Below are 124,058 nucleotides of genomic sequence, written 5' to 3' on the forward strand. Positions count from 1 at the left end.
TAGTCCCAATGCCACATACCCTTGGTGGCTTCCCAGAGGTAGACCCAATGCCACATACCCTTGGTGGCTTCCCAGAGGTAGACCCAATGCCCCATACCTTGCTGGTATGGTATGAGGTCATCAACTTGCTGTATCCTGGAACTCAAAGCCTCTGTCTACAGTTGGGAGCAGGGCAGGCTCTCCTACCAAAGCTGCCAGCCTGCCCTTCTCTGCTCGCTACAGACTTGACACTGGCTCTGATAGCAGTCATCAGCCCACTCACCAAACACCCATGAACCCAGTGTGTGATGCGACCTTTGCCAGACCACATGATTCCTGAGTGCAGGGAGTGGATTTTCACAGCCAAATGACCTGGAACAGGTTATTCACACCCTCAAGTCCTCGTTTTCCTCAGTTTCTTCATGGGAATGTTGGGAGAATAAATGGAAGATATGTATAGAATTAAGCATGATTTCTGGAACCAAAAAGTACTTAATAAGTATTATTATTTTCTTAATCACCACTAACTGGAAAAACTTTTATTATGTTACTGGTTTGTGTTATTGTTCATATCTTTAACACCCAACACTGTGCCAGACTCAAAATAAAAAGGAAATCTAAAGAAATAAAATTGGAGAAATAGCATCATCATCAGTCACCCTGCCTATAGAATTCTAGCTAAGTATTTGCATCAGTCAGTTAATGTCACATTGTGCTGTGTAACAAGCTGCCTCCAAACACAAAGAATTTACAAAGTCAACATCTATTATCACTCAAAGGACTACAGGTCTGCTGAAGTGAGTCTCTTTCCCAAAGGTATTCTCTATGGGGGCCTGGGATACAGGACCTTCATAGAAAGTGGCTGATATGGAGACAGCTTTAGGATGAAGCCAGAGTATATAATCACTTTCATGCTGTTGCTATTGATCAAAGCAAGTCACATGGTCAAAAAGGCAGGAAATCTCTGCACTTGTAAAGTTGTGGCAAGGGCATGGGTAGGTATAAACTGTAGGATCAATCTACCCCATCCACCAAAACTCAGTCCCTGGTGGGAGGTCACTCCACCCCTGGCCCTCCAGTCTGTATCCCCAAGAAGAGTTTCCAGTATGATCTTAGAGAGGGTGTGGATCTTTGGCATAAAATGAAATACAATTTTGAAGCATTTTGCAAGTACAAAACAAAGCTCGCTGTAGCCAAGGATATTTGCAAATCTGTCCTAACAGAGCATTTAGTTTCAAGAAGCAGAAAATTAAGCAAATTCTAAGATCTGGAGGTAAGAAGAAAGATGCTAATCCTACGAACTATTTTCCCATGCTCTGCTTCATCCTAGCAATGTCCCTTTCTATCAGCAAACCCCTTCCCCAATTTTACTCCCCCAGTGTGGTTGGGGCAATCACTACGGAGGTTTGGAAGCTCTTGGGGATCCAGGAGTCGCTGTGACTGGTCTCTGTGGGGCGTCATCCATCTTTGGAGCGTGGGCCTCTGGGGACCCTGCGTGGTGCAGGAAGGAAGGGCAAAGGAAACGGAGCTGTGGGCCGGGGGCGTGGAGGGAAGTCTGTATTCGCTCCCTTTGCGCAGCGAAGACTGTTTACCTCCAAGCCTGTGTTTTTCACGGAAATGGAGACCAGCAGAGGAAAAACGCCCTTGTGAAACATTTCCATGAATTTATGTTGTTCATCTGGAGCGTCACAGGACTTCAAAGAGGCCTCTGGGGTTTTACATGACCAGGGACACAAGGTTGGCCTGCTAGGGGCTGTTTTAAGATCCCTAGCTACCTGGTAACTGGCCTGCTGGGTACCTCATGGAGAACGGCAGCCAAATGAGGTAACTGGTAACCATCCCAGGCCTGCAGGGCCTAGGGCAGGTGCACATGCCCACCCCACACACATTCAGACCCATCTCTCATCAGAAAAATAAATACAGAAACACGGGGGGGGGGCAGGAGACCCTGAGCAAATCACTAAAATCTCTGAGGTCCAAGGTTGTGTTGGTACAGTGATAAAACCTTGAACCTTGCAGGGTTGTTATGGAAACTCGGTGAGGAAATGAGGATCATTTTATTTTCTTTATAAATGATACAGGACCTGGGCAGGGGCGTCCTTTGGCATGACTTCCTGATTGAGATGTTCTGTGGGATAAGAATAGTGCTGGGCCAGGTGTGGTACCCACGTTTAATTCCGGCACCGGAGGCAGATCTGATTAGATCTCTGTGAGTCCAAGGCCAGCTGGGTTACTTAATGAGTTCCAGGCCATTCTGGGCTATGTAGTGAGACCCTATCTCAAAAGAATAGAAAGCTACTGAATGAAGCCAGAGGCTGCTCAGTGAGGTTCATGAACCACTGAGGTGAGGGACAATAAGAGACCTGGATAGTCAGAGTGAATACGTGGAAGAAGATGCCCGAGGAAGAGGGAGGGGCTTGGAGGGTAAGTAGATGCGGAAATAAATAGCACAGATATATGCATGCAGTACAGTCAGTCTCCTGTGACTGCAGAAGTCTGATCCCAAGAATCCTCAACTATCCAAATCCCCCAAGCTCAACTCTCCTATGAAAAATGGTTAGTCCTTGCGTATAACATGGGTGTTCTTTGAACTACCTCTAGATGCCTTAATACACTATAAAGACTATGTAAATGATTGTTAGACGGGATTGTTTGGGAAGTAACAACAAGGATATATGGGTTTGGTTTATGTACAGTTTGTCCTTGTCCTGCCCTGCTCTGCTCTACTTCACAGTGAGCAATGCTGCTCATATACAAACCTCAAACAAAGCAACAGAGGCCATCCCTTGCAGAACTCCAGCATCTTCTCACTAGTCACTTACTCCATTGGGTCTCCTACCTAGGCGGTAAAAGGGGTCCAGTCCTGTCACCTGCAGCAGCCTCAGAGACAGACACAGGACAGGGTTGAGCTGGAACGACAGCTGAACTCAAGAGATGAGACTGGGCTCCCAGCCTTCCCTCACCCCACAGCTTCTATCCTTTTAATCTAGCAAAAAGCTTTCGCCTCTATTTTTTTCTATCTGCAGTAGCATAGAGGATTTAGGTATTTTGCATCCCAAATGTTTATTCATGCTTTAGTTTAAACCCATAAAAGGAATTCATAGTGCTCGGTGTTCTACAGAAACCCCCAAATCCTGAATCCTCTCGACAACCAGGCCAAGGTCTCATCGAAATAATGGAGCACAATAGGATTTGTATGTGAGAGTGTGGAGTCGATGAGAGGGGAGGGGGAAGAGAAGCAGGAGGGGTTTTCTGAGATATTAAACTCGTAGTCTTTTACATTTTGGATGGTTTCCATGGAAACGGGTAAGTTTTCTTCTGTGTTCTCTCCAGTTTTCTGGAGACACTGAAGCAGCCCTCATAGCATAGTGAGTAGATAGGTTTGGATCAGAGTTCCAAGGTCCAGGCTTCAAAAAGGAGCGAACCTCATCTGGAGCTGCCACCTTCTGGGACTCCATACCCAAGGGGTCAAAGGCTAGAGCCTGAAGAAGCCCCTCGTTGATCTCAGCCCCCATCCTCATATCTGTCTGTGGAGCTGTAAGATGTGTGTTTTCTTCTTTCTTTTTCTCAGACAGGGTTTCTCTGTGTAGCCCTGGCTAGCTTGCAACTTCTCTAACTCACAGAGATCCCCTGCCTCTGCCTCTGAGTGCTGGAATTAAAGGTGCGGCACCACCACCCAGAAAGTCACACATTCTTTTTTTAAAAAAAAGTATTTTTATTTTCTGTGTATGAGTGTCTGAATGTGTGTGTGTGTGTGTGTGTGTGTGTATCACGTGTGCCTGTTGCCCACAGAGACTAGAATAGGGCATCAGATCTCCTGGAACTGGAGTTACAAATAATTGTGAGCTGCCAATTGAGTGCTGGGAAGTGAGCATAGGTCTCTGCAAAAGCAGTCAGTGCTCTATCGACTGAGTCATCTCTCTAGCCCTTAATTGCACATTCTACTATGCGCTGAGCCCTGTATGAATGCAGCCAAAACAATTGAAGAATATTCTTGGTTCTGGTAGTTTCATCTATCACTTCAAAACAGGATGCCTTGTGTGATTAGTACCTTAGAGCAACCACGATTTATTTATCTCATGATTTTGTGGGTAAAGAATCCATGCCTGGTCTAGCTGGACTTTTGAGTTAGTCTGAAACCCAGCTACTTAAACTGTGGATTGTGTAACAGAATGTGGGAGTCAAAAATGGTAACAAAAAATGGTTTCTAACGGGGTGATGGTGGTGTACAGCTTTGATCCTAGCACTCAGAAGGCAGAGGCATGTGGATCTCTGTGAGTTCAAGGCCAACCTAGTTTACAGAGTGAGTTCCAGGACAGTCAGGCTGTGACACAGAGAAACCCACTCTCAAAAAACAAAACAAAATAAACAAACAAAAACAGGTTTCTAAACACACAACCACCAAAAATTAATTCAAAGTCAAAAGTTTGGTGGGGGATATTGAGATGGCTCACTGAGTAAAAAAATATATATTTTGTTAAAGATATAACAAATCTGAGGTGTTTCTGGCTGAGCTCACCCTGATGCCTCCATTGCAGCAGCCTTAGCTCCGAACATACACACATACCACACGGGCTGTTTGCACTGTGCATACACACATACCATACCACACTTGCAGTTTGCACTGTGCATACACACATACCATACCACACTTGCAGTTTGCACTGTGCATACACACATACCATACCACACTTGCAGTTTGCACTGTGCATACACACATACCATACCACACATGCAGTTTGCACTGTGCATACACACATACCATACCACACATGCAGTTTGCACTGTGCATACACACATACCACACGTGCAGTTTGCACTGTGCATACACACATGCCACATGTGCAGTTTGCACTGTGTGTACACACATACCACACGTGCAGTTTGCACTGTGCATACACACATACCACACGTGCAGTTTGCACTGTGCATACACACATGCCACATGTGCAGTTTGCATTGTGCGTACACACATACCATACCACACGTGCAGTTTGCACTGTGCGTACACACATACCATACCACACGTGCAGTTTGCACTGTGCATACACACATACCAGACCACACATGCAGTTTGCACTGTGCATACACACATACCATACCACATGTGCAGTTTGCACTGTGCATACACTCATACCACACGTGCAGTTTGTACTGTGCATGCCATTATGCCACGCAACACGAAGCCAACAGTTCTCAAAAACGCCTCAAGTCAGATTCCCGATTATTGCGTGCTATGGATTACACAAAATTGTCTCCTCTTATAGAAATATGATGACTTAGCTATGAAAAACAAAGGCATGCACTGTTTTCCCACTGTCATTCCTCAGCACATTTCACTCTTGGACATCTTTGGCTTGGATTGTGTGAGGATGTTTGATTTTTTCAATTTTTAAAAATTGCTGTTTGAGGTGTTAACTTGAGTTTCATTACAAAGACTGTTAAATGACTCTTGGCTTAGGATTAGGACAGGGTTTCTAACAACTTCTGGGATGATCCTACACACCCTTCTTCTATTTTGTACTGTATATTTATGTGATGTAGGGTTTCTCAGCACTGACAGTTCTTACAATAGGTCCAATGGGCTGAGATGAAGATCCCATCTTTCAATGGGAGATCACAGGCTTTACTGTCATCCAGTACAAGTAGATCTAAGCTTAACTCCTAACTTGATTCTTTGAACAGTGTCTTAGTGTTTCATTGCTGTAAAGAGACACCACGACCACAGCAACTCTTATAAATGAAAGCATTTAATTTGGGCTGGCTTAGAGTTTCAGAGGTTTAGTCCATTTTCATCATGGCAGGGAGCATGGCGGCATGCAGGCAGACATGGGGCTGGAGAAGGAGCTGAGAGTTCACCTGGATCCATGGACAGTAGGAAAAGGGAGACACTAGGCCTGACTTGGGGTTTTTAAACCTCAAAGCCTACCCCCAGTGACACACTTCCTCCAACAAGGCCACACCTCCTAAGCCTTCCCAAGTAGTGCCACTCCTTGATGACTAAGCGTTCAAATAAACCTGTTGGGGGCCACTCTTATTCAAACCACCACAAATAGCTTTTTTTATGATTTATTTATTTTATTGCACCGGTGTTTTGTCTGCATGTATATCTGTGTGAGGGTCCAGATGTCGGAGTTACAGACAGTTCTTAGCTGCCATATGGGTGCTGGGAATTGAACCCGGGCCCTTTGGAAGAGCAGTCAGTGCTCTTAACCATTGAGCCATCTCGCCGGGCGTTGGTGGCGCACACCTTTAATCCCAGCACTCGGGAGGCAGAGGCAGGCGGATCTCTGTGAGTTCGAGGCCAGCCTGGTCTACAGAGCAAGTTCCAGGACAGCCTCCAAAGCCACAGAGAAACCCTGTCTCGAAAAACCAAAAAAAAAAAAAAAAAAAAAAAAAAAAACATTGAGCCATCTCTCTAGCCCACAAATAGCTTTTTTTTTTTAACATTTCTATTCTTGAGTCAGTTTTCTGGTGTTTATATACTGTTTATCGTTACCATATTGGTAGTTGTTGTTTTATTACATTTACTATTTTGTGTGTGCACATGTGTGCCTGCCTGCCTGCCTGCCTGCCAGCCCTTGTGTATATGTATGGGTGCTTGTGTGCTACAGTGTATGTTTCAAAGCCAGAGGACAACTTGCAAGGAGCAGTTCTCTCCTTCTACCATGTGGGTCCTAGGGATCAAACTCAGGTCTTGGGCTTATAGGCAAGTGCCTTTACCTGCTGAGTAGACATTGAGATAGTTCAGTATATATTTTTAAAATTCTTGTTTAACTTGTGATTATGTCCTTCTTTTGATTTTTAACATTTTTTACTAGCATGGAGGTTTGTCTAATCCTCAGATAGTCTTCATCTTGCAAAACTGAAGCCGTATATAGCCATTCCACAGGAACTTCCCACCCCTCCATTTACCCTGCCCTTGGTATGTGCGGAACTTCAAGTCTCCTTTTTGTGTCTATGAATTTGACTACACATGAAATGTGTACAAGTAGAATTACACAGCATTTGCCTTTCTGTGACTGGCATATTTCACTTATAATGCTTTCAAGTCTCATCGATGTCAGACCATGTACTAGAATGTCTTTTCTTTTAGAGGTTAAATAATAGTCTAGTGTGTGTACACACACATACACACCCATAACCACCACCCAGTGCACATACACCACACATATACCACTTGTTTTTTCTTCCATTCATTAGTGGACTTGAGTCCATAAAAATAATGTTTTTGAATACTTTGAATAATATTCCCATGAATATGGGTATGCAAATATCTACAGGATGCTTACTTTCAATTCTTTGGGGCATTTACTCGGGGGAGAAATTGCTAGATAATATGGCAATTCTACTTTCAATATCTGACAAAATGGCATACTGTTTCTTACCACTTTGAATTGTCTTTGTTGATTCTTGCTTTGTATCTGGCTTTTGATGTGCAGAATTCTTTCATTCAACCTTAAAAAAATTTTGTAGGCTTTCATCTTCATTGACCCATTAAGTTGGGTTGAGTAATTTTGTTTCTACCAAAGACCTGCAGCTCTCAAACAATAGAGATGTGTCTTCCAGGATTTTAGAACTCTCTAATTTAACAAATCAAAACTGAGGATAAATCATGAGAATACAATTCTCTCAGTGACACAGTCACTTTCCTTTTCTTTTTAAAAAGATACTTGTATTTTATGTGCATTGGTGTTTTCCCTGCATGTATGTCTGTGTGAGGATGCCAGATCCCCTAGAACTGGGGTTACAGACAAGTATGAATTGCCATGTGGGTACTAGGGATTAAACCCAGGTCCTCTGGAAGAGCAGCCACTGCTCTTAACCGCTAAGCCATCTCTTATGAAATAACGCATTTAATTAGGGCTCACATGTATTATTTATGATTTATTAAAGCTTGCCTGAAAGATCAGAGAGGCAAGACAGCCAAGCCAGTAACTCTCACAAGGCTGAATCAATCCTGCCTTCAATGTGGCTGGAGAACAAAATGCCTCAGACTGAATATCTGCTTCTATCGTATATACCTCAAGTGCTGGGATTAAAGGCCTGTGATCCCAAGTGCTGAAATCACCTTTGTGTGAGCTGTTTCTCTTTTAGACCGGCTCAATTTCATGTAGCTCAGTGTGACCTTGAACTAACAGAGATCCCTCTGCTTGTCTCTTGAGTCCTGGGATTAAAGGCGTGTGACACCACTGCCTGGCTCTAAAGTTTATCTGAGGGTTCAGAATGCAAAGCTAGCCACAAACCACAGAGGCCAGGCAGTAGTGATACACACCTTTGATCCCTGCAGCCATACTGGCTAGCCATAGAGCCAGGCAATGGTGACACATACCTTTAATCCCAGCACCCAGGAGACAGAGGCAGATGGATTCCTGTAAGTTCAAGGCCACCCTGGGCTCCACCAGATTGAATCAGTCTAAAAGGGAAGCAGAGCTCACACCTTTGATCCCATCCCCTGGGATCACATGCCTTTAATCCTAGCGCTAGGGAGGTAGAGAGAGGAGTAATAAGACTGGGCATAGAGAGGACTATAAAACAGGAGGAGACAGGAGCTCAAGGGATTCAGTCTGATGTTTAGAAGAGACAGCATTCAGTCTGAGGGTTCCTAGAGACAGGATTATGGGTTTGGTTTGAGGATCCAGTAGAGGGAAGAGGTCTTGTGTCTGGCTCCTTCTCTGATCTTTCAGCATACACCCTGCTATCTGACTCTGGGTTTTTGTTACTACGGCCAATTAGAACTCATGCTGCACACCTCCTCCAACAAGGCCACATCATCTAATCCTCCCCAAATAGTTCCATCAAACATTAGGAACCTACTGGGGCCATTCTCAAGCTACCACACTCACTCTCTTCCCTTTAATGAACTGAATGTTCACTAGAAAAGAAACAGACAAGGAAGTACATGGTGAATTCTCACATGGTTGCAGGTGGCAGGTTGACTGCAAAGATCCAAAAGTGTTTGCAAAGCTGAGTTCAAGTATTTACCTTGTTTGAACAGCTGCTCCTAGACCAAGTTCCCTCCCTTCAAAGCAGAAGAGCTCACTATGACTTAGCCAACTCTTGGCACACGGCCTACTTCTCAGCTTTCCACAGGGTGTTTGACCTTGAATAGGAATCAGAAGGTCTCCACTATTGAAAAGTATCGGGTCATTTTTTAAAGCTGAAGATTCAAGACTTTGGCAGAGAAAACAGGCAGTGAGATATGAGCAGATGGCTTCACTTCCCATGGTGCCAGAGAAGTTTGGGATTGATCCAGTCACGCTAGAGAATCACTTCAGGCTTGGGGCTATGAGCATCTCTCAAGAATTAATCAATGCCTGAATAGAATCACAGGAGTTCCCAAAGAGAAGGAGCAGGAATTGGGGCTAGTCTCTGCCCAGGGGAGGAACATCTGAGTGAATGTTCACAGAGAATGGAGAAACCTAGCCACCAACCTCTTCCATGCTTAGGTGCCTCTGTTACCCTCAGATATTACCAATCCTTCATGTATCCCAAATGCTGCAGACACTGTATATGGACCCACCAAGAAAATGCACCAGAAAGTTTCTGGTCCTAACCTGGTGATGCAGGCTCTGCAACCCTCTCCATGAACTTAGCAGAGTAGGTATCAGAATACTAAATTCTAGAAGCCCTCACTATTATATCCTAAGGAGCCAGCACGAGCTAGAGCAAACCAGCTGTCAGACTGGCTCATTTCTTCTATGGTGATGCATACACATTGTGTGGATAGGAGTATTTTCAAGCACCTTCCACTGGCTAGCTACTGTGCTAAAAAATTCCACCATCTCATTTACTCTCACAGTCACCTTGTGAGGAGAATGTATTCCCACTTCTCAGACAGACACATTAAAACACAAAAGTGCACTTGCCAAAAGTCATGTCCCTGGAGAAGGCAGGCCAGAATTAGATGTCCAGGGTGACCCCCATAGAATCATAGCAGGATCAATGAGTGGAAATGAAGGGCATGCCAATTTTGATCTAGAACAAGTCATGAGTCAAATGGCTTTTCTTAGGATGTCAAACTAAGCCAAACTAACACAGTCAGCTCCTATAAATTCAAGAATTTAAGCAGGTGGAGAAATCTACACTCTACAAAATGAAGAGACTAAGAACAGTGAATACAGAACTCCATTTACATATCCAGTTTAGACATAGTTATGGAGACAGAAAGTAGGTTAGGACTTGTTGGGTGCTGGGGCTGGGGAATGTCTGCCAGTAAGTAATGGCTTTTTCAGATGGGTAATTAAAATATCCAGATATGAATGGTTAGGAGTTTATCTCCAGAGAGGAACACTGAAAGAAAAATACCCTAAAGAGAGGTAGTGGTAAGATACTATTGTGACTACATCCATAACTATGTAAGCTACATGAATCATATCTCAAGACATAAATAAAAAATCATAGTATATATGTAATCATATAAAGATTGTATTTATTTTTAAAACTGCATGAAGACTCTATGATCGGCATGGTGCTGTCAACTTGACAAACTCTAGGAGCACTTGGGAAATGGGCCTCCTGATATTCCTGTTGGGGTTGTCATGTTAATTAAAGAGGAAGGACATATCCACTGTGGGTGGCACCATTCCCTGAGTTGGGACATTGGACTGTGTAGACGCAGAAAGGGAGCTGAGAACCAGCATGCATTCATAGCTCTGTTCCTGATTGTGAATGTCATGTGACCAAGCTGCTTCAGTCCCTATCCCCTTGACTCCCCCACCATGATGGACTGTACCCTTGAACTGAACCAAAATAAGCCCTTTCTCGCTTAAGTTGACTCTGTTGAGGTATTTTATCACAGCAGCAAAGAGAGAAACTAAGACAGTCCCCCTAATATATAAACTGTATCTCTGGATCTCTAATGGCCAGAAAAGATTCTGGATGGAAATACAAAGTGATATAACTGCAGTTTATACAGTGGTAGGCAATTTGATAGCACATAGTTTGGAGATAAGGTCTATGGTAGCCCAGGCTGTGCTCAAACTTGAATGAAGCCAAGGACCTTGGACTCCTGATCCTTTAGTTTCTACCTTCTAGGAGCTGTGATTATGGAGTGTGCTATCACATCCAGCTGATGTTACAAATAAATAAATAGAAATTCTTTAAGTCTCAGAAAGAAAGGATAGCCTATTGATAAGTTCCTTATCATTGGCAACATTCTGAAACATTTGAGAACCATCAGATACAGACATTCACGTTAGCAGGAAACTGGACTTAACAATGTAAGGTAGTACTTTGTTTTGTTTTGTCTTGTTTTGTCAAGACAGAGTTTCTTTTGTGTAGCCCTGGCTGTCCTGGAATTAGTGCTGTAGACCAGGCTGTCCTCAAACTCACAGAGATGGACTGCCTCTGCCTCCCAAATGCTGGGATTAAAGGCGTGTACCACCACTGCCCTGGAGGTCACTTGAGGTCACTGATTCAACTAAACTGGTTGGCCAACAAGCTCTAAGAATTCACCTGTCTGCGTCTCCAGAATTACTGCACTGTTGGATCTGGCTTTATACATAGGTACCAGGATCCAAACTCAGGTCCTCATGCTTGAAAAGCAAAGTGTTTTTTGAACAAGCCATCTCTCCAAGAGTCCCTTTTATAAAGTTCTTGGTTTAAGATCTGTATTTTTGGTTTTTGGAGACAGGGTTTCTTTGTGTTAACAGTCCTTGCTGTCCTGGAACTCACTTTGTAGACCAGAGTGGCCTCAAACTCACAGAGATCCTCCTGCCTCGGCTTCCTGCGAGCTGGCATTAAAGGGATGCACCAGCATACCTGGCTAAGATCTATTTTTAGTTATGTGTATATGTGTGGGGGTATGTGCAACTAAATGTGGTATTCCCAGAAGCTAGAGACATCAGATCTACAGCTGTAGTGACATGTGTGTTGGGAACCAAACTCAGGTTCTTAACTGTTGAGCCATTTCTCCTGCAACCTCACAAGTCTATTGTTTTTGAGGCAGGGTCCAAATGTAGCACAGGCTGGCCTCAACTCCTGAACTTTCTGACTCTACCTTCTGTGTGCTGGGATTACAGTCATGTGCCACCATGCCATAACATGGGATACTTTTCTCATGGCCACTTCATGTATGATAAGCACATGCCCCACATTTTCCCCACTTCCTTTTAATAATCTACTGTCTTAAATCTTGATATTAGTCTGGGGAAGAAAACCTGCATTCATTACAAAATGAGTAACTATAAAACTTATAAAAGGAAAGAAAATTAGTTTAAAAGCAAACTCTGCATGTGTCTACAAAGCCAAGACAGAAAGACTACACTCTAGTGTAGTCTTGAGCATTCGAGTTGGGGGGCTGGGCTACGAGATGGCTAAACTGGAACCCACGTAGGGATGGAAGAGAAAACTAAATCCACAAGTTGCCCTCTGACCTCTCCTTGTGTGCACTATCACAAGTGAATCTACATACACATACACACACACACACTCTCATCATGCATGTGTGTGTGCATACACAGACACAGTTACACAATTTTTAAGGATGATCAAAGGAGACCAGGTTTTCTCTTTGGTCCCTGTAAAATTAGAAGTAAAATGTTAAGATGTGACATTTGAAATACTATTTGAATGTGTCAATTCAGTCATCCCAAAGGTTGCAGACACATAGAATGAGGAATTCTTGAGGGAAGCCTGTCTTTTTTTTTTCAACCCAAGTTCAGAGACTGTCAACACGATGGGAAGCTGGCCAAGCTAGCCTCAGGACTGCGTCAGTTTTGGGGTGTGGCTATGCAGTGTGAGCTGGCTGCTTGCACTCCCCCAGGGCGAGCGGAGAGTCAAAGAGAAGCAATGAGCTATACACAAGCCTTGTTTTCATCACTTCCCAGGCATTCTGAGTCACTGGATGCCCAAGACAGTACAGTTCAGACTGGAAATGACAATCCAGGTGATGCCGTCAGTGGGACCCAACCTTTTATAGACCCAGTGATGGCTTCCTGTTTCTGTCCTGGGAAAAATGAAAGTCCCTAACTTTCCATCTTTGTAACCCAACATTGCTTCATGGTCCTGACAGTAAACTTAGCCTCCATTCTACCCACCAATGTTGAAGTCCCATTTGTCACCTCAAAGGACACAGCAACTCCTATGGGACTTCCCATTCTTTAGGCTGCTATTTTGATTGACTTAGACCCCAAGTGATGATGCCAAACCAAATTGGTCAGAATCCCAGAAAGCCAGACCCAGGTCTGATCATCTTATTTTCAGGCCAAGATGGTAGGGAACCTGCCCAAGGCTACACAGGGACAAAGGCCAATCTGAACCCAGCTCTAACATCCCAGAATGGAACCTTATCCTCCTTTGGGTGCTGTGTAGACCCGTTGCCCCAGCCTATATGCACAGGAGGGGTTCTTTAACCTTCTGGGGAAAGAACTCAGCTGTCTTCTAACCAAAGCAGGGGCTTATCCTGTGATCTCTCCCTTTTCAGCCCTCTGTGTCCACAAAGAACGGAGAAGTCATTGGGGGTTGGAGGGTGTCTAGCTAAGATCCCTCCGAAGACGGGATAGGAGCCTCAACAGCACTATGGAGCTGTGGATGACCCTGACTTTCTGATCCTTCTGCCTCTACCTTCCCCGGGATTACAGGTGTAGGTCATGTACCTAGCTGAGACACTTGGAGCTAAGAATTACACCCACAGCTTCAAGGTGTTCCACAAGTACTCTACCAACTGAGCTACACCTCCACCTACCACCTAAAAGCTTCATTTAAAATGTCTTTTTCCCAGATGCTCACCTCCTGAAGGTCCAGGGGGATCTTGAGGGCAGGAAGGTCTGTCTTGTATGGGGACTGGAAGCTATGAGAGCTAAAAACCTACACAGTTCACAGTTAAGAGATGAAAGGCTGCAGAAGTGTTTATTGAATACAGTGCCAGGTTTATAAATAAAACTTATTTACAATTTCCATAGAGTTGGTCCCCCATCAGAGAGGTGGTTAAATCTCCAAAACAGTTTATCTCAAGATTTACAGAACGTTCAAGTACATCTCTTTTTCAAACAGCCACAGTGAAGGGAGACTTCAGGAACAGAAGGACCACCACCATCCTTGCTATAAGTGTTTAATGAACATTGTAGTAGGTCTAGGGGAAGAACACACATCCCTACCTTCTTACTCAAAGGGATACGTAGCCAAGAATTTGTCTCCTACAGGACAACTTCAAGGGTTATTTAAAAAAAAAAAAAGTAGGCAATTGCCAGCTGAGGGGGTCAGTTAAGACACAACAGTATAAATCTGGTTGCTGCCAAAGAAAAGTAATGTTTAGGACACACAATAAATAATTCTAATGGCTAAGATAATAGTCAACTTGTCCAAATTTATTCTTTGTTCAAGAAGAAGTTCCCAGGATGCTGAGGGGTGAATGATAGATGCTATCCCTCTTGTGTGATAGTAACGCTAGGCCTACTGGACAGCCACTCATTACAATATGGTTACAAGTTGGACATGCATTTATAAAGAGAATATAAAACTATGTACAACAGCTCATCTTCAATGTGTTTAAGTTGCTCAAAGACACCAATTAAAGTGTGCAAAAATTTGTCGAAAAGAAAATCAGAAAACCTTCCCTGGCAACAGTGCATTAAAGCTCACCTGAACTATCAAGTTGTTTGCCTTGCTCAACAGTCCCCCGAACAGACGGAGAAGACAGCTCTGAAGGTGCGCCAAAGACTCGGCAGTTTCTTAGGGCAAGTCTCAGGCTAAAGCAGGATGCCAGCTAACTAGTCACTTTATACATATATATATATATAAATATATGTATATATTTATAGAGTTCTTAAGTGAGGGCGTTCACAGAAAAGTGCTGTCTGACTCCAGGGGTACTGCCTTGACACCCTGCTCTTTCCCCCTCACAAACTCAGACTGCTAACGCCAAGCCCTGGGCTAGTTGTGCTCCAAGGTGTCAGAAGAAAGGGCTGAGGAGGTAGGGCAGCTCCAAACCTGTCGGCTTCACGTTCCCTGGGGGTTAGGGTTTCTGATTCCCATGTAGGATTGCTGACCACACAAGAATCCTGGTTCAAAGGTAGCCTTTTGGGGCAGGCTATGGGGCTGCTATAGTGGAGTCTACCCAGCTTCTACAAAGACTTGGTAAAAGGTAAAAGATAGGAGGTAAGTTTTTAAAGTCAGTCACCTCCGACTCCCTTTGAAACTACCAAGGGCTTAGACCACAAGCCTGAGGCTGGGTCCACAGCTGGGCAGTTCAATCCCCTTACAAGACATAGCCACTGCCATTCACTTCTTCATAGCAGAGACCTTCAGTGCTCTTACCAGAAGGGAACCCCCAAGGTATTCTTAGGGATACCTAACGATTCGGAAATTAAAGTCAACTTACAACTCATCAACCTGTCTGCCTACCATGCAGTCCGAGGGCCAGCAGCAGCACACAAGCAATGCCTTCCTCTCCACAGCTCTGACCCACCCCTCTGGCAGAAAAAAAACCCAAATGCTAAGGAGCTGCAAAGCGCCAGAGAGGCAGGGAGTAGGAGAGTTGGAGAAGCCAAGGGTCTACATGTTAGCCCTGAATGCACCCATCTGGCTGCCAAGGGCTTCTCGGTGCTTACTAGAAGCCTGCCTGTTCCCTACCACCCCCACTCCACCCCCACACTCGAAGCCAAAGCTCCCTGCTAATCAGATACAACCAGTTAACACCCTGAAAAATGTAGGAGGCCCTTTTTCAAAAATGAGCTCTGTACTAAATGCAACACACTTCTAAGTTGGGGGGGGGAGCAGGTTCTAAGTATCAGCATGTTTTCAATTTTGGTTATAGGTCTGTAATTAGACACAAAATTCACTCTGAGCTATAGTTTTGCTTTTTGGGTTTGTTTTTCTTTCAAGCCAGAGGCTTAAGCATTAGTTCTACTTACAGGAAGAAAAAAGTCAACTAAATTTTTAAGTAAGTGGAGAGGCTAAAGGGTATCATACATTGAAAACTGAATCAAGGTGACTGGTAGTCTCTGACTGGATACTGCTTCCACAAACAGTGAAGATCATGATACAGACACTAATCGTGTCTCCTCACAGATGGCCTCATAGGGTCAGCAGCAACACAGCTGAGAACTAAACACACGCTTGGAAGAGGCTGTTCCCTCACTAAGTTCTCCTCTGCCTGAAAAGCTCAAGTGACCGGAATTGGAGTGTGAGCATGAGTGCACACACGGACAGAAAACACTCTCATGACTACAGATGACAAAGCAGTCCGTGTCTGCCCAGTTTCACCAGTTGATGCTAGGGAACTTGGGAGGGAAACCCAGCTTACACTGGAAGATGGGCATGTTTATATTATGCTGGCCTCCCCTCCAACTGCCTCGTCCTTGTCCCCCTTCAGATCTCAGCTTTACAAAGCATTTAACACCACTTTTAAGTTAATGGTCTTTTTATTGGAAAAAAAAAATAAAAGACTAGCATTTACAACTTGGAATGGATGTAAATTATAATTTCCTGAACAGCAATGTCAATGGTTGTGCTCAAGTCCACAGCCACAGCCTACTCTGTTGGCTCCGAGTCATGGTTTGCAAGGTTTTTTAAAACAGAGAGTCCAAAGATGCTCCCTTGGTAAACATTTCTTATTAAAAATTTGTGTGATTTGGTGGCAGCCTTGATGTTCATTTCACTCTAGTACAATGCACACAGCACTAAACCTTCATACTCGGGCAGGCCACCAGGGTGTCATTGTCACCATGGGGTTGGAGCACTTGAAGTACTTCTGGGGCTGTGTCTCCAAGTTTAGCCTTCACCCATTTTCTGCACATCATCCCGAGGTAAACCAATTTTAAATGTTTGTTTGCAGTAAACTGTCTACTGACAATTTTATCCCAACAAATTGTAGAACCCATCTGAGGTTTTGAATTTGTTTTTTCTGTGTTTTGGTTTTAATACAAAGGCCTGACTGTGCTCAATCGTCAAGCTGCATGCATGAGAAACTGGCCAGCCCAAACAGTGTATTAATCATTAGCAAATGGAACTTTAAGGAGTCCACTAGGTGCTTCCTTAGAAGGTAGTACGAGTATTTATACTGTAAAACTGATGTGGGGGCTTGATCTTTAGGGGACAGGACCACCAACCAATACATGCAGATTTTGTGTGTGGACAGAAGGTACGTTTGACATTCAGTTTTGCTAGATAGAAACAGAATGAATAAATGAACTTTTTTCTTTTTTCTTTTTTTTTGTAAGAGGTAAGTAAAAGATTTCAATTTGATTCTTCTAGAGGGAAAAGTAGTTGAAAGTGGGTCTTCATTTTGCAGTCATCATCTGTACGAATTCTGAAAAGACAAATATAAAGTTTATCTTCAAAAGAAGCTGCAATGGACACATCTACTGTGTACAAGAAACTGGTGGCTGTCCACAGCAATCGTTAACTTGATGTGTACAGACCTGAAGGCTACTGAAAACCAGGCTCAAGAAATTTAGATTTTACCTTCATAGTTGACTTGTCCATCTCCATCAATATCTGCTTCTCTGATCATTTCATCTACTTCTTCATCTGTTAGTTTTTCTCCTAAGTTTGTCATGACGTGGCGCAGTTCTGCTGCGCTGATGTAGCCATTCCCATCCTGTCAACAGGCAGAAGTTATTACAAGGTAAGGGCAGACAGAGGTACTGGGAGAGCAAGCAGCTCTCTAACTCAACTTCCAACTCTGCTCTCATCAACATCTCCCCCATCCCCAGTTCCCACCAGTCATCAAACCCAGAAGAGAATACACAGAGGGTTTTTCAAAAGCAGACAGACACCAAACATAACAAAGGCAGCACTGATTCAGTATTTCTCTCTGCTGGGCTTCACCTCAGCCAAGTCAATACAGTCGCTAAGAGGAGTCAAATGAGAGGCACAGACACTCAGGCTAATTGTAACTAGCCAACAGTTACAACTTTCAGCAGTGACAGCACAGAGGGCCATGTTATGTAGCTCCCCAAGTGTGCAAGATTACCTTGTCAAAAACTCGGAATGCCTCGCGGATTTCTTCCTCGCTATCTGTATCTTTCATTTTTCTAGCCATCATGGTCAAGAACTCTGGGAAGTCAATGGTGCCATTCCCTTTAGTGAAAAAAAGAAAATGTTCATTTAAGGTAAGCATCACACAACACTTCTGAGTAGTAATAATCTTATAACACTGTACCAGATGCCCAGGAAGATGCATTCAGTAGGATTTAAGTGAAAACTAAAATTCTTAAGTCAATCTTCTGTAGCCAAAATGTTCAAATACCCCACAGAGCAATGTTACATGACTCCGGCTACTAGGCAATGCCCAACACGGCATTTACAGGTGCAAAGGAAGCCGCACCTCTTGATTCACGATCATGAAAGTTGACTAGACAGTTCAAAGGAAAAGGAAGCATGCAATTGCTTTCAGGGAGAACATTCAGGCCTAACTAGTACTGTCCTGGAGATGTACAAAATGCTTTAGGGGAAAAAAAAGAAAATGAGAGCAAGTAAACAGCCTACAACACCCTGGCCAGTCTCCCAAGTCTTCTCCCAGATGCAAGTCCAACTCTACTCTATAGGCGGTCTACCCATGATCCTATCCAATTTGGCTTTTTGGTTTTGTTTTGGTCCTGAGAATTGACCCCAGGGCCTCTCATATGCCAAGCACACACTCTTACTCCCAAACCCCAATTCAGCATCTTCATTTTCAAAGAAAGGAAAAGCTTAGAAACTATTTTCAACTTAAGATCATTATGGTCAGGAAACCGGTCAAAGGAATCCACTCAACAGCCAACATTCCAAACGATTCCCAAAGACAAACCCCAGATTAACACTACTTTGAATTAAATGGAAATAAAATTATAAAAAAAAAAGGTAGTTACCATTTAAAACAAGTAACCTGAGGCTTGTGGGGATGAATGGCTTAGTGCCCTGGGTTCAATCCCCACATGCATAACAATGTAAGGGAATACAACATCAAAATCCCTAGAGTCTTTGAAGATATTTATGTAAGACAAAAGAAACAAGTAAGTGCTATCTTAAGCATCTGGAGATAGCCTTAGGCATCAAAACAAGGCTTCAAACTACTTCCCCCAATGTGTTTCATACAATCTGACAGTCAAATATACTCTCCCTACCAAGCCTGGCTTCCCAGGATTTACATAAAACAGGAAAGGCCCAACCCATGCTCCCATATGGTCCATCAACTAGGCAGAACCATTGACTGCTTTTCCTAAAGCAGCACTGAGGAGGAGAATAATCTTCAGCAGTATGTCAGTGGGCACAGAAAACCAAGTCTATCTACCACAACACCCTATGGTGCCCTATTTTTCTAATGGCTCCTCTCACAGCAGCCATCTACAAAACAGCTTAGACTCAGCTCTGCCTTCTTAGCTCCTTTGAAATTGTCACCTATAGTCTTAGGACACGTATTCCTGGATGTATGGGACTGTTCAATGAGGGGAGAGAGTGCCTCCAAACCAGTCCACTGACAATAGGGGTAATAAAAGCTCTGCTGCCTGCCGTTGTCCTCTAGAGGATGCACAGAGGACTACTATGGGGAGCTGCTGGCTCTTCTGGCCCTGAGCCTTCCCTTCTCTTAGATTCCACAAATGGGGTCTTCAGACACCACTCAGTGCCCAGCTAACGTCCACAGGTGCCCCCTCACCCACTGCCCTCAGGGGTTCTGCCTCCTCTTAGAAACAACAGCTTCTTTAAAAAGCAGGCTCTCTGCTACTCCTTTCTACTTCCCCCACAGGAGCTGGTGCAGCCTCAGGGGCCAGCTGATCAAAGAATGTAGCTGTAGGTTCCAGTAAGCAGAAAGAAACAATAGTGATCCGATCCAGGAAACACTCTAGACAACCGCAGAGTAGTGACCAGAGCAGCAAGCCCACAATCTCATTTGAATGTCAGGAGGCTGGGAGGCAAGCAGAGAAAGGAACCCTGCACGTTTGCTGTGTTCTAGGGCTCTAAGAGCACTCTGTAACAAGCCTGCGCTTGAATCACACAACACTGGTGCTCATTCAGCTCCAAAGCCCTTACCGTCAGCATCCACTTCGTTGATCATATCCTGTAATTCAGCTTCTGTTGGGTTCTGACCCAGGGACCTCATGACAGTCCCAAGTTCCTTTGTTGTGATGGTCCCATCACCATCTTTATCGAATAGGGAGAAAGCTTCCTTGAATTCTGAAAAGAGACGTTTACTCTTTAGAATCAATGTTTTCACCCAACACTGTTGTGACACACACTTCCCTGGGGCTTGCCAAAACAAGCTGTCCAAGTTATCAGAAACCACCTGGCCTTTATCTCGTGAAATAATAACCACAATAGGCCTGTGGGTCTGGCAACACACAGTAGCCCAGAAAGCAAACACTGTCCTGGTAACCAGTTCAATAAAGCCACAATATCCTTTTTTTTTTTTAAAGCTAGCCTGAACATACTTAAATTGGTCGTCAAGTGCAATCTGAGACTGCTGATTTACCAGTTAAAGTCCCTTCAAAGAAAGTCCTTTCATGTCACCCCTTTTATAGCCAGAATGAACCCTTGTTTCATAGCAACATGGGTACTGAAAAGGTTCATTCCCAGGAAGTCAGCACCTTCTTTGTCACATTCAAGATATTTTTCAGAATTCCAGGTTTCCTAAAAAGAAACTTAAAAAAAAAAGATGTATTTTATGTGTATGAGTGTTTGCCTGCATATATACATGTGCACCATGTTCACACCTGATGTTTGCAGAGATCAGAGGACGGCACTGGACCTCTTGGAACTGGAGTTATAGATCATTGTAAATTACCACGTGGGTCCTGGGAACCTAACTTGAGCCCTCTGCAAGAGCAACTAAGTGTTCTTCCCCCACTGAGCCATCTCCCCAGAAACCACCTTAAAACATTACGATAGAAACATTAAAAAGGTGAAGTTTCTGGGCACGGTGGCACTCTGCAGGCAACTGTAGAAGCCCTCTGTGAGTCTATACAGCAAGTTCCAGGAGAGCAAGATTTACAAGGGGAGACCTCACCCCAAAACAACACAAGACAAAAAACACCTGACACCTCCCCCACCCCAGCCCAAAGAGTAAATACTAAATTAATGTGACTCATTTCCCCAAGTATTACAGCACTGAATTTACCCATTTCCATGTATTTTAGTATAGCGGGCAAAAGCTTTCCTACTAACTACTGAGAGATCTGTGGCCTAAAAACCCTGGAGCAGGGTCAGTGGATCTTATTCTCCGCACAGCTGTGCACAAAGTGTGCCAGGCAGGCAGGGTGCACTCCACATTATCTCTAAAACATTTGTCCTCACTGTTTCTGTTCAAGAACCCTTAGAAAAATCAAGCAGAGAGTAGAGAAGGGACAGCAGAGGAGACACAAAACCAAGTCGGAGCCTAGTTCCAGTTTCCTGGGGCCTCCCCAGTCTTCAACTTACCAGCAATCTGTTCTTCAGTCAGCTGATCTGCCTACATGGAGAAAGAAATGGTCATAATTCAATCTAGACAGTAATCTAGCTTTCCTAAGTATACTTTAAAATTGTGGGATTTTTCTTCAAATTAATAGTCAAAAAATATTTCAAAATCATTAGCACTGCCATTTAGTGAAATTTTCTACAATAAAGGAAAACTGTTTAGGCTCACTTAACAATAAAGGGTAACAAAGAAGTGACAGCATCTGCTGGCTTCATTTCTTTGGCCTAGGGCTTGCAGTATGCGCTGCAATCCAACCAGTCAGTCATAATGCGGGATATGGCGCCTCTAGTGGTCAAAGTACCTACAGCGCCAGCTGCCGCAGCAACAGCAGCAGGCAGAGAAGGAAGAGCGCCACCTACTGCGCCATAAACACTGCAGTCGCTGGTTCCATCCAAGAGACCCAACCCAATGCCACTGACAGGCAGCCAGGACCAGGATCCTGTCCTGGGGCAGGCTTTTAGTGCACCTTGCGCATAGCATAGCTTTGGGCACTCCAAAATCTCCACACTGGCGTTACATAATGGTATTGGGGTGGATTAACAGGCTTTTATACCCATTTTATGAGAAACAATTAAGTGAAAAAAATACAGTAATGGGTTACCCACCCGTCTCATTTCTATGAAATGAATGCTTTCCAATCATTTAAATTAGACAGTTATTTGCTAAAAGCCTACCATTTACAATGATTAATGCCTCTGGTCAAATTATCCTGTGATTGGGAAGTTAAGAAAAAACTGAATCTTACGACTATTACAAAACTGCAAAAATCGAAGTACACAGAAAACAATACACTTATGAGGCGATATGATAGCCCTTTCCTCGTGTACAGGAGTAATTACTATCATCTCCTGGTATTAACACTACCCATCTTAAGACTAACAGAAAAGCTGCTTATGTCAACATTCAGTATTTCCATGCACTAAATGGCCACAAAGATAGTTTTCACTTGCACTATTTAAGTCTCTGCACCCCAGAATCTGTGCCTCCAGCCAGGGGAACTCAAGATCTTGAGGAGGATATTTATTTTTATTTTAATGAAGCCAGTTACTAAATAAACTCCAAGAGAAACCCGATGGCACTGGAGTTCATTCTTTTCTGTGGAAACTCACCTTGTATATTGACTTGAGTGAGGAAGAACTTTCTACTTTTATTTTTTAAATGTGTCTTCCCTCCTATCCATTACTGGAAAGCTACTTTTAGGAGGCATGAGGATTTATGTAATGCCCAGCCATGTCAGTCTTGTACGACAGGAAGCACTGCCACACCTCGTAGGAGAAAACTGTCAGCTCACCAGGGAGAAGAGTTCCACCTCCTCGAAAAATTCTGACTAAAGGCCTATCAAGTGCATCTACCTTCAGGACAACAGCTCCCCCCACCCTCAAGTCATTCTGGCCTCGGGTCAAAGGCGTTCCAGAACCCTGCCGGGAACGATCTAGCAGCCCCGCCAGGACAGAAAGTGCCGCTGGTGATGTCAGCTCTGCCTGGCGAGGGAGAAGGGGGCTATGGCACACGCACCCGGCCAACCGCACAGTCCAGAGACTGTAGAGAAAGCAGAAACGTGGAGATGGGCATCTCCCTGACACCTAGAGAGTGGCGTGAACAAGGGCCACACCGGACTAGGGGCCGGACCGGGGTGCAGGCCCAAAGGGGGACCCAGGGTGGGGGTGCTGCCTATCCCCGGCACCTCCCACCGCTCCTGCTCCCCTAGGCACTGAGCCTGCCGCCGCCTCCTCCCTAGCAGAAACTTTGCGTCTCTAATGGAAACCGTGGCGCGCGCCAACTCTCTCCTCCCCCGCCCCGCCGCCCCAATTAGCGCGAGCCGAGCGCCTCCCGCGGGAAGGGGCCTCCCCGTGGACGCGGGCGATCGCGCCCGCCTAGCACCGCGCCAGGAGGTGGGGGCCGAGGTTGCACGGCCCGGCCACGCGCGCGGCCACCCCGCAGGGCCCCGCCCGGGTGTAGGGCGGCCGCTTCCGCCCTCTCCGCCCCCCAGCCTTCGCCTTCCTGCCCCCAACCCCACCCTTCCCCGGCTCCTTCCTTCCCAGCTCACGCCCGCGCCGCGCCCCCCGGGAGGAAGGAGGGGACCGCAGCCGAGGAAGGGTGCCCAATTAGACTGAAGGTGGCTGAGGACACCCCAGGGCCCACGGCCCAAGCCCTGTGTCCCAACCGGCTCGCCCCGGCCCATTCATTCTCCACGGCTGGGGACTGGCTATCGGGACGTCGCGGCCTGCCCCGCCCGGTTCCCCCGCCCCGCCGGCCCCGGCCGAGGAGCTGCGCTGCAGGCTGCCCGGGTGCGGCGCGCTGGATGCAGTGGGTGCGGGGCTGGGGGAGGGGGGATGCGGAAGGCCCCGGTGCAGCTGTGGCAGCGGTTCCAGCCCGCGCACAGCCCACTATGGAGTCCAGCCCCAAAGGCGTCCAAAACTCAAGAGGAGGAGCCCTGGCAGCCAGAGCGGAGATGCAAACCCGAAATGCATCCTTTTTAACCGCAGCCGCTGCGTAACACCCGGCAAAGAGGGGCGGAGGGGGGGTGATCTCAGCCACGAAAAGGGGAAGATCCAAGAGTCAACTACAAATCTATGAAGAGAGCTTGGGCAGCTGCTACGCTTGCGACTGCCGATCCCGACCTACCATGGTGCGAGCGAAGGAAGAGCGGAGCAGGCGAGGGTGGCTGCACTAGCGCAGGGGCTCTGACCGCCGAGGTGCCTCCGCGGCTGCTACTGCTGCTAACGCGCTACCTGCGCTCTGCGCTGAGCCTCAGCCGCCGCCCGACTGCGAGTAACGGCACCACGAACACGAGACTCCCAGCACCACTGCCGTAGCGCGAGCCCGTGTGCCGCGATATATATACGGTGCGCCGTATCCCTCCGCCGCGGCAGCACCGCCTCGCGCAGGGCGGCGCTGCGGCAGCCGGGCCTCACCGCAAGGCCCCGCCCCTCCGGCGCGCCCGGCGCGGAGGGCCCTTTACGCGGGCAGGGGTCACTGGGGAGTCCCGGACTCGGGCGTGGGTGCTGGCCTGTTGTAGTAAGGGTCCTGGGGAGATGGAATGATGCCCCCGTAGCGAGACCTGGGGACCGCCTCGGGCTTCCAGCCCTGTGCCAGTCTCCTAGCCCCACTCCACCTGTGTGTCCCCCTCCCACCACTCCTGACGGCTGTAGGGTCGCAGAGCCACAGTCCTGGGTCCCCACCGACCGCTGGGTGCCCGAGGAGGATTGAGAGCTGAGGGCAGCCGCGGAGAGGAGCTGAAGGGGGGTGATCAACTGATCAACCTCACACTGAGCTGCAGAGAGGGGACTGTGTGAGGACGAGGTGCATGGCCTTGGGGAAGAAATGGGTTGGTTGTTTTATTTTCTCATTTTGGAGAACTGTCCCCGACACCGTGGCTAAGTCTGTGTCATGTTCACAAGCTCATGCAGTCTAGTTTTCGTGTTTCTACATTTCCACTAAAATTTTAAAGATGTTGGAAGATTTGTCCCCTGCTGGATTTGTTCCTTTTTTTCCTGAGGCAAATTCTATTCGGCCTGCTTCTAAAATTAATGCAGTGAGCAGCTTATGCAGACCTTAAAACCCGTGGTTTGAGTTTTTTCTAACTGTCCTGATCCTGAAAATCCATAAATTCATATACACAAAGGAAGGAAAAGATACTCAGAATCCCTCCAATTACAGCTGGAACACGCACAACCAATTGATTCTAATAGGGAACTCGACTATCTTAATTACAATCTTAATTATAATCCTTAAATAATATTTTAATCTTTAAATTTGCTATTCTCCATTCCCTGTAAACTGGGGTGAGGGGATGGGCAAAACTTTCAGGTTTTAATGTGGAGCCTGGGACTTAAAAAAAAAAAACTTAACAAAATGCTGCAGTTTCTTTTCTTGCCAAGACAGAGCACAGAAATTGATCTTTTGTTTGCAAGGCCAGGACAAGTTGCAGGTGCAGGTCGTTTATTCTTTCAGAAATTGTGGCAAAATGTGTGATTAGCATTCTGTGCTGGAAAGACTTTCAGCTGTACTTCTTCCTTGGCTTTGGCAGAGTCTCCAGATAGGTGTTCTAAAATAATAGAAAATGTCCCTGCACATTGCAAATGCCAGAGGACTTCTTAGGATTGCCTCAGACAGGGTGTCAGCAATGGTGGGCCTGTGCTTAATTGTGTTCTTTCTGGAATGCTACAGAAAGGGTGAACTTGCTGTTTAAGGAGATGCTATATCAGCAAGCCCGGGAAGGGTACTGGCTTCCCTCTGCAAATGGTTTAAAAACCACTCACAGACACACATACTACCCCCGTGTTCACAGAGAAGAACAGAGACCAATACAAAGTAAGTTTAACGCATACTCTACAATCTAATGAATTACCAGTCTACATGGCCAAGCTCATTGTTATAACTGTTTCATTCCTAAGGGATTTTGGATTTTTTTTCCTATCAGGCTTTTCAGGAGGTAGTTAGCTAAATGCATTTTAACATATGGTATGCAATGATAAGGGAGAAATAATGGCCTAAAAATGAAATATGTTTAATTATTGAAGATCCTTTTGTTTAGTCTTCCATTCCTTCTAATTATTTTGGTTACATAGTTACAATCTATGGTTTTGCAAAAACCAGTCAGATTATTTTCCTACTTCATTTAACTGTTCTGAAACATTTTCATGACTTTACTTGCTAAGCACCATTCATTCATCTTAAAGTTATTTTAATCATCATAGAACAATTCTCTGTTTGTTCATATTTTACGAAATGAATGCTCTTTTGGGATTCTTTAACATATTAGCTTTCAAGTGTAGTGGGTTTGTAATGAGGTCATGCTTTACACAGTTTTACAGCCAGTTTCTCACACTGAAATATAAGAAGGTCAAGTGACTTGCCCAGGATCTTCCTGAGAGTTGGCGATTGGGCATAAACTAGAGCGTGAGTCTTTGCTTGGGGCTCTAATATTAGATTGTATATGAGTGAAATTAGTATCTGAAAATTTAAAGATACAATGTTAAATATTTGCCTATTTCAGAGGTCTGGCTCTCTGGCCCACAACTTAGGTCCACTGAGTATTTGTGTCCCAGGGAATTAACTTCCTAATTTATAAAGAGGTCAGCAATTTAAAAAAAAAAACACATTATGGTAATTCTATAATGTACTGAGAACCGAAAAGCCTATGGAACATTCTGTGATATTAAGGCAATTGTTCTATGTGAAATTATTTAAATCAAATTATGTTAAGTAGAAGAGGAGTAGAAAGAATGCACAGGGCCAGGGAGTCTCAAGACTGCCCTGTGTCAATGCCAAGCCTCAGCTTCTCTCCATGTCCCCTTCAATCCAGCGCTCATGCTGCCAAAACCAGTACCACGTGGGAAACTCTTCAACATTGCCAAGTTTGGCTGCCAGCTTGAGACGTAGCCTTGGCCCCCCCTGGACCACAGCTTCTGTGTGCTGACACTAAGGAAATACTTCCCAGAAGGTTTTTGCCTCTGCAATGCTGGTGTCTTCTTAATTACAGTTGATTTTTCTATACCAGATGAACAGCACTTAACTGGAGACAGGACCTCAAAAGTGGAAAGCAAAGACTTCACCTCCACGGATTCGTTTTAAAAATTTAGGTTTATTTATTTTTGCTCTATGTGAATATATGTGCACCAGACAACTTGCCTGTTGGATTCCCTCAAACTGGGGTTGCAGACGGTTGTGAACCACCATGTGGATGCTGGGAATTGAACCCAGGTCCTCTGCAAGAGCAACAAGTACTCTTAGCTGCTGAGCCATCTCTCCAGCCCTTCTATAGATTCCTAACTTAAATATATCACACAAACAGCCCCAGTAGTATCTCTGAGTGACTCTCAGACATCCCTTTGGAAGATTACAGGCCAGGCCCTGACCATCTGCATTTTTCTCAGTATCTTATCTTCCAAGCTCTTACAAAAAAATCCCACTAAACCCTGAGTACTCAACAGCTTTTCCAACTCAAATTTCCAAATGCTTCTACACCTTCCCCAAAGCCAACATGCTCAGGTTCATCACAAACCCCTCTTTTAGGTATCAATTTCTATTCTAATATTTTCTGTTGTCTTGGTAAACACCATGTTCAAAATCAACTTGGGAAGGGAAGGGTTTACTTTAGCTTATATAGTCCATCAGTGAAGGATAGGATATACCAATGCAGGAGCTCAAAGCAGAAGCCAATGGAGAAACGCTGGCTACCTGAGTGCTTCCTCAGGCAAGTTACCTTAGCCCTCTACTTTTGGAGCCTGGTATGCCAACCCCGCCCCTGACAATAGGGTGAGTGCAGATACTTAGGCAGCTCAAAGGGCCCTGTGCTGCTTCACCTGTTACCGGGCTGCATAAGGACTCAGTATGTGTGTGCAAGTTTCTCCTTGTGAGTGAGAATCTCCACGTGTTCGCCCCTCCCCCTCCTCTTCCCCTTCTTCCTTCTCTCTGACCCTCCCATGCATCTCTTTCTCCTCTCCTGCTCTCCCTCTCCATCTCCCCACCTGGAATAAACTCTATTGTTAATGTATCCATCGCGCCAGTTCTATCTTGTGCCTTTAACTTAAGCAAAAGAACAACACTACTATCATTCCTGTTTGGCCCAGACCCACCTGCCTGGGGATGGTACCACCCACAGTAGTCTGGAACTCTCCTACATCAATTAGCAATTAAGAAAATGGCCTCACAGATCAGTCTTATTGGGCCAATTCTTCAGCCAGAGTTCTCTCTTTCAGGTGACTCTTAAGTTTGTATCAATTGGATAGCTGAAGTTAACAAGACACCACCCTTTTGTTCATGGTCATGGATATGAAATACAAGATGGAGTCAGGGATCGAGAAGTAAGATCCAGAGAAATAACTGGCCTGACTTGGACCTCATCATATTTATGCTTTAATTAAATGAACTCTTAAGTCACAAGCAGTTAGTGGTTAGAGAGACCAGGGAATTGAGTTCATGAATCGAGAGAGTAAGATGCCCAATGGGATAAGATCATAGTTTTTAATTTAAATAAAAACATATATTGAGGGGAAACAGGATCATATTTTTGTTCTTCAGTTGTCTACACTGAAATCAGGTTCCTTTAAAAAGAGGCATCTGACATGTTGTATAATGTAGTGTTTTTGGTTTTGCTTTTTTGAGAGTCTTGCTATGTAGCTCAGGCCGACCTAGAATTTTCTATGTAACCCAGGCTGCTCTTGAACTTATTATCTGCCTCTGCCTCAGCCTCTGGAGTGCTGGGATTAGGGGTGTGTTACCAAGATCAGTCCTTTAAATCATATTGTTTGGGAAACAATTAAGCAATCATTGTCCTTATACTTCAAAACCCAAATGCAAAATTATCAAATGGTAGTCAGCAACTTACCATGTCTACCAAATATGCTGGGGGTGGGGGTCTCACCGTAGCCCACATTTATGACAACAGGTTTTCAGCAATTGTTTAGTTGGGGGAGGGTTTGTGATGTGGAATAATGGTCTTGTACACTATAAAGATTTGTCACTTATATTGTTTTAATAAAAAGCTGATTTGCCAGCAGCCAGGTAGGAAGTATAGGTGGGGCTACCAGACTAGGAGAATTCTGGGAACAGGAAGGCAGAGAGCAGGAGTTACCAGCCAGATGCAGAGGAAGCAAGATGAGAATGCCCACTGAGAAAATATACCAAACTATGTGACTAAGCATAGATAAGAATGATGGGTTTATTTAAGTTGTAAGAGCTAGATAGAAATAAGCCTAAGCAATAGGCCAAACAGTTTATAATTAATATAAGCTTCTGGGTGTTTATTTGGGACTGTAAGGCTGTAGGACAGGGCAGGACAGAAACTTTCATCTATAGTTGTGTGACCACAGTTAGCTGGCATGGCAGGTTTTTGGGGTGACGCAGTTAGCGACTGACACAAGTTGGAATGTTACCAAGGCCCTGAATGGCATATAATTGAACTGTAATGTTAAATTAGATAAATCGATGCTGATTGCAGAATATATCAAAGAAATGACCTCTCCAATTAGTAGGACTTGGGGAGATGGCACAGTGGGTGGGATGGGCTTGTTATACAAACATGATGACCTGAGTTTGAATCCCCAGCAGCCATGTAAAAAGTGAGACATGGTTGCATGTGCCTGTAATCACCACACTGGAAGGCAGAGACAGAAAGACCCTGGGATCTCACTAGCAAGGCAGCCGGCCAGCAAGGCAGCCCATCAGACAGTGTTAACAGTAAGCTTCCAGTTTAGTGAGAGATCCTATTTTGCAGCAACAAGGCAGAGAATGACAAAGGAAGACATTTGACATCTTCTATGTTTTCCTGTGCTCCACCCAGATGTGTGTACCCTCTCATGCATTCACAACACACACACACACACACACACACACACACACACACACACACAAATAATAAACACAAAAGGATTGAGTTAATTAGTAGAGTGGTTGGGTTTTTATTCATAGTGAATAACCTTTGTCCTTTCTTCCAGACCTGTCCATTACAGTAACCACTAACCATACTTTAAATCAAGTAATTCCAATAAAAAAATACAGTTCCTGGGCTGGAGAGGTGGCTTAGAGGTTAAGAGCACTGACTGCTCTTCCAGAGGTCCTGAGTTCAATTCCCAGCAACCACATGGTGGCTCACAGCCATCCACAATTCAATCTGGTGCTCTCTTCCGGCATGTATGCAGAACACTGTATATGTAATAAATAAATAAATCTTTAAAAAAATACAGTTCCTCAGTTTTGCTAGCAATACATACTCCCATACAGATGATGGTTATTGTATTGGACAATGCAGAATTCATTCATCATTGAGGAAACGTCTGTTGGGTGACACATTCTAGAGATTTTTAAAAAGGAAAAAAAAAGCATCCATATGTGCCTAGATCAGTGACCCTGAAGGCCCCAACATCTTAAATAATCACCCCACAATTCTTTGTTTAGCCCAATGAACCATCCCCTTCCCCACAGAACACACAGGTGCCATTGGTTTTGACATGTCACACCCCTGCTCAACACCTTTAGGGGCCTCTTTCCATTCAAAGCTCCTCCGTACGTTACCATGTGATACTCTTTGAGCTCGGTGTAGTCTTGCCTCAACAGGTGCCAACAGATTGTTGATTTAGTGTGTAGTGCCGTGACTTCTGGGACTAAAGAGGTCAGAAGCGGACATCAAATGGGACAATGCAAAGGAAGTCTCTCACTTCATTAATAGTCTACCACCAAAATCAGTCTTCCCTAATTTGGTGGCACCCCACATGGTGCCAAGAACACACTGGACTGTCCCTGCTTTGAACCTGATGGTGCCCTCTACTGTCCTAATGGATACCCAAAAGGCTGATCCATCTTTGTCTACAGCTCTCTTCAGGTGGGTACATAACTGGCTCTCACCCTCGCTTCTTACAATGGAGGAAATATGGCCAAAGGCAAGCTGGACTTTGGAAAAGCTATTTTTCTGCCCAAATCCAAGAGACTGCTTGTCTTTTATTTATCCTAAGTAGAGAATCTGAGTCACTGACAAACCAACTGTAGGCATCGGCAACAGCATGGCTGACTAGATGATCAATGAAAAGAAGTTCTCTCCAATGGGTTTTCAATTGTACAACCGAGTATGGCTGTACCCCTTCCTTGTCACATCCTCTTCTACAAGCCAAATGGCATGCAGAAATTCTGCCAGGTCTCAATGACAGGCTGAAATAACATTGTGTAGTCTACAAGGCTGCTTGCTTCCTTAGTGGCACAGACTCAGCCATTTCATCTGTGAAACTGGTATAATGACAACACATCTTTGGGCTTGATGGGAAGGTTATATGAGAGGGAAAACGTGTCAAATTAGTTTGCAAACCATAGGCTTCAGAAACAAATATAAGGTGTGCTTGTTTGTAACATTTGAAAGATCAGTAGGTCAGAAGCCAATTCAGAATCAAAATCAAGGACCTGGAGGGATTCTAAGGCATCAACAGTAGAAGAATTAAGGAGGTTCCCTTTTGTTTAATACCCTTAACAAGCAGGTCCCAGGGGTCAGAAGTCCTGAGCTGCCCACCACTCTTAAGGCATGCTGCTGGGTCACCAATGCCTTCCAAATCCCAGGAGATTTGTGACTCAAGAGAACTCATTTATGGTCTCATGTTTCTAGGCTCTGGCTCTACCTGGTCACACAGTTTCAGGGAAGCATCTGTTTCACACCAAGTTGGAAACCTAGGAAAATGTCAGAACTGTGACATGAAAACCTATTGTAAATGGTCTAGTGAGTGCTTCTAACAGAGACATTTGCAGTGTTCAAACTCTGAAGAAAGGTGGGAGACTGAACAAAAGTATTGAGCACTGTGTCTCTACTTTGTGGTTTGCAAACGCCTTGCAAGCAATGTTCTGGATGGCAAGACTTCAGGCTCTGGCTAAGCCATTCCTGCCTCCTCAACTTTTGCTACGTTAGGGAGTCTGGGTGCTGCTAAAGCCATGAAATGAGTACTTTGATCTGGGAAAGAGCACAATATGCTAAGCAAGTCCAGTCATACCTGTTTGAACTACCTGGGAAAAAATTTAAGACACCAGCTAGAAGTTGCATAATAGAAAGCAAAAGTATAACCATCAACTTTTTGATCTATACCTCCCCAGTGCTGGGAGTACAGGTGAGCACCACCACGTATGGGTTTCCACCCAGGGCTGGGGTTTGAACCAAGAGCTTCACGCATGCCAGGCAAGCACTCTATTAACTGAGCTACACCACAGCCCCTATTCTTTCTTTTCTTTTCCTTATCGATCCCCACCCCACCCAGTCTCCTTATGTAGACGAGGCTGATCCCAAGCTTATTATCCTTCTGCCTCAGTGTTTCAAGCCCTGGGAATGTGAGTGCATAACACCATGCCCTGTTTATGATTATTATTTATTAGCACTTTACCATACTCTAAAAGCCGCTTCAGAATTTTATACAAACTGTTAATTGTGTAGCTACATTCCTTTGTTACCCAACTCCAAAAAAATGAGCTTCTCTGTATTCTTCTGAGGAAAGGAAATAGAGTCACCCTGAAGAACACAGAAGTGAAGAAACCATAAGGCTTAACATAAAACAGTGTCAGCAACTTAGATGAAGGCCAAAGATTTTAAATAAGCAGTATAGATAAGGCCTAGCTGGGAGAACAGTTCTGCACAGCCAATCCTTAAGTGAAATAACAAAGTCCAAAGCAAAGTCATCTTAGGATTGTCCTCAATCACTGGGAGGCCCTGAGAACGATAACATCCTCCTGCTTTCCTTATTGCAATTGCTCTTTGTTGATTACAGTATTTTCAGAGGTCCAAAGTCAAAGGGGAGAGCAGGGTCACGTGATCCTAAAGCCTGCTCAGTCCCCTACCTTTCACTTCTCAGGAGTTAGCTTTCTTCTTTGGAAAACGGGAAAGTCAGGCCAGGTAGCCTTTCTCTGGTCCCTTCTGGATTCGACATTTCAGGCTTCTAAATATTTGGCTGGTGGAGTCTGTGAGGAACTTGTGCAGAGTTCCCTGAAAGTTAGGAGATTGGTAGAGACAAAGGTGTTGATGGAGTCAGGTCATGCTGGATTTGACTCAACGTGTCTTTTTCCAAACGTTAGCCATTCAGAGTATAAAGTGCCACTGGGTCAAATGACACTTTTATAAAATACTCAGCCCAGAGTAGGCCATATCTGCTCAATAAATGATCCTGATATCTATTCCTCCAAATTACCAAAAAGATGGAAAGGGAAAAAGAACTATCCAAAGCTGTCAGAGGACATTACCTCTTCACAAAAGACCAGAAAGCATGGGGGAAAGCCAACTATTTGAGTGACTCAGCTTTTTTTTTAATGTTTCTTCTAAATCTTAGAATTCTTCAAAAATATAATACATACAAAAGAGAACTTAGAAATCAACCCTGACACTTAAGATTCATGACTGTTCCATTAATGATATTTCCTTAATTTAAAAATCAAAAGTACTCAAGACAGTGGTGGCCCACGCCTTTGATCCCAGCACTCCAAAAGGCAGAGGCAGGTGGATCTCTGAGTCTGAGGCCAGTCTGGTCTACAGAGTGAGCTCCAGGACAGTCAGGGCTACACAGAGAAACCCTGTCTCAAAACAGCAAGAAACAAAAGTGGAGACAATTCACAAAGAGAAATTGTATCCTCTACACCATAGATGTTCCATGAGTATTTGTTGTTTTTTGTTTGTTTGGGGGGGTTGTTTTTTTTGTTTTTTTGTTTTTTACTTATGAGATCAACTACAGATTTCTACCACTGACCCTGGAATGGAATAAAACCATTCCTTCACTCCTTTAGTAGGCCCTCACTGAGCTAGAATACAAAGGCTAGTTTACTAAGTATAGGGATTATAAGCACATGAGCATCCTGAAGGAGCTCACAACTCAGTGCGCTAGCCCACTGATCCTGGGGACAAAACCCAACAACTTTCCTATATGCTAGAATTGAAGTAACATGCTATAAAGAATACTTCATATTTAGATAAACCAGTGACAGGCTTTATAGAAAAATCTAACTTCTTGGCAAATTCTGATCTTCCCTTCGGAAATACTTTGAAGACTGAGTTTGAAAAGAAAGTTAAAAGCAACTTTGAAAAGTTGAAAGTACTGTCAACAGGCACAGTTCTAAATATGACACAATTAGGTTATGGTTCAATTTCTTCATAGCAGAATCAAATAACAGAGCCGGGAAGGCAATCTGGAACTCATCTAGGCTGGTCATCTCATTCCGCAATCTAGACAACAGAGGTTCCAGGAATAGAGGAACTTACCCAAGAATTCCTAATTTGTGTAGCACTCTCAGATCTCTCTTCTCACATCACAATCTGGTTTAACACAAATAAGTCACAGCAGATACTTCCCACTCCAGGTACACCGCAAAAGAATGTGATGTATTGTTTCTATGGGCAGATATTTCTGTGGTGAAATGGCCACACGTTAGTGCCAAGTTATTTGCCCACATGGTAAACATTTTAGGAGAGGCTTCTAAAGGCCTCCACAGAGAAATTCACAGCTTTTTTTCCTTTTGGAACAAGACGTTGAGTTTGAGAAACAGCAATAAACAATTGTGAACTACAGCTTTGGATCAAAGAATAAGGTTCACATGAAGGCAATGCAGACACCTATAGAGATGTCAGAAAGGCCCATTATAGCATAATCTTTGAAGAATGGTAGTTGGAACAAAAATCAGATCATCCAAACCTTCTATATCAAAATAGCATGTTTTTAAGAAATCCACAAATTTCATTTTCTTAGCTGGATTCTTACAGCCGTGATTATAATCCAGTAGCATTTCTCTTCTGCAACTTCTCTCGATTCCTAGGCTGTGAAGTTACAGTCCCCCTAGTGCACGGTGAAAACTCACGCCTTAACTCTCAGTCATTTGATAGTTAACCCAGCTGGGTTTCAACTACAGGTACAGCTCACTTTCTAGAACTGGACTAACAGCTGTTGAGGTTGCACTAGAACTGGCTATCGTATTGCTTTTATCAAACCCTCACCTCTAGACCCTCGCGGAAGCCCAGCCTTGGGAAGGACGCTGGTCCTTCTAGAAACAGAAGTGCCCATGGGTGTGCTTCTCCGAGGGTGGGGGTGTTGAGTCTTTGCACTTCTAAACAGGGGTCAACCCGAGGGAGTATTTTAGGATGTGGGGAGCGTTTCTCCTTCCTTGCTGACAACTGCGCCTGGCGACAGCAAAAGAAGCGCCACCTGCGAGCAAGGGAACCACTGTGGATTGATCCAGATCTTCCCTTTAAGGGGCACTGGACACCCCACAGGATCTTCGTACGATTTTTAGGTCGATTATGCGTTTCAGACGTTCCAAAGCCCATCTAGAGGAGAGGAGCCCGCCAAGCCTCAATTCCTGATGTGCTGCGGGAGGGGCGGGGCGGGGCGGGGCCGAGTGCGGGCGAGGGCTAGGGCACTATATCTCTCCGCGGAGGAGCACACAGCGTCAGAGACACACTCTGCCAAACGCGGTCTGTAGCCGGTTGCTTAGTTGGCGCTGCTGAGGTCTCTTTCCTCGTTGAGTTTGACAAGGATTCTCTGATAGGCCAGAGGGACCCTGCAGTGGTTGGCCGGAAAGAGTCAAGCTGCCTGATTGGCCGCTCCGCACCTGCAATGCGTCAAACCACGGCGGGCGTGGAGGGCTCCGCGTGAATGGTCCTGGTTGGCGGGGCAACCCGCGGATTTCCGGAGGGCGGGGCTCCGCCTGTGGCCGCCATCTTTACTAGGGGCAACGCGCGCAGGCTAGGTCTCGGCGTGTTTGCACCGCTTTGACTTGTCTAAAAGGGCACTGCGAGAGAAGTTTGGGGAGGGGGATTTTCTTTATTTTTTATTTTTTGGCCGTGGGTTGTTTCTGCACAGACCCCAGGGATGTGAAATGGAGAGGGAAAGCTAAGGGCTGCCGCTTAGGGCGGAGTTGGCTACCCGGGATGGAGGACGCCTGGGGGTTTTTAATATCATCCTAATAAAACCGCTGGGTTTGTGTCCTAATCTGGGTATCCAGGGACACGATTCGTTTCCCTTCCTACAAGCAGAAATGAGACTCGCTGTCTAGGCATCTTTTTCGGGCTGGAGGGTACTTCTGGAAAGCTCGCTCGAATACGTCATGAGTTTTGCTCCCGCTGTGCGCGGTCCCGCGGGCTCCTAATGCGTTTTGTTGTATTATAACTACCCCAGACGGCCGTGCTGGAAACTGTTTCTCCACTCCAGAGACAAGTGTCCTGTAGGGGCAAAACAGTTTGCCCAACACGCATGCCACGAGAATGAGATTTTGATCCTATCAGCTTATTTGCCTTTTATAGGCAAATGTTTATGCGTATGTGCATCCGGTTTTCATCCCTCGATGATACCCACTCCGCTAAAAAATAATCTAATTATCCAAAGAAGTCATAGTTCAGGACTTAGCTCCCTTTCTGTGGTGAAAGAGGTTTTTTTTTTTGTTTGTTTGTTTTTAATTATGTTCCCTAGTTAAATTAGAAATCTGGGAAGTAGAAGGACACGGCTGTTTTAGTTTAGTGGGTGGTGATATCTCGGTTTTATTTGTGCTGCGTAGGTGCACATTCGGTGGATCCTGGGTATCCAAAGGTGAATTCTGGAACGCCTTGGTGTGGATGTTGCCATGGCTACAGGGAGAGGAGGGGGTGGGAATCCATGAATTGTGAGACTAATAAAGCTGACTAGGCTTGGCCTCTCCGTTGCCTGAATCCTTTGTAATTGAATGCCCTGGTTTGTATATGCAGGTTTTCTACATTGCTGTACCGCCCCCCCTCCCAAGATTCCTGGATTGATCAACATCTACATACATGGGTGTGTCAGTTTGCCTTAGAGTAACACGGTGCACTCACCAAATGTAGATTTTTCTGATTAGATGATGTATCTAGAAGCAGTTTGTTTTCTTTCTTTTTTTAACCACTTGCCCTACATTCTGATTTTCAAGTTGTTGAAGAATTGTTGACTTGCACGTCTTTTAAAAATATGCAAGCCATCACCTTAACTGAGTGCCTATCAAGATAATGCCAGAGTGCTGAGTTCATGGGTGTTGCAAAAGAAACTTGGAGCTGTGCATAATCTCGGTATAGCAACAACCACTCCTGTCTCTAACGTACAGTGCTTGGCAGCTGATGCTAGGAGGCTTCACTTGCTGCATGAAGCAGAGCAAAGACGTCCTCAGAGCCCGGACTCCTTCAGTGATTCTGTAAAAAATTGAGGAGTGTATGATCTGTGAATGCAGCAGGACTGCAAACTGTAGAACAGTGAGCTTGGGGTTCCTGTACTGTCTGCCCTTTAGTGAGGAAGACTGCCCATCTCCTGGAAAACAGATGAACAAACATCTAAAATAAACCTTATTTTTTTTAGCTTTCTTTTTATTTTTTATCTGTATGAGTGTTTTGTCTGTATGTATATCTGTGCACCATGTATGTGCCTGGTGCCTATGGAAGCCCGAAGAAGATCCTAGATTCCCTCCTGGATATGAAGTTGCAGACAGTTGTGAGCTGTGATGTGGGTGCTGGGAATCAAACTGGGTCCTGTGAAAATGGACCAGTTAAGAGCAAGTATTCTAATTTGTTTTTGTTTTTTTGAGACAGGGTTTGTCTGTGGCTTTGGAGGCTGTCCTAGAACTAGCTCTCTACCAGGCTGGTCTGGAACTCAGAGATCTGCCTGCCTTTGCCTCCTGAGTGTTGGGAATAAAGGCGTGTGCCACATTTTTTTTTCTTAATGTAAGTATGTTTAACATAGCCTTATACAGAGTCTGATTTGATGGGCTCATAAGGCAGTGAATCAGATTCTCCTAGTTTTAGCTTTGGCTGTGTCTGAGAAAGCCCTCTGTCCTAGGCAAACCAGACAACTGATCCCCTTTGAACTGTTTCCAGTGCCTTAGAGGGGAGGATGAACAGACTGAAAAATCAAGGCAGAGTACTTGGAGGTGTTTTGGTTCCTTGCAGCTGGAGTTTGGTAGGCACAAGAGATGAATGCACTTCCAAAGTCAAGCTGATAACTTTATCTGTCTTTGCTGATTTTTCTTCTTAGTCCTGGAACATAGTATACATATTTTCTTTTCTTCAAGACAAGGTTTCTCTGCTCTTCTGGGACTCGATCTGTAGACCAGGCTGGTCTCAAACTCAAGAGATCCACCAGCCTCTGCCTCCTAAGTACTGGGATTAAAGGTGTGTGCCACCACTGCCAGGCTAAGATCTTAATTTGTTTTTTTTTTCCCTAATCCAGGCAGGCTGTGTCTGGAGTTCAGTTACAGGCAAAGCGTCTTTCTGTCCTAGTTCAGGAGCCCTCTGAATCCTCTCTTCACGGAGTCCAGGTTGAAGGCTGTTCCCCCTCCGTTTCTCCACGGCTGGTCCCTTTCCCCTTTGTCCCATGCTGTCTTCTCACCTCTGCATCCCACAAGTAACAAGCCATCGCTGTTTCTCCTGCTATAGGTCTTTATTGGTTTGTTGTCACTTCGTCTACAGCAGATTGCTACTGCCTGGTGATTTTTAGAAACGAGCAGACATTTATTTCTCACAGTTCTATGGTGGAAAAGTGAAAGATTAAGGGCCCCATCAGACTCTCTGATGGAGGCTTACCCTCACACGGTGGGAGAGCAGATGTTGTACCTCCCATGGCAGAAGAGGTGACAGATCCAGGCATCTCTGATGCCTCTTTCATAAGGACATCGAAGCCACTCACCAGCGCAGCTCTCAGAAGTAATCACTTTCCCTCATCTCTTTGTGGTATAAGTGCCAGCATGAATTTTGGATGGATACACAATCACATTCTACAACTTTTCCATTCCTGATTCTATCCTATGCCCTCAGTTTAATCCCCAGTTAGGTCAATAGATCACGTCTAACTGACTCCCACAAGTTGTTCTCTGACCTCCACACATGTAATGCAAATGCACATGAGCTTGCGTACACACACACACACACACACACACACACACACACACACACACAAAATAAACAAAAAAATTAAAGTATATAGCCAGTTGTGCTGGCATTTGCTTGTAATCCAGTACTCTGAGGCAGAAACAGGAGGTTTGCCATGAGTTTGAGGCCAGCCTGAGCTGCATAGCTACACCCTGTCTCCAAAACAACAACAGGGCTGGAGTGATGGCTCAGCAGTTAAGTACATTTGAAGTGTAATCGTGAGGACCAGGATTAAGATTCCCAGTACCCAGCTGGGTAATGGTGGTGCATTCTTTTGATCTGAGCACTTGGAGGCAGAGACAGATGGATCTCTGTGAGTTCAAGGCCAGCACAGTCTACAGAGTGAGTTCCATCACAGTCATGGCTACACAAAGAAACTCTGTCTCAAAAAAGGGGGGGGGGCAAATCCCAGTTCCCAAGAAACAAGCAACCTGGGTAATTCCAGCTCTGACCCTCTTTCTGGCCTTCATGTGTGCACAAGCCTGTACACCCACCCACACATGTCCATACACTAACATAGACACATATATAATTACATCTTAACAATGACAAACAACTAAAAGACGTAAAGAAGAGAAATCTACAGAATGTTTTAACTACATTTTAACTACCCCTTTCCCTCTGAAGTACTGAAAATGGAACCAAGATCTTTTTTAGATGTTAGATGAATGTAGGCTTTTAGAATTTAAGGAATATAAAGAACTCTCATGTACCTTCATCTGTATTTCCTATCTGAATTTACTTTATTAGAACTTGTGTACATGTGTCATTTTGCTTTCCCTCTCATCTCTCCCTCAACCCCCACAACCCACTCCAATATGATGCTCCCTTCTCTAAAAATTTCAACGTGTAATGCCTTCATTCTAGGGCAGTTATTAAAATCAGGATGTGGGTAGCCCACCATTGTCTGGCGTTGTCAAGTCTATGATCATTGGGGCTGGAGCAATGGCTTAGTGAATAAAAGCACTGGCTAGTCTTCCAGAGGACTGGGGTCCAATTTCCAGCACCCACACAACGGCTTACAGCTATCTGCAACTCTCCAATCCTGGGGGATTCAACAGACACCACACCCTCTCCTGGCCTCCTTAGATGCCAGGTACATACATGGTGCACTGACATGTACACCCATTCACTAAAAATAATCATTTAAAAATCTGTATAGTCCTTCTTCAAAATTTTCATTATATTACTGCTCGCAGCAGAGCAGTTAAAAAAAATCTCAGTTTATGCACCTAATTCAGATGTCAAGTTTTCAGTGCTATTTAATCTAGATTCACCCTTCGGTCTTTATTTTTCATTACTAATTTAATGATTTCTTATCAGCCCATGACAGAACTTTTTGTTCGTTTTTGAGACAGGATTTCTCTGTGTAACAGCCCTAGATGTCCTGGAACTCAGGGAAAGGCTTAGGCACTACTGATGCTATATTCATTAAATACATCATTAGGTTCAGTCAATGTGGTGACTCACACCTTTAATCCCAGTACTCTGGAAGCAGAGGCAGGCAGAGTTGTGTGAATCTGGATTCAGCTTGTTCTACATAGTGAGTTCCAGGACAGCCAGAGGTATGTGGAGAGACCCTATCTAAAAACAAAACAAAACATTCCAACAGAATGGTAGAGCAAGGGGGAAACAATTTAAAATTCTAGATTTATCCTCCCTGTCCCCATCATATATTAACTCAATGTCTTTCTTCACAGATGACAAAGAGATCAAAGTTTGACAAAAAGTCCTTCTCTCCAGCCTCCAAGATCTCTGTGCTTTTCTCCACTGCATAATCCTTAATACAAAAAAAGTCCTATGAGCTTCTAAAACCAGGACCTTGAATTTATTTTACTAATTCTGTCCACTGTGCTTGACTTTCCCATAATTCTGGCTAGCAGTGATTTCTGTTACATATTCATCAGATATAATAGTTGATACTCTATTCACATTATCTTCTTCATAATGTACCGAGTGTCATATGTAAAAGCTAAATGTGTCTTAGGACCATCTGCATAGTATTTTGATAGCAGCATGTTTCCCCCCCAGGATGCAGTTATAATGTAACCTTGTTGTGTAGGTCATAGAAGACAGTGGGAGCCTTTTAACCAGTTCCTCTCTGAGCTTGCACCAAGGCACTGAGCCGACTTCCTACTGATGGCTCGTGGGAGTGGCTTGATCCGGTCCTCATAAATTACACAGTCTTTTGACTCTCATATATTTAATGTTTAAAATCCATACATATTTATCTTTCTCTTAATTAGAAAGAGTCCCCTGCCCCCCAGATAAGGTACTTGTTCTTCCTGTGGCTTCTACAGCCTTGTCTGAGAAGAGCCTGAGCTGATTTATCAAGAGTGCTGTGGAATTCCTCACCTGAAGCCCAGAAAGAGGAGCTGCAGTGTCTCAGGTGAGGCTATCTGATAATTAAAAGGCAGTGTCAGGACTCAAAGGTGGGCTCCAGAGAGGTGAAGTAGAACAGAGCAGCCACCGGGCTGTGATGCCACCATGGCGAGTTGGACAAATACTGTGGATGTTGAGATTGATGCTGACTGAGAGGAGGGAGCCAAGGTTCTGGTCCTTTTCTCTACTATTTCTTTTGCCTCTGACTTTGGGCAAGGTACTGAAATTTGGGTCCCAGTTTCCTTGCATGAAGGCAGAACAAAATAGGTAATCTCAAGGTTCTCTGACAGTGGCTATTTTGTTTTTGCTTGTTTGTTTTGAGTGTGTGTGTGTGTGTGTGTGTGTGTTGTGTGACATTATGAACAGGTTATATTGGCTAAGTAATAGGTGATATGATTTACAAACATAGCCTGACAGATGCCCCCAGAAATTACGACTATCCACAGACTTTGGGGACTCTCTCTTATCTATGTTAAGACAACCAGTATATTTACACTTTCAAACATCACTGTGAAGTCTAGGCCTGTCATCTATGAATCCCAAATGGTGTTACTGGAACATAGACTAGTGTATCTGCTAGTGTTAGGGGTAACTCTTACACAAATCAAGAAGACACCTGCTCACCTAGCCTACACGTCTTTCCGAAGAAGTTTATGTAGTATGTTGAAGCTTATTCTCTTCAATAACTCTTTTATGGAGGGTATGCTGAGATGAAGCCAGGGTTTCAAGTATACTCAGTAAGTGTTCTTAACCATTGGGCCATCCTTCTAGCCCCAAATCCTTATAATTCTTAATGTAAAAATCCCTGGAAAAGAAGTAAAACGAACCTCTACCCACAACAGACACACGTCCTCACCTTTGTTCATTGATCTAGTAATTATCTATTATTGAAATGTCTATAATTATAGAATTTTCTAAATGGCTATAGGTAGGTAGTTCTCCTTGGCTTCTGGAATGACTCAAATAACAGCAGAAAGTGCTTTGAAGTGATTGTGTGGAAGTGCTGGCCCCTACAGTTCATCTAAGCTGTCATCAGTCACTCAGCTATCACTGTGGGCTGTAGCAGTCTACTTTGTTCTTTTTATATAGTTGAAAAATGATGGGACACAGGCAGCCTGCAGTTCTGCTCTGGAACTTTCTATCATCCCCTACTGATAGCCCTGATTGTTCCTCTTTTGCTACCTGGATGATGTAAAACACAGGGCTTTTGTTCATCAAGAACATGGATGGAATTGGGCCACAGAAAGCATTCATTTCTTTCAGCTCTTTCAAAACTTGAGAGCCCACAAGGAGGCACAGGCAGTGAAGGGTTTTGCTACCAAAGCCTGACAACCTGAGTTCAATCCCTGAGACTCATAGAGAGAACTGACTCTCATAAGTTATCCTCTGACCACAGGCATGCCCACACCCCCCACTAAATAAATACATGTAATTTTTAAAACTGTAATTTTTTTTAAGGAAAGAGTCAAGGATAAACCATTGTGACTCCCCACATGAATTTTAGAATTTGTCTCGGTTATATTTTGGTTCCAAACCAGACTGAAATATAATCACTTTGTCTCTTTCCCACTCAGATAATCTGAGACACTAGAGTATGTGAAAGACTGTTTTTAATTCCAATTCTTCCCAGTGCATGGGATCATATCTAGGGCCTCGGACATGCTAGGCAAGCACTGTGCCACAGAGCTACAAGTGCAGTCCTCCACCCTTCTTGCAAGGTTTGATGTTGATGGACACTCTGACCTCTCATCCCGTGACAAATAAGGTAATTCTCTTTGAGGTCACTGATTTTGTGATGTTTACTAGACCACATAACTGTTCGCACTGGCTTTCTATTTGCTCTCAGTACCTTTCGTTGTTCATGGAGGTTTCAACCCCTTTTGAGTTGGAATGGAATTACAGCAGAGTAGAAGGTAACACTTGGACTGGCTGGTAATGTGAATGCTTGCTATAACTCATTTTCATTGGTATGGATCCTTACATCTGTATCAGACCTCAGCAGGGATGTCAACCATAGAGAACAGGAGAGTTCTGTCAAAACATTGAGCTTGTCTGGGCTCCCCTCACCTCATCTATCCCTTTTTGTTTTTTGTTTGTTTGTTTGTTTTTTGGTTTGTTTTTGTTTTTGGAGACAGGGTTCCTCTGTATTGTTTTGGAGGCTGTCCTGGAACTCGCTCCGTAGATTATGCTGGCCTCAAACTCACAGAGATCTGGATGCCTCTGCCTCCCAAGTGCTGGGATTAAAGGCGTGCACCACCAACGCCCAGCTCATCTCTCCTTTTTTTAATTACATTTTTTTCCTACCTGGAGATCCTGGTGGAGGTGATTTCATTCCTGTTCTCTCCCAGAAGGCTTGTGCTTTTTCTTACCATCTCATGATTTAATGAGCAGACTCCCTTCTTCTAGAATGCCCTCTCCTCTTGGATTGACCAAGTCATGTCATTCGTTCTCAGGAAGCTGTGTAAAGTCTTAACGTTTTATCCCCTCAGAAGATAGTGGCCTCCATATTTTCCCATTTATTTTGGTTGCATGCAAGTGCTTTATGAATATTTTAAATGTTTTAAACTTCTAGTCCAAGTTAAAAGTATTCTTTTGTATTCTGGATCTTCTAGTTTACTTAGCACATACTGGAGGGGTTTTTTGGAGTTTATTTCCAGTTGCTTAGCTCATGTCTCAAAATTGCTATCATGTACATTTGGTTTTGTTCTTCTCTCCCATTTGTTCTTGGCTTGTGTTTAATAATCCGTGGACTGTAGATCTCTGGGACCTAGTGGATCCTGACTTCTTCAAATGTCCTTCCATCACGCATCCATTAACTGATTAAATGTTAATACCCACTCAATGTCATCTGCTCTTTTTTTAGTTAATTTAATTTTTCGTATACATTGGGGTTTTGCCTGCATGTATGTCTGTGTGAGGATGCCAGACGCACTGGAACTGGAGTTACAGACAGTTGTGAACTGCCATGTTGTTGGGGAAGTCCTGTGTATATGTCAATAAAGTACTGTCTGGCCAATAGGAATCTAGATAGGTGGGGCTAGGAGTCCAGGAGGATTCTGGGAAGGAGAAAGACAGGAGAGTCAACATGTAACGCCATGGGGTAGGAGCCCGGAATTATTCTCCGGTAAGAGAAATACTTAGATTAACAATTATGGGGTAAATACTTAAGTCAGAGCCAGTAAGAAACAAGCAAGGCCAACAGCTTCATAATTAATACCGCGTCTTGTGTATTATTTGGGGACTACAATGCGGCAGAGCCCAGGCGACTGGCGGGGGATAAACCAAAGCGGCAAGCAAAGGAAAAGCTTCTCTTAACACCATGTGGTGCTGGGAATTGAACCCTGGTCCTTTGGAAGAGTGTCCAGAGTGGCCAGTGCTCTTAACTACTGAGCCATCTCTCCAGCCACTGTCTTCTACCCTTAAGTGTCAAGATATGGGAAAGATACTGTTCCCTAAAGAAAGTTGCTATAGGGAAGATGCTTCACAAACAGAATTCTGTGAGGTTCAAGTTACTGGAAGAAGGGCAGTTTGAGGTAGCCAAATCTGAGCTTTGGGAAGGATTGCAATTGTACAAACTCCATGTCAAAAATCTAAAGCTGCAGCTGTCTGATTGCAAGACCATCTATTTCATTTGAAAGTTTAGTTTACTTTCTTACCACATGAAGGCTCTAGTACATAAATTCAATTCTATATTACCATGCTGGGATTATGTCCACCATAGTCCCTGGGTTTGTTGTTGTTTCTTTTGTTTGTTTTGTTTTTATGTAGGTGCTGGGACTTGAACTCAAGTCTGCATGTTTATACAGCAAACACTTCACAAATTGAGCTATATCTCTCCAGGCCCCATTTCCAGCATTTTAAGAAACACTCATTAACTTCCATCATACTGGCTGTACCAGTTTATACACCCACCAACAGTGTGTAAGGATTCCTTTTCCCCCCGCATCCTCACCAGCATTTATTTTCTTTAATAAAACAAATTTTTAGATATATTTGTTTTATTTGTATTAGTGTTTTTCTGCCTGTGTCTATGCTCTACATGCATGTCTGGTGGATGAGAAGGCCAGAAGAGTATGTCAGGTCTCCTGAAACTGGAGTTATAGACTTTGATGGGCCACCATTTGGGTGCAGGGAATTGAACATGGGCCCTTTGTAAGAGCAGAGCATGTTCTTAACCACTCACTGAGCCATCTCTCCAGGCTTGTCATTTGTTTTCTTGATAGTCATTCTTACTGGAGTAGGATGGTCTCTCAATAAAGTTTTAATTTGCATTTCCCTAATAGCTAAGTATATTGAACAATTTTTAAATATGTATTGGTCATTTGTATTTCTTCTTTGAGAAATCGCTATTTAATTCACTAGCACATTTATTGAGTGGGTGGATTTGGGTTTGTAGATTCTAGATATTAATTCCCCATCAGGTTTTTTTTTAAGACAGGGTTTCTTTGTGTTGCTTTGAAGCCTGTCTTGGAACTCACTCTGTAGATCAGGCTGACCTCAAACTCACAGAGATCCACCTGCCTCTGTGTGTGCCACCACTGCCTTGCCTCCCCAGCAGGTCACCAGATTTATAGTTGGTAAATATTTTCTCCCATTCTGTAGGTTGTCTCTTCATTATACATCTTTCCTTTATTGTACAACTTTTTAGTTTCATGTGACCCCATTTACCAACTCTTGCAGTTACTCCCTGTACTCTTAAAGTCCCAAATGGAGATACTTGTTGCAAAATAGTCGATAGTAGTAGGTTATTATTTTACTACAATAGTAGTAATCTGGTTAGAAACTCTGACTAAAAAGACCCACTGGGTTGAAATTTTTCTTTCACTTCTCTGCAGAAATGGTGAATCTTCATTGTCAATTTGCTTGGATTTGGAATCACCTAGGAGACATACGCCCTGCTGTGTCTGAGCCTGTCTCCATACTACATATACTACACATGAGTTGTTTTTACCATGGATGAGGTCCCAAGCTAAATCAAAAGAGAAAACAGAGAGAGTACAGAGCACCAGCATTCTACCTCCTGTTTGACCTCATATGTAATGTGACCAGCTGCATCGTGCTCCCAGTGCCATAGCTAGGGCCACCCTGACTGCCAGATGTTCCCTTTATGACATACTGTCAAACTGCAAGCTGTTCCTTGGTATTTTGTTACAGCAACTACAAAGGTTGCTAATGCAGGCTTAGATATATTGTTGCTGTCATCAAATACTTGGTATCTATAACTTAAAGGAGAAAACACTTGTCTTGGTCATGATCTCAGGGCTTTTAGTCCCTGGCTCTGTTGATTCAGGTCTTGTGGAGGGAGTCAAACATAATAACAGCAAGAATGTGCAGACTTTTCATGGTAATCAGGAGAAAGGGGGTCTGGGATAACATACTGCCCCAAGGACATACTCCTAGTGACCCACTTCCTCAAGCTAAGCCCCATCTAAAGTTCCCAGAACCTCCCAAAATAAAATCGCCATCTGGGGACTAAACACTCAACAAGGAACCATGGAGGACACTTCAGATTCAAGCTGTAACAAATTATGTGCAAGCCCATGAAATTCCTGCAGACATGATTTGCTCAGGTCCTGTTCTCAAACAAAGGAACGGTGAAGAAAAATGACCTTGCCGGTCAAAATTGTCCTCCCCATGCGGGAATCCACAATTAGCCTGTGGCTCTTCACCACAGAGAAGACAATTGACCTGCATGGAAAGTTTATTAAACATGCTGTGCCGACTGCCTGAAAATTACTTGTTCCAAAGCCCTTTAGAAATCAGCGGTCCTATGAGCTTAGCTTTTGGACCGGCTTCCCACCTGCAGTAAAAAGTAATTACAGCTGCCAGCCACAAATAATCGCTCCAACATTTAAACCAAAGGGGAGCCTTCCCTGGGAGACACTACTGTTGTGAATGAGGTGGCTCAGCCCGTGGCCTCTGCCTTGCTTGCTGGTAAATTGGGCCATCTGTCCCAACCAGTGTGGAAGCATGAAAAGAGCAAGGGGTTTTCATTGGTGGAAGCAAGCCAAAGAGCATCGTCTCTGAAGGGAAGAGTCAGCTGCTCTGCTGAGCAAGTTCCGGGTCTCTCCTCTGCTGGGCTCTCTGGGTAGCTTTCGCATTCAAGGTCTCCTCACTGGTCTGTCATATGACACTGAAGTTCTGACCTTTTCTTCCCATCCTTCCTCAGTGCTCATTAAACTTTACAAAGGAGTCTACCAGACAAGCATTCCTGGGCATTGGCATGGGAAGCAGTACCAGGCCATCCAGGTTACCATTTATAATGGAAAAGGATAGAAAGGCTTTGGCAAGGACAGAAAAATCAATTTATAATAGAGGAAAATATTCAGAGTATTACAACCTGGTAATAGCTTTCCAGTAATAGTGAACCCCTTCAGGTGTTTCTCCAGAAAAGCAAGCCAATCTTGCTAAGCATCCCAATCTTTGGCTCAGGTCTTGGGTCTTCTGTACCTGTTTCATCTTTATCAAAATGAGAGAACAACCGGGCGTTGGTGGGGCGTGCCTTTAATCCCAGCACTTGGGAGGCACAGGCAGGCAGATCTCTGTGAGTTCGAGACCAGCCTGGTCAACAGAGCAGGTTTCAGGACAGGGTCGAAAACAACACAGAGAAACCCTGTCTCAACAAAGAGAGAGAGAGAGAGAGAGAGAGAGAGAGAGAGAGAGAGAGAGAGAGAGAGAGAGAGAGAGAGAGAGAGAGAACTTCTGGAAGTCAGTTTTCTTCTACTAAGTGGGATCCAAGTGCTTTTATCTGCTGAGCCATCTCAGGGATCCTAGCTTGCATTTTTAAAAAGATTTATTATATGCATTACACACACACACACACACACACACACACACACACACACACAAATGTGTCTTAGATAGGGTTTTATTGCTGTGAAGAGACACCATGACCACGGCAACTCACAAGGGAAAACATTTAGTTGGGGCTTGCTTACAGTTTCGGAGGTTCAGTTCATTATCACCACCGCAGGAAGCACGGTGGCATGCAGGCAGGCATGATGCTGGAGGAGGAACTGAGAGATCTACATCTGGATCTGGGTCTGCAGTCAGCAGGAAGAACTGCTACACTGGGAGTTGCTTGAGCATATGAGAACCTAAAGCCCACCTCCACAGGGACATACTTCCTCCAACAAAGCCACACCTACTCCAACAAGGCCACACCTCCTAATAATGCCATTCTCTGTAGAACAAGCATTCAAACACATGAGTCTATGAGAACCATACCTATTCAAGCCACCACAGAGTGCGTTGTCTTCGTGTATGCCTACACACCAGAAGAGGGTCTCAGATCATGAGCTGCCATATGGCTGCTGGGAATTGAGCCCAGGACCTCTGGAAGAAAAGCTAGTTCTCTTAGTCAATTAGCCATCTCTCTTACCCCTGATAGTTTACATTTTTAAATTATCATAGTAATTGCACTTATTTATGGATTACTGTGTGGCATCTCAATATATGTATGTTATGTATACCAGGGTAATTAGCAAATTCGGGACCTCGAACAGTTAGTTATTCTTTGTGTTAGGAACATTCAAAATCCTCTTACTAGCTATTTTAGTATACATCATTAATTCTTGCCAACCATAGTTTACAAATAATGATTTTGGTATGAGGGATATGGCAATAATTTTTTAAATAAATTATCCTTTAAGAAATATGTTTTGTTCCCACTCCTTTTTCTGACAGCTTAGGCTGGCTGTGAATTCTCAGTTCTTCTGCCTGCCCCTTCTCCATATCTGTCATTACAGGCACGTGACGTTGTGCTCTATTTTCATGGTATTTTAAAAAACTGTATTACTAGTGTGTGAGAGAGAGAGAGAGAGACAGAGACAGAGACAGAGACAGAGAGACACACAGAGACACACAGAGACACAGAGACAGAGAGGTGAAAGTGGATTCACACATATAGCACCGCATGCATGAAGGTCTGAAAATAACCTGTGGAGTTGTTTCTCTCCTTCTCTCTTTATGTGGGTTATGGGGATTGAATTCAGTTTGCCAGGCTTGTAGGGTAAGCACTTTGCCTTTTCTGGTTGAGCCATCTCTGATGGTTTAAAAGAAAATGGCCCCCCAAAGGTGTGGCACTATTAGGAGGTATGGCTTTGTTGGAATAGGTATGGTCTTGTTGGAGGAAGTATGTCACTGTGGAGGTGGGCTTTGAGGTGTCACATATGCTCAAGATACTGTCGGTTGTCTCAGACCACTTCCTGTTGCTTTCAAGATAGGATGTAGGATACTTGGCTACTTCTCCAGCACCATGTCTGCCTGCATGCCACCATGTTGCACCATGATGATAATGGACTAAACCTCTGAAATGTAAGCCACCCCAATTAAATGTTGTTCCTTCATAAAGGTTGCCGTGGTGTCTCTTCACAGCAATAAAAATCCTAAAACACTCTCCTTCTGCCTTCTAATGTACTACTCTCTTACGTTTTTTTGTCTGTTTTTGTTTCTTGTTTTGTTTTTTTTTTATTGATTGGTTGGCTTTTTGAGGCAGGGTTTTTCTGTGTAGTCCTGGCTGTCCTGGAACTTGCTTTGTAGACCAGACTGATCTCAAGCTTAGAGATCCATTTGCCCCTGCCCTCCAAGTGGCGGGTCTAAGGGTGTTTGCCACTACCACCTGGCCTCTACTCTCATTCTGCAAGTGTCAAGTGCTACCCTTTGTTGAAGATAGTTGGACATGGAAGGATAGAAATCAAGGTTGGCAGATTTCTACTTTCATTTACTTTGGAGAGTGTTCTTACTCTGGTACCTTGGAGAGCTCATTCTTTTTCAAGGTGTTAAGTAGTATGCAGAGATCACTTGGACATTTTAAAATTTTTTACTGGTTTTTCTAGACAGGGTTTTTTTTGTATCCCTGGCTGTCTGGAACTCATTCTGTGGACCAGGTTAACCTCAAACTCAGATATCCACCTACCTTTGTCTCCCAAGTATTGGGATGAAAGTTGTGTGCCACCACTGCCCTACTGGACATTTTCATTTTAACCTTTCTCACCCATTCAAGTTTTTTAGTCTTCTGAAATTAAAATCTCTACCATCTCTGGACTGGGCTTGACCTTGGTCAGGAGTTGGTTATGGAGGAAGGTGTAGGTGGAGTTTTTCATCAGGATCACCAGCCAGCACCCAAATAACCACACAGAGACTTAATATTAATTATAAATGCTTGGCCAATAGCTTAGACTTGTTATTAACTAGCTCTTACAATTTAAATTAACCCATATTTCTATCTAAGTTCTACCAAATGGCTCATGACTTCTTACCTTATTTTCTACATGTCCTGCTTCCTCTGCATTTTGTTTGAGACTTTTGAGATTCTACCCTTCTTCTTCCCAGTGTCCTCCTAATACGGCTATCCCACCGAATCTCTTTCTGCCCATCTATAGGCCAGTCAGCTCTTTATTAACCAATCAGAGTAGTGCAAAGATTGTTCCACAGCAGGAAGGGTCAGAGAGTTGCCCCAAGTAAGAAAGCATTGAGTGGAGAAATTGGAGTAAGTGTGATTTGGCAGCATAAAGGTGAAAAGACTTTGTGGACTGCCAGAGTGGAATGACACTGAAGCCACTAAGCCTTTTGGCTGCTGGATGGAAACAGCAAGATGACATCACTGTACAGAATGAACTGATGGAGGAGACTGGGGGTGAGGGACAAATCAGGATGCTGGCTGATTATTCCAAGAACATGATGACAACATTGATCAAAATGACAGAGTCAGTCTTGTTGGAGAAAACAGCAATGGATTCATTGAGAAGAAAATTGGAGTCATGGATCTTCTTCTTAGAAGGGGAAAAATACATTGTATGATCCAAGGATGATGGGTAGTTTGGGAGCTTAGGGGTCCTGCTGGGAAGAAAAATGGATGCATTAGTTATCCTCTGCCTTAAAGAAGGAATGATTGCACTGTGAGACTGATGGCAATCAGTAGAGTGACTTGGAAGAAGTGGCAGTGTGAAGGAGAGTGCGTTTTGTTCCCTATACTAGGACATGACGGGGTTGTACTTTGGGCAGCAGAGCTGGAGGAGAAGATATGAATCCTGATATTAGATCATGAGGGCTTTCATTTTGAGGATGAATGAACCTCGGGAATCTACAACAATGGCAATGAAAAACATAAGGTATTGTTCCATGTGAATGATAGACAGAATGTTTATGCAGATACTATTCCTAGGACTTAGGGTCACTATGACTAAAAACCATTCATAGAAATGCTTTATTAATGTATCACAAAGCTTAAACACTAAGCTTGTACAAAAGTCACGATCAAGGGCTGGGGAGAGGGCTCAGTGGGTAAAATGCTCGCCTTGTATGTATGAAGATCGAAGTTCAGACCCCCATCTAAAAAGACTGGGTATGGTGGAGAGCACCTATACTTTCAGGTCTTCCGGGGGCAGAGACAGGAGGACCCTGGGGATTTACTGCCAGTCATTGTTCCTCAAATGGCAAACTCCAAGTTGACTGAGAGACCCCTTCTCAAAAACTGAAGTGGCAAATGATTGAGGAAAATACCTGAAGTTGACCTGTGATCTCCACATATGTGTACACAGGTGTACACAGACACAGACACACACACACACTGGGGTGGGGGCAAGGAGGAGGATAGACAGTATTTAAATGAATAACTGTCACATTGATTCTACTTAGAGTAAACTAAACATGAACAAGATACACTGAGTCTCTAAACTTTTATAGTCATTTCCACAGTGTCTCCAGGGAAAGCAGAGCACATCCCAAGAACCTCTTTGCAAGCTAAGTTCTCTCTCAGTCACCTCAAGGCAGCAGCCGGGGTGCTAGCTTCTTTTGACACTATAGTCTGCACTCAAGTGACAGTTCTTTGGACACTGCTCCTAATGGAGATAAGAAATAATGATAGGCTATTTGCCCAAGCATCTGGGGACTGTTGTCTATTTGCACAAGAGGTCATTGCTGGGACATTTGTGTTTGAATGAATCAACAGTTCTAAGTGGGAGCCAAGGAGATACATTGTTTCAGATACCAAGACCAGGGCCACATCTGAATCTTTCTCTGCCACTCTCCCAGGCTGTTGCTGTTTTCCTGTGTCAGATGGTCTTTGGATAGGTCAGGCAGAGAGGACAGCCTGTGTGATTTACCATATCATAGCCACCCTAGATCTGAGCACCGGTCCTGACTGGGTTAGAGGTCAAACCCTTTATTCACTATGATTACGTCAGTCTTTCCATCCAGGCTCTCCCAGTGACTGAAAGTGGATACCTTTGGTTACCTGGGTAGTTCTGGGCTAAGGAGCTCTTGGATCTCCGAAGCAAATTACCCATATCTGCCTTGGTTTGCTTTGTAGGAGAAACCAGGGCCAGCCCAACAGGTGAGGGGTTCCTAGAGGGTTTTCCAAGGAAGACGCCGGGATGTAGGAAAACCGTTTTGAGTATTAGGCCAGGAAATAAATACATTGATGGGTAAGATTGAAGGGCAGAGGAGGAGATAGAGATGGTGCTGCGGGTAAGAGCGAGTACTGCTCTTGCAGAGGACCTGGTTTGGTTTCCAGCACCTTCATCAAGTGACTCACCATTGCCTGCAACTCCAGTTCCAGATAAGGTCCACTGAGGAGAAAGACCCACTTTAAATGAGGGTGGAACCGTTATGTGGCCTGGGGATCTGAGCTGAAAAGAAAAGAGGAAGTGAGCTGAGTGCTGGAGTTCATCTCTCTGCTTCCCGACTTGTGGGTTGCAACGCCTCAGTCAGCAGTCATGACTTCCCCACCGTGATGGGCTGCACCCGGGAGCTGTGAGCTCTCCATTTCCAGTGGGCTGGTCTCACACTGCCTGCACAGCCACAGGGCTCTCCAGGCTCTTCTGGCCAAACTTTTCCTTCTGGTCTTAATCCATAAAATCTTTCTTAAGTGTAAAGCTCTCTCTCTCTCTCTCTCTCTCTCTCTCTCTCTCTCTCTCTCTCTCTCTCTCTCTCTCTCTTCTCTCTCTCTCCATGTGGGCATGCTCTCCTGCTCAACCTTGTGGGTTCACATGTGCTTGAGACAAGCTCCCAGCTTGGGCTACTGTCTCTGTGAGCCTGTCGAACATTTCCCGTGTGAGGAGATTTAGGAGCACAGGTAGAATGACCTATGGGGGTCTTGGTGGGTTAGATATTTACCATCCAGGCCAGGTCTGCTAGCCCAGCCGGTGCTGCTACTGGTTTCCTGCTGAGTCGATTTGCACCTCTGTCCTCCCCCTCCCTGCTGTTCCTCCCAGTGCCTCTGCGATTCCGGGAGCGGTGCAATAGACCTCTGAATTTTCCACGCTCAGCCTCACCTCCCTGTGAGTTTTCCAGCTGGGACCATGTTCTACACAGGGCGCCCTCCTGCTGTAACACAGAGTTTCCAGGAGACTGAACATGCTCCCTGTGGGAACATCATCTCTGTGTTACGTGAACTCAATCCATAGAGCCCAGAGCAGTGCTAAGAGCCCTGTAGGGCTTCATTAAATCGTCAAAGACAGTGACAACTAGGCCATACAGTCTTGGTGTGGAACCTTAGAGTCATTCTGACAGTCCTAAAAGTTTGCAAGGAGACACGATAAGGTGGGGCAAGCCTTTAATCCCAGTACTCAGGAGGAAGAGGCAGGTGGATCTCTGTGAGTTCCCGGCCAGCCTGGTCTGCAGAGTGAGTGCCAGGACAGGCTCCAAAGCAATACAGAGAAACCCTGTTTCGAAAAAACAAAAACAAACAAACAAACAAAAAGACAGAGCTTTCAAACTCACGGTTGTCTCTGGCCAGGACTTTGGATCTTACCTAGAGCCTTGCTTTCCAGTTCTATGATGGCAATGGTGTCAGGTGTTCAGTTACTTAAGGGTAAGAGACTAGGTTTTCCCTGGAGGATTTCTGACCTTGCAAGTTTCACAAGCCCACTGTCACCGACCCTATCGAGGCCAGCTGGCATGTTAGAGATACTGATCGGGTATTTTTCATTTGTTGCATGATCCAATTCAAAAGCAAGTCTGCCCAGCACAGTTCATCTGACTGCCCGGGTTCTCACAGAACATCACAGCACAGTGTAAAATTACATCAGCCACCAGCTTAAGAATGAGAGGGGGAAATTAATGTTACTTTAATTTTAATATACTTTTGACTGCTCAAAAATATATTAGAGATTACATAATTCAAAGCATAGCATATGTTGGCATTTATTAAGCCACTGATTTGGGAGCAAAATAAGTGATATATATGTTTAAAGTATTAAAGATTCAGTAGTGATAATTAGCTGGAAGGTCATGGAGGAAGCCACAATCAGTGTCTTCTGTAGAAGCCCCCACAGATTATGCAGACATATGCCGCAGGAACCGCAGAAACTGAGATGGACTGCTTGGCATTCTCAAGAGACACTGAAAACCTGTTCAGATGAATCAGTTAGCTAAACATCTGAGGCTTGTGAGCAAGCAATAGACGGAGTTTCCACCTCCCATGATGCCTTTTAATCTAGGAAAGAGCTGGCTCTTCTGGCACAGGCCAATCAAGCTGCATGATGAAGGTACTATGACGTCAGCATCGCTAATGAAGCTGACTACTGCTTTTCTGTTGGAACAGCAGTCACTACCATATGACTTTTCACTGCTGAGGTCTTTGAATTTGAAAGCCCTGACTTGAATTGAAGAGAACTTGTAAGTCAAGTCTTGGAGAGATGGCTCAGAGGTTAAGAGTGAGGGACCGGAGTTCAATTCCCAGAACCCATATCAGGTGGCTAACGACCACCTGTAACCCTGCTCCAGTGGTTCTAATAGCCCTGACTTCTGCTGACATGCCACACTCCCCCACACAGATGTAGACGTGTGTGTGTGTGTGTGTGTGTGTGTGTGTGTGTGTGTGTGTGTGTGTGTATAATTGGCTACAAATTTGGGGATCCTCACAACCGCCTTGGTTCAGTAATTTGGTAGCAAGACTTGCAGGACTCAGGAGTGGCCTCTGTCGTTGGCTGCCTGGGTCTAGAGGGGATTCAAAGAATACAAGAGAGTGTGTGGAGATTATGTGGAAATGGCATATACATCCTTTTATAAAAGGGACTTCAGAGCACCCGGTGATTTTTGTATCCATGGAGAGTCTGGAACCAGTCTCTCATGCATATTCATGATTGTACTTACTGTTACAGTTGTATAATAAATTAGACATCAGGATCAGCTAAATGAGAAGACGGTATGGGATGGGGCCCGACATGGTCCTAAACATGGAGCTTGTGTGCCCTCTTCCTGTGGAATCGAGATGTGTCCCTCCTGGCTCGGCACTCTGCTTCCTGCCCAGGAAGTTCATTCACTGGCATTCTGGAGTTTTCTTGTTTTATTCATTATCTAGACATGGCTGGACTGTTTCCAGTCACCTCGCCAGTGCAAGCAGTGCAAGCCCATAGCTGCTCTTCCTGGCATGCCCCCCCCCGAGGATACGTTAGCTTAAGCCTAACCTACCTATTCTCCAATCTCATTACTTGGGAAAGTGAAAGGGTTTAATGTTTTCCTCCCAGGAAGAACCAGAAACAAAGATAAAATAAACTTTGATTTTTTTTTTTTTTTTTGCCTTCTTCTCTGTAGACTAGAGACCCACTTGCTTTTGCCTCCATAGTGCTGGGATTAAAGGTCTGTGCCACCTGACTTTTTTTTTAAGGTATCCTTTTCTCATCTCCCATATACACTACCTGTTTGTAAGAATGTTTTGCCTCATACCTGTGTGCCCAGAAGAGGATGTCAGGTCCCCGGAACTGGAATTACTGACAGTTGTGAGCTGTGATGTGGGTGCTAGGAACTGAACCCCTGTCCTCTGGAAGAGCATTCAGTACTTCAGTTATCTCTCCAGCCCCTAAAATCTCTGCTATCCACCACCAGGAGTGTTCAGGCCCTCCTCCTGGCTATTCTTACAGGCTCTGACAGCCCCACTTGTCACCTCAGCCTCAGTCTGCACTGAGATTCCTTGAGCACACTTGCCATTTTGCACACACTTTTTGCTCTGTATGGGTTTGTCTCCTCATATACCTGTTTAGTAAGCCTCACATTTTAAGACTCAGGTAAATGGCTCTACCTCTGTAGAGTCCTCCAGTGGGTGGTCCGCCACCTCTACCTCCTCTGTGCTTCTTATAATCTGCTGTTCACTTATAGATGCCATACAAATATTACAGAATGTCACTGTTTTGGATTAAGCTCCTGCATAGTCTCCAAAGGACCAGACCAGACCAGAGTCACACGTGCTAAAATTCTGTACCACCAAGCCTAAGCTTACTTTCCCTCCTGAAGCACTGGTAGGGAGAAGTCTCAGATTTCCATCTCGATCCACGTGATAATGAAGCTTCCTCCACTTTGGTCTTTACCGAAAACCCAATCTGCACTAAACTGGTATTGGGCACTCACCAGGGTCTGTCTTCCTGTCTCACCTTCAAAGAAAGTCACTGTGAACTTGTCAATATGCTCCTTGGTCTTCATTTCTGCTTCCTTCCCCCCTTTTTTGTTTGCAAGACCAGTCTCCTCTCTTGGAGTGCTCACTATGTTTTATAAAGTGAGGTGCTGCCTGGTCCCACAATTTCAGATAAGTTTTTTAATAGAAACATGTCACAATTTTGTCTTCAGATGCAGGTGATCTCTGCACTTCACTCTACGGGCTGGGACTACCTGCTGACACAGGACCTTCGCTGAGTAAAAAGTACAGAGAGCCTCGCCTTTATTGAATGAAGTTGCGTTTGTCTTTGAGGAAGTGTCACCGTAGAGTCCTTGGTTGCCCGTTTTTATCATTTTGTGCACTTGGGAAGCAGCTGTCCATCATTTCATCATTACAAATGTTCTCCTTGAATATGGGTGGACAAATTACTCCTTAAGATTGAGTGCCCATCGGGACCACTTCGTATTTTAGAAAACTTGTAGAAGAATTCAGCTCTCCTGCAGCTGAATCATGCTTAAAATGCCAGGAAAGACTAATTCCTTTGCTTATTCCCGAATAAGTAGGTAAAAGGGGGAAACCAATTTAATTTAGATTTTTTTTTCAGGAATAAAATGCATTCTTCTGCTCTTTTTGGTAATGAGGGAAGGTAAGGACAAGAGAAATGCAGATGGGAAGAAGGGGGAGGGAGGAGATTATCAATTCCCACTGCTACACTTGACAGATAAGCACCAGCAAGAATTGCCAGAGGGAAAAAGCCAGCAAGATGAAGGGGATTTTAAATGGAGCCTGGTGGAACCAACTCACTTCTTAAAATGTCACTTTCCTAGGACTGGGGAGACAACTCAATAGTTAAGAGCACTGGCTGCTCTTACAGAGGACCCAGGTTAAATTCCCAGTACCTACATGGTGGCTCACATCATCTGTAACATTAATCCCGGGGAATCTGATGTCCTTCTCTTCTGGTCTCTGTGGTATCAGACACACATGGTGCATAGACATACATGGAGACAAAATACCCATATACATAAAAATAAATAAAAAGTCCAGCTCTAGCTACACTGAAACTTGCTCTGTAGACCAGGCTGGCCTTGAACTCAGAGACCCACCTGCCTCTGCCCCTGAAGTGCTGGGATTAAAGTCGTGCGTTGCCACAGTCCAGCAAATAAAAAGTTTTAAAATGTTACTTTCCTGGTCAAAGAGAGGCAGTCTGAATGTGAGAATTTAATTATTTGCTCATTTAAAAATTATCTTGAGCCGGGCGTTGCTGGCGCACACCTTTAATCCCAGCACTCTGAAGGCAGAGGCAAGTGGATCTCTGTGAGTCTGAGGCCAGCCTGGTCTACAGATCGAGTTCCAAAACAATACAGAGAAACCCTCTCTCAAAAACACCAATAAATAAATAAATAAAATGAAAATAAAAATTACCTTGAATGGTGAATGTTGTTTCATTGATCTCTTTTATTATTAAGAAACAAGCATGGAGCTGTGGGGTTAGCTCAGTGGTAGAGTATATCCTTAACGTGCGAGCAGGCCTGGGTTCAAGTCAGCATCCTAGGCCCAAACCAAACTATCCATCATTTGGGGAAGATTGCTAGTTTAAGAGCAATCTACCTGGGGCTGGGTACATGACTCAGCAGCTGAGAACACTTGCTGCTCTTCCAGAGGACCCGGGTTGGGTTCTTCTGTGTATTTCTGGGGGGTTTCTCAAAACCTATTGTGTTTGAGACAGATTGTAGACTATGTGGATTATAAATTAGGCACAGACTGGTTTAACCAAAGAATGGTCCTTGGGACTATGTCTGGTCACCGAAACCTTCTCTGTGATGGAAAGAATGCTCAGTGGTTAGAGCGCTCGCTGATTATATAGAGGACCCGGGTTTAGTTCCTAGCATCTTGATCAGAGAGATTTGATGGGCAACTGCACATATGTGGTACACATACGAACGAGCAGACACAGACACGTCTGTGCAAAATAAAATAAATCTAAATAAAACCAAAAAATAACTTTTCAACCTAAGACCCTCCACTGCAAACCCCCAACACCTGAACCTACACCCTCATCCTCACCACCATCCTCACCCCCATCCCACTTGCCCACTCCTATCCCCACCCTCCATCCCCACCTCCCCCACCTCTATCCTCACCCCCCATCCTCCTCCCCATCCCCACTCCCACATGTTGTGAAGCAGATCTGGATATTCATTTATTTCCTTGCTGTTAACCCTGGTTTCCCAAGGGCACATGTTGGTTTACTTCATAGGGACTAACAGAAAATTCCTGAAGATTGAGTGGGTTGATGGACCCGTTTCTCCAGTTTCCCTGAGTTAGTGTGGATTCCTCCTCCTCCAGAGTGATGAAAGGGAGTTTGACTTTGACCTACTCTGGGTAGACCAGTTCAGAAGTCTCTCATCCCGAAAGCTAACTGGAAACAGGTCCAGGTTAGGGGATCATGACTCTGAGTGTGGAAATTCGCCCATTCATTGTCAATTATCTAAGACCCTTGGGTTCCAGTGACAGCAAAGGAACTTGAATTTGATTATCAAAGCGGGGAAAATAAAGGTATTTGCTTTTCCTCTGGCAGAAGCACAGAAGTGAGGATGGGTTCAGGGACAACCAGAAGCAGCTCTTCCAAACCTCTGGGACTCCAGCTCACATCTGGCTCTGCTTGGCTGACGTTTCTCTGCGTCTGAATGCACAATGAGTGACTAGCTTGTTGTTTGGTTAAGTTCTGGTTCTGAAATCCCTGGGAAAGGTTAGGCATGATAGATATCGAATACCAAGCCGAGGCAGGAGTGTATTAAGCTGAAGGCCAGCCTTGGTTATGGAGTGAGACCCTGTCTCTGAAAGCAAAAAATAATAAAAAAATAATGAGAATAAAGAAAATAACAGGGAAAGACCTTTATTTGGCCTGACTTGAGTTAGAGCAGGCTGACACCTATCAACTGAAGACTTGGCTTCATGGGGTCACATACTTACCATGACATCACTGGTGACAGGTTGGGATAATGAGGCAATATTGTACTGACATGGGCTTCTTGATAATAAGATTTCCTTCCTAAAGAAAATAGGAACTATGTAGTCATTGTTTTGCCAACAAACAAGCACTCAGTAGCTCCATATTTTGTTTCTGTCTCTTAGTAACTCTCCTGTTCATATCCTGTTCTCTTATTACTTAAAAAAGAGGGGGCTTTGCAATTTTTCTTATTAACTAATTGATTAATTATTTAATCAATTGTGAGCATATGTCTGTGCTTGTGTGTGTCATAGAGTGTGTGTGTAGGTCAGAGGGCAACGTGTGGGCTTTGTTTCTCTTCTTTCACCACATAGGTTCCAGGGATTGAAGACAGGTTAGCAGTCTTGGTGGCAAGCACCCTTACCCACTGAGCCATCTCACTGGCCCCAAAGGCTACTTCTGATGACTTTTCATCATATGCTTGCTTGCCTGTCTCCAGTTCCTCGTGGCCACTGTGGCTGTCTCCTTCACTAAATTCCAGCCTGTCCATCTGCCATTCACCCCCCTCTGCAGTGAACTGAAACTTCTTATTCACCCCCACACTTTCCCCTTCCCCTTTATCTACCTTCTCTGAGCTTCAGAGACGTTCAGAGCTGAGCAGGCAGACACAAGCAATCGAGAAGAGGCCAGAGAATGAGACAGACACCAGAGTAGAAGCGTGCCAGGTGATCGTGAGTTTTCTTTCCCTGCCTCAAACCACAGAGACGCTTAAGAAGTGGCTGAGCAGTGCACCCTCTGCCTGTAGCCACACTACCCACAAAGCCAAGTGGTGACCCAAAACCATTTCTGGGTTATGTTGAGAAATCCCTGTCTCATGCCCTGGAAATACCCAGAGTTTACTGATGGAAACCGGAGTAACCACAAGTGGTTTGTTCTCACACCCTTTGTGGTAGTTTTGTATGCAGAAAAGAAGATTTAGGGGCTGGAGAGATGGCTCAACAGTTTAGAGCACTGACTGTTCTTCCAGAGGATCTGAGTTCAATTCCCAGCACCCACATGACAGCTCACAACTGTCTGTAACTGAAGTTCCAGGGTATTTTACATCTTTATACATATATGTGAGCAAAACACCAATGTACATAAAAAAAAGTTTAAAAATATTTAAAACTTGCCTTAAATTTTTTTTTGAGACAGGGTTTCTCTGTGTAGTCCTGGCTGTCCTGGAACTCACACTATAGACCAGGATTACTTCAAACTCAGACATCTGTAACAAGATTCTTCCCACTAGCCTGGTCCCAGAGCCATGTCAACTCCAAATAACATACAGAGACTCTATTAGTTACAATACTGTTGGTCAATTTCCAGGGCTTCTCATTGGCTAGTTCTGTCTTAAGTATTAACCCATGACTACTAATATATATATTTCTATAAGGACTTATCTTTCCAAGGATGCCATCCTGCTGTGTCCTCTCTTCCGGTGATTACAAGACGACTCTCCACTCTTGGCTACATTTCCCAGAATCCTCCTTGACTCCTAGCCCCACCTATCTCGCTTCCCTATTGACCAACAGGGCTTTACTTATCAACCAATAAGACAAGCATATACACAGAAGGACTTCCTCCATCAGACATCCTTCTGCCTCTGCCTCCTGAGTGCTAGAACTACTGGCTTGTACCACCACCTTGGGTATTTGCTGTCCTTTTTTTTTTTTTTCCAGACAGGGTTTCTCTGTGGCTTTGGAGGCTGTCCTGGAACTAGCTCGGTAGACCAGGCTGGACAGAGATCCGCCTGCCTCTGCCTCCCGAGTGCTGGGATTAAAGGCGTGCGCCACCAACGCCCGGCAGGTATTTGCTGTTCTTACAGAGAACCCAGGTTAGGTTCCCAGAACCTATACTGTGGCTGACAATTGTGAGGAAGTACATAGTGCACATCCATACGCAGGCAAAACACTCATACACATGAAACAATGGTCACCAGTCTATCTGTGATGATGTATTATTTATGATTCTTTTAAAGCTTGCCTGAGGATTCAGAAAGTAAAGTCAGCCACAACCCATAGAAGTCAGGCACACACCTTTAATCCCAGCAGTCAGAAACTAAGAGGAGGTGGTGGTACACACCTTTAATCCTAGGACTCAGGATTAAGAGGTAGACGGATCTCTCTGAATTCAAGACCACCCAGGAATATATGAGATTCAATCAGTCTAAAAGAGTACCAGATCACACGCCTGTAATCCCAGCACTAGAGGGGTATAAAAGATAGAAGCAGGGCCTTCAGTATTCAGTAGGAGGCATTCATTCTCCGTCCATGCTGAAGAGAGGTTACAGTCTGAGGCTTGGTGAGAGCTCATAGAGACAGGATCAGCCCATTCCGCCTGAGGTAAAGGTAAGAAGCTAGTGGCCAGCTGCTTTGCTTTTCTGATATTTATCTTGGAGTTTGAACCCCCAAATCAGTCATGGGGGCTATTTATTATTTCGTGTTACTTTGAAACAAATTTAAAACCACTCCTGTTTTCTTTCTCAGCAAGAGGGATGGAACCCGTGAGCGCTCGCTTGCTAGGCAAACACACCACTACTGAGCACACACCCTGCCCTCATTAATTCTTTTTGTTTGTTTTGAGCAAGGCTGGACTTGAACTCACAACAGTTCTCGTCTCTGCCTCCTGAGTGTTGGGATTATAGGCATCAGGCACCAGACCTGGCTCATTGTTTCAAAATGTTTTTAACAAAACACTTATGAAAGTATCACCAAATCAAGAAACAGAACATGTCTATGACTCCCCAAGGATTTCCCATGCCTGTGTAGAATACCCTACTGAGCTCCATTCTGTCATTATATATTAATGTAAGTATTTTCTTTAATTTTTTCCCCGTTTTTTAAGACCTGGTTTCTCTGTGTAGCTTTGTAGACCAGGCTGGCCTTGAACTCAAAGAGATCTGCCTGCCTCTGTCTCCTGAGTGCTGGAATTAAAGGCATGTGCCACCACCTCCCGATTTTGCATAAATAGAATCTTACAATAAGTACTTTTGGTGTCTAGCATTCTGATTTTGAGATTCACAGTGCTGTTTTTATCAGCAGTTTATTCCTTTCTATACATTTTAAAGCATTTATTTAATGTGTATGAGTGCTTTGACTGTACGTAAGTATGTCACCATGTTGGTGCCTAGTGCCTGGGGGAAACAGAAAAGAGAGATGGATACTCTGGAACTGGAGCTACAATGGTTGTGAACCACCATGTGGGTGATAGGAACCAGCCCAGACCCTCTGTAAGGGCAACACGTGCACTTACCCATTGAACACCCTCTCCAGCCGTTACAGTTACTTTTACAGAACGTTTCAATTGAGAAAGAGGCAAGAGGCTGCAGAGTTTGAGCCTGTGCTACATAGTGAGATTTATCTAAAAACCAAAACCAAAGACAAAACTGCAAGTCAGGACTGGTAAGATGTCTCAGTGATTTTTAGATTTGCCAAGCAAGCCTAATGATCTGAGTTTGATCCCTCCAACCTGAAAAAAGGTAGGAGAGACTGCTTCCACAAATTGTCCTTTAACTGCCACACATGAACCATGACACGGTCTTGCACATATGCATGAACACACACACACACACACACACACACACACACACACACACACACACACACACACACACACGTCCCAGAAAACAAACTCCAGGGATCTAGATGATTACATACTTTAAGTCATTCTTATGAAGACGTGCTTATGAGGTCTCTTACATGTTTGTAAATACACAAATACCAACTCTACCATGATTTCCTATTACCAATACATTTTCATGGGTTTTAAAAAAATTCTGAAGCCTTTTGCATTTAATTCTTATTTTTCTGAGCAGAAAGAGATTAAGTGTTGGGAAAAGACTGTTACCATCCCAGTTCCCTGAAGTGAAGGCAGACACTGTCCTAACCAATAAGATAATTTATTGCCTGAGATTTGTCAGGACTTGAGATTCATAGCTGCAGATATGTAACTATAGGAGGGGATTCTACTGCCCTCCTCTCCCAAGTACTTTTAGGAAACCTTGAAGGATGTTCATCTTGGACACATACAGTCTAAATATTACAAAGGATGTTGTTTTGAAAGATATTCATCCTAAAAAATTTTAAATCCAGAGATGTGAATCTCACCACCTAGCCATTTTTTTTTTTACTTTATTGCTATTGTGGGGCATGCTGATGCAACCCTGCATACTTGGAGGTCAGAAGACAACTTTGTGCAGTCTGGTTGCAACTCAAGTAGCCATGCTTGCTTGGCAAGTAATTTTATCATTTGTGCAATCTCCTGGACCTCTTCCCTTCCAACCAGTTCTTTTTAAAAAGGGAAATGTCAAAAATACTTCATAAATATATAACTATACACATAAGTGGAATATAAATAAAGATGTATAAATAGGCAAGTACATATGTTTATTACAAAAAGGCCTTTATTGGGACCATGAATTATTCTGTATTCCTAGAGCATTTATTTATTTATTAGTAATACTTTTTGGTTTTGTTTTTTTCTAGACAGAGTTTCTCTGTGTAACAGCCCAGGTTATCCTGGAACTGACTTATTTAGACCAGGATGGCCTCAAACTCACAGAGAGATTTGCTTGCTTCCCAAGATTAAAAGTATGCACCACCACTGCCCAGCCCCAGAATTCTTAGGGTATTTAAAACAGCAAGTTAAATTTGGATCGCTCACATTTTGCCATGGAGCATATTGCATCTCACAGAAAAGCTAACTCCTCCACCTCCCGCCCCCTCTGAGGCAGGTTCTCATGTAACTCTGTCTGTCTTGGAACTCAATATATAGACCAGGCTGGCCTCAGAATTTATAGAGATCCACCGGCCTCTGCATCCTGAGAGCTGGGATTAAAGGTGTGTGCCAGTACACACAGTTTAAAGCTAACTTTTCTTAAGTGCTTTTCATGGGCAAGCTTGCAGATGAGGAAACTAAAGCTTCCAGAACTTCATTACTCTGACCTAGTTTACAAGTGTCAGTATGTGTTTAGGGAATGAGTTGGAATTCCAGTTTCCAATTTTTTTTTCTTATCTGAACTTCCTCTTTCGTTTCCTGCTTTTGCAGCTTTCACGGAAGACTTAGAGCATTGACTACCAGGAAAACTGCCCTTCCCCGCCTCACCCTTTCCTCTCCCCGGCTCTCCATCCAGCAGGTTTCCGCCCCGCCTTGCCCAGGGGTTAAGTCCCAGCGGAGTGCAGGAAGAACTACATTTCCCAGAGTGCATCGCGAGACAGAGTCCTCCAACCAGAACTCTCCAGACGGCGCCATTTCTGTGGAGGGAGTGGCGGTGCGGCCTGTGAACATGGCGCTGTTCCCGGCCTTTGCGGGCTTAAGTGAAGCCTCCGGCGGTGGAGCATCCAGGAAAGGTAAGCACCCAGAAAGAGTCGAAAGAGACAATCGCTGATATTAATGGCAGTTTTCCGGGCCCGGGTCTTGGCCTTTGACTCGGATTTGTTTATCCACTTGTATCCCAGAGTTCTCCGCGGCGCTGCAAAGCCTTCTGGGTCTTGCGTGAAGTGTGGGTCTGAAGGCTCTTTCAGGCACTCAGGTGGTCAAGTCAGGTCAGGGCAAACGAAGACTAGGGTGAGGTGTTGGGTCTCGGGCTAACGGTACCGTGTCTTTGGACCTCATTCGCCTAGAAGCTGCAATGACACAACTCCATTACACAGAGAAACCCACTTCAAACACTGGTTTTTCTTTACTAAACCGTAACCCCCAAGAAAGTCAGAGACCGTTCGTTGTCAGCACGGGTCCAAAATATAGAAGTGTCCAATAAATGTGCCTGGAATGTCCAGTAAATGTGTGGACGGATAATGCTGCTTGAACGAAACCAAAAACAAACATTGTAATAAGGTAGAGTGCAATAATGCCGTAGGTGAGCCACAGTTAACTACATTATAAAGTGGAACGTTCCAAGGTGCTGGAGGAGTTAACTTTGGAATGGTTTTCAGGAAGGTAGGATCTGGACAGATGAGAGCATTCAAGGGCTTTCAAAAACCCATGGAAGAGAAGCACGAGGCTTACTTAGATACATGTAATCACAGCTACCATTCAAAATGAAGTTAGCTGGTGGATAAGCTCATAAAATACATTTAATACTGAAAGCGTAAGATCCAGTTTGAAGGGCTGGGCTAGGTGGCACACACTTGTAATCTCAGCATTTGGGAGGCAGAGGCTGGTGGATCTTTTTGAGTTCTAGGCTTGCTTATTTTACATAGAGAGTTCCAGGCCAGCCAGGGATACATAGAGAGAGCCTGTCTCAAAAAACAAAACAAAACAAAAACAAAAGCAACAAGAAAATTAACTCAAGGTGTCTCAACCTTTTACAATTGGTTTTGCTTGTCAGGATCCAAAAGAAGACAGAATTCTCGTTGTGTTTTTCTTTTCTAGACAGGGCCTCACTATGTAACCCTGCCTGGCCTGGACCTCACAGAGATCTGCCTCCCTAATGTTGGGATTAAAAGCAAGTGCCACCATGCCCAGGCACATTGTATTTTCCTCGTGTGCCCCTTAGTTTTCTTTCATTATAAAAGTTTCTCCTGCTCTCACATTTTCTCGGGTGATTTATTTGTTGAGGGAACTGGTTATTTGTCCTGAGGCTGTTTCCCAACAAATCTCCATGTGACATTCTCATTCATCCCCTTGTTTCCTGTAAACAATGTAATTTTTTGTTGTTGTTGAAGACAGTACGTTTGGAGTGCTGCACATATGATAGGAAACCACTTGGTTTCAGTGATATTAATATTGGCCAGTGAATTCATACGTTTCCAACCCTTATCTCTTGGGAAGTTGCCCATCAATTGGACTTTAATTTTTTTAAATCTGTCTGCATGTATATCTGTGCACCATGTTTGTGCCCAGTGCTCTCGGAGGCCAGACGAGGGCATCAGATCCCCTGGGACTGAAGTTACAGATGGTTTCTGAGTCTCCATGGGGGTGCTGGAAATCAGACCTGTGTCCTCTGAAGAGCAGCCAGTGTTCTTAACCACTGAGCCATCTCTCCAGCCCCTCCCTCACATTTTATCTGATGACTTTGTGGTGATGATGTTTTGTATTTTCCTGTGACAGGGTCTCACTGTGGGACCCAGACTAGCATCCAAATTTTAATCTTATTGAATGAACAAAAGAGACTCAAAAAGCATAGGTTCTTCTGACTCTAGAATTTGCATTATGAACTGTATTTATTTATTTGTGATTACAGTGTTGGGGGGGTTCTTGTGACTTAAACATCATCTTTGCAGTTCCTGGGCTGCTTCATAGGATAGGTCAGCACCTAGGAAAGCGTCTGCTGTTGCCATCACTGTCTCCCCAGTACCTGGAATGGTGCCTGAGTATGTAGCGGGTCCTCAATAATGCATTGACTAAATACACAGTTACTGTGAAGAACAGAGGATTATATGCTGGCTACACGTTATACCTTGAGTGGACTTTTGGAAGAGGTTAGATCTGTTGGATATGGAGATGAAGATAGACTTCATGTTCTGAATGAGTTTTATTTATCCAGCAGATATTTATTGAGTCTACAGCACTATATTAGGAGTTAGGAGTATTTGAGTGAGTGGTCATGGCTCCTACCTTAAGGCTGCTTATTGTTTGTAAGAGATGGGCAGGAGGAGGCGCTCAGAGCTGGGAATGAGGATGGAAGACTTGCAAACCACTTGCTGTGTCTGGCTGGAAGAATATGTATGTATGGACATATGTGTCTATGTACTCAAGTATATGGGCATATATAATATGTGTATGTAGGTGTTTTGCCTGCATGTATGTCTGCATCACTTGCATGCATACTGCCCTCAGAGGCTATAGGAGGCTGTCAGATTCCCTGGGATTGGAGTTGCAGACGGTTGTGAGTTGCCATATGGGTGCTGGGAGTCAAACTGGGATTCTCTGGGAGAGCAGCTGGTGCTCTTAACCATTGAGCCATTTCTCCAGTCTTGCTTTTTTATTTTATTATTTTTTTATTGACCAGTTTTTTAAAAAAAATGGACCTCAAAATCACAGAGATCCATCTGCTTCTGTCTTCTGAGCTGTGATTGAAGGATTTGAGTTGGCTTAGAATGTTTAGGGAGATGACAAGAGATAACGAAGTCACAGTTTGTAAATTGCCATGCAGTCTTACGTATGTGGCAGGAGAGTTTAGTTAAGTACAGAGTAGTTCCGTGGTGTGGTGGAGAGCCCTAGAGGAATAACGGTACATCCGGGCTTAACATGTGCCCTTGGCCATGTGACTCAGCTTCTGTAGGCCACAGTTGTCCAAGGTGCCCGGCCCTCTGAACTCTCACTCAGGCCGTCCCTGCTGTTTTTGTTCTGGGTGTTAAACTTCTCTGAGAGATTCTGTTTCACGATTTCCTTGGTTAAAGTTCAAAATCTGGACAGAGTGATGGAAGCATCTCCTCAATGCCTTCGGTATTGTCATCTCTAACATTTCCCTCGTGTATTCAGTTAAGAATACACAGCCTGTCAGAGGAAAATACCTTTTGCCTTTTGAGATGACAGTCACACGTAGGGTCTCTGGTGATCTAAACTCATAACCCCAAGAGTTGCAGTTGGTTAGAAAGGACTTCTCAGTGGTTGCATGTGACAGACCCTCCGCCTTGTCCTGAGGAAGCCTGCCTGGCGGGTGCTCTCTGAAGGCCTTTGGAGAGTCCTGTGCTTTGCTTTGTGCTGGGGCTTGCGTTTCTTTACGTCTCTTCACTCGCCGTCACTGTTCAGTGTTGGTGGTGTGAAGATCCACAGGATGCTCCGAGGACATCTCTCCCTGCATACTGTTTGCTCCATCTTTCCCCTCTTTTCCTTTGTTTATGATGGAATTTGATTGCTGTGGAAATACTCTGATCTCAGTGAGCAACAAGGACTATTTTTGTTTAGCTCTTGCCAGGAATGAGGCCCAAGGGAAAGGAACCAGTCTCAGAAGGAACATGGAAACAGGAGGAGAAAGATTGCGTGAGCAGTTGGTTAGCATTTACTAGATAGGACCTTACAAATGACTTACTCCCTTCGAGCCCAATTTCCACATCTGTAAAGTACTGGTGTAGCACTTCCGTAGAGCTGGCTATGGGAGTTGAAAGATGTAAAGGCCACACATGCTTGTCCTGGTGTTGGCCTACTGTGGGCACTTCCATTAGTTTCTCTTTTTTTCCCCTGTGCTTTTTACTATTCCTTTTCTCTTCCTGTCCTCATTCCCTGCTTTGCTACAAATATTGGTCGAACACCCGCTGTATGCCAAGCATTGCCCCAGCTGCTGGAAATACAACAGTGCATTATGCAAAGCACCCATCTTCAGGGAGCTTGTATGCTGTCTTTTCGTTAACATGCAGTTACTATGCGGGACTAGATGCCAGAATATATAAAGAACTTGTGGAACTCAATAATAAGAGGACCCTATTTAAAAATGGGTCAGGGATTTGAATAGCTATTTCTTCAGAGATGACCCATGAATGGCTAATATGCAAGTAAAAAGATGTTGACCTTATTGTCATAAGGGAAATGGAAACAGAGTCACAATGGAATAATGTTCCACCTGCTAGGATGGTGATGGTTGGAAAAACAACCAGAAGTGTTGCTTAGATGCATAGAAATGGAATCCTCGTGTGCTCTTGATGGGACTTGGATGATGCAACTACTTGGTAACATACGTAGTCTGGCAGTTTCTCGGAATGCTAACAGGGTTTATGATATGACCCAGCAATTGTCTGAATATCCACCCAGGAGAAATGAAAGCATTCATGGAGAACTTGTACATGGAAGTTCTTAGACACATAGCTGTAATAGCCACAGAAGAGAAATAACTTAAGTGTCTGCTGGCTGATGAATAGACACATTGAGTGAGGTGCATCGCCAAATTCCATATATTTGTCAGTAAAAAAGAACAATGTAATGCTACATGACTATAGCTTGAATGAACCTTGCAAGCCAGAAAGTGGGAAAAGCCAGTTACAAAACACCACAGAGTGTATGAACTGTACTAAGCAGGCAGCTCCGTTGAGGCAGAAAGTAGGTAAGTGATGATACAAAGCTGAGGGGGAAGGCCAGGGGCATTGGTGAGGAGCAGTGACTTGAAGCCAGGGCTGTTTGTCACAGGATGATGAAAGTGTCCAGTTGCAGAGGTGGCTGCACACTCGTAAAGTATACTCAAAACTGGTGTACTTGCTAAAGGGATGAATTTTATGCTACACCAGTTCTGTCTCAGTAACCCTTCAGTCTCAGCTGCCTTCCTCCCTTGCATGTGCAGGCCTTTTGCATTCTCTGCATTTGAAGGAACAGAACATGACACAGACCTCTCTGGGGACTGCTCCACGTGCCATCCCATGTCTTTTTTCCTTCCAGTTCACAGTCAAGACTTAGAAAGTTAGAAAAGACCCTCCCTGTAGAGTTGTAAATGAAGAGATGTAGAAACAGTTCATTGTTACGAAGTCAGAGGACAGAGAGATGGCTAGGCTGGTGAAGGCGTTTATCACCAAGAGTTCAGTCTCCCAGCCCTGCATGATGGAAAGAACTAACACGCAAACTGACCTCACACACTAAATGAATAATGCAGTAAAGATTATTTAAAAGGGAGTGGGGAGCTGGAGAGATGGCTCAGTAGTTAAGAGCAATGGTGGCTCTTCTAGAGGACCCAGGTTCAATTCCTAGCACCCACATGGCAACTCACAGGTATCTGTAACTCCAGTTCCAGAGGTTTTGACATCTCATACACATGCATGCAATACACCAATGCACATAAAGTAAAAATAAATAAATTATTAAAAAAGAAGTTAGAAAGTATAGATAAGCCAAAGACTTTAAACATTTAATCACACTAGTCAGAAGTAATCATTATTGTTTATAAATTTAAGTATTAAAGTTTGGCTTTTGTTGTTGTTGTTGCTGTTTGGTAGTTTTTTGAGACAGGGTTTCTCTGTGTAGCCCTGGCTGTCCTGGAACTTGCTCTGTAGACCAGGTTGGCCTTGAACTCTCAGAGGTTTGGCTGCCTCTATCTCATGAGTGCTGGGATTAAAGGCATGTACCATCACACCTTGGCTCTTATATTTTTATTTCCAAAGGTTATTGTTGTAAGAAAATGTTTGCTCTTGACTACACTAGTATAGAACATGGAGTGTTTCTTGGGTGGTCCACTTTCTCTCCTGCCGGTAAGCGTGTGTGGACTTTTTCTTTTTGGATCTTGCCATGTTGCAGAGCTGGACTACACCCGGTGTAGCTCAGGCTGGACTTGATCTCATGGTCCTTGTCTCTGCCTCCCATGTGGTGGGGTTACAGGTACTGCCGTGGATGACTGACTTTCTAACTTCTAGGAGTTTCTAAATGGACTTTGAGGGCTGTTGAGATGGACAGCAGGTGAAGGTGCTTGCTGCCAAGCCTGACAACCTGAGTTTGATCCCTGGGACCCACGTGGTGTGAAGAGACCAGTTGCATTGACATGTTCAGATATGAGACGGGATAGAACACATGAAATCTTGTTACCTTTTAGGCCACATTGGGTATGTGGCTTTTGTTTAAGACACAGCCCAATATTGTAAGAGGTTTCAATCTTAAATATTTTGTGCTAAGGCACCATGCCCTGTGAAATAAAAATGGATTCCCCTTGGTTTCTGTGGACTGCCCAAGATACTGGCTGATAATGACTGACTGTAAATTCAGATGGTAGCTGGTAGGATGGGTGGTTCCCTGATCTAGAAGGCCTATGGCACTAATGACATCCATCTTTTCTCTCTCTTGCATGTGCAGAATTAGACTGGCTGAGCAACCCAAGCTTTTGTGTTGGAAGTCTAACGGCTCTGAGCCAACAAGCTGAAGAGGTCACAGCCCTTGCTTCTGGAGGGTCACCACTGACAAGGTACTTGTTTGATTGGGGGAGTTAGTCTTGTGTACTCAGTGATGCTCTCTAGAAAACCCTGAGATGAAAGAAATGAATAGAGTTTGTCCTTCTGCTCAGTGACTAGGTGACTGACCGTCTTCCCTCACCTAACTCCTGTGGATTCTGCTTCCCCACCCTTTTGTATAGCAGTGACAAAAGTACATGACACAGTTAGTACCTATAATTAGGCCATGAGGGAAATTGCATCATTGTAACTCTCCAGTAACTTCACTGACCTCATTAGTGACCTTTAGAATATTGTTAATTTGGATATTTCTTTAGTTTCATTTTCAACACTTAGATAAAAATAGCCGATATAAGATAACAGAGGCTAAAATGTTCTAAGCTCATTGGGGAGCTAGATGACATACATCTTCCCTGGCTGTAAAGGAAGGTTTTGTAGACCATTGGACTGAGAAATGTATGTTCACAAATATAGACTAGATGGCCTCATTAACATGGTGAAAACCTCACACTTCACACTCCACATCCATGGAAGCCTCTGGAAATGGTAGAGGCCATGACCAGGAGGGCATTTGTAATGAGTACTGTTCTGAGGAAGAAGAGCTTTGTCACCTTTACAAGAAGGACCAAAACTACAGTTAAAGCATTTGTCCTCTAGGATGTCCACTGGGCTAATAACTGTTAAAGCGTTTGTCCTCTAGGATGTCCACTGGGCTAATAACTGTCCTCTAGTAATGTTGGCACACAGTTTGCCAGAGTGACTGGTAGGTTAGAGCTGTGTACTCAGGAAAGCACAGGGTTAGAGAGTGTTAGGAGAGTGTCCTCACCTGTTCTGACTTTGGGTCCAATCCTAATGTCTCTAAGGTGAGTTTAATCCAGGAAGGTATCGTGTCGTGTATGGGCTAGTAGTGAGCGTGTGTCAGCACTCATGCTTCTCTGTACACTATTTATCTGTGTGTGATTTCCCCCTGCTTCTCCTTTGACAATAATCCCGAAGTTGATTTTTCCAACAGGAGTCCTCTGAAGTCAGAGCTCTCAGATGAGAGTGATACTAGCCAGACACTCACACAGATAAGCAGAAGAAAGAAGAAAGAGAAAAAGAAGAAAAGGAAACATCAGCACCGCAAGAAAACTAAGAGGAGACACGAGCAGTCGAGCAGTGGCGGGTCTGAGTCAGACACAGATTCTGGGAAGGGCAGGTCTTCCAGAAGCCTCAAGGACAGTCAGAAGGAATCTGAGAAACCCAGGTGAGTGCTGCTTTCAGCTACCGTGGTGTTTTAAGTGCAGTGGTTCTTGATTGCTGCCATAGTTGGACATTTAATGGCTCTGTAAGCAGTTCATCAGAAGAGAGGCCTGTGGAGGAGGGACCAGCCTGGAACTCCACACCACACCCGACTGCCTCCAACTCTCAAGCGGTAGGATTGTTGGCATGTGCCACCACACCTGGCTTGATTCTGTGCCACTAGTTGGCATGTGGTTGGTGCACTGTGGAGTGCAGGTTCCACACTCAGAGAGGAACCAAAGTTCTCCTTCCCTTGCCTCAGCGTGCTCCGTCATTCCTGTGTACACGCAGGGACTCACAGTTGTGTGGCAGAATATTTAAAGGTGTGTGACTTTTGTTTATGCTGCATTTGTTTAACTTGGTGAAGCTGTGATTCTTTGCTTGTCTAAAACACCTGATGGTCTGATAAAGAGCTGAACGGCCAATAGCGAGGCAGGAGCAAGGATAGGCAGGGCTGGCATGCAGAGAGTATTAATAGAAAGAGAAATGAGCAAAGAGGAGGAACGAGAGAATGAGGAGAGGAGAATGCCAGGGGCCAGCCATGAGTAGGAGTAAGATGACAGGAGTAAGAACTGGAAAAGCCCAGAGGGAAAAGGCAGATGGGTTAATCTAAGCTAAGAAAAGCTGGCTAGAAACAAGCCAAGCTAAGGCAGGGCACTCATAATTAAGAACAAGTCTTTGTGTGTGATTTTTTTTGGGAGCTGGATGGTGGGCCCCTCAGAAAATCCTAAAAGAGCAAGAGAACAAAAACATTTTAAACAGTACATACAGTTGAGAGTGTCGCCCATGGCGGCAGGGAAGGCACAGCTGCAGGAGCTAAGGCCGTGGGCCAGCTTGCCTCAGGAGGGAGAGGGAGATGCCTGGGGCTGCTCATTTCCCTTGCTCCTTTGCCTTTGGTTCAGGGCTCAAGCATGACATAGTGCAGTTAAGTTTTCAGGTGAGTCTTCCCACCTCAGAGAACCTGGTCAAGAAAATGGCTCCCAGGTATTCCTAGAGGCTACTCAGATCATCTAGATGATTCCATATAGTTTTGTCAGGAAGCTTGTCTCTTGGGAGGTTCTAGATCTTGTCGATTGTCAGTATTAAATACCTGAATTACTACTCACTTAACTTTTTTTCTTATGTATTTTAGAAGAGAGATTATAATTTATTTCCTCAGTGGAACACAGTAAGAACGTAGTGCCATTGATTTATTTTTGTGTGTGTGTGTGTCTCTTTGGGGATTGTTTGCCTCTATCACGTACTTGGGATCCCTGCTGATGTTAGAACTCTGTGATTGAGAACCTGGAACCTGGCCCTGTTTCCATCAGAGGCCAACACTGCAGGCTTCCAGGATTCCAGGCAGTGTCAGTGACCAAGGGCTCAGGAGAGCTGACTCACCTAACAGTGTAGTTTAGGGGCTGTTTCTCCCACCCATGCTTGCATCTAGCAAAACGGTTGGGAATGCACTGCTTAGAGGGCAGGGATCATGGCTGCCTTGCTGAGCAGTATTTCTTTTCGTCATCCCTTGACATAGGGCCTGGTACTGGGCATTTTTGCTGTACGAATGGTTGAGTGTAGTGTCTTTACTTTTTTTTTTTTTAAACTTATTTATGGGGCTGGAGAGATGGCTCAGTGGTTAAAAGCACTGACTGCTCTTCCAGAGGTCCTGGGTTCAGTTCCAGCACCCACATGGAAGCTCACAACTGTCTGTAACTCCAGTTCCAGGGGATCTGACACCTTCACATGGGCAGGCAAATCACTAATATTCATGAAATAAAAATAAGTAAAATAAAAAAATTGTTTATTATGTACACAACATCTTGCCTCCATGTATGTCTGCACGCCAGAAGAGGGCACCAGATCTGATTACACATGGTTGTGAGCCACCATGTGGTTGCTGGGAATTTAACTCAGGACCTCTGAAAGAGCAGTCAGTGCTCCTAACCTCTGCATCTTCTCCCCAGTCCCGTATCTCTTACTTTTTATGTATGCCTGCATGAGTACATGTGTGTACGTGTGTGTGTGGAGGTCAGAGGTCAGTCTTAGATGTTGTTCTTCAGGCACTGCCCATCTCCTTGTTGCTGGATGATTTGCTTGTTTACTAGTACTTATCATAACCTGGTTCTCAAGATTTCTTTCTCTGAATTTTATGTGTGTGTTTGCCTGCATTTGTGTATTTGCACCACGTGCATGCCTGGCACCTGAGGAAGTCAAAAGAGGGCATTAATCCCTTGGAACTTGAGTTATAGATGGCGGTGAGCTGCCATATGGGTGCTGGGATCTGAACTCTGTAAGAGCAGTGGGTGCTCTTAACCACTGAGCCATCTATCCAACCCTGTTAAGTTTTAACAGTTTAAACTTTAATGTCTTTAAAACAGGCTATTGTGTTGTAGATTCTGGAAACTTTCATTTCTTTCTGCTTCCTAGAGCTGGAGTGAAACAATTTTACTGGATTTCCTAAGACCATACAACTACCATGAGAACTTTTTAAAAAATGTGTATTGGTGTTTGGCCTTGGTTGTCAGGTTCCCTAGAACTGGAATTAAAGACAGAGCTGCCATGTGGGTGCTGGGAGTTGAACCTGGGTTCTCTGCAAGAGCAGCCAGTGCTCTTAACCACTGAGCCATCTCTCTAGTCCCCCATGTTAACTTGAAAAGTTGTTAATTTCAGCCATTGATTGACCATGTCCAAGAAAGTCTTTATAACACTTTGTTGTAGCTTTTTTTGTTGTTGTTGTTTGTTTTTTTTTGTGAGACTTGTTCTTATGTAGCCCAGGCTAGCCTGAATGCTTGCTTCCATCTGCTAAGTGTAGATCTCACAGATGTGCACACCACATCCAGCTTCAGATCCTGATAACATTGCTGTTGTTGTTGTTTGTGAATTGTTGATGTTGGGTATCCTCTATCACTGTCCTCTTCGTCCTTAGAGACCAGTCTCTCACAGAACCTGGAGCTCACTGACCAGCTAGACCGTCTGACCCTCCTGCCTGTCTCTCAGCACTGGGGTTAGAGGAGTGTACATCTGAGCCCGGCGTTTTATGTGGGTGCTGGGGACTTTCATGCATTTACAGCAAGCATTTTACTCACTGGGCTATCTACCCATTTCCCAGATAGATTTTTTTTTGTCATTTTATTGAATAATTTTAGTAAGATAAAAGATTGTTCTACTTTATCTTTTGTTTTCTTGCCAACTTCTTTAGTCTGGTTCTGGGGAAGCTGAGCTGGAAGAAGTGTTTGTTTCCACACAGTAAGGACTAAGACATTAGTGAGTTGTGAATGGCTTTCCATGATGTCAGGAAAGTGGGTTCACGGAGGGTAGCACACCATGTGGGACTCCACTTCAGGTGATCGAGGGACAGATTCCCCAGAGGTGACAGCCACTAATTGACCTTTGTGTGTTTCCTGGGGTGAGTTCTTCAGCACAATGTGGAGGCAGCACCTTGTGCACAGCGGAGACCACACCCCATATCTGGCTTCCCAGCTGCACTCCTAGGAAGAGATGAATGCTTATTTCCTCCCCTGTGGTGGCTGCTACCCCCTCTGGGTGTCCTCTGGGGTTGACTGTCCTTCCTATGTGAGTGCATTTACTCATTTCCAACAGGCTTGCCCTCCTTTTGTTGCCCCTTAGGGTTTTGTAGAGAAACCCTCAGCTGTCCTGCAGGCAGTTGTAATTTCTTCACTATGTGTTTTAACCCGAGGCTTGCCATTCAACAAGGAAGAGCTGTTTTGTGTCATTGAAATACCATTTGCTTATATTCCTTGCCAAGAAGGATCTAGAAGTCTCCAGAATCTTTAACTGTCTCTGGGCAGAGCTGCAAAACAAAGCCTGTAGCCTTGTGAACTCATTTCTTCAGAGGAAAAAACATGTTAGAGGCCAGAATAATCTTTCTTTCTGCTCTTCACTCCTAGGATGGTTCATTCATTTGTGTCTGGGCTGAACACCTGGCAGTCCACAGATGAGTTCCAAGACACAAGTCAGGGTCTTCTGTTACTGGGAGCTATCACCATTCCGCTCTTTCTGTAGGAGGCCCAGTGCACAGAGCCCAGATGAAGAATCTGAGGCTATGCCAGTATGATGCAGCAAGTCAGAGTCATGGCATGTCTTAGGGTTTCTAGTCTAGAGATACCATAACCACTGCAACTTTTTTTAAAGATTTGTTTATTATGTATATAGTGTTCTACCTGCATATATTTCATTACAGATGGTTGTGAGCCACCATGTGGTTGCTGGGAGTTGAACTCAGGACCTATGGAAGAGCAGTCAGTGCTCTTAACCACTGAGCCATCTCTCCAGCCCCCAACCACGGCAACTTTTACAAAGGAAAACATTGGGGCTAGCTTACAGTTCAAAGGTTTAGTCCATTATAATCATGGTCAGACTTGGCGGCATGCAGGCAGACATTTGCTGGAGAAGGAACTGAGAGCTCTACATCTTGATCTTCAGGCAACAGGAAGTGAACTGAGACGCTGGGCATGACTTGAGCATATATGAGACCTCAAAGCTTACCTCCATAGTGACACACTTCCTCTAATAAGGCCACACCTCCTAATAGTGCCACTCCCTATGTGCCAAGCATGCAAACACATGTGTCTGTGGGGGCCATTCCTATTCAAACCACCACATGATAATTTCTTTTTTTAAAGTTCTCACTTGTAATGAAATGTTAGAAGACTTTTAAATAAGTTAGGTGGGGTAAGGGCAGTGCACTTTAATGTAAAGGCTTTTCACCTTGGCCATGTGGCTGTGTCCTTTGCCAAGTGCTCTAAAATGTCTTAGAGCAGGAATAATTTTGTCCTAAACAGCCTTGTTTAGGAAATGCGTTTGCAATTGTCATTGTGGTAGCTTGAGTGGGAATGCCCTCCACAGGCTCATATTTAGGTATTGGGTCCCCAGCTGGTGAAATTGTTCAGGAAGGGTTAGAAGCTGTGACTGTGTTGGAAGACACGTGTCACTGGGGGTGGGCTTTGAGTTTCAGAAGCCCACACCATGCCCACAGTTACCTTTCTCTGCTTCATGGTGGTTTCTTAAGGTGTGAAGTCTCAGCTACTGCCCCAATGCCATGCTTCCTGCCATATGGTCATGGACTCTAGCCTTCTGAAACTGTAAGAAAGCCCCCAATAAACTCTTGCATTAGTTGTCCTGGTCATGGTGTCTCTTCAAATGATAGAGATTAACTAGGACCATAGTTGCAGGCATTTAAATATTTGTATGTGTTTGCTTGTTACTTTCTGCGTAGGACCACTAAGCTGAATCTTTTTGTAGTTTTTTGTTTTAAGACAGCATCTTACGAAGTTGTCCAGGTAGGCCTGTAGCTTAGATTCTTGCCTCAGCCTACTGAGCAGCTGGGATTGTTTAGGTCTGTGCTGCCAGTACTGGCTGAAATGAAATATTAAAAAGGAATGCCTGTGTCCTTCAGGGTGCTTACTGAGATAGCTTCTCTTCCATTTTGTGGCTGCAAGTTTGGCATCATTTTCAAATCCTTCCTATAGTGAAAGTCCTCTTCCCTTCATTGCCTGTATGGTTCTGTGTACCTGGGCGCCTTTGATGTCATGAAGGTTTGATAGGTTTAGCCTGCGATTTCTGAGGATGCCACATGTTTCCTCAGTAGTTTTCAAGTGCCTCTCCCTTTCTCTTTGTCTGATAGTCAAGGAAGTAATGCTGTTGCTGCTGGACACCAGTCCATTTGGCTGGAAGACATTCAGACTCCGACAGAAGTCTTCAGGACAGACAAGAAGCCAGATCCTGCCAACTGGGAGTATAAATCTCTCTACCGAGGGGATATTGCAAGGTAACCATTGTTGTAGTCCTGGCGTGGTTGGTCTCTCTCTCTTTTTCTATTTTCCATTAGAAGTAACATCTTCCTCCTTAGATCTCTCAGCACTGTCTGCCTGTCTTTCATGGATTCTGTTATGTTTTGCCCATTGTTGAGTTGTAAAGGCACACGCCTCTTCTATATTCTAAAATGAGTGCTTTAGCTGGAAGGTCATTTGGGTTAATTTTATCCTTGGAACATAGCATAGTGCCTGGCTAAGTGGGTGTTCAATAAATGTTTGCTCAGGAATGAATCTAAAAATACCTTATACTAATTAACTTTGGTAGGGTGTCCAGGAACTATTTGGTCTGATCTGTGTGCCATTTGAAAAAGTGGCAAGAGCATTTTTATTTATACAGCCCCACACATATGCCACTTAACAAATGACATTTGATGGTAATGCTTTTGTCACATTATTTCTAGCAGACACCAGCAGAGAGTCATAAAAGTAGGGGGTGGCATTTGCTTCAGTAATGAATTAGAACTCTTTCTTGTAATCTGTCAAACGTGTTTGAAAAACATGTTCACGGTGGTGCCCAGCTAATTGTGAGGCTCAGGAATGACTGCTGGTCTGAGGGATGCCTAGGCAACTTGGAGAGACTCCTGCCTGAAAACAGCAACAGCAATGAAACAAAATTGGAGTGTTTAGCGACTCCCTGTAGGTAGTTAGGACTTTGTAGGATTTGAGACATAAAGAACAAAGGCGTGACCCCTGTTCCCAGTTCTCAGGTCTTGAAGACTGAAGGTATTACATGGTATTTAAGCTCTGAGACCTTGGAGGTCAGTTTTCTTTTTTGTTTGTTTGATGCCTGTTTTGAGCTCCTTCTATAGCCCAGGCTGGCTTCATAGTCACTGTGTAGCCCAGGCTGGGTAAATTTCAGGTTCCAGTGTGTGACTGTACCTCCCGTGTACTCTTGTTCCACTCATCTTGAGGAGCTGTCCCCATATAAACAGTCCCAACCACAGTGTCCTTCATTCCAAAATGTAAGACTGTATTTACTTTTTCTACACCCTCCCCACCTAGCAATTCTATTTAATTTGAGCTGAACTTATTTGAATTAAATGTACCTATAATGTCATTCATTGAAATTCCTAAGTTTGTGTGTGACTTTCTACTTACGGGGTCAAGGGAGCCAGTGGGTGGTTTGAAAAGGATCTTGTAGGAAACACATCTTTATTGGGTAAATGTTTCTTTAGTTACATCGTGAGTTCTACTCAACTCAAGGTTTTTTGTTATGTTTTTCAAGATAGGGTTTCTCTGTGTAACAATCCTAACTGTACTGGAATTAGCTCTGTAGACCAGGCTGGCCTCAAAGTCACAGAGGCCCACCTGCCTCTTCTCGAGTACTGGGATTTAAAGGTGTGCCACCACCGCCTGGCTTCAACTCAAGATTCTTGAACAAGTGATGAATGAAATGCATTCTAATATTGAACAATATGGAAATAGTTCAATTATGCCCCCTCCATACAGTAGAATAGTTTGAAGGCAACACAGACTATATTCCTGGGGCTGGTGGATGGTTCAGCAGGTGAAGGTCCTTGCCATCAGTCTGACAACCTGAGTTAGCGGCCTAGGACCCATGTACAAGGAGAGAACTGCTTCCCATAAGTTGTCTGCAGACCTCTATGTGTGCACTGCGGCCTGTATTCTCCCCTCCTACCTGCCCTGTGTAATTAGGGACTGGCAAGATGGCTCAGTGGTTACGAGTTCTGGCTGTTCTTCCAGAGGACCCAGGTTCATTTCCCAGCACCCATAAAAGAAAAAAAAATTAACATTCTTTAGGAGTAAATGTGTTTAGAGGTGTGTAAAAGCAGTGGGGAATGTTCAGAGCTACATGATAACTATTAAAAAGATGTGTGCATGTGACTGTATCCAGAAGCAGGTATCTGTAGATAGTAGGGCTTTATTTCCTTCACATTGTTGTTTACTTTGCTATAGCAAATGCCCTTGCAAGTTGTGTATGCCTGTTTTGCCTCCATGTGTGTCTGAGCACCATCTGTGTGCAATGCCCATGGAGGCCAGAAGAAGCTGTCAGATCCTCTGGGACTGGAGTTACAGATGGTTGTGAGCTGTCATGTGGGTGCTGGGAGTCAAATTCAGGTCCTCAAATTCAGGAAGAGTAGCCAGTGCCCTTAACTTCTGAGCTCTCTCTAGCACTGTCCCCTTTCCCCATTAATTTGTCCCATGGAACTGAAGAGTCTGTCCCTTAGAGACCCTAACATGGCTGTCTATAGCTGTGATGTTCATTATCTCCTAATTGCTCTCCCACTTCAGGGTCTAATGGTAACTGCCTTTGGCCATGTACTTCTTGCTCTGCTAATAAATTACTCTGCATATAATTCATGGTAATTCCTCCTTTCTACAAACCTTTTCTTTCTTTCTTTTTTTTTTTTTTTTTTTTTTTTTTCAAGACAAGGATTTTCTGTGTAACAGCTCTGGCTGTCCAGGAACTCACTGTGTAGACTAGGCTGGCCTCAAACTCACAGAGATCTGCCTGCCTCTGCCTACCCAGTGCTGGGATTATAGGTAAACACCACCACTGCCCAGCTTCCAAACAGTTTCTTTTATACATCATAACAGTAGGTCTTTTAGTCTAACCACATTAATACTCAAGATTTGCTATCACAGTGTTCAGACCCTGGCAGGACATAGGAGAACTTGCGTGTTTGAGAAAATACCTTCCCTGCATTGGGATTCATAGTATCGGAGCAGTGATGGAGGGGCAAGGCAGACCGAGAAGGCAGCTGTTGACAGTGGAGAAAGCAAGACGCCGGGAGAGCCCAGGCTTACCCGGCTGTCGTGGAGCTGGCCAGGTGGTGGCATCTTTTCCCCCATCCTTTTCTTTCCACATGGCATTTTATTAGCAGAATTTCACATACATGGCCAAGGTTGAAAGAGTTTTATACTCATGCACTCCTCCAGCATTCTGCCTCTGATAGCCCCTAATGTTTGCTTCCTTAACTCTCTGTCCATCAACCCTTCTGAGGTTTTGATACATTTCAAAATGAGCCACAGACAGTACACTGTCTAAGTATGGGTATTAGTAACTAGGATTCAGTAGTTTTTGGGGTTTTTCTTTGGTTTAACATTTACATGAAATTACTCCCTAGTCTTGCACATTGATGAATATGTACACCTGTGTAGTCATGACCTCTGTGCCACCCACACATTTCTCCTATCTAGGGAACTCACACCCATGGGCCCAGCAGCATTTGCTGCTGTCATGATTCCTGCTCTCTGTTAGTCTTGTCTGCCTGGAATGATGTACGTGGAATTATACAGCATGCACTCTCCTGTGCCTGGCTTTTTTCACTTAGTGTGGCATTTCTGAAATTCAACACTTGGCATTTGTCAAAAGTTTGCGTCTTGGATTATTCCATTTGATGCTGTTATTGCTGCTTATGAGTTCTTCTGGTGATGGTCACCTGGACTCTTTCCATTCTATAGCTGCTGAGAGTGTCTGAGTACAAGTCTATGTGTAGACATGTGGTTTATTTTCTCTTGGGAATAGCATTGCCAGGTCACAGGGTATGCGTGTGTTTAGATTTTTTTTTCAGACAGGAGTTCTCTGTAGCTTTGGAGCTTCTTCTGGAATTCACTCTGTAGACCAGGCTGAGCTTGAATTTATAGAGATCCACCTGCCTCTGCCCCCTGAGTGCTGGGATTAAAGGCGTGCGCCACCACTACCACCACCACTCACTGCCTGCCTGACAGTTTAGATTTTTAAGGCACTGCCACACCTTTCCCCAACACAGCACTCATCACTTTCAGTTTCCTCCAGCAGGAGATGAAGGTTGTGCTCCTTCATCTTGAAAGTGTCGGTTACCTGGGGTGTGTGCTGTGCTCCAGCCTGGCTGTGTTTGGGCATTTCCTGGAAGGCTAGTGATACCGAGTATTTTATGTACATTTGGTGTGGGGTGTTGGTTCACGACTCTTGCCCTGTTTTTAGTTGGATCATTTACTGACAGTTGTACACAGTTTTCTTAAGTCTCTGCCTGCATGCTCTGTAAAAGCACTTCAGAGCCTAGCAACCTGTTTGCTTTTAGTGGAGAAATGACCAAATACAATTTCCTTTGACTCACTTAAAAGAAAGACTCTTAGGCCTCATGCTGCCCTCTGAAACAGCATTGGAAAGGGGGACCTATTGGCCTCACAAGTACTCTGGATTCCTGGTGTCAGGGTGCTCTTTTTATGTTTTATTTTTTGGTTTTCTGAGACTGTTTCTCTGTGAAATAATCCTGGCTGTCCTTGAACTCGCTTTGTAGATCAGACTGGCCTCAAACTCACAGAGATTCACCTGCCTCTGCCTTTCAAGTACTGGGATTAAAGGCGTACACCACCAACACCCAGCAAGGATGCTCATTTGAGAATGGCCTGAATGGAGATGGCACTCTCTGCCTTGCCTGTCATATAAGGCTGTGTCATAAAATGTGTGTGATAGATCCTTACAAAGCTTCAGAGAAATACTAGTCATAAGATCTAGAAGGCACAGTCTTAAGTCCATTGAGGTGTTAGCAGGGGGTTTAAGAACAAGGGCAGTCAAGCTAGGCAGAGAAAGGCTGATGGCAGATCTCTTAGGGCTGTTAGTCTGTTGGAGGTGAACGTGTAAGAAGAATTAGGTCTCTGGATGTTCACTTGTACAGCTCAGCTGCTTGTTTTCTTTTTCTAATCAGGTATAAAAGGAAAGGAGACTCCTGCCTGGGCATTAACCCTAAGAAACAGTGTATATCCTGGGAAGGGACTCCTGCGGCTAAGAAGCATTCACGCAAGCACCTGGAGCGCTATTTTACCAAGAAGAACGTGGGATTAATGCGCACTGAGGGGATTGCCGTGTGCGCTAGCACTGAGCCTCCCTCTTCTGAGCCAATCACATTTATCCCAGTGAAGGACTCTGCTGATGCAGCTACTCCTGTTGCAACGTGGCTGAATCCTCTGGGGATTTACGATCAGTCAACTACACAGTGGTTACAAGGACAGGGTCCTCCAGAGCAAGAATCAAAGCAGCCAGACTCACAGCAGGACAGGGAGAGTGCTGCTCTTAAAGCCAAGGTGGAGGAGTTCAACAGAAAGGTGCGGGAGAATCCCCGGGATACTCAGCTGTGGATGGCCTTTGTAGCGTTCCAGGTGAGTATCACTGGCCTGGTTATCTGACTGTGAAATGGCAATGCTGATTTGGAGCTGATCCTTTTACTCTGTGACATCCATTTGTCGGTTTGTCCACCCATCCATCTATGCCTCCACCCACCCATGCACGCACTCACTCAGCGGGGTGGTGCTGGGCACTGAACCCAGGGTCTTGCATTTGCAAGTGTTCTACCACTGACTTCCCAAGCTCTTGCTTTGTTTTAGCCAAGATCTAAATTGCCCAGGCTGGCTTTGAACTTGCCATCCTCCTGCCTCTGCCTCCAAAGTAGTTGAGATTATAGGTGTGGACCACTACACTTGGTCCTGTCCTATAGCACCGTTTGAACTGCTCCGAAAAATCTGGGCCTGGCTTCTTGATAGGTTTAGCCTTTGACCTGGGCTTGCTCAAAGCCCAGTGAGGAAGCCCAACCCTCTGAGGAACACATGCAACATCCAGTCGAAATGCTGTGTGTTATCTGGGAGTGGATGAAAATGAATAGAATGTTTCTGTTTTAAGTAGGGGTGGCATGTGGGGTGTGGTTGGAGGGTTGGGGATGAATGTAGGTGTGAGTGGTTGTAGGTTGGTGCTGGGATGGAATCCAGGGCCTCACATGCTAGATAAGCACTCTGTCACTGATTGGGATCTCAGCCTAGGACTGCAATTTTGAGAGAAGTGACATTGACGCAGAGGACGAGGCATCCCTGAAGTGCAGAGTACACAAGAGAGGGCACAGACAGAAAGGACAGGGCTGCTCGGGGCTACCCGGGTGCTCCTGCCGCAGAATGCACAGTTGTCTTCGTCATGTGTTTCATTTCTGAGTAGTTAGTAGATTATGCCTGTCTTATTGCTGAGATTGGCTCTGCCCTGTTGAGTGCACTGTGTGCTAGTTGTTGACATATAAATCCATGTTAAGAACGACACACAGATAACTCAATGGTTAAGAGCATTTCCTGCATAATCATGAGGACCAGAGGTCAGATCCAAGTACCCATGTACAAGCAAGCATCTTTGTACACCTGTGACTCATCTCTGAGGTGTGTGTGTGTGTGTGTGTGTGTCTGTCTGTCTGTCTGTCTGTCTGTCTGTCTCTGTATGCAGAGAAAAGAGGCTTGCTGGAGAGAACCTGATAAGGCAGAGTGTGATAGAGGAGAACAGTTGACGCCCTCTCCTGGTCAACAAGGACACACAGGCACATGTGCCTACACACACAACATAGGCACACACATGCACAAATAAATAGTAATAAATAAGCCTTAAAACCCAGAATGACAAGGACAGACAGTTCTGTCTGGAGATAAAAGGTAGAATACACTCAAGTGTCACAGGCACCCAAGGAACTATGTGTTTACTAAAGGGAGTTGTCATAAGTGGTTTATCAACAAAGTCTTACTAGTAGCTCCATTTGAAAGCTGGGAACCCACTGGGAGTCATGCAGGCTGCACATTGTGGAACTAAGGCACACATGTGTGTAGTTAGTATAATAAGTTGTTTTCTTGTTGTTGAGGACGAAGTCATGAGGAGTCCTGGCCTGTATGCCCTTGAGGAAGGAGAGCAGGAGAAGCACAGGAAGTCCCTGAAGCTCCTCCTGGAGAAGAAGCTAGCCGTGCTGGAGCGGGCCATCGAGAGCAACCCGAGCAGCGTGGACCTGAAGCTCGCCAAGCTGCAGCTGTGCGCGGAGTTCTGGGAGCCCAGCGCGCTGGCCAAGGAGTGGCAGAAGCTCCTCTTTCTGCACCCCAACAACACGGACCTGTGGCAGCGCTACCTCTCCTTTTGCCAGAGTCAGTTTGGCACCTTTTCTGTGTCCAAACTCCACAATCTCTATGGCAAGTGCTTGAGTACCCTGTCTGCTGTTAAGGACGGCAGCATCTTGTCCCACCCTGTGCTGCCGGGCACGGAGGAGGCCATGTTTGGTAAGGAGACAAACACAAGTGGTTGTGTGGGAGGCTTTCGCTCTTGATTTGCTTGTTTTAGGAAGGTCTAACTTACCAGAGCAGATTTTTTTTTTTTATGTCAAGCGTTACCACTCTGGCTAATTATAACAGGGTGCATAGTTAGTGTATTAGAGCCCATCCTGTTCACAGGGTGGGTGTGTATATCGGGTACTAGAGCTCATCACTTTCATAGGGTGGGTGTGTATATCGGGTACTAGAGCTCATCACTTTCATAGGGTGGGTGTGTATATCAGGTGCTAGGTGTTAGAGCCATCCCGTTCACAGGTGGGTGGGTAGATAGGGTGCTAGAGCCTTTTCAGCTCACAGGGTGGGTGGGAAGGGGTGTCTGTCCAGCTCACAGGATAGGTGGGTAGCGTGTTAGAACTAGCAGTTAGAAAAAGATGACTTAACACCTTTTCTGCTTATTACCGAGTAAACTTATTCCAGTCTTAGTTGCTTTGGGTGCCAATGGTCTTACCTGTTGAGACCCCCCCCCCCCAGTTATAGGGTGTCTGTAGTGAGGTACATACAAGTGACTGGAGTTAAATGTTAATGTTCTTGGTGTGTCCCTAGGGGATCTTGGCGGGGTGAGGAACAGCAGGCAGCATCTTGGGTAGTAGGTGGAGAATGTCACATTGAGCCTTGGTTCTAGATTTATCCCTTATTGTGACAGTGTGCAGATTCTGATCTGGGACAGTATGCACATTTCTGAACCTGTCTGAGCTTGTTCCTTCTGAGGAACAGTAGCTAACACTTGCTTTACAAACGATTGTGAATGTGAAGTGAGGTAATGTATGACATACCTGTGTATGCCAAGCATTTACTTCACTGAAGGCCTGTTATTAGGAATTCATTATAGTAACATCTAGAGACACAGATGCATTGCTCTAAACATAACAAGCATTTCCCACACTGACTGAGAGTCTTGTATTTGGGGCTAGAAGGTACACTCCATGTATACATGATGCCCTAGGTTTAATCTCTAATACTAAGACTAAATAAATGACTCAGAAGTTTCTTTTGAAAAGTGTCTCATTTGATATTATTCATGATAAGCTTACATAGCTCAGTGCTACTTAGTAAATGGAATTTTACCATTAAGATGAGCCGAGTGTTTCAGATGTGGAACTGTGGTCTGTTCACTCTTGGCTGAACATATGGCGAGTGAATGGTGAATAATGCCATCTAGTGACGGGCTGAGTTCAGCTCTTTGCTTTCTGACAAAAAGGGATGCCATTCCTTTCCTACCATTTCTCTTGTAGTAGTGAGCTTTGAGTATTGGATAGCTGACAATCAGGCCAACCATGTAGCTTATTACCATTTCTCTTGTAGTAGTGAGCTTTGAGTATTGGATAGCTGACATTCAGGCCAACCATGTAGCTTATTATATACTATATACATCTGGTTTTAATGCTAATGTTTGTGTTTTATATAGCTTTGTATAAAAATAGAAAAACTACACTTTGATTAGGGTACTGTTATTAGTCCTTGATTACTTGAAAAAATTTAAGCTAGGCATAGTGGTACACACCTTTAGACCAGCACTAGGGAGGCAGAGGCAGGAGGATCTCTTGAGTTTGGGGCCAGCATGGTCTATGAAGTGAGTTCCAGGACATCAAGGCCTACACAGAAACCCTGTCTCAAAAACCAAAAAAAAAAAAAAAAAAAAAAAAAACGATTTTCAGGTTTTTTTACTTATGTGTATGTGTCTGTGTGTATATGCATATGTGCACAGGCGCCCGAGGAAGCCAGCATAGGTTGCTGGATCCCCTGGAATTGCATGTATAGGTGGTTGTGTAAGTCATCTACCATGGATCTAGGAACTGAACTTGGGTCCTGTGGAAGGACAGCAAGTGCTCTTAACTGTTGAGCCGTCCCTCCAGCCTGTTAGTGCTTTAAAATCAGGACACTGAAGATGCAACAGCAACTTCTAGGTGTTAAGTTGTATTTTGAGAAATTACATTTTTCCATGTGCAATCAACAAAGACCTCTCCCCTCTGCTTCCGTTTGCAGCCCTTTTTCTTCAGCAGTGTCACTTTCTACGGCAGGCCGGCCACTCGGAGAAGGTCATCTCTTTGTTCCAGGCCATGGTTGACTTCACCTTCTTCAAGCCTGACAGTGTGAAAGAGCTGCCTACCAAAGCACAGGTATGGCACACTGTCTCTCCCAGAGATGCTCCAGTGACCACGGAGGGTCCCTTGTGCAGAGTGGATGTCCTGGGTAGATAAACGGGGACCTCCGTCCTCCCAGATACAAAGTCCACTGAGAGGCTCGCTTCCTCCCTCACCAGCCCTGCTTAAACGCAGCCTTCTCTCCACAGTTACTATGCTGTTTTGAGCTACATGTCATGTTCTCTGTCTTGTCTGGGTTGTGTTGCTACCTCTTTATTGCCTCAAATCTCTACTTGAACTGTAAATGAAGTTAAGTTATACATGGGCATTTTGTCAGCAGTCCTCATCATGAAAGGGGTTCATCTTTTAGGTGATAAGAGACATTTCCAGTGTTCCCTCCATGTGGTAACATAACAACAAAAGAGCTATGTGGCAATGAAAAATAACCACTTCTCTCTGTCCACTGAAGAAAGCTCAGTTTTCTGCTTTGGGAAAGGGTCTGGAGGCAGATGAAGAGAATATCTGGATTCATGGTGAACCTTTGGAAGAATTTTTGAGATGTTAAGGTCTCACATGAGCTCCCAGTGAATATCATTTTTGTCATCACCATAAACGTGATAGCATAAGACAAACATGGCAGAGGCTGAACACTGGTTAGAAACACATATCATACTCTTTAAAAATCAGCCTTTGCTTGAATGAGTGGTTTGTTTCTGGCAGTACTGGGAATTGAACTTGGGCCTTTACACTTGGGTAGGAATTGAGGTTTTGTTTTGTTTTTGATATCACAGTTTCGAAAGCCGATCTGTAGTGTTTCCAGCCCGTTTCCTGAGGGTGACTGACACTCATTTGCTACCAAAGGCTGGTGTCCACACACTCACCCTGCACTGTGACCCTTGTAGGCATCGTTCTCCTCAAGGCATGTCCTGCACCTGTCAGCCTAATGTGTGCTCCCCGGAAACTTGTTTGTCCTCCACAGGTTCCTCTAGAAAGTTTCATTAGAGTAGATTGTTGACTACCTTAAAGTCCTTTGCTAGTCGATAACAAGATCAATGGCAGAATCGGGTCCTGCTCAGTCTATATTCATTCTGTTCCTGGGATGATTGACTGCCTGTAATTGCTTCACACACTGCAGATCTCATGTCCAGATCACCGCAGGGCCTGGCCTTCCAATGCAGATGGTTTTGTCCCGCGGGTACTTCCCTCCACACTTCACCTGAGGCATATATTGAGTTCCTCCTGTTTGTGGAGCTCGATGTTAGGATTAGGGATGAGAGGAGCTGGTGGTGGGTAGACTGTACCAGCAGGGTCAGGACTGGGGATTTTCCTTGACCAGCCTTTCATAATCTCATCTTAGAAGTCTAAGTAAACCTACACTTCAGAGCCATATACCAGGGGTGGAGTGATGGGGCCCATCTTGGAGGCTACCTGACAAAAAATTCCTTTTTCTGTTTTGCTGTGCGCACCATGGACTGACTAAACATTGGTTGTATGGTGTTTTAGGGATCCTATGCTCCCTGCACTTATTTGACCTGGTGACTTGGAGTTTTGCTTGTTGTTGGCCTAACTTCTGTTATTTAAACTTGAACAGGTGGAATTCTTTGAACCCTTCTGGGACAGCGGAGAGCCTCGTGTTGGGGAGAAGGGAGCCCGAGGCTGGCGGGCATGGATGCACCAGCAGGAGCGTGGCGGTTGGGTGCTCGTCAACCCAGGTAAGTGCTTCCAAAATGTTAGGGGCATGCCTTCTCTTCTGGGATTAGGTTTCCCTTTTGTGATTATTTCTCTATAGAAGCTGCCTAACTGAGCCGGCTTAAGGGCGCTGTACAAGCACCAGAATGTCAAAAAGACTTAACCAGACCCTGTGGACTGCTGGAGCCAGTTCCTATTCCCAGCATGCAGTGCTCTGAGCATCTGAGGGCTGGAGGCTTCCAGAGGAAGGGCTTTTCCAGGTTGCTCTGGAAGTAGCTGGGGTGTTGCTAACCCCTGACTTCCTATTCTTCTGGGTGTAGATTTAAGGCAGTCTTTTGGGAATGTCCAGACTAAAAATTCTTTGACAAATTCTTGCCTCTTTAGGAACATTAAAAACCAGTATTAACTAACATGTACATAGTTGTAATTCTGTCTGATGCCAAAGAGCTTTCTAGGTTTATACTTCTAACAGAGCCAGCCAGTAGGAATACAAGACAGACCACTGTGTCCCAGTCTCTTAGCCACAGTTTCAGTAGCAAGAACTGGCCAGGGCTCAGTGCAGAAGAAGGTGCATAGTCAGAAACCAGGTAGTGCTCATTTTCCACTTAAATTATTAGGATTTTCTTTGAGTTTTAATTTTGAACTATTTGTAGATGTGCATGAAACTGAAAAAGAGGTACAGAGTGTTTGTGCATTCCGTGTCCAGATTTTACCAGTCTGTGTTCCTGTGTGCTGTGTGTGTAGATGTATGTAAGTGTGTATATGTGTGTGTATATATCTCTCTGTGTATGTCTGTGTGTATATGTATGTGTTTATGTGTGCACGTCCCAGGCAGTTTTCACTTGGTTAGCTTTGTGCAGTCTCCCTTACAATCATGACTAGGAACTGTTTTGACACTTCCAGGCTTTGTTTATTGTGCCACTGTTTTTTGAGTCCTTACCCACAGCAACTGAACACATGAATCTGTTCTAATATGTATTATAAATGGAATCATTACGTGTGTGTGTGTGTGTGTGTGTGTGTGTGTGTGTGTGTGTGTGTGGTGTTTGCTTAGACATGCACATGTGTGGAGGTCCTCTGTTCCTTCCCCCTTGTTTTAACAGATAGTTTGCCACTGAATCTAAAAAACACCTCACTTTTTCTAGACTTGCTGGCCATCAAGCCCCAGGATTTCCCGTTTCCTCCTCGATTCCCTGACCCCACTGATGGGGTTACAAGTGCACACTGCCATACCTGGGTGCTGGTGATATACACTCAGTGAGCGCTTGACCCACTGAGCTGTCTACCCAGCTGCCATACAACTTAAAAAAGGAAAATAAAATGTAAAATTTACCATGGTAACCATTTTTAAAAGTGCAGTTTGAGCCGGGCGGTGGTGGCGCACGCCTTTAATCCCAGCACTCGGGAGGCAGAGGCAGGCGGATCTCTGTGAGTTCGAGGCTGGGCTGGACCGATAGCCTCCAAAACAATACAGAGAAACCCTGTCTCGAAAAACCAAAAAAAAAAAAAGTGCAGTTTGGCGGCGTTAAGTGTATTTCCATGGTGCATAGCCATTACTAGAGGCCATCTCTAGAACTTTTCACTTTTTTCCAGCCGAACTTGTCTCAGTTATCATTATCCCTTTTCCCAAGTCCCCTCCTCTCCTGGCAACTACAGTTCTACAGCATGTATCAGTTGATAGCTTTAAGAACCTCACAAAAGAGGAGTCACAAATGTGTCCCTGTATAGCTGGCTTCTTCTGCCAGTAGTGTGTTTGGGAGTCATCTGTGTTGTAGCATGTGGCAGGCTTTCCTTTCATTTTAAGTCTCTATAATATTCCCCTGTGTGTGCACCACACTTTGCTTCCCCATTCTTCCTCGGATGGAGGCTTGGGCGGTTCTTAGTGGTGCTGCTGTGACCTGGGTGTGCCATGAGTGACTCCACTTCCAGTCCTTTAGGGTGGCCTTGCCCAGTCATGTGACAGTTGTTTAATTCTGACGTGCCGGCTTGTCTTACAGCTGCTAGCACCATTTTAGGTTCCTACCACCAGGTCCAGTTTCTCCAAATCCTCAGAGTCACTTGTTTTCTCAGTACCGTCTAGAGGTGACTTCCTGTACTTAGTTCAAGTCTCTGGGGTTTGTTCATCTTATGTTGAGCGTGAGTCTGTGGTCTAGGTAAGCCACAGTTTGGGTCTTCTTCCCCTAAGAAATCAAGGCCGTTCTATTTTTGGCTATGATGAGGAGGGCTGCCCTGAGCACAGAGGCTGAGGCCTTGTTTGCTTGCATTTGTGTGCGTGCATGTGAACCTCAGTTCTCACCGTTCTGCAGTTGTGGTGGGAACCTGTTAGTTATAAGATGCAGCCAAGCTCTTTCTGGATGTGGTCACTCCATTTTACTAAAATGCCTAAAAAGTATTGGGCTTTGCAGGCAACTGAGGCTTCTTTAATACTGCATTTTTAGACTTAGGAAACAAAGTGAAACACATTGTTAGAGACTAAACTTACAGTTTTGTTTTTTTTTTTTTGAGACAGGGTTTTTCTGTATTGTTTTGGAGCCTGTCTTGGAACTCGCTCGGTAGACCAGGCTGGTCTCGAACTCACAGAGATCCGCCTGCCTCTGCCTCCCTGTGCTGGGATTAAAGGCAGCTATAAACTTACATTTTTAAAATCAAATTATAGTGATAAGTCATAATGAATAGTATATAAGGCCATTGGCTAAGAATCAGGTAGGTTAACCAGTGTAGTCATTAAATTCCATTTGTTTGAAATAATTACCCCTAGCTAGCTAGTCTTTTTTTTTTTTTTTTTTTTGGCTTTTACGAGACAGGGTTTCTCTGTATTGTTTCTGAGGCTGCTAGCTAGCTATTCTTAAAGTGAATTAAAATGAAATGAAATTAAGAATTCTGTGAGTCACATGTAGGTGGTAGGAACATTAGCACAGATAGTGTTTTTGTCATCTCAAGAAGTTCTTTTGGGCAGTGATATTCTAGAATTCAATTCCCAGTTTTGTTTTTTTCCATGAAAACATGAAAAAAAATCACTGTTCTGCCCTTTATCTACTTTTTTTTTTCCTGGGACCCTCCTCAATGAGAGTCCTTGGGCCAGGGGGGGCAGCATGGCTGATCTGCCTATGTGCTACATGCCACATGCCCAGTGTAACTGGCACAGAAAACGGATGGGGTGATGGTGGCGGGTGGGGGTGATGGTGGCGGATGGTGGCGGATGGTGGGTGTATTTTCTACTCCAGTAAACTGGGTGTTTCCTTATCTAGATGAGGATGAGGAGGAGCCAGAAGAGGATGACCAGGAGATAAAAGATAAGACTCTGCCCAGGTGGCAGATCTGGCTTGCTGTTGAACGTTCTCGAGACCAGAGGCACTGGCGGCCCTGGCGCCCAGATAAGACCAAGAAGCAAACAGAGGAAGATTGTGAGGACCCCGAGAGACAGGCATGTACTCTTCACCACAGCAGTCTCTGTCTCCCCTCTTATTTTTCACCTATTTCTTTGAGGCAGGGTCTCTCCCTGAACCCAGGGTTCTCAGAATTTCTAGGCTAACTGGAAGCCATTAAACCCCAGTGATCATTATGTCTCCATCCTTCTGGGATCTGGGGTTATAGGCGTGTGCAAGGCTATAGGTGTGTGTCTTGTTAAGTAGATGTTGAGAGACCTGAATGGTTTTGAACCACTGAGTCCATCTCTTCAGCCCCCAGGACATGTGTTTTATGACGGATGGAGAAGGAGCTAGTGCAAATCCTTCACTTACATCTTTAAATGACTTAGTGCTTGCTACTCTCTGTAGTGGCTGCCATCTCTGGAGATATTAAAATAAAGGAAGATGTGTTATTTTGTTTTGTTTTGTTCTGTTTAGAGTGTGTAGTCCAAGCTGGTCTTGTCCTCTTTCCTTTAGACTCCTGAGTGCTGGGATTACAGGAGTGTGCCACCATACTTGTCTAAGAAATGCTTTTTTTTTAAAATTTATTTTATGTGCATTGGTCAGATCCCCTGTAACTGGAATCACTGATAGTTGTGAGCTGCCACAGGGTGCTGGGAATCGAATCCCGGAAGAGCAGCTGGTGCTCCCAATCACTGAGCCCTCTCTCCAGCTCCACAAGAGCTATTTTGGTGCCTGGAATTGATTCAGTTTTATAAGACACCAGCTCATCGTTTGGCCTGTGATGTGACGTGTATGTAGATGGAGATTTTCTTAGTGGTTGAGGCTCTAGTGACCTTCCCTGCAAGTGAGGTGCCTTGGGGGCGTGGCTTGCTCTTGCTCACTGCTTGTCACCTGTGCCTACCGCTGTCCTATGGCTCGTGCTCAGGTCGTGAGAGCCAGTGGATGCTGAAGAGCCGTCTGAGGCTGGAGTGTGCAGGCCTTGGTGCTGGCAGCATTGGAGGTGGAGGTGGAGGTGCGAGGTGTGGCCAGACTCTTAGGACACAGAGAATAGGGTAGACCTGAAGAGGCAACCTGTGCCGAAACCTCAGCAGGCCTGTGAGGTTAACAGAGAGCCTGGGAGTCCCAGGCCTCTTTGCTGGTTGAAACTGACTGTTTAAGAATCCTTGCTTTGGTGTTTGAGGGTTTCAGAGTTCACAGTCGAGCTGACTGAGTTCTGGAGAGAGCGTCTGAGCAATTTCTGTCTTTGTGAATCTTCTCTAACCAAAGCCCAAGGCAGAAAGGCTTTTGATTAGTTGATGGCTCAGTTTGTTGAATCCTGGGCAGTTCAGTTTTTGTGCTTGTACCTGATTTCCTCTACCGAGTGGCAAAAAAGCCAGTGTGAAAGCACCCAAGACAGGGTAGTGTCCTTGGCTGTGGTTTAAAGTGACGTGTGAAATCACCTGTGGGCACTCACAGCCAGCATCAGCTCTTAGCTGCTCTGTAGTGGTCCTTTGCTTTTGTAGCCTCCTCCTTACCATGTACCTTTATATCTGTCTTGGAGCAGTTTTCATTTTCTGAAGCAAATTTCTAGAAACTACAAATAGTAAGTCGCCCCCCCCCCCAAGTCAAAGGTCTCTGTGTTAGCTGTCAGTGTAGCTGTGAAGTTGTATGCTTTTGAAGTGAATGGGAGTCCAGCAGGTTGCTTTGGAAGCTGGTAGCTTCAGCCTACTGGTCCTTCCCTCCATCCCAGTGCTCCCTGGATGTGTGTAAATTCTCATGGCACCTCCAGGCTGCAGCTTGCTGTTCTCCAGACTCTCGTGTTGTCTGGGGTCCAGGCTGCAGCTCGCTGTTCTCCAGCTGCTGGAGTTGCCTGGGGAACCTCTTGATTTTTTGTTTTGCAGAGAACCTAGCTGCTGTCCGTTTAAAACTTAACTTTAACTTTGACTAACATTGAACTAGTACCTCCCATGTAAAGAGCTGTGAAGCCTGTGACAGCTCCTGTGTCTCATTGTGCATCTTGTCTTGCTTGCAGGTGCTGTTTGATGATATTGGACAGTCTCTGATCAGACTTTGCAGCCCGAGTCTTCAGTTCCAGCTCATTGAGGCCTTTCTGCAGTTCTTGGGCGTGCCTTCCGGATTCCTTCCTCCAGCCTCCTGCCTGTACCTGGCCATGGACGAGAGCAGCATCTTTGACAGTGAGCTTTATGATGCAAAGCCCTTGACTTACTTCAACCCTTCCTTCTCGGGCATTAGCTGTGTTGGCTACATGGAACAGCTGGGCTGTCCTCGCTGGACCAAAGGTCACAGCCGAGAGGGCGAGGAGTTTGTCCGCAACGTCTTCCACCTCGTGCTGCCTCTGTTCTCAGGCAAACAGAAGTCTCAGCTCTGCCTCTCCTGGTTGCGGTACGAGGTTGCCAAGGTAACTGCAGTTGCTTCCTTCCTCATTTCATGTCAGTGTCTCACGGGATCCCAGGGGCTCCAGATGGACCCGAGCGTCCTTGTCACAGAACTTCCTCCTTCAGTGGCTCTTGCAGTCACCTCAGATGCGAAGGAGCAGCAGGCAGGCAGGAGACAGTCCAGGGCTTGGTGGCCAGAGCTGTCTGTCTGCAGATTATCCAGGCACTTAGTATTAAGAACTAAGTATTAAGAACTAGCATCAGCCTAAGCAGGGTTAGAGGATCTGGGGCTTAGGACAAGAAAGTAAGCTGCTTACCCTGTGCTCTGTAGCTGTGTCAATGCTGGGTGAGGTCCCAGACTCTGCTCTGCCCTCTGCTGGCCAGGAGTAATACTGACTTCTCATGGATACTGTGATCTCACTTCTTTTTTAAAAAGTACACATCCTTTGGTAGTTTTGTGCACAAATACAGTGCATTTAGATCATATCTACCGTTTCCCCTCCAAGCTGTTGGTGGAACCCCCGCCTCTACCTCATGTCTTTTTAATATGTAGGTTCTAAAACCATCTGCAATTTATACATACCAGGTTGTTTGAAAATTGTCTTTGAAAAGTGTTACTGATTGAGTTATTAGAACGTGGAAGGGAGACATGGGGTCACAGTGTATTTCATCATACTCACCTGCAGTGAGCTCTTGCCTATGGACAAAAGGGAAGTGTGGCCCATCTCTTTGGAGCTGAGTGTTTGGCGAGGGTTGGATCTGCTAGTTGGGAATTCAAGTGAAAACCTGGTGGTGTTCATGGTGGCACCTGTGGCCATGGTAAACCCCGATTGCATTGCCAGCTCAGGGAGCCGGTGTTAGCCAGATTTGACAGAGGCGGCGTGGGACTGCTGCTTGCCAGTGCCGCCTCCACCTGACAGAATGAAGAAAGTGCTTGGGGACCCAGCATTGTTCTTTTCTTTTTGCTATAGGTCATTTGGTGTCTACACACCAAAAAGAAGCGATTAAAATCTCAGGGAAAGAACTGCAAAAAACTAGCCAAGAATCTACTCAAAGAGCCAGAAAACCGCAACAACTTTTGCCTCTGGAAGCAGTATGCACACCTGGAGTGGTTGCTTGGCAACATAGAGGATGCCAGAAAAGTGTTCGATACAGCACTCAGCATGGCAGGCAGCAGTGAGCTGAAGGACCGTGAACTCTGTGAACTCAGTCTGCTTTATGCCGAGCTGGAGATGGAACTGTCGCCGGACTCGAGAGGTGCCACCACAGGCCGAGCTGTCCATGTGTTAACTCGACTGACTGAGAGCAGCCCCTATGGTCCCTACACTGGGCAGGTCATGGCCACACAGGTTCTGAAGGCCCGAAAGGCTTATGAACACGCGCTGCAGGACTGTCTGGGACAGACTTGTGCCTCTGGCCCCGATACTGCAGAGTCCTTGGACTGCCTGGGTAGCTTGGTCAGATGCTTCATGCTTTTCCAGTATTTGACTGTAGGGATCGATGCTGCTGTGCACATCTATGGACAGGTGTTTGCCAAGCTGAAGGGCTCTGTTCTTCCAGAAGGCCCTGGGCCCAAGGACAGTGCCAGCTCCCAGAGTGTGAACAGTGTTCTGGAAGCTGTCACCCTGATGCATACAAGTCTGCTGCGATTCCACATGAACACTAGTGTGTACCCTCTGGCTCCCCTCCGAGAGACGCTGGCAGAGGCCCTAAGGCTGTATCCAGGCAATCAGGTTCTCTGGAGGGCGTATGTACAGATTCAGAATAAGTCCCACAGTGCTAACAAGACCAGGAGGTTCTTGGATGGAGTCGCCACGTCTGCTAAACACCTGGAGCCTCGATTGTTTGCAATCGAAGCTGAGAAGATGAGGAAAGGACTGGTGGAGTCTGTTCAGAGGTAATTACTGGCAGTCTCATGCACGGGCCTCACAGACCTTTATAGGGTGGCTCATCCTTTATGGGGTGGCTCCTGTGTCCCCAGCCCCTGGCCAAGTCTCAGGCATGTAGAAGTGGGCATGGCACAGGCCCTACCACACCTGCGCTGCTGCAGATGTTCCCAGGAACAGACTGAAAAGAGTAAACTTAAAAGTAGCTCCATCCTCCTCAGAATCATTGGCGACTGTCTTCCCTCACCAGGCCTGGACCTGCCCTTGGCTTCTGGTGTGTGTGAGGAGATGTAACGAGAGCATTGTGCTGTCAGGCACCGACTGTAGAGACTAGCTCTGACTCAAGTGCGCGTTCTGTCGCTTGCCACCTGGGTGACAGTGGGCAGCACTTCATGTCTTGGACAGTTTGTCTTCTGTCAGATGGGAATCATGGAAGAACTGACCTGGTAGGGTTTTCTCTCAGGTCTGGTGCAGCACGTGCTTGGCTTGAAGAGGGAACACAATGGCTGTGAGCTTCTGGCAGCCTTTGAGAATGGCATCGTGCTCCGCTTACCGTCTTTGCCATAGCTAAATGATCATCCAGGAAACATGTCAGCTTAGGGGTCATTGTTCCTTCTAGAATATCTGCTGCTGCTTCATAGACATTAGGATTGCTTTTAGCGATACCTCATTTTGCTTGGATTATTTTTCTCCCATTGATTGATAGTTTGTTCACTGCACCTGAGTTGTGTCTATTTTAAACGGAAAGGTCTTTTCCCTCCTGAGGGAGGACTTTGCATTCTGATTAACAGGATGGGTTTGTGTATGATTCCTGGGCAGGCTCTGACCTGATGAGATGGGTGCTGCTGACCTCTGTCATTGCTGAAGTCTGTTTTCCTGCTGTGCTGTTGGGGACAGAACGTGTCTTAGAGTGACCGGAGTTCTTTCCTTACAGGGTAGGTGGTAGAGAGGTTCATGCCACCATCCCGGAGACAGGCCTCACGCATCGGATCAGGGCCTTGTTTGAAAATGCAATTCGGAGCGACAAGGGCAGCCAGTGCCCCCTACTGTGGAGGATGTATTTGAAATTTTTGGTAAGAAAATATTTTTTTTGACTCTCTGTTTTTTGTTTTGTCAAAGCCCTGTGTCTAAATTTGTAGGTAGAAAAAAAACCTGAAGTTGTCAGTGTCCTCTCCTTCAAGATATTGTAGTGTAAGAATGGAATTCAAGAGTAATTACTGGGCTGTTGCTTTCTTTGAATTGACTTTAAAAACTGTAGCTTGGGAAATATTCAGGACCTTTCATTTCAAAGCAGCTGGCATTCTTCCATTCTATGACAGAATTTCCTGGTATTTATCGGCTTTGTTATTAAAGACAAGGTTCAGTGAATAATGTGAAATTTTGAGTGGGACACGCGCAGGCCCTGTCAGTCTCCAGCACCACTAGAGAGGAAGGGGGAGGAAGACAATCTGACCTAGTCCTTAGAAGTCACGTGGGTGCCTTTCCTGATCTCTGCACCCATCAGCCCAGGACTGAAGCCCGAGGGACCCAGAGGACATGTTACCCAGGACAGCTCGGTGCATTCGGAGAAAATGGCACATTCTTAGGGGTAGAGTTGTCAGTCATCATCATCACCAGGGTCTGTGCCTTCGTCTTCATGAAGTCATTTTTTGTGTCTAGATGTGTTCCCATGGGTGTGTGTGTTCATGTGTGTTGTATATGGAAGTCAAATGCTAACCTTGGGCACCATTCCTCAGGTGCTATTCATCCCCCCCCCTTTTCACATTGAAATATAGGGTCTTTCACACATGACTTAGAACTTGCCAAACAGGCTAGGCTGCTGGCCTGAGGCCCCAGGTCCTCCTGTCTCTGCTTCCCCAGTGTTTAACAAGTCTGTGCCACCACACTAGCATTGTTTTTTTGTTTGTCTTTTTACACAATGTTCTGGGAATCATTGTGCTCCTAGGATGAGCACTTTACTAGCTGAACTGTGTCCCCACACTCACAATAGCTCTTGAGAGCCAGAGCCCAGGTTTGGGGCTGAATCCTATTCGGAACAGAGGGCTGTGTGCAGAAATGGTGTTTGTGCTGTTCCTCATTTGACTGGCTGGCAGCCTGATAGAGCTAGCAGGAGAATCTCCCCAACTTGCCTGTCTCCCTCAGACATTCCAAGCAATGGAAGAAGCTTTAGCTTTAGCAGTTGCTAGTTTCCCATCCCAAGTGTTCAGGTGAACACAGGGAAAGGTCAGATGACAGAATTTTTACTGAGACTGCAGTGAGCCAGGTTTGCACAAAAATCTGCTGTTGACTTGAAAAGAAAGGTCTGGCCCTTAAGGAATTTGTATCTTTGATGAGGTTGTGTTAAAAACCAAGGACTGATTAGAGCAGTGACTTTGCCTGACAGTGTGTCTAAGACAGCTGGGTGGGCTCCTAGGACTTTGTTAATTAACTACAATAGAAAAAGCTCAGTTACAAGGTGTGGCCGGCAAGTGTCAGGGTGGGAGAGACTGCTGTGAAAGGCCATCGGAGAGTGGCTTGCTTGCTTGCTTGTATACCGGGGCCTCTGGATGGTATGCAGGCATACTGGATGCTTACCTTTTCCCTGCAGGAATATTGAGGATGTTAAAGCTTACTGTTGGTGGGTTAGGAAGGGAAGGAGTCAAAGTAGCTCAGCTTTGCTTCGGAGCTTGCACTTCGGCAGATGGCAGCCTCAGTTGAGGGGTGTTCCAGCTGCTACTCTGTGCATCAGCACTTTGAGCCAAGCTGGTGGCGGTGTTGAGAAAGTGACAGTTTCCTCCAAGACTCTGGTTGCTTTCCTACACAGTAGTGAAGGACATCTAAGTAGATAAACCAGTCAGCCGTTATGGGACCAGTTGTGCACAGTGCAGGAAGTCTCACTATGAGGAGCAGTGGCGTTTCTGATTTTCCCCATTAGATTTTCCTTACCTCCCAGGTAGTTTACTGTTCATCTCGTTTGCTCACAGACGTTAGACCATTAGAAAGGCCTTCATCTGCCGGGCAGTGGTGGGAGAGGAAGACTGCTCAGCCTTCCTCCTAACACGAAGGACAAACCCCTTCTGAACATCAGTCTCTTCTCAGGAAGTTACACAGGAAGTAATAGAGGGGTGAATCTTATTTGGGGAGGGCGGCTGTCAGTTTTTGTAAATTGCTTAAAAAAATGACATGAGTTAACATAACAGACCGTAGCAAGATGTGTATGAACTGGGATAAGACTCAAATTTTGCAAAAGCATAAAGGTTTTGTCCATTTGATTTTCTGAGAGACGTGTCCCCCATCAAAGGTGACACACATCAGTTGGGAAGGCCTGAAGGATGATTGCTAAACCCTAGTTAACTTCTAGAAATTGAGAGTGACATTTGTTACTGTTGCCGGTAGCTGCCACCGGTACAGAGAAGAATGTGTGCTGCTCAGGGGTGACTTGCTTTAGGCATCATGTCTTGGTTCCTGGGCTGGAAGGTCGAGCCTCTGTGTAAGGTCTCCTTTCCTCCCGCTCCAGAAGGAATCAGATACTGGGAGACGGGTAGTGTGCCAAGCAGGTCCATCTGTTTTTCCCATCCAGTTTTTCTAAAGAGAAATTGCCCACTGACAAAGGAGACACACATCTCAAACCAGCCTCCCTAGGATGGGGGCTCAGGATATTCAGGAGGTTAAGAAACATGGGGACCTGCTGCATGGGGAAGGTGCTGTATTGTCTGCATGTGTGCAGTCTGACTTCACAGTTCTCCCTGGGATACTGTTCTTAAAATGGGAAAGTGTGGCCTGAGGGCTGGACTGTTTTCAACATCCTGATGTCCAAGGTCACACTAAGAGACTCATGAAGAACCATGGCCTTATCAAAAATGACCTTCGAGCCCCTAAAGAGCAACTTAGGCAATCTTTATTATGACACACACATCAGAGCTGCTATCTGTAGTTGTATTAGTAGGACTTACAGAACTGGTGATATAAAGCCAGCTGGAAACAGGTAACTACAAGTGAGAAGTACAAACGGCTGGTGTGACAAGACAGGCCAGCTGCCTCTAAGAGAGGCAGGTATATATATACAAGGCTAGACCTTAGACTATGACATCATGGAGGGAAAGCGGTTACTACCAGGCTCTCACCTGGCTTTGGGTCCTTCCATACCTGATAGAGGAAGGCAGCTTCTGTGGCGACTTTGAAAGGAAATGCTAGAGAGCAGTTCTTACATGAGAGGCCTTCCCCCCACCCACAAAGTTATACTTTTAGTGAGCAATAGGCAGATTTGTCTTGAGTCTATTCATTGTTTTACTTTAGATCCAGTCTTTTAACATAGTCCAGGCTGGTTTAGGATTTGTTACCTCCTGCTCCAGCCTCCCCATGTGGATGTACCATCATGCTTGTCTTGTAAGGTCTTCCAGAGAAATGATGTAACTAGATACCCAGGGATCCTAGTTATTTGGTCTCTGAGGATAATTTTCACAAAGTAGCAGAATCATTTTCCATGCATATGAAGACGTCAGCCTCACCTCATGGACATGTCTCATCCCAAAACACTATCACTAATACCCAGACACGGTAGTGGTAAAAAGGAGACCCAAGGTTTCAGAAGTTAACTGTGTCAAACAACCCAATACAGTTGGGGCGCCAGAGCATTCTCTGGCATCTGGGAGCATCCTATGGTTTGTCAAGATGGTGTCAGCCTCAGTGTCTGAGGGCACGTGCAGACTGTGTGCGTTGTAGCTGTAGCCTTAGCCTCCCTGCCTCCATTGCCCACCTTACACGATCTTTCTTCCTAACTCAGGTTTCCTTAGGAAACAAGGAGAGAAGCAAAGGTGTGTTCTACAAGGCACTCCAGAGCTGTCCTTGGGCAAAGGTAAGCTTTAAACAGTGCTATCTTCAGCTTCCCAGGGACCTTCCTGCCAGCTCTGCCTAGCAGTGTCAGGATGTGGCCTTGTGGGGCCGTTTCCTAGTGACACTGTCCCGAGATGGTGCTTTCCCAACATTCCCCACCACTCCAGATGCCCCTCCTACCCAGATGAAGAGGGTTGGGAAACCAAACTGAGGGTGAACCGTAGTGCCTGCTCCACTGTTATTTACTGCCGTCTGCAGTTTTCCCTGGACATGCAGAGCTGCCTGAGCTAGGCAAGTCTCAGCAGGACGGAGAGTGATGGGACTCATTGGGACAGACCCTCCTTGATTTTGCTCCATGCTCACGGCCAGTGTTGGTCTTTCTTTGCTGCTAGGTGCTGTACATGGATGCCATGGAGTACTTCCCAGACGAGTTGCAAGAGATCCTGGATGTGATGACTGAGAAGGAGCTTCGTGTACGCCTGCCCCTGGAGGAGCTGGAACTACTGCTGGAGGACTAGGGGGCTCAGGAGAGCCGCAGCCGGACTTACTGTTTTACATATTATATATGTAACCAACTATATGTATAGATGGAGTCATGCCAGTGATAAACCTTTTGTGGTTGAGATGTGTGTGTGCAGCTTATTTCTTCTGCTCAGCCCTCACTCAGTCAGCAGTGGTCTGTCACGCTGCATGTGTCCATGATCCTCGTTTAGTTAGGCCTTTGACTCCAGAGTGCCATGGAGACCTCCTCCCCCTTTCCCTGGGTTGATAAGCAGAGATACATTGTTCTGTCTTCCGTCCAGCACAGTAGATGGTTATTGCTTCCTGTCTTGCTCTGGTGACTAGCAGAATACATGGGGACCCTTGGGTGAGCCTGGGTACTGCTCACAGCTGCTCTCTATCAGAATCCAGGTGCTCATTGCTCAGTACTGTGGAAACCCTCGGGCAGGGCACCAGCACCCTGTGCAGGAAGCTTGCTGTGACCTTAGAGCAGTCTGAACCATGACATAGCTGTTCCCAGCAGACCTGAGCCTCGTGAAGAGGTCCTTTCTGATCATGACAGCAATGGGAATGCAGTCCCTTCTTATTGGGGGGCTTCAAGCACAGCCTTTCCGCTGTTGGACTGGCCTGTAGGATGGCGTGTCTGTATCTACAGCAGCGATGCCTGCAGGAGTGCAGGATCTCTTCTGACCTTTTGAAACAGTCCCCTAGAGCCAGGCTGGCCTTGAACTCTTGCTTCTCCTGCCTTTGCCTCTATTAATACTAGTTATTTCTGCGTATACTGGGATTTAGATATAGGACCTTGTGCTGTCCTGTGGGTGCTTCTCACTCTGCCAAGTACACATTTCTCATTCTTAGCCTTCAACGTCAGCCAGGTGGCATCCTCAGTGATGAATTTTGATGCTGTGTAGCTTCTCATAGACACCCCATCTCCACACAAACTGTACCCACTCTGCACAGGCTACCCATGTATTGTAGCCTTTTGGTCTCCACCCCATGATAGCCACACCCTAAATCTGAAACCTGCAAAAACCTATGGAAGGCTAATCAAGGATGGTGTCAGATGCTTATAATCCAAGCAGAGGCAGATTGACAAGTCCAGGTCCAGCCTGGGCTACATATTAAGTTCTTGTCTTAACAAAAATAGAATTCCAAATAGCTGGGCAATGTTAGTACAGGCCTTTAGTCCTGTCACTCAGAAGGCAGAGGCAGGTGGATCTCTGAACTTGAGGTCAACTGGTCTGGCTATACAAATCTCTCAAAAACAAGAGGGCTGGAGAGATGGCTCAGAGGTTAAGAGCACTGGTTGCTCTTTCAGAGGTCCTGAGTTCAATTCCCAGCAACCACACGGTGTCTCACACCATCTATAATGAGATCTGGTGCCCTCTTCTGGCATGCAGGCATACATGCAGGCAGAACAAATAAAGTGGGAAGGCTGTCCTGGGTTATGTGAGTAGGCTTGTCACAAGACTGTCTGAAAAGTGACAAAGGAACATAGAAAGGGCAGACAACAGGAAGATGGATTGAGGATGGAAGGGTCTGGGGTACAGGAGTAAGAATAGCCTCTACAAGCTGCAAAAGGTCCTCAGTTGACAGCAAGTGCTGGCCTCAGCCTTGTGGCTCTAAGGAGCTGAATTCTGCCAACCTGGACCTTGAGGAAACTTCGTCCTCTTAGCATCCAGAAAGGAGTGCGGTGGACACCAAGGTTCTAACTTTCTGGTGGTCTTTTGACCTGTAAACTGAGATAAATTTGTGTTGTTTAAACTGAGTCATGGTGACAACAGAAAAGGAATATGCCTTCTCCCCACAGGCCACCTGCTGCTTTTTGTGGCTTTGAGGAACCATCTTATTAGAAAGGAAATACAAAGCGCTGAGGTTTCTGAACCCGGAACAAAGGCAGGCACCATTGGGGCAAGGTTCTTCACTGGCTTTTAGGGATCCTCAGCCTCTTGGGAACATGTATTGCCCACTGGCCCACAGAGGAAATTGGTTTCCTAAAAACAGACACATTAACGTAGCCTTTACTATTCAAAGATCACTGGCCCCATGGCTCTTGTCTGAGGCAATGGCTTTGGACACAAGGTTGCCAATAAACTTCCCTGGTGCAGGACCCTCCTGTCTGCTGCGGGGAGCTGTGGCTACAGAGCAGTGGTGGAATGTTGCTTATGTTGACAGATACTTGAGGCATTTGGAAGACAGAACTTGAGCTGAGGAAATGTCTCTTCCCCCCCTGTCAGATGGGACTACAGGCAGGTCTGTTGGGCATTTCTTAATGGACCCAAGCCCACTGAGAGTGGTGCCACCCCTAGGCAGGTGGTCCTGGAGTGTCTAAGAGAGCAAATAGAGCAAGCCAGGAAGTAGCATTCTTCCAGGTTCCTGTTCTGACTTCCCATCAAGAAAGACCATAACATGAAATAAGCTCTTGCCCCCACCCAGAGTTGGTTTTGGTCATGATGTTCATTACAGCAATAGAAAGCAAACCAGACAACCCTTTATTGGGAGCAGAGAGTAGCACAACACGATGACCAACCCTGCACGGCATCCTTGAAGATAGGCCCTTGACTAGCAAAACTCACTGGGAAATGGGTTCCTTGGGGCAGCTTCCCATCTTCCCAGGTGGGGGAAATTCATCAACTTCCCTGAAGGCAACCGTGGGTCACTAGAGATAGAGCCCCTCAGGGGTGCCTTCTTGTTTTTTATAGAGAACATTCTCTTTAGATTTTTTGAAATCTTCATTTGTAACTTTCATTCTGCGTTCCCGCAAGGCCATCAAGCCAGCTTCTGTACAGATTGCCTGGAAGAAAGAACAGTATGAGGCAGGCCAGCCTGATCTACAGAGTTCTAGGACAGCCAGGGTTACACAGAGAAACCCTCTCTCAAAAAACCAAACCAAACCAAAAAAAGAACAGTATGTTCAGCCTGAAACACTTATTTTTATCTTACAGAATTCAGAGAGAGATTTTTGAAATAAATTATAAAACAGACAAAACACAAGTTGTTCATTTGGGATCAGGTTATTTTTTAAATGTCTCATGCATCATAATTTCTGAAAGAATCCAAGACTATAACTGGGAAGACTTTTAGGGAGTCGACTGGCCTAGGGATGTGGAGTTCTGAGACAAACTGTGGTTTGCCTAGTCATTAAATTCTTGTAGCTTCACTTTCCTTAAAGATATTTCTAGGAGATGGAGAAAGTGATATGCCAAAGGCAGGGAATTTACTTACAGGCAGAGCACATATTCCCATCAGATATGTTGGCATAGAATAATTATTCTAATATGTTTTCTTAGTAGTTCTTGCCAAAAGTGAAACAAGAGCCCTTGTAACACGTGTATTAATACAATCCAAGGCACTGGGGGGATGGCTAAGGAGCCGAATGCAGGCTGCTCTTGCAGAGGACTGAGTCTGGTTCCTGGAACCCACTACAGGCTCACAACTGTCTGTAACTCCAGCTAATCTGATGCCCTCTTCTTGCCGCTGCAGGCACCTGTACGCCTGTGCACATTCCCACACACAGACACACCTAATTAAAAATTAAAAAACAAAAACAAAACCAACAACCCCCAAACATACAAACCAACAAAATAACTAAGTGAAAATAGTTGTGGAAATGGCCATCCGATTATTTATTTTTAAATGGTTCAACCAAAAAGCAGGTGTGGATGAGGACAAGAAAAGGTTAGCCATTTAAGTGTAGGTGGTGGGCACGTGGGTATACATATGCTGGCATTGCAACTTTTCTGAGTGCTTGAAAAATTTTAAGAAAAGTTCATGTAGGGCTGGAGAGATGGTTCAGCGGTAAAGAGCACTGGCTGCTCTTCCAGAGGACCAGGGTTCAAATCCCAGCACCCACATGACAGCTCACAACTGTCTATAATGAGATATGATGCACTTATCTGGCCTGCAGGCATGAATGCAGATAGAACACTGTATACATAATAAATAAATGAATCTTTAAAAAGTTCATGTGGTACAATTAAAAAGCAATCTAAGCTATTTAACCTCAGTGTAGGCATTGGCCCAGAAAAGCACCGTGTGTGTCACTTCTACCTAGCCAAGGCACCCATGCTGAGGAAGATCCCACTCCTTGAATGAAGGAGCCTGCCCCACACATTGCTCATAAACCTTGATATAAAGACTGGGCAACTGAGGAAAAACGTATCAACTCATATTCACAACAAAACCAACAGGGAAAATCAAGTACCCATCAACACAAGGTGGGGGTAAAAGTGCAATGTGGGGGCCCTCTGCAGCTCTGGGGTGACCTCTCCCAGCAGACTCCTCCCTGAGAGAGGACTAAGGGCCAAGTCTGCCTCACCTGAGCAAGTCACTCAGGCCTGGTGCAGTGGGCTGCAAACTCAATGTTAGTGACTGATCCTTGTGGGGCCACAGGGGTCATTTAATGACTTCGAATACAAAGCAAACCTTCCATTTGGATGTAGTATTAACCCCACAAGGTTGACTATGTCAGTAAGACCTAGGTATCCACGCACTTGGTCTAACTGCCACCTCCAGAGTTTGCAGTCTTTCCCAAGAGGTCAAATTCCCAGAGGCAAGCCCACCCAGTTACTCACCTTGATGTCAGCCCCGGAGAGGTCATCCTTTGCCATGATCAAGTCATCCAAGGTCACATCGTCAGCCAGGGTCATCCTGCTTGTGTGAATCTGGAAGATGCGCTTCTTGGTCTTTTCATCGGGCAGGGGGAACTCAATCTTTCTGTCAATGCGGCCTGCAGGGACAAAGCTTTCAGCCACTTCCATCCAGACACAGACTCGATCCTGATTCAGAGTCTTAGCCCATCCCCACAGGTGTCAGACAACAATATAGGGATGACACCCAAACCCTAAAAAATAGACATCACTTCTGTGCTTTGTGAACGTCTACATCTGAACCCACCCCACTTAAAGCCCCTGATTTTTAACTTCAGGAATAAACACAGGGACATCTTGGACGGCATTTGGTGACCTACTTTAGAAACGTCACAGAAGCTAGCAGCAAATTATGGCTTCCGGTGCTACCAGAATGTAAATATAAATCATGGCCTATGACTCTCAAGTGCTGGAGGCTAGAAATTGAGTATGGGGAGGAAAGGATCACAGTGTAAAACTAGACTGGGAAGGGCCAAGCTGCAGAGGTTAATTCTAGCCAGATCTTACGGAGACAGACTTGAACTCATGCTTATACATGTGATAAGGTCAACCACAGATACCCATGACCTTGTTTTCTTTTTTGGTTTTACGAGACAGAGTTTCTCTGTATTGTTTTGGAGGCAGTCGGTCTAGCCTGGCCTTAAACTCACAGAGATCCGCCTGCCTCTGCCTCCCGAGTGCTGGGATTAAAGGTGTGCGCCACCACCGCCTGGCCCATGACCTTGTCTTCTGAGACCAGTGTCTCATTGACCTGGAGCTTGCCAAAGGCAGCTTACTATGTAGGCTGGCCAGTCAGTGAACCCCCTATCTGTCTCTGGTTCCCCAGTGCGGAGATCATAGCAGCACACCATCACACCCACCTTTTATATGTGGGTTCCACAGATCAAATTGAGGCCCTTCTGCTGACAGGCAGGCACTTTTCTGACTAGACCATCTCTCCAATCAAGGAGATGTGTTTATGGTAAATTATGCTGCACAATAGTATTTGCCATTCTGTGTACTGTTGTATAACACCCCCCAAAGCACAAACTCATTAATTATTCAACAAGGAAACAAAAGCAAATTTGACCTGGTCTGATAAGTGCTGGATCCAAAGTTTCTATTCGGTTTGTAGCCATGATAACTTTTACATCTCCCCTCGAATCAAATCCATCCAGCTGGTTCAACAGTTCCAACATTGTCCGCTGAATTTCTCTCTCACCTCCAGAGTTTGAATCATATCTTTGGAAAGAGAAGAAATGACCCAGCTATTCTGTTAAAAGGACAGGCACAGCAAACATGCAGCATGGAACTCAACATTCTTTTCTTGGCCCAAAGGCCTCTCCTATCACCGTAGCAAAAGTGTCAGCATCCGTGCTTTGGCGGGGACTTGCCTCTCAAAGTTTCCATCTAACAATGGCCACATTGATGGATACGGGATTGGCGCCTTCTAAAAGGCCTGGTGGTGGGAGCTGGCACAGGCCCCCTTTCTCTGATGTTCGGCTGGGTGCTGGAGGACCGAGAAAAAGCAAGACCCTGGACAGAAGCAGCCCAGATGATAGCTAGTGTCCTGATCTTAAACATCATGGCTCCAGAATAGAGGGAAAACAAGCTTTTGCCTTTTTAAATAACTCAACTGTGGTGTTTTGTTTGCAGCAGCAGAGACGACACTTTTCAACCATTACAGATCACGTATCTGCACAGCCACTCTGTGCCTCAAGCGCCATTTTTCCTATCTCCGTTTGGTGCCTGATGGCCCAACATACTAACTGGAGGGCAGAGACTGCCATCATTACAGCGAGTCTCTGGAGTCGGGATGGTCCGGCTCCATGCAAGTGCTATGACACAGATGATCTGTTTCCAGACATTGCCTGGGTGGGTGTTTAAGGCCCATGGAGGTCAGAGAGCAAAGCACCCTGAGGTGGCGCACAGCAAGGACCTACCATTGTTTATCACATACAACAGTTCAGGGCAAGCCTACCTTTTGGTCCCAATGGCATCAATTTCATCAATAAACACAATGGATGGTGCATGTTCTTCAGCAACTCGGAAGAGCTCCCGAACGAGTTTGGGTCCATCACCGAGGTACTTCTGAATAAGCTCTGAGCCGACCACTCTCAAGAAAGTGGCTGAAGTTTGGTTTGCTACTGCTTTGGCCAATAATGTTTTACCTATTTTGGGTAAAAAGAATAAGACAAAGGAGAAAACTATGTAACTGTTGTTAAGAACCTCCATCCTAAGGGATGGACACATACCAGAAGCTGTCTGGTGCTAACTTTGACTACTTTGAATTCTTCTTAAAGTTATCACAATAATGTATTGACCTTTACAGCTTAGGACAACTACCGGTAATGAATTAAATGATGATAAAATGCATTTCTATCATTATCTAGCAAATATTTACTTAGTACTACTGCACCAGTAAATAGACCTGATCCAAATACCTCAGAATAACCTTGAAACGCCATCTCCACTACGGGTCCAAGGTTTGGCCACGTTCTAGATGAATGTATGCATGTCTTTGAGGCTGGGACCAACACGGTCAACCAAGATTGAGAACTTGTTTATGTTGTGTGTGTGTATAAGGGGTGGTATTGGTTTGCTGGACTGAACCAGTGGCTTTTGCATGCTAAGCAATATGTTCCACCTCTCCCTCCACCCAGCCCCAGAGTTAAGCTAAGAACTGTGGTGTCTGATATCTCCATTGCTGCCCGAGAGAGAGTGGTGTGTCTACAGTGTCCCACATGGCATACCTGTTCCTGGTGGACCATAGAGAATGACCCCCTTAGGGGGTTTTATCCCCATCTCTTCATAATACTCAGGATGGGTAAGAGGAAGCTCCACAGATTCCTACACAGAAGAAGCAAAATGAAAGTCTAACTGAAGTTATTAGCATTATTTGACATGAAAGAAAATATCTTGCTTTCCACAAAAATAAGTAGAAATCACACTCTTCTAAAAGAAATACACTGGACTTCCATGCGGGCTAAGGCATGCTTAAGAAGACATGCGTATCATTGAAGCTCTATATGCCTTCCCTTTCTAAGCCATGCTGTTTCTCTTTTCTTTTCCAGAAGTCAGCCTTGAGCATTGTTTAAGACATTCTGGAGCAAAGTAAGGCTGAAGTGGGCTAAAACTCACCCTTTTTGATTAAACTACAGCCAGAACCTAGAAAGATGTCCTCCCAGCACAGGGCATTACATTATGTGCCCAGTCCAGCTGTCTGAGAGGTCCACAGTGGAGACCTGTGGTAGCCCTGACTGCCTTCCCTATGGGAAAGCAAGCAGAGCACTGGGCCATAGTCACTGACTAACTACCTCTCTCCCCAGGCTCCAGGACCACTCTGTCCTAGGCCCCAGCATTTGTGTGAGCATTGCTGTTACACCTCCATATAACAGCACAAGTAAGCACAGCTAGGAACATCATGTCCTCACACAAATTCATTCAACATTAAGTATGCAAAGTGTTAAAAATGTGGCAGGCCGCCGGGCGGTGGTGGCGCACGCCTTTAATCCCAGCACTTGGGAGGCAGAGGCAGGCGGATCTCTGTGAGTTCGAGGCCAGGCTGGACCGACAGCCTCCAAAACAATACAGAGAAACCCTGTCTCGTAAAAACCAAAAAAAAAAAAAAAAAAAAATATGGCAGGCCTATCACACAGTTTACTGTGATTTCCGGTTCTTAACAGCACAGAACACATAAAAGTACACAGCTGGAATTAATCAATAAAGAAAAATAAACATGCAAAAACAACTCCAAAGCATCCTAAACAGGAAAGCTGGAGACCAAGTCTGGAAACCCATAGCTGGTCCTTTTCATACCTTAATTTCCTGGATTTGGTTGTCCAGTCCCCCAATATCTGCATAGGTCTCCTGGGGGGCCTTTTCCACCTTCATCACTGTGACCAGAGGGTCTGTGTCATCCATTAGCACCCCAATCACAGCATGCACCTACAAAGGATCAAGTCTTAATGTGACTGTGAGGCCCTTTCACCACTTATGACACGCAGTACCAGTTACAGTATCTTTCTCCCCATTCCTGTGAGTGCTGTGGTGATGCACTTCCGGAACAAACAACCAGGTCTAAGAGGAAGGTCATATTCCTGAGGGTTTCCTTAAAGACCAGCAACTCACCTTGTGGTTGAGCAGGACTGAACAGCCTGGCTCCAGAAGATCCTTGTCCACAAATGACAGGATGCTGACGTAGTGTTCCGAGCCCACGGATGTGGACACAATGGCGTGATTATCATCAATGATCTCTTCTAAGGTTCCTACGGACATGGGGGTCCCCCTGAGATCATCCACTTTTGATCTTTCCTCCTAAATAATAAGCCAGGTAGGGAAAGCACATTAACCTTAAGCAGATGACTTCCTGTCTGCCAGTTAGAAAGCAGCAAATGCTGCCTGTGTTTGCATCTGAGCTCCCGGGGCCCTCTAGTCTCTGCCCCGCCTTGCTGTCAGGGTTACAGGTATGCTACTCAGTAAGAGGCTGCCCAGGTTTTTCACATGACTCTCACCTGATGACAGCTTTAGCTCTAAACTGCACCCACTTAGTAAAGAAGGCAGCTACACAGAGTTCTCCACTTACCTCTTGCTTTTCTTCCAACGGTTTCATCTGCTCCTGATTTCTAATGAATTCTTCCTCCATAAGAAGATAGTCTTTTATTCTCTCTAACTTCAGTAACTTCAGGCGGCACTGAGTGTGAGGTGTTACTACAATTAAAAAATAAGGCATACTATATTTGGAACCTAGAAATTTACAATAAAGTTTTACTTTATGCTCATCAGAAAGCCACTAAGAAACTAAGTTCGGGGCTGGCAACATGGCTCAGTGGTTAAAGGGCTTGCTGCCAAGCCTGAAGACCTGAGTTCTGCCCCTCAGACCCACAGGGTGGAAGGACAGAACTGAGTCCTGTGAGCTGTGCTTTGACCTTCACACGCTCACAACTGCATCCAAGTGTGCATGCAAGCACATTGTGCACACACTGATAAAGGAGCCGAGGAGATGGCTTAGCGGTAAGAGCATCTGCTGCTCTCCAGAGGCCCTGCGCTCAGTTCTTAGTACCCACACGGCAGCCCAAAACCATGTGCTTGGCACACACACAGTGCACATATACACAGGCAGGCAAAACACTCATACACATAAAATAAATCTTAAAAAAGAAAAAAAACCCAACCTAATAAAGAGGAAACAAGTTCACACAACCCAAATTTTAATATCGTAACACTTCATTTTCTAGAATGAAGATGTTTCTGAGACTGTATTTGTAGTTCAATTGTATTTCCATTGTGCGGCATACTTAATCCCAGCACCTGGGAAGCTAAGGCAAGAGGATCATCAAGATAAAGGCTCAGTAGGTAAAGGCATTTGCTGTGCAAGCCCAATGACCAAAGTTCCACCCCCAGAAAAGTGACAAGAGAGAACCAACTCCCCAAAGCTGTCCTCCAACCCTTACACACACACTGTAGCATGTGTGTGTGCCCCCTGTAAAATTACAAAGCAATAAATGACTTCCACTTTTAATACTTCAGAGGGGTTGGCTATTTAAGGACAATGAATGGGCTTTCCTTCCTTCCTTCCTTTTTTTGAGAAAGGGTCTCTATATGGAGTCCTGGTTGGTCTACAACTCAGTGACTTATCTGCCTGTCTCTGCCTCCTGAGTGCTGGGTTAAAGACGTGCTCCACAGTGCACTTTGGACGGGACCTCTTAGCATGAGACACACTCATGTAATGTTGCATTTTAAGATAAAACATAATTTCTGCACCAACCCAGGGAAGACTCCACAGGAGCTAAGTAGAATGGGTTATAACCACAGCGCTAATGCTGCAGTCTTCCCGATACTCCCTGCCTCCCCTTTATACTCTGTGCTTCATGCAGAGTGGCTTCCTGGGAGCTAGGAAGACAGAAGAGGCGCAAGCGCATTACCCAGTGGCAGTTTGCTGGCAGCATCTGGTCCCTTCGTTTTCTTCTTCTTTTTCCCCACTCTAGTTGGGACGGGAGGCTCATATTTCTTTTTCTTGTCCTTGAGTTTTTACAAGAGCAGGAAAAAGAATTCACATGGAAATCACAAAATGTACATTTATTTTTGTATTGGTATCATCTATTTCTAGTGGGTACAAATGTCATTTTTCAGGATATTTAAAATAATTGTCCTTTTTATCAATACTTTAAAAAAATTAAATATAGTTACATATTTCCCCCTTCTCTCTCATCCCTCCAATCCCCATAACCACCCCTCCCACTGATGGCCTCTTTTTGATTATTTTACATATATAAATTCAACCTGCACCTAAATCACATCACACATTCCTGCACTCTGAGATTTTACTGCATCGAGTAAATGTAATCTCTTTAGAGAAATGGCAGTGACTCAGGTTTTTCAGTAAGTCGAGGTCAGAATTTAGTTACCTGCCAAAAGTTTGAGTAAGGTGAGGCTCGGCACTTCTCACACCTCAGTATGCTACACACTTAGGCATCTATTTTAAAACTTTCACAATGTTCATACTTTAAAAATCATCAACTCAGGCCAATAAGCTTCTCAAAAACAGGAAAGAGGTGATCCACCTGTAAACTGGGTTACGGAAATAACTACTACATCTCTCTGCTTTTAGAGTTTGTGGCTTCACAAAGAACTCACTGAGACCCAATGGTGGTTTCCACATGTAAATATCTTGCTTCTTATTTACCTTGTCATCCTTCTTGCCACCTCCAGGTCCATGGCCACCACTCTGACTTTGACCCTGTCAAAAAAAAAAAAAAAAAAAGACATCAATTCAGAAAACAATCATTGTTGACAGGTCTGAGAATAAGGCCTGTGGAATCTGAATTCTGGTTCCACTATTATAGACCATCTGGCCGTGGAAAGTCAGGCTCTTCCTCTGGTGTCCTTTAGTGGATGATTCCAGCTCCTTCCCAGCCAAATATACCCTTAGCACTTCTATGGATTAAGTTCTAACGATAGACCACTGGGTCAGGGTTTTAAATATTGTCACTGTAGCTTTACTGTGTTGGTTCAATCCAATCCAGTCGTATTCTTCACACTTCTGTCTCTATCTTCACACACGCACGCACGCACGCACGCCCGCACCCATTCTCCTCCAGGCCATGCCTTCTTATTTGGCCCTCAGCCTCCCAGGAGAGAGCGATTAACCTCTAAAACCATCAGCTGATCCGTCAATCCTCCCCCAAACCCACCAGCTGTTCTGTATAGGCCTTAGCTCAGTAAGCCCAGCCTTTGCCAATCTGGCTACACCTAGCCTTCCCAGGTTCACCTACCATTCTCAAACCTTTCCAGTTTGGCTCCAGTGGAAGACATTTTCCTCATCTCTGGGACATCTTACATGTTTCTTGGTCTCAAAGAAGAGTTACACACTTTATAAAGTTCTTAAAATATGCTGAGCACTGTGTGAAGCATTCTTGGAATATTATCTCATTTGGTTTTAAAAAGAGATTCCTTTTCTTAAAAGTGTGTGTGTGTGTGTGTGTGGTGTCCCAGGATATCAGAAGATGGTGTTAGATTTCCTGGAGCTGGAGTTACTACTGGCTGTTGTGAGCTTCCTGACAGGCTGCTGGGGACAGAACTTGTGTTCTCTGGAAGTGCAGTAAGTGCTCTTAACCCTCGAGCCAATTAATTCTTAGCCCCCATTTACATATAAAGAGACCAAGGTCCAGAGAGGTTAAGTGACTTTGCGTATTGTCACAAAGTTTGTGAGATATAAGTGCAGAATTCACACTGCGGTCTTTCTCTATAGCAAACCCTGGGTGTTTCTTAACTGCTCCACCAAAGACAGGATCTGTGTTCCACCAATGGCCACTTAATGCATTTCAGTTTCCTTACTCGAACGGGGATATCAATAATTATCCTCGAGGCTGTTCTAAGAAATAAGAACTATGGGGGAATGTCTGGCGCATGCTCAGAATACTTTTCAGGACCTTGGCGGGTTCTGGCCTTCACCCACATCCAGGTGCAGGGCCGTGCAGCTCAGGCTGACCTCAAGGCTGTCTCAGGTCCTTGGCATTTTCTGATCCCTCTGACCAGCCCCTGCTTCCCTCGGGGACTAGTACGGATTACTCCCTCACTCCTCAGATTTCACGCCCTCGGGGGTCCTTCGCGGACACCCTAACAAAACCAGTCACGTAATGATGGCCGGCCTGGCCCTGCTCCCTGGCACGGCTATTGTCTCCCTCCTCTAGAATGGAAGGGGCCCGGGGGGCAGAGCGACGTCGTCGTCCGTGCTCCCCCGGTACCCTCCGTGCCTAGCCCGGACTCCGGCCCCACAAATCGAACCGGAGAGCGCCGAGGCGTCGGCGGGTTGAGTTCTACGCTGGCTCCGTGGCTCAGCCGCTGTCACCCGCGTCGGCCGGGCTGCCCCGCTCGGCTCCAGCCCCTCAGCCTCTGCTCGACCGGCTCCCAGCGGGTCTGTCCCCGTGATTGCGCGGGGCGCCGTCCGTCCCGCTCGCTCGCCCGCCCGCCTGAGTCCGCCGAGGAGCACGACCCGCGTCCCCGCTCCTCCGATGGCCGAGGGGCCCAGGCCCGGGCCGCGTCGCCTCGTCCTCCCCCCCCCTTCCGTGCCCGCGACCACCGGCCGAAACCCTGAGTCACTCACCATCTTTCCCTAGTCGCCTGAGCCTCCGCCGCCGGAAGTGCATCCACCGAAACGAGCCCGTCAGAAGCGGAAGTGACTAAGAAAAATCTACGGAAGACTGTGAGGTCCAATTCCCTCCCAGGAGACGTTGAGCGCGAAGGGTTCGTCGCCGTTGTTTTGCACAGGGATTGGGTTAAACACTTGTGGGCAGAGCTTAAAAGTAGTTTACTCGAGGGAATTGTGAATAGCTAATGTAGGGCTATTGTCAGTAACTTAAGACAGTGATCTTTGTTGTCATAGAATTGGGGCAGTTTTGAAACTTAAAAATAATTAAATTACGCAAAAATTATAGACAGAAAGAAGTATTTGCGCCAAGAATTGGAATCGTACTTGGGACTGAAAAGTTGATGTGTAGGCTGGACACACGCCTTTAATCCCAGCCCTTGGGAGGTAGAGGCAGGAGAATATCAGTGAGTTGGAGGCCAGCCTGGTCTACAAAGCGAGTTACAGGACAGAGAAACCCTGTCTCGAAAAACAAAATAAAAACCAAACCAAAATCAAAACAAAGAAAGGAAAAAGAAAAGAAAACTGCTGTTCTTGCAAGTTCAGTTCCATCACTCACAATGGGGTGGCTCACAGCTCCCTGTAACTCCAATTCCAGGGGATCCCTCACCCTCTTCCGGCATCCAGGGCACCTGCAAGTACGTGGTATGTAAACGCACGCATGTACACATAAATAAAATTCTTAGAAATTTAACAAAGTCAGTGAGGACACTGAAAATGGACAGAGTCCAAGTGACACTGAGGAGGGTCACCCACTCTTGGGACCCTGGCCAGGTGTGTTTAAGTATTATCGTTAATTAGTGTTATTAGCGTTAAAAACACTGAGTGAAAAGTTCTTTAAGTTCTTAATGCCCGTACTCCTTATATTCTTTTTGCTAAGTAAGGAGAGGGTTGGGGAGAGGAAATCTGACTCCCTGATTAGCAGCTAACCAGGCTCTGCCTTGGTGCCCTGGCTACTCTGAACCAATGGGCTGTTAGTCAAACAGCCAGATTCACTAGGTATTTTGAATACTCCGCAGACACCTTGAGAAAACAGTACACAATCACAGCCGGTTGCCTTGGTTGTTTGAAACACTTTGTACCAAACTTTTGGCTTTTACCTCAATGAACTCCGGATGACCCTGCAATTATTTCTAACTCAGGCCAGAGGGGGCTCATTTTCCCCGAGGGTCTAGCAGAGGGACTGTTGTAAGATGGGCGTTAAAGAGGTAAGGTGGTTGGTGCCAACACAAACCTTCTGATTATCCTAACCTCCTTCGTTATTTCTATGCTCCAAGCCTGCTCATTGAGTTGACTCATAGAGACTCCCCTGTGCTGCCCACCGGATGTGGTAACATTAGGCTCAACCAAAGTCTTCGCTTGAGTGGTCTTTTCTTGCGGGCTTTAGCGGTAAAGGAAGGAAGCTAAATGTACTCTCAAGGGGCTGGAGATGCGAACTGGTAACACACAGAGAAAAACGGCAGAAACAGCAGAGCTGTGGACCGACAGTGGCAGCCACAGCCTAGATCTCACCACTGACAGCTGAGCAATTGGTATCGGGCAGCCGAATACTTTGTCAGCAGTCGGAGGCCGGAGAAGAGTGACATGAGCAGAGAGCTGGCAAGGAGAGGAGAGCTGAGGGACATCGCAGAGACACTACGGTGCTGGCTGCCAGAGAGCTGTCCCTTGTTCAGGGCCAACGGTCTCAGATGCCCCAGGCTTTAAGAGTGGCTGGTGTAAGCCCTAAGGAACCCTGGCTTCTGAGGTCTACAGTGGAGCTATACGGCCACTGATGCTGTCAGCTGCTGAGGTGTCCCAGCATGGAGGCTCACCTGGAAGTTGCCCAGCCAGCTGCAGCCAAAGGCGGTCCTGATGTCCTAGGACACAAGAGCTGTGACTTGCAGAGGTAAGGTTCTCACTAGCCAAGACCGTAGCAAGGCCAGAACACTAGAGGGCGCCATCTGCCACCGCTGCCACCTGTCTGCTGGGCTGCCCACTGCTGCTGTCCACTGGGAAGCAAAATCTGCCAGAAGCCAGCAAACAAAGTGTTTCTCCTTACCTATGTGTGATTTCTATCCAGGTAGAACAAAAGGACCTAAGCGAGATGATTAGTGACACAGGGATAGATTACTCCACAAAATTTATATTATATATATATATGTATATATAATATCACATATATAATCTTTTTGGTTGCATTTAGAAAACAATGGCTTCCTTAGCACACAGGAAAGGAGTTTGGAGTCCCCCTCTTACTTTGATGATTAAAGTTGAAGTTGTGAGGTAAAAATGAACTTGGCCAGGGGTGATGGCATGCACCTATAATCAAAGCAGAAACCACTGGAATGTTTTATCAGGGCTACTTTTTCTTCATTTGGGTCTCAGTCCCAGAGCCTCATACAAGAAAGGAAAGCATTCTACCTCACTGTGTATTTCAGAAAGCTAGTTGGAAGGGTCTCAACCCGTAACCACATAGAAATGACTAACAGTGAAAGAAATAGATGCTCTTGCATGGCTTTAAATATCACATAATTTATGCATGTACTTTAATGCCATATACTGTATGCTTTTTTTTTTACAAAGTTAAAAATTTTTCGCTTGCGTCTCTGTGTGTCTGCAGGTGTGCCCATGCCACAGCATGCACGTGGGGGTCCGAGGACGGCCTTTGGGACCTGGTGCCTGCCTTCCACATAGTAAGGCAGGGCCTCTCTTGTTTCCTGCCGCTGCATAGCGTGCTCCAGGCTAGGTAGCCCGCATGCTTATGGTGGACTCTTCTGCTTCTGCCTCCATCTCACTATAAGAGGCCTAGGATTGCAGACAGACACAGTATCTGAAAGGGGTCTGGGGCAATTTTAGTATTCACTTTATATGTTTGGGACTAAAACATTTTGATATTTTTATTATATGCACTCCTGTAAATGTATTTTGGACAAAATTACCTGACATGTTAATCGGGTATCCTAAGTAAACCCCAACTTCAGAGTTCTGGCTATACTGTTGTCCACACATGTTCTGTGGGAGAATTTATTTTCCTGGTGCCTGCATTTCAGATACTTATCAGCAGAGGGCGCACCACAACCAAACACTGGCTCAGGTAAATGGCTTTGTAATGCCTGGTGCACATGCCTTTAATCCCAATTCCAGCCCTTGGGAGGGAGACAGTGAATCTCTGAGTTTAAAGCTAGCCAAGTCTACTAGTTCCAGGTCCAGCTAGTTCCAGGACAGGACCTCCACAAAGGAAACTATAAAAAAAAAGGGGGGGTTGGGGAGGCTGGGGTTCTGGAGTCTTCTCTGCTCTTGGGCTGCCAGGGGCCCCAGGAGCTCTCTCTTCCCTGATCCACTCTTTGTCCCTGTGACCCTGAGCCCTTTAGTCCAGAGGCCTCTTGTGGTGGTGTGAACAGGAATGCCCCATAGACTCAAGTGTTTGAATGCTTGGCCTACAGGAAGTGACACTATTAGGAGGTGTGGTCTTGTTGGAGTAGGTGTGGCCTTTTTAGAGGAAGTGCGTTACTGTGGAGGCAAGCTTTGAGGTCTTATATGCTCAAGCTATGCCCAGTGTGATACATAGTTCATTTCCTATTGCCTGCAGATCACAATGTAGGACTATGAGCACCAGCACCATGTCTGCCTGCACACTGCCATGCTTCTCGCCATGACGATAATGGACTAAACCTCTGAAACTGTAAGCCAGCCTGAGTTAAATGTTTTCATTTCTAAGAGTTGCTGTGGTCATGGTGTCTCTTCACAGCAATAGAAATCCTAACTAGGACACCTGGTATTGCCCTCTCTCATGCTCAGACCCTGTGTCTGGGCTGGGCTTCTGGAGTCGGCCCCCTTCCTCATCCTTCAGTCCTGGTCCAGGCTCTTCCTGGCTGGGACCACTAATGCTGAGCAGGTCAAACGACCCCAATTTTCTCGTCACTGTATCCCACCATCCTCTTTGTCTCTGGAACCCCCAACTCAGGCATCTGGTGTCGCCCATCAGTTTGCTTAGTGGTGATGGGGTGTCTTGCTCGGTGTAGACAGCTCAGTGATCCCCAAGGACTCTCACGAGGCAGGAGACCCCTCAGAAGATACAGTAGACTTCCATTCTCTCCACTCTGCTTGCCAAAAATAAAGCCCCAAACCTTTGTTTGTACACTAGCAGCTACACAGGTCCACTAAAGGAAACTTAAATGCATAATTGAGAGGACAGAAGGCAGCCATTGTGCTACCACACCCAGGTCACCTGGGTCGGTCTGGTGTGTTCCTTTAAGCAGTCTCCGTCCAGCTGTGTAATAAACAGTTATAGTAACCATGCTATGTAGTAGCACAGCCCTCCCTCGGTTTTTCTTTTTTGAGACAGATCTCATTATACAGTCCAGGGTAGCTTTATACTCTCAGTTTAACTGACTCAGTGTAGAAGCACAGGCACATACTAACACACCCAGTCTCTCTCTCTCTCTCTCTCTCTCTCTCTCTCTCTCTCTCTCTCTCTCTCTCTCTCTTTGGTGTGTTTTGTAGGCCAGAGGGCAACATGTTTTGTGTTCTTTCTCAGTCCCTCTCCACTGTGTGTTTTTGAGACCTCGAAGCTAGCTCTCTGGTTGAGCTGGACTGGCTGCTTAGGAAGCCCCAGGGACCCTCCTGTCCCCGACCCCCCAGCACTGGGATTACAGGCATCACTGTCATGCGGGGACTTTTCACATGGATGCCACGGTCCAGATCCAGGTCCTCATGCTTGTGTGGCAAGCACTTTTCCCACCAGGCCATCACCCCAGCCTGATTTTCTGCTTCTAACTGAAGTATCAAATTATAAATAGTTCCTCCATGCTATTGGCTATATTTTGAAAACAATTTCTTGCCAGTACTGTCTCACTGCATGAAAAGTGAAAGTTGTCAAAACCAAAATGGAATCTTTGTGTCATATGTAACAAAAGGAAGGTAAATAAAGGAGACATCATAGGCATGGTGGCCTGATAGATAGTCACCATGGCAAAGCACTCTGTCAGAGCTACAGCCTGCATGGAGGAATTCCATGCAGCCTCATTCAAGGAATACTTGAAAAGGCAGCTGCCCAACACCTGTCTACCCAGCCTCAGGCAGATGCCCCGTTATAATCCTGTGACCAAGGACCATTTCTTGGAAATACCTGCTGTAAGATATTTCTCTCCTTGTCACCTTTAAGGCATCCCCCTGTGGCTGCCCCTTTGGAACCGCCAGCAGCTTATTCTGGCATACGTGTTCCATTGTGATGCTTGGTTATTCCTGATGCCTCAGTATTTTTTAGAGACTCTCCTTTGGGCTTTTAAAAAGATTGACATTTAATAAGTGTGTGCTGAGAGCCTCCTCCATGCCAAGCACTGCTGTAGGCACAGGAGAATCAAGCAATGTCACCACCTCACAGGTGACCTCTCACCAGTAAAGAAACATCCCACAAAGTGCTGTTCTGCTGGTTGGGGTGGAGCCTAAGGTATTAAACCTGTGTTTAGGAACATTCACAATGGAGAGGAATCTGTGAATGTTGGGGGGATACTGGGGCTTGCTGGATACTACTAGCCTAGCTCCAGATTCAGTGAATGCCTCAAAGGAATGGGGTGGAGAATGATGGGATACCTAATGTTTTCCTCTCACCTCTGTACACATACATCCAGGTGTGCACACCCTTACAGACGTGCTCCTACACCATACATCACACACACACACACACACACACACACACACACACACACCAAAGGAAAGAGAAGGGCCCACACAGAAACAGAAAGTTCTGGATTCCTTGCCCTATCTGCTTGTTCCATGAGTGAGACTCAAGGAGACGCACCCTTAGATATTGGGGTTCCCTTAAGAAAGGGGCTGGTGCCTTGCTCCCTGATACAGGTTCATATTACAGACCAGTGTGTGCCACATGGCGTTGCATGAGAGGTGCTTCTGGGAACTCAAGTGAGGGACTCCCAGGGCCAGAGAGCCTGCTCCCTGGCTCTCACTGTCCTGGCCATCTGTGACAGCTCATGGTGACAGTGGGAGGAGATGGCAGCTGCTGGCTTCCTGTACACCTGTCACTTGTCATGCACAAGTGGGAACCACCCAAAGCAGCTGCTGGAGATGTCGCTGGAGCCCAACCAGGAGACTTTGCTGCAACCCTGGCGGGCAGAGGGCTGAGAGTCAGGGGGAGGGACTGGTAGGGGTCATGAGAGGTCACTCACACGTCATAACGTCAGAGACAGGCCACGTGGACATCCCCAGTGGAGTCTACAGACAGAACCTAATGTAATTGTTGGAGGAGCAGTCACTTTGGACAATTGAAATCAACCAAGATAATGAGGGGACATTCCCCCACCCCAAGACTTGGTTCTTAAGGAAGTGTTACCTTTCTGCAGTGTGTGTCAGCAGGAGGGCTGGGCTTGCTCTCAAGAAAGCCATGGGTGACCCTCCTAGAACAGCACGCAGTTGACTCAAAGGTCCTCTGCCTCTCTCATGACTGTCCCTCTGAGTCTGTGGCTCCACTAAGACACTGGGGTATCGGAAGCTGAGGGGCGGGGTAGGGGGAGGAAAGGTTCCATCTCCTCATAGTGGAGTCTTGAACCAGGGCTTGAGTCTGCCTGGGGAGGTATTTTGGAGCAGACTGGACTCCTTAAAGAGTCTCCCAAACATGTGACCATTCTTAATACTGGAGATGCTCAGAGATGCTGGGTGGGGAGGGCTGTGGCTCAAGGTGTGGTGAAGAAAAGCTGGGGTTGGAGCGCAAAGTCATGTCAGGCTAGGACTCTCCCTGAACTGTACTGAGCCAGTGTCCTGTCCCGCAGCGTCCACTCGCCCGTCCCGCAGCGTCCACTCGCCCGTCCCGCAGCGTCCACTCGCCCGTCCCGCAGCGTCCACTCGCCCGTCCCGCAGCGTCCCCTCGCCCGTCCCGCAGCGTCCCCTCGCCCGTCCCGCAGCGTCCACTCGTCCGTCCCACAGTGTCCACTCGCCCGTCCCGCAGTGTCCACCCGCCCGTCCCGCAGTGTCCATTGAGCATCGACTGCAGCCAGCCTCTGAGCACAGTGCTGAATGGCCAGAGCTCCTGGAAACACCCTTGGTCCTAAGTATTCCATGCTTCTGGCCATGTCCCATGACTATGCTTTTGTATCGGTAGCTCCTCAGCCTGGAACCCCTGGCTTTTCTGCATTTGGTGAGCTTCCTGCAGGCTCAGGTCAGGCTCACCCCTTCTCATTCTCTCAGGACAATACTGGTATGCTTCAGTCACTGGCTCAGGTGTCATGTCCTTTCCCAGTCTAGGATCCCCTCAATAAAAGCAGTATTGAAAACCAGGGGTGGTGGTGCATGCCTTTAGTCCCAGCATGTGGGAGGCAGAGGCAGGCACAATTCTGTGAGTTCCAGGCTATCCTGGTTGACACAGAGATGTACAGGACAGTCAGAGCTACATAGTGAGATCCTATCTCAAAAGGTGGATTAAATTATTAAGACTGACTCGGACAGGCCTGTGAGTCAGCTGGAAGCACCTGCCTCCTTCCACTAGTCATTCTCAGAGATGCTCCCTGGAGACCCCGGGTGGGCTCTTCTTGTCTCTCAGGTGCCATGAGGAAGAATGGGAGAGAGCATATTAAAGGGACCTCAGGGTCTGGGTGGCTAGGCACAAAGCTGTCTTGGGGTAGAGGTTCCTTTTAGCCACAGCCCTTTCGAGAACCGTGGCTGAGCACTTACTGTGAGTCATCACCACTTGAGGAGACCAGCTGATGGGCATCCTCTACTACATGAGTACTTGTGGATTAGCACCTCAGGGGGATGACGGTGGTGGTGGTGGTGGTGGTGATGGTGATGATGGTGGTGGTGATGATGGTGGTGATGGTGGTGGTGATGGTGATGATGGTGGTGGTGATGATGGTGGTGATGGTGATGGTGGTGGTGATGGTGATGATGGAGATGATGGTGGTAATGATGGTGGTGATCATGATAATGGTGGTGATAATAGCTGTGATGATGGTGATGATGGTGGTGGTGATGGTGGTAATGGTAATGATGATAGTGGTGATGGTGGTGGTGATGGTAATGGTAATGGTGGTGATGGTAATGATGGTGGTGATGGTGATGAGAGTGGTGGTGATGGTGGTGATGGTGATGGTGGTAATGATGATGGTGGGGGTGATAGTGATGGTGGTGGTGATGGTGGTGGTGGTGATGGTGGTGGTGGTGATGGTGATGGTGGTGATGATAGTGATGGTAATGATGGTGATGATGGTGATGATAATGGTGGTGGTGATGGTGATGGTGGTGGTGATGGTGGTGGTGATGATGGTGATGGTAATGATGGTGATGATGGTGATGATAATGGTGGTGGGGGTGGTGGTGGTGATGATGGTGATGATGGTGGTGGTGATGGTGATGACGGTGGTAGTGATATATTGGATGGATGGAGATGATGTAATCTATATATGCATATATGTATGTATTACATATCTATTTTTATTTTATAGGCACATTTGTCTGTGTGAGGGAATCGGATTCCCTGGAACTGGAGTTACAGACAGTTGTGAGCTGCCATGTGGGTGCTGGAAATTGAACTCAGGTCTCTTGAAGAGCAGAGGACTTAACCACAGAGCCATTTCTTCAGCTCATGTATCAAATATCTAAATATGTAATAGTTATCTCTCCAGTGGCTTTTCCCATGATTCTTGCTTTTCTG

General features: G+C 45.4%; 3 protein-coding genes and 2 long non-coding RNA genes across 6 annotated transcripts; 2 read left to right on the plus strand and 3 right to left on the minus strand.

Annotated features, from left to right (window-relative positions):
* Positions 1 to 13,803: 13,803 nt before the first annotated feature.
* Calm1 (calmodulin 1) lies at positions 13,804 to 24,178 on the minus strand. The gene is made up of 6 exons (XM_005068410.4): positions 23,978 to 24,178; positions 21,316 to 21,346; positions 19,933 to 20,076; positions 17,897 to 18,003; positions 17,386 to 17,521; positions 13,804 to 17,230 (listed from the first exon to the last, which is right to left on the minus strand). Exons 1-6 carry the CDS (start codon positions 23,978 to 23,980, stop codon positions 17,202 to 17,204), a joined length of 450 nt encoding a protein of 149 aa, XP_005068467.1. The 5' UTR covers positions 23,981 to 24,178; the 3' UTR covers positions 13,804 to 17,201.
* Positions 24,179 to 32,177: 7,999 nt separating this feature from the next.
* On the minus strand, positions 32,178 to 35,143 carry LOC121139274. Its single transcript, XR_005876183.1, has 2 exons — positions 34,068 to 35,143; positions 32,178 to 32,804 (listed from the first exon to the last, which is right to left on the minus strand). It is a non-coding gene; the product is annotated as an uncharacterized LOC121139274 (long non-coding RNA).
* A 29,535-nt stretch (positions 35,144 to 64,678) lies between these two features.
* Positions 64,679 to 102,267, plus strand: Nrde2 (NRDE-2, necessary for RNA interference, domain containing). Its single transcript, XM_005068411.4, has 14 exons — positions 64,679 to 64,815; positions 71,174 to 71,282; positions 72,281 to 72,514; positions 78,176 to 78,319; positions 83,018 to 83,468; positions 84,974 to 85,379; positions 87,414 to 87,547; positions 89,103 to 89,223; positions 92,449 to 92,624; positions 94,583 to 94,969; positions 95,918 to 96,843; positions 97,767 to 97,905; positions 101,595 to 101,666; positions 102,037 to 102,267. The coding sequence occupies exons 1-14, from the start codon at positions 64,752 to 64,754 to the stop codon at positions 102,160 to 102,162; spliced, it is 3,489 nt and encodes a 1,162-aa protein (XP_005068468.1). The 5' UTR covers positions 64,679 to 64,751; the 3' UTR covers positions 102,163 to 102,267.
* A 2,349-nt stretch (positions 102,268 to 104,616) lies between these two features.
* Positions 104,617 to 115,458, minus strand: Psmc1 (proteasome 26S subunit, ATPase 1). The gene is made up of 11 exons (XM_040742635.1): positions 115,379 to 115,458; positions 113,459 to 113,512; positions 112,698 to 112,794; positions 111,359 to 111,483; positions 110,905 to 111,090; positions 110,593 to 110,721; positions 109,527 to 109,623; positions 108,755 to 108,944; positions 107,864 to 108,015; positions 106,720 to 106,874; positions 104,617 to 104,939 (listed from the first exon to the last, which is right to left on the minus strand). The coding sequence occupies exons 1-11, from the start codon at positions 115,379 to 115,381 to the stop codon at positions 104,805 to 104,807; spliced, it is 1,323 nt and encodes a 440-aa protein (XP_040598569.1). The 5' UTR covers positions 115,382 to 115,458; the 3' UTR covers positions 104,617 to 104,804.
* Positions 115,407 to 120,344, plus strand: LOC110340621. 2 transcript variants are annotated; one of them, XR_002382418.2, is made up of 4 exons: positions 115,407 to 115,518; positions 118,020 to 118,092; positions 118,450 to 118,493; positions 118,989 to 120,344. It is a non-coding gene; the product is annotated as an uncharacterized LOC110340621 (long non-coding RNA). The 2 variants fall into 2 exon arrangements; XR_005876184.1 differs by lacking the exons at positions 115,407 to 115,518; positions 118,020 to 118,092; positions 118,450 to 118,493 and adding an exon at positions 115,584 to 117,305.
* Positions 120,345 to 124,058: the final 3,714 nt, after the last annotated feature.

Source organism: Mesocricetus auratus, unplaced genomic scaffold (genome assembly GCF_017639785.1).
Source record: "Mesocricetus auratus isolate SY011 unplaced genomic scaffold, BCM_Maur_2.0 Super-Scaffold_15014, whole genome shotgun sequence".
Lineage (NCBI taxonomy): Eukaryota > Metazoa > Chordata > Mammalia > Rodentia > Cricetidae > Mesocricetus > Mesocricetus auratus.

What these genes read in the sequence shown, in the direction of transcription:
- Psmc1 (XM_040742635.1), bottom strand. An exon ending in CTATGGTCCACCAGGAACAG is followed by an intron (nt 108,945 to 109,526) that starts GTATGCCATGTG and finishes TACCCAAAATAG; the next exon opens with GTAAAACATTATTGGCCAAA. An exon ending in GATGCCATTGGGACCAAAAG is followed by an intron (nt 108,016 to 108,754) that starts GTAGGCTTGCCC and finishes CTCTTTCCAAAG; the next exon opens with ATATGATTCAAACTCTGGAG.
- Calm1 (XM_005068410.4), bottom strand. An exon ending in CATTCCGAGTTTTTGACAAG is followed by an intron (nt 17,522 to 17,896) that starts GTAATCTTGCAC and finishes GCCTGTTGACAG; the next exon opens with GATGGGAATGGCTACATCAG. An exon ending in TGGACAAGTCAACTATGAAG is followed by an intron (nt 17,231 to 17,385) that starts GTAAAATCTAAA and finishes TTGTCTTTTCAG; the next exon opens with AATTCGTACAGATGATGACT.
- Nrde2 (XM_005068411.4), top strand. Translation starts at nt 64,752, where the DNA reads ATGGCGCTGTTCCCGGCCTTTGCGGGCTTAAGTGAAGCCTCCGGCGGT. An exon ending in TGGCCTTTGTAGCGTTCCAG is followed by an intron (nt 83,469 to 84,973) that starts GTGAGTATCACT and finishes CTTGTTGTTGAG; the next exon opens with GACGAAGTCATGAGGAGTCC. An exon ending in TGCGGTACGAGGTTGCCAAG is followed by an intron (nt 94,970 to 95,917) that starts GTAACTGCAGTT and finishes TTTTTGCTATAG; the next exon opens with GTCATTTGGTGTCTACACAC.